General features: G+C 41.7%; 2 protein-coding genes and 1 long non-coding RNA gene across 13 annotated transcripts; 1 reads left to right on the plus strand and 2 right to left on the minus strand.

Annotated features, from left to right (window-relative positions):
- Nucleotides 1–690: 690 nt before the first annotated feature.
- Nucleotides 691–34,015, minus strand: LOC110343044. 3 transcript variants are annotated; one of them, XR_005879285.1, is made up of 3 exons: nucleotides 33,967–34,015; nucleotides 33,092–33,188; nucleotides 691–1,406 (listed from the first exon to the last, which is right to left on the minus strand). It is a non-coding gene; the product is annotated as an uncharacterized LOC110343044 (long non-coding RNA). The 3 variants fall into 3 exon arrangements; XR_005879284.1 differs by lacking the exon at nucleotides 33,967–34,015 and adding an exon at nucleotides 33,566–33,956; XR_002385234.2 differs by lacking the exons at nucleotides 33,092–33,188; nucleotides 33,967–34,015 and adding an exon at nucleotides 7,206–7,251.
- A 3,916-nt stretch (nucleotides 34,016–37,931) lies between these two features.
- On the minus strand, nucleotides 37,932–74,860 carry Odf2l (outer dense fiber of sperm tails 2 like). 9 transcript variants are annotated; one of them, XM_040751649.1, is made up of 17 exons: nucleotides 74,562–74,779; nucleotides 68,274–68,442; nucleotides 66,357–66,495; nucleotides 65,463–65,591; nucleotides 63,507–63,566; nucleotides 63,326–63,397; nucleotides 62,357–62,473; nucleotides 58,488–58,673; nucleotides 55,149–55,258; nucleotides 54,185–54,320; nucleotides 51,066–51,176; nucleotides 49,074–49,178; nucleotides 47,260–47,418; nucleotides 45,688–45,773; nucleotides 45,330–45,492; nucleotides 42,253–42,378; nucleotides 37,932–38,599 (listed from the first exon to the last, which is right to left on the minus strand). In XM_040751649.1, the coding sequence occupies exons 2-17, from the start codon at nucleotides 68,378–68,380 to the stop codon at nucleotides 38,471–38,473; spliced, it is 1,935 nt and encodes a 644-aa protein (XP_040607583.1). In that variant the 5' UTR covers nucleotides 68,381–68,442; nucleotides 74,562–74,779; the 3' UTR covers nucleotides 37,932–38,470. The 9 variants fall into 9 exon arrangements, with proteins under 9 accessions (XP_040607583.1, XP_040607582.1, XP_040607584.1 ...); XM_040751648.1 differs by having other exon boundaries at nucleotides 74,558–74,779; XM_040751650.1 differs by lacking the exon at nucleotides 74,562–74,779 and adding an exon at nucleotides 74,404–74,502.
- Nucleotides 74,861–86,534: 11,674 nt separating this feature from the next.
- LOC101844854 (calcium-activated chloride channel regulator 2) lies at nucleotides 86,535–115,326 on the plus strand. Its single transcript, XM_005081910.3, has 14 exons — nucleotides 86,535–86,824; nucleotides 87,582–87,719; nucleotides 89,472–89,622; nucleotides 91,859–91,967; nucleotides 93,159–93,318; nucleotides 95,648–95,875; nucleotides 99,966–100,196; nucleotides 100,947–101,124; nucleotides 101,810–101,916; nucleotides 104,750–104,974; nucleotides 107,044–107,314; nucleotides 109,220–109,390; nucleotides 113,089–113,319; nucleotides 114,115–115,326. Exons 1-14 carry the CDS (start codon nucleotides 86,639–86,641, stop codon nucleotides 114,555–114,557), a joined length of 2,829 nt encoding a protein of 942 aa, XP_005081967.2. The 5' UTR covers nucleotides 86,535–86,638; the 3' UTR covers nucleotides 114,558–115,326.
- Nucleotides 115,327–134,147: the final 18,821 nt, after the last annotated feature.

The following is a 134,147-nucleotide window of genomic DNA, read 5'->3' on the forward strand; positions in this document are numbered from 1 at the left end:
TCTGTGGGACCCCAGAATTTATCCTTAGTATTTGAACTGGCTTTTTGATGCCCATTCTCTTTGGAGGGATACCTTGCTCAGCCCAGATACAGGGGGGAGGGCCTTGGTCCTACCTCAAAATAAGGTACCAGAGTTCTTTGACTCCCCATGGGAAGCCTTACCCTCTCTGGGGAGGGTGTGGTGGGGAGAGGTGGAGGGAGAAAAAGGAGGGGAGGGAGTGGGAACTGGGATTGGTATGTAAAGTAAGAAACTATTGTTTAAAAAATGATTTTTAAAAAGCCTCTTTCTAAGACAGAGGACAGAGGGTTGTTCACTAGAGGGCACTTTCTCTGAACTCAAAGTTCAGTCACTGTAGAGCAAATCCAATGGGCAGGAAACTTACAGCTGGGCAAGAAAGATGCTGTAATCCCAACAGTCGGAGGCTGAGGCAGGAGGAGCTCATATTAAAGGCCAGCCTGAACTACACTGTAAGTGTGAAGATAGGTTGAGGTACACAGCATAGGCCCTGTCTCCAAACAAAAGCTCATCTGGATAACCTCTCTAGTTAGTTTTGAAAATCAGAGTCAAAGTTTCAAAGACACATCGATTAGAAACAGCCATAACAAGTCATAAGATCCAAAACGTATACATAAGTTTTTCAACGCCGCTGCTTTCTAAAATGTGTTCAAAGGTTTGCCTTGCTCTCAAATGGCCATTTGGTAATAATTTTATTGGACTAAATAAAATCCCTATTTGCCGTGTCTTCAATAGGCTGCTTTGAATGTTTTCTTCAGTCACAGCTGGTGCCAATGTGTTGATAAAATGTCATTCAAGAAAGAAAATCCAAGAACACTGCTTTACAAGTCAGGTGTACAGGTCACATGTCAACCCACGCTTGCCAACAATACATAATCAATGGAGGCTTGGACAGTTGTACCTCATGGGATGGAGCTGATAAGTATTGAGCACAGTTTTAGACTCTTCCCCATGTGCTCTCTTCCAGTGCTTCTACTGTTGACACAATGACAATATGTCAGTGATTTCTTCTGCCTGTCACCAAAGAACATTACACAATGCCACTTTTTAAAATTACCACATACAAACTACTTTTTCTTGAATTGCTCTTTAGCCTTCATGTCCAAATAAGCAGAATTTGTGAAACTGGCAAAGAAAATTCTAGAGCTAAGATAGTTGAAGTGACTTACAGGGTAGAAGAAACAGATAAACTCATGACTTTCTTCTGAAGAGTCCCAATCACCTGGGCGTCAACACTAATAAAACCAGTGCTCTTGGCCCACCCAGTGTTTGCAGACCTTTAGTTCCCACATCAGGAGGAGAGACTTAGGTTCAGATAACAGGAAGCAGTAGGGTCCTCATGATGTCTACTGAGGACAGTGGGTCGTGGGCTGTCTCTGGAGCCTTGAGCTCTGAAAGAGGAAAGGACATCGATTCCAGGGTGTTGTGTGAAGTCTTATCATCACACAGAGTTAATAACGCTGATACTGTCAAGAGCTGAACATCTGCATTTTCTTACACATGGCTAGCTTTCAAATTTTTCCAGACCATATGTGGATTCAACATGGATTTGGCGATAGCTGCTATTTGATTTCTTGGTTTACTTTTTCTTTTAAGTTGGAAAGAGAAGAAAAAAAAAGCCAAATGAAAAGGATTACTTCCAGAAAAAAACACTTTAGTATGTCTTTCTTTTCAAATGATTCTTGAGTTTTTTGACTGTGTAATTTCCTGATGTTTTTGTTTAGTTTTTCTTAAGGCAGGTATGTAACTGAATAGCTACAAAATGATCTCATAGGGTTTTCAATAAGAGACAGTACATGATGCCAGTACAGTTTATATAAAACTAAAAGAATTTGGATATCAGAGTGACATAAAAGTATACATGATATACATACTCTTTTATGCCCTAAGAAGGTAGAGGCTCTACCACTTAAAAACTGGGAGAATAAGAAAGAAACTGGAGGGCTGGAGAGATGGCTCAGCCGTTAAAGGGTAGGCTCACAACCAAAAATATAAGAAAGAAACTGGAAGGAAAATGTATTCTATTCATTGCCATAGATCTGGAAAAAGTGATGTCATTTAAAATGACACCGTCAATTATACCATTATCCCTTTCCATATATAGGGCCCAATGTGTGTAAATATATAAGTGATCAAGAATAAGCAAGGCTATAACTGTAAAAACAGCAATGAGAGCAAAATAGAAACTCTTCCTAAGAGAAGAATCACATAGGATAAGCTAAATGAAGATGGCAGGGCCTGCCTCAACCAACACTGCATCCATTTACCTTGCCTCTGCTGCCCCACGAGAGGTTCTCAATTATTAGCTGACAGAGGAAAAGAAGATTCTATCCTCCATCACAGATGTTCTACATGATATGAGCACACCCCCAAGAGTAGACAGCTGCAGGACTAGAGTCCACCAGGGACATCCCAGGAAAACAATCCTGAAGAGAGACTCTCCTAGGAAGCTAAGTTCTTAAGCAACACATCCACTTGCTTAAGAAGAAAATGGCCAGAAGTCTGATTGTATTCTAATATATGGACTGTGGCCATAGCTTAATCAGATGATCTTGGAAGGAGTATGACAGGAATTTAGTGATGAGGAAATCTGAGAAGGAGGTAGGTAGATGGATTGATCTCTGACTGAACCAAAAAATTCCACCCCAAAACATGTTTCAGAATGAGAACATCTGTTCTCTATATGAGCACTCTCTGAAAGATGACATCATCAGAGAGGGAATATGTAGGTACCTGTCTCTTTCCTTCCACGTCCACCACTGTCTTTGACCAATGACATGAGGGACATGACAGATATGGTGGCTATGCATAGGCTTTGCAACTGACTTCCACTCATACAGGCTGCACTGAGGGTGGCTACTTTTGAGTACTCAGTCTGCTTGCATCACTGGCAAATTCTGAGTCCCCAAACAGCATCACTGGCGGGAACAGTCAGTCAGCTCTTTAGTGGCAGGTTGATTATTTCTTCCTTTGTGGATGTGAATTTGTTCCTCTGACATGCGGTATTTCTGCCAAAGAATGCCTTGTGATATTCCACAGGGCATTGCTTATAACCAAAGAGCTGACTCCATAGCCAAAGAAGTGCAGCCATGCTCCTCAACTTGTGGAATTCATTGATCTTGTCATGCTCTCTACCATCTTAAAACACTGGCTCTGTAGCATGGCTTAGTGGAGTAGCCTTTGAAAACGCAATCACTGCACGAGCTGCATGGAAATAACTTGCATGATGGGGTGATTTGATCCAAAGGGCTATGTATGCTCTAAATCAGTGTCCAATACATGGTGCTGATTCTCCTATTGCCATGATTCATGAGCCACACGCCAAGAGGAAACCGGAAAGAGGTAGCACACTTTCTTGCCTCCAGGATCCATGAGCAAAATATTTAGTTCCTATTTCCATAACCTTATATTCTGGAGGACTTATGGCGATGGTTTTGGAAGAAAACTTCTGCCTGGGGAAAAGCAATGAGTAAAATGAACTGAAAGTTAAGGCAGTCTCTGAACCAACAGGCAAAGAAGGGAGACACTATCTTTGTCCACAGAGTTTACTGACCTTGACCACTAAGGACAGTCTTAACTGCTGCTTCATAGTAAAGGTAAAGATGAGAGGCTGGATACAGGAGCTCTTGGGACATCCTTCAGCACGCTATGACTAAGATAAAACCACTCCAGTCCAATCTAGGATTAGTAACATGCCATTCTCTTTAGAAGATTTGGTTCAATTCTGGTAAAGAACTGTTAACAGCAGAGGAACTTGGCCAAAACAAGGGAGATACAGAACAGGAAGTGAAAATCCCAAATGCCTGCAGCAGTCACAGTCCCACAACACAGAAGTGAGTATTTCCTGATTTTCTGTGGGTGGAATGTAAACCATTCCAACGTGGATTTTTGTGTTAAATATAAGCACATTCATAACAAAGTAAAGAGACACAAACATTAAGCACTTTTGTCTTATTCTCTTAATGTTTGATTTTATGCCACATTATTGAGATATTAGTCTCATAGCACATTATTTGAGTTAGGAGCTATCAAGGAGAAATGTAAACACCATTGAAGGACTTAACCTCCTAATCAACTCTGAAGTTTGAATGGAGCAAATAAGGTAAGAATAAAGATTTCTCTCTCTCCCTCCCTCCCTCTCCTGTTATCCCTGTCTTTCCCCTTCCTTGCTTCCCCTTCCCCTTGATCTTGCCTCCGCCTTCCCCCTCGCTCTCTCCCCTTTCTTCTGCCTCCCTGACTAATCTGGAGCTAGGACACTGGTCTTCTGCCTTTAGACTGGATCTGGTCACAACGGGACTGTATACCATCATCTCTCCTGGTTCTGAGCCTTTATTCTCAAGACGGAGCCCATACCTACAAGTCTCCTGGATCTGCGGTTTCAGACATAGATTAGAACTGTGTGATTGAATCTCTTCTGAGTTTCTGAGTCTCTAACTTGCCCACCAAAGTCCTTGGAACTTTGTAAAATCCATAATATTGTGAGCCATTCCCTAATGATCTATCCTTATGTCTACCTCTGTTAATCTCCCACCTATCGTATTAATTTTATTCAGCTAGAGAATCTGTACTAATGTAGATTTATGAGGAACTGAGGAGGTTAAAGCTATCATTTTAAAAAGTGAGATTAAATACAGTAATCTTTCTAACTATCTGCAGAATCATACACCAAAAGGAATAGGAAAAATAGGTAGCAGGGTTTATATATAAGTCAGGCTTAAAAAATAGCCCACACATTCAGAAAATATAGCATTAGATAATGAAATAAAAACCAAACACAATCATCAGCCAAAATGATATGTGTACATAAGCTTAAGTAAAATACAGACAGGTTTCATACCACATTATTAAATCTACTATACACTGTCTTCAACATATATACCCTAAAGGTATGCTGAGTAGTCAAATGGATATGGCATATTCTGAGAATAAGAGACAGACACAAAGATGGTGATAGATAGATAGATACATAGATAGATATAGATAGATAGATAAAGGAGGATGGAAGAGAGAGAAAGGGAGTGACAGAAAGAGGATATACAGCAAATATTACAATCTACTAAACAAGAAGGTATACCTGAAATTAAGGAAAGAAAGGAACTTGATAATGCCAAGAACAATGCACAATAAACATACAACAATTAGAATTATCTAAAATCCAACTTAGCAAAAGGAACACAAAAAGGAATTGATACTTACTAATAGAAGAAAACTTTGTCCACTTTTCTAGGGACATGGCCTCAAGGGGAAAATAACATTCTATTTAAATGTTTGTGAAATATTCACAGAAATATTTGACACTTCTTTAATATGTTGCAAAAGCAGAAGTTTGGATAACATTCTTTACTCATTAAAAAACTACAAGAAACTAGAATAAAAACAGGAAACAAAAGCCAATATCATTTGATAAAGTCTCACTTAAATGCCCTTTACATCTAAGAGGAAAATACAAAACTAGAATTACTAACATCTAAAAATCAATGTTCATAAAACTACTGATGACTAAAGAAATACCAAGAGCAAACTATAGCTTTCAATATTTGATTTTAAACATCGAATAACAAGAATAAATGAATTCAATGTTCTACTTAAGAAGTTAAGAACTAAGGATAGGAAACAATAAAGCTAAAATAACTCAGTAAGTGGAAGTATAAACTAAAAGATGATACTCTGAAAAGTGTCAATGACATAGATAAAATGCTAGCCAACTTCATCAAGAAATGAAGAGTGTGCTGATAAAGACTAGAAAGAACCATTGGTGAGGGAAAGAGTCTTACAAAAGTGGGCTATTTTCTTTCTAGCGACTACTAAAACTGAACGCAGCATGCTCAAAACCCCTAGGTTCATCTTTCAGTACTAACAAAATATAGTACATGTTGTATCTATGCAACATACTTTTTTGTTTTTTTGGTTTTTGGAGACAGGGTTTCTCTATATTGTTTTGGAGACTGTCCTGGAACTCGCTCTTGTAGACCAGGCAGGCCACGAACTCACAGAGATCCGCCTGCCTCTGCCTCCCAAGTGTTGGGATTAAAGGCGTGTGCCACCAGTGCCCAGTTAACATACTTATACATATATAATTTACATAGACAAAAGAGAAATTAATCAAAGAGCTACCGTCACCTCTTGCCCATCTTAGTTCAAACAAGGAAAAGCATTAGCAAAGGGATCCTACAAGACCTTTGAAAACTAATTCTTTCTAATGCTACTTACACTGTTATAAAATACAAATTCCAAAGGAAGCAGGACAATGATGCAAAATCTAACAAAGTACATAAAAAAGAAAACTGTCTGTGGCCTTATTGAGGAAGTGTGTCACTGTGGAGGCAGGCTTTGAGGCCTCTTTTCCTCATGCTTCCCTGCATGTGACACACAGGTGACTTCCTGTTGCCTGCAAGATGGAGCACTCTCAGCTCCAGCACACATCTGCCTGCACGCCACCATGCTCCCCATCATGGTGATAACGGACTGAACCTCTGAAAACTGCAAGCTGCCACCCCAACTAAATGTTGCCTTTATAAGAGTTGCTGTAGTTCTGGTGTCTCTCACAGCAATAAAAACTCTAACAGAGACAACAATGTACCAAAAAGTACTAGACAGTGGGATTTTCAATTTCATTTGGAATGGAAACAAAAAGAATTCAAGAAATCTCAGTAAAAGGAGAGCACTGAAGAGAATTTTTCTGTCAGGTAAATTCCACAATCAATAAAGCACTGACTTTGAGACAGCTGAAAAGAAAGCACAGCAAAGCATAGAGTCAGGCATAGAAAGAGATCAGCAGAGCATAGAGTCAGGCATAGAAAGAGATCACCAGAGCACAGAGTCAGGCATAGAAAGAGATCACCAGAGCACAGAGTCAGGCATAGAAAAAGATCAGCAGAGCACAGAGTCAGTCATAGGCTGAGATCAACAGAACTTTATGTATAGTGAGTGTAATGTCTCAAATCGGTGAGAGTATGAGATGTTACAATGAATCACTGGGGGAGAACCAGTAGGCCATTTAAATAAAAAATACACCTTGATCTATGTCGGTCACTACAATTCAAAATAAAATTCCAAATGGGTTAAGAACGCACTCCACAGATAACAACACTAAGAGTACTACCAATTGTAGGCTAAACGGACGCTGTAACGATACACGACACACAATTACTGACAGTAAAGCTAAGTATTTAATGTAGAAAATTACTCACAAGATACCAAACCCAGAGGAGCCAAACAGTTCTCAGCTAGTGACCGGACCGGAAGCCGAACTCCAGGAAAAGAGAGCGAGACTTCCTGTGTGCTGTCTTTTATGCCTTCCCCCCGTAACGCCCCTAGCCATGCCCAAAAGTGGGCCTGGCTAGTGACGTAGTTCCGCCTACGTACGTATACGTCTTTACGTCCAGCCGTATAGGTCTTTAGTCCTGCCTAAAGTGGGTGTGGTTAGCGGTATGGTAAACCGCCCTTTTATTACCTCATCTGTATGCGCCTCTAGTAAGTCACATGTTTAATGGCGGCATCAGACTTCCTCCTACAACCAATGAAATAAATTTGCATGTTATTTGTTAAAGCACTGTCTGTGGATAGCAGGAGCATATTGGAAGTGTCCTAAATGCTGGGCAAGGGCACAAACTGTGTGTCTAGAAAATGGAATGTTAGAGGTGGGAAAACACAAAAGAACATATTTATCAGTACAACATACCACAATTTCCAGATGCTACACTGAATGAAGGAAGGGAAGGGCATTAATGCATACAGTTTGCTATTATCTGTGATCTTAAGCCGCAGGAAAGAAAACCACTACACTTTGTTAATTTTTATATAAACACTAGTTTTTTATATCGATTATTTTTGTTTTGTTTTGTTTTGAACATATTCTGTAGTCCTGGCTAGCCTTGAACTTGCAGCAATGCTCCTGTCTGAGCTTTCTAAGTACTGGGATTACAAGCATGTGCCATGACACCTTGATTAAATACAAATTCTTATCAAGGATAAATGTAAAATAAACATCAACTGTCCCTCATTGGAGAGATGCAGATGTTAGAAATGCAAGAGAGAATCGGGGTCTATATATTTTTGTACCTTTTAATATTTAAGACAAGTAAACAAATGCCTGTTCCAAAAGCGAATAATATTTTAAGTGACAAAAATCCTAATGTAGCCAAACAAAACTAAAACTAGCATAACACAAAAAGATGAGAAAAAATAACATCCATAATAAACATCTGCCAATGAGCAGATATAAATTCACTTGTTAACACATGTCCATCATTCTTTTGATACTTAAATGTTGCTTTAAGAAGAAAAGGCATTCAGCCTTGGTCAAAGTCCTTGTACACATAATTACATATCCGCCCTGTACTTCCTTGGAGCACTTATCAATTATACGGTCCTCTCCTAATGATGCATCCCAGGTCCTTCCGCCCAGGAAGAGCAGGAGACGCGCTGGCTGTCTCTACTTCTGTAAGTACAGTGCCGTCTGTTCACAAAGCAGCACTCACCACAGTGGACGGAAGAGTCGGTATAGTTTAGCATCTAGGCATGTCTTTTTCTTTTTTTTTTTTAATTTTATTTTCCAGTTTAAATTTAGATAAGAATCAAGGTTGCTTCACAAGTCAGTTCCAGGTCCCTCTCCCATTCCCTCCCTTCCTCCCGTGCCCTCCCCTCCCCCCCCGTTATCCTCTCATTTCTCCAGGGAGGGTGAGGCCCTCCATGGGGGTGTCCATAGTGTGTCATTTCATATAGGGCAGGGCCTAGACCCTTTCCCAAGAGTTCTGGGTGAGAGTGCACCTCACATTGTTCTATTGGAGTCCAAAGTCCGTGTGTATACTTGGGATGGGTACTGATCTGCTGCCCAAGGCTCAATAGATTCCCTAGGCATGTCTTTCCTACCAAGAGGGTCAAAACAGCTCGGGCCTCTCCCTGCCACGTCGCTGCTTAGGAGGAGAGGCTGCAAACCACACGCTCTCATCTCCACGCAGGGGCCCCACACCCCTCACAGATACTTGTTTTGGCAAACTGGCTGTCAGGGAACAAGTGACAGGCTACCAGCTAGAGAGTCTGGTGAGAAATGGGTGCCATCTATTTTCTCCTGTCACTGAGAAAGCACCCTGTGTGGATGATGTTTCAGCTAGATCAATGACCATCGCACGTTGTCTTCCGGTAGAGGAGTAGTGACCATTACACTTTGTTTTACATTTTCTTCTCCTGGCTCTTACTGAGGCTTCAAGTCATGGTTTACTTTCTAGGCTTTAGCTAAAACCTCTACTTCACGTCCTTCATAAAGAAACTGTTTGCATGCCACAAGGTTTTCCTTTCTGTAGCCTGGAATGTGGATACAGTGAAGTTTAAGACTACTGTAGCAACTCCATAGACCCAGAAAGAAAAGCCATGTGTAGAAGATGCCAAATTTGCTCCACCAGCCTGGGTATTTGGATGACTTTGTGAAGTATGACCCAAATGCTTACCTTTGAACTATTATATGAGGTATAAAAAGCCTCTAAAACTTGTAAGCTCTTACACTTGGAGTTGCCTTTTTAAAATTATTTTACATACCAATCCCAGTATCCTGTTTTAAAACAACAAAGAAACAAGCAAACACAACAATATAATGGCTTGACTTAATCCTCAATGATAGAAACACATTTTAGTGGGGCTCTTAATTTAAGAAATCAGTTTATTGCAACCCACTACAGGAGGAAGATTTTTGGAAGGAGGAGAGAATGCTGTTGGATTCTGAATTGTCAGGAGCAGCACAGACAGAAGTGCACCCAGCTTGCTACAGATTTCTTCAAGTGGAAATTTCACCATTGGCAGGATCCCACAGGGATCTCTCCCTCAGAATCACTCAGCACCCAGGGTTAGATGCTGTTTGATGGCCTGTAAGAAGGCATAGAGCTGTCCATAAAGCTCTTCTCCCTGGGAAAGCCAGGATGGACTCCAGCTGTACAAGGTCAGGCCTGGATAACACCAGATGGCTCTGATTTTGATGCACTGACATTAGTTCTTTTCCTTCCTGGTATTGGTGTCTGTTGTCAGGACCCTTTTGTTTAAGATTTCAGAGGTTTCATTGATTTCAGTTACTCTTGGTAACTGTTGTGCCCAGGTTTCTAAGTCCCCAGAGACCACCAGGAAGACAGACCCACTAAACTGTACAAGCAAGGTTTTAATTGTATTGATTATTCATCCAACCATGACGGGGACCCCGTCTAGCAAGCTGACACAGCAGCCTCTAGAGGGTTCCCTGCCTACTGCTAGGTTTTAAAGACAAAAGTTATAGGATTACATCAGTAGGTACAGGTTAGTTTCTGATCGGTTAACATTTGGAACAATTAGGAGAATTTCTCAAAGCCATATTTTAGCATGAAACACCTGTGTACCAATTATTTTCATTGGTCAGTGCTGAGAGGGAACATTCCATGGTTTCTATGGCATTGTCTTGTTACTTGCAGGTCACTTGTTGTACATATATACCAATACACTTCAAAACTGTATCCTGGAGACTACAGGAAAGGTTTTGTTCTCTCCTTGAGTTTCTTTTGTGGCCAAACAGTTCCCAGGAACCAAGTATGTAGCAGGCTGGGTGTGTGTGTGTGTGTGTGTGTGTGTGTGTGTGTGTGTGTGTGTGTGTGTAGTCTGGAGTTTCTTTGTGTTCAGTTTTGGCCCTAGACTCTGAAAGGCCAGAGGATCTGGAGTTTCCTTGTGTCAGAGGCCTATATGTCTTTTCTGTAGCCTGTCATGACTGCTAAAGCAGGGGCTGAGTCTGGTCCCTTTATTTCTAAGTTAAGCCTTTGAGTTTAGTTTATCCCTTTCAGTAACATCATTGAACTCATTTCTTCTTAATGAACTCTTAGAAATGTGATCTTTCAAATAGTTTCATTACAGATTTAGCAGAATAAAATAAATATAATAAAAGTTAAATGAAATAAAACAGTGTCATTTCCAGCAACAGAAGGGTCATGCCTAATTCCAGAAGTGTCTCAAACGAAAAGTGACATGAAACATGAATTTAAGTAATAGTTTGGCAAGCAGTCAAAATGGACCAGTTTCCCATTATGAAGGTTCACAGCTATGTGGAAATTAAATGTTAAAGCCATAAGACATTAAGATTTTCTATTTCCTGCTTAAACTCACAAAAAGCACTTCAGAAGTACATACCTTCAAAAAGAAGAAAGGCTGGGCTGAACCTGTCTACCTGTTTATAATGCTGGGATATTATTTCACCTTCTTTCCAAAATTTTACTTAGTTTGAATCCAATTCTCCCAGTGCTTTTCAAAACTCCCCTCAGGGATGCTTAATGATAGGTCAAGTTCACGACATTCACAGATTTTTCACACAACCAAGTTTTCTCTTTGGTTTTGAAAATGATTCTCATGTGTTGTGAGAAATCTTCCCTTAATCTGGTACATTCTTACCTAACATAGTATGCTGCCTTTGACTTTCACAGTGGCTACTTAGCACCAAGTAACCCTTTACAGGATGAAATACGAACAGTGTTTTTAACATTTGTTAATTATATGAGCTACTTGGAGATCTTTTTCTTTATATAGCCTTGATAATCACGCGACATTACACCATTTCTGATATGTCTACAAAAAAAAGAGACTTGTAAGAAAAAGATACTTTTTTGTATTTTATTTGGAATTACAGTAAATTTATAAGTCAAGTCACCTGGCCCATGATCAAAGTGTATTTGTGCTTTTAGCTGTTCCTTAATTTTTCAGGGTGGCACACCTTTCAGTGAGCAGAACTTCCATAGCTTTTTCTAGGCGTATCCAGGGAAAGCTCACATTGTTGTTGTAAATGATAATTTAAAATACGTTCCTATCCAAATACAGCCTAAGAATGGAGTTATGTAAGGAGACCTGAGTGTTTGTGAGAAAACCAAGACTTGATACCTCTGTTTCTTCGTAAAAACGGAACTGCTCTTGGACTATGCTTTCGTTTCTCCCACCCCAAGTGTAGTGGATAGGAATTTACTTCTGGTTAGTCACAGCAACTGGCTATTGTTTGCTTATGGAAAAACATGGGATTTTTTAGCGGGCGGTAGTGTCGCACGCCTTTAATCCGAGCATTCGGGAGGCAAAGGCAGACGGATCTCTGTGAGTTCGAGGCCAGCCTCGTCTACAGAGTCAGTGCCAGGATAGGCTCCAAAAAGTTACAGAGAAACCCTGTCTTGATAAACAAGAAACAAAACATGGTCTTGCTGCATGTGGCTTACCCACCACATGCAACTTGTCCTTGTGATTGGGCACTTTATTTGTGTGACTCTTCTTAACCCCCAGAGTATAAACTGTCTGATGCTCTGAATAAAGGTGGCTGTCACAGGAGACTTGAGTCCACCTGTTTTCTAGGCTTCACTCTCTGAGGTCCTGCTGTCATTACAGAGCAGTAAACACAGTCTAGCTATTATTTCTATTGTATCAAAAAATTAACTTTGTACATGGACCTTGTGCTCTGTGGCCCTGCTGAACTTACTAGTTCTACCAAGCATTTCAAAGATTTCAGTGATAAAGATTTTGGAGAAATTACTAGGTAGGTGATCGTGCCATCTGAGAAGGTGGCTTTGGTCTGTATGCCCTTTATTTTTTGTGTGTTATTTGGAGGCTAAAATATCCAACATGGTGTTTTGAAGAAGTAGTAAAAGTCTATGCCTACATTTTTCTGATACTAAAGGGAAACCCATTTCTGTATATAGAGGCAGTTTACCTCAGTCCATCGTTATCTCCTTGGACTCTGGCCTGGCTCATCTGTCTACCACACTCACCTGAATTTCCCCTCCCAGCTCTGCCTGCTGGAAGCTCAGTAGCAAGCTGGGACAGTGGCATGCTCCTCTTGTTTATTTCTCCTCTCAGTGATCATTGTCCCTTGTTGCCTAAAGTTCGGTGTCTTCAAATATTTTCCATATTCTATTGATACACGTTTGTACACACGTGCACATTTTTATGTATTTTTAAAAATATATTACAAATGTTTTGTATTACAAATATATTACAAACACATACACACACACACACACACACACACACACACAACCCACACACACACACACCACACATACCCCATTCGATTTACCACAGGAAGAAGGAACGTAAAAAGGGCAACCATGTCCTTTCATGCCCTTTATAGGCTCTGTAGGCATTCAGTCATCCAAACAATGATTTTGTTTGTTTTGACAGTCTAACCTGTCTTTCTAGAGCATACTTTATTGCTACTTTGCTGTAGCATTGCAGTTAAATAGTTACGTCTTTTAGAATGCCCCCTACTTTATACCATTCCTTTACTACTTACTTTCCATATTTAGCACAAACTAGCTCCTGTCTGCCCTATAGTTGCAGGATTCCACTGTGTGGTACTGAATAATCTAAGGGACCATTATTACCTTCAGGCTGTATCTAGAAACTTGACACATGCTTCCATTTATTTTGCCCCTAAGCAAGGTTTTGATATTACTTTCCTTCTCTATTTTTATCCTTCCTTCCTTCCTTCCTTCCTTCCTTTCTTCCTTCCTTCCTTTTTCTTTTTCTTTTTAGACACAGTCTCACTATGCAACTTTGGCCAACCTAGGACTTCCTATGTAGCCCTGAGTAGCCTCAAACTCAAAGAGCTCTGACTACCTCTACCTCCTGAGTAGCTACAGCCAACAGCTAGGCAGGAGGTATAGGCAGGATTTCCAGGGAGAGAGAGGAGGAATCTAGGACAGGAGAAGCCAGCCAGATGGAGAGGAAACAGGAGGTTCAAGAGGAAAGAGAGGTAATGCCACATAACAAAATGTAGATTAGTACAAATGTGTTCATCTAAGTTACAAGATCTTGTTGAGAGAAGCCCAGGCTAAAGACGGAGCTTTCATAATTAATAAGAAGTCTCTGTGACATCACTTGGGAGCTGGCAGGACAGAGAAAGACTCACTACACAAGACAGAGACTTCATGAATGACATCAGTGTCCTAGGAATCACAGAATCTCTTGCTGTCACTCCCCTCTGCTGGGTGCCACGTGAAGAGAGTGACAAGTCAGCCATCTGTAACTCAGCAGGGGACCCTCCATATCACCTCACCATGTTGACACCCAGATCTTAAACCTCAAGTTTGAGAAGGCAGAACAATCCATTTCTGCTCTTTACAAGCCAACTAGTCTATGACATCTCTGCTATTAGCCTGACCTAAGAGATTATCTTGATGCAGCTAATTGATCGATGGTGTTATATATTTTTATGATGCTGGGCACCAGACCTGAAACTTGCTTGTCTACCCTGCTGCACCTTAGCCTTTTTACACTGTTTCCATTGTCATAGCTGAGATTGGACTCCATAGTTTGATGCTTTTGTCGATAATCTAGAAAACTGCTGAATTTCTCATCTCTAAGACACCTTTTTATGGATGTTGACCTATTTAGGCTTCTGTATTTTTATTAAGGTGATTTGAGTTAACGTAAACCAGTGTTTCTCAACCTATGGATCATGACCCCTTTGGGGTGGTATAGCAGATATTTACATTATTATTCATAACACTAACAAAATTACATTATAAATGAAAAACAAAATCATTTTATGGTTGGAGGTCACCACAACATGAGGAACTGTAGAACAGGGTTGCAGCATTAGGAAGATTGAGAATCTCTAACTTATTTAATCTAGATATGTTTTTCCTGATAGTTATACATTATCATTATGCTTTTATTTTTAACCTCTATGAAAATACATCTTTATAACGTCTATTATTTGTAATTATGTTCTTTATTTTTCATCTTGTCTGATTTATTAAAGATTTATCTTTATAATTGGAGTATTAGACAAAAGCTCTGCTCTTGATGTCATTTATTAATTTTTGTTTATTGCATATGTATTCTTTAATTTCTGCTTTCTATGCCCTTATTGAAATTTTCAAATTCATAAAATTTTTATTAGATTCTTAATTTATGCCTAATTTCTGGAATGTCTCTCTCCATGTGTTTTAAAACCCACATTTTAGAAGATATTTATACAAAGAACAACAACATAAGCTTCATGTGGCCTAAATTGCTGTTTATATTGGTAGGTTTTGTGCTCTGATACTTTTGATGAAGAAATAAAAATGTTTATTTCTTGCTTACATCTCCAACTTGACTCTCAAATACCCAGAATGCACCCTTCCTATCTCTGCTAAGCAAATGTGTATTAATCCTTCAACGAGTTCAAGGTCAATTTGCCAAAAATCAACTAAAGAAAGCCAGTTTTCCACAAGCCCAAACTATCAATTTTTCTTGTCCCTTTGAACTTTTTATAAAGTTTATAACAATTCACATTGGATAGGATAGTTTGGTAGCTTTTAAAAGTTTACGTAAATGTTTGGTTGACCAGTTTTCATAACAGCATTTTAAGCAATGTTTATCCTGTCTCCATCCAGCCTCATGCAGGTATAGCTGAAAGGGCAGAGATGACAGAGAGGAGCTTTCATAGGGACAGGTTGGAGAGAAGGACCAGCATGTGTTGCTGATTCCAGAGAGAAAAAGCCATTGCTGGTGAAAAGGATACATTCACAGGGCAGATAGAGCACCCTCAAATCTACTGATGTCTTCTTACAAACAGATTCTTCCCCGAAGCAAAAGGCCTCCCCCAGTTTCTTCCTCCCGTTGTTCCCCAGATCCCCTGCCCATGTATTCTCCTCTCCCCAGTCTCTCTGCTACTGTAAGAGCCCTGCTGGGTGCCGACTGCTGTCTTTCTCCTGTACCATGACTAATAAAAACACAGAGACAGATATTGGGGTTCAAGCTGAAGATCAGGAAAGCAAAGCAGCCAGCTCTTACCTCTACCTCAGACGGAATGGGTGATCCTGTCTCCATGAATCCACAGAGCACAAGGCTCTTCAGGAAACCTGACTGAAATACCTGGAGTTCCTGTCTCCTCCCACCTTATATTCCTCTCTTTGCCCAGCCATATCATTCTTGTCTCTACCTCCCTAGCGCTGGGATTAAAGGCATGGGATTCCAAGTGCTGGGATCATCTTTGTGTGAGATGTTTCTCTTTTAGACTTAATCAATTTCATGTAGCTCAGTGCAGCCTTGAACTAACAGAGATCTGTCTGCTTCTGTCTCCTGAGTCCTGGGATTAAAGGCATGTACCGCCACTGCCTGTCTCTGTAGCTATGACTAGCTTTGTATTTTGATATCCAGTTGCTTCATTAGATCATAAACAATATATCACCACACACTCCATCTCTGCTCCATCCAGAACACGGAGCAAGAGCGGGAGCAGAGACAAACCCACCGATCCACCAAGAACTATTATGACAGAGTCCACATGAAAACCAGTGCACAGAAACTAAGCAGTGATGGGGTTCTTCAATGAATGGATTCTTACTTCACACATGTGATTACTTTTCTGCAAAACCTTTTCCAAGTCACAACGGAGTTTCCAGCTTTTTCCTCTGGAATCACAGATGAGACTTTTCACCCCGCCCCTGCAAGGCTGAGTAGGGAGTGGGTGGCAGCACTCTGCATTTCAAAGGAACCTTCATTTTCACACATCTCATTCAATGACTGCCTAAATGAAATTTTCTTCATTATATAAACATACATTTAACAAAGAAATGTGATCTCATTCTGGGTTGGCACTGTGTGCTGACCAGGCTGCTGGTAATAGGGGTTAAATAAAACCCACCCCCCGATCAGAGTGTATGGTCCAGAACCAATGAGGCCAGGGCTTAGATATCTTTAGATGTCATAGACATCCACCCTGCCCCCTCACTTTGTAGTTGCCATAGAATCAATCGTGTGGGGTGCCTTACAGTCACAATGTCACCAGAAGAACCAGAATGAGAAGTCCTAAGCATAGTCTACAATTGATATTAAAAATGGCAGCAAAATGTGTGTAAGTGGAATTAGCAACATAAGCTGTCCCCCATCCTGTCCCCGTGTCTGCGCCTCTTGGTCCTCACTCTACCAACTAACGTAGCCTCCCGGCTCAGCCTCTTTGTACTTCTACAGACCAAGCATGTCTTATACAGCACTGGGATATTTTTGAACAAAGTGTTTTGGGGTTCCTTCTTCTCTCCTACCTCCACTACTCCTCTTCTCCCCTTTATGCACCCCATCTCTTCCTCTTTCAAGCACCATGTGTCCTGTGGTCCACTCCCCATCCTTCCTCATTACCTAATACGACCCTCTATCGGTCCCCTTGCTAGGATTTTAGATTTTACCCAAGCTCTTTTATCCTATCCAACTAAAAGAAGTTTCAGAGTGAGCACCACACCAAAGATAGGAAGACCTGAGAGGTATGGCTTTTCTTTCTGAATCACTTTAGATCAGAACCCCCAACAAATTTCCAACCATGTGTTCCACCATTCAAACCATAGCTACACAATTCCCAATAGTAATAAAATCTCAGGTCAGAGCTTTAACCTCTATCTCCACAGTTAAGGGGAAACGTTTTATATACACACATATGCCAGGAACTTTTCAAATTGAAATATTTTAGAGGAAATATTTTCCATTTGAGAGATGGTGAAAAGTCCAACTTGATTCTGCTTGGGGGCATTGGTTTGATATAAAACTGATCCTTCCATATAATATTCTGTAATTTCCCCAATGTTAAAATACCTTGGCCAGACATGTGGCTCTTTGAAATTAATTCCAATTTCTTAAAATTAAAAGGTGATGACTAGAAGGAACTTAATTTCATGCTGGTGTTTCCGTGGCTTGGAATGGCATTTTAATGGTTTTATACTGGCTGAATATGTGAGTTAAGTCACTAGGCATGGTAGACATATGGTACCATGTTTATCTTAGCTATGACCAGTGTAAGAAAAAGAATCAAGTAGAATTCCCATATTTTTGTTCCTCTATCCACTTTATTTTTACATGTGAATTTTCTACTAGTAATGATCACCAGCTAATGTGAACTATGGAAATACACCACATACTATTAAATATATGTGAGGAGCTAGACTATATTAAAAATAGGTGACAGATTATACTCAGTGACAGGCCTTGCATCCTGAGCTTTGGGGCAGAGGAGTGAGCAAGCCCAGCCCAACCTTAATAAGGTCAACTTGGGACACCAGACTTCTTCCAGAGTCATAACGGGAGTTATTATGGACATGAAGTTAGCTACCTTCTTCAGTGTTGTAGCTTGAATGTGGAATACCACCACCCCCATAGACTCGGGGGCTTAACGCTTGTTCCCAGCTAGCGGTGCTGCTTGGGAAGAGTGTGGACCCTCTGGGAGGTGCGGCCTTCCTGTAAGAAGTGGTCCACTGCAGGTAGACCTTAGGACTTGGTCCTCTCTCCTTCTCGAGAGTGGATGCAGTGTTACCAGCCAGCTACCCTCCTTGCTTCTGCCGCTGTGGCTTCCCTGCCTGCTACCTTGTCTGCCTCTGTGTGATGTACTGGATTCCCCTGGAACTGTAAGATAAGCAAACCAACCCTCTGCCCCCTTAAGTGGCTTTCGTTGGGTTACTTCATCCCAACAAGAAGAAAAGAAACGCAGTGCCCATCCAACTCGAATCCTGTACTGTGGAGCTGGAGAGCCAGCTGACTGCGTGGAACCATGGCGTGGAGAGGGGCGGGCTTTGCTGAAAACACCGGGAAACCTAGCATTTCATTGGCCTCCTATACCCACTTCCTCCTTCCTGGACTTTCCTCACCAGTAGGGGTGAGGGTGGGGTGGGGCGGGGGATTGTCATATTCTTGTCATGTCCACACACCCTTCTCAGCTGTTTCCCAGAGACAACCTGCTGGTAGGAAGCTGTCCGAGACCAGAGTGGAGGAGGATTTATTTCCCTTTTGGAAGTGGCTCATCACACGTGGTACAGCAAGGGAGTGTGAACTGTTCTGTGGACAGACAACAATGGTGCCAGTAGCCAGTGAGCTGGACTTAGAACCCCGTGAGACCTGCGAGAGCATTTACTCCCCACTTCAATGGTCACATAACCATGTGCTGGATGCTATTGTTATAGATGAACACACCCGACGTGGGTTTTTGTTATTGTTTTCTTTTCTCCTCTATCCCTCTCTCTCTACAGCTTGGAGCCAGTTTTCAGCTGGGCACGCCCTCTCTTGGTTCTGATTGGCCCAAAGCTAACAGGCTAACATGTAAATCACAAAGAAAGTTGTATGTCCATGGGGCAGCTGGGGAAGGCTGTTCCAGGGTAGCTTCCTACAAAGGTAGCTTCCCAGAGCCTTACCTCAACTCCTTTAATTCTTGCAACAAACACCACCGGACCCTCTCCTCCCTTTCTTCTTCACTGTGTCTCACCCACAATTCCCTGCCTCCCATTGTGGACCTGGTGCTCCCTCCTCCTCTGGCTGGAGTAACTATCACATGTCTGTTTTCTGCCCACCCAGGTGTAAATGAAATTGTTCCCTCTTTAAATAAGTAACCCACACCCGCGGCGTGTCAGTTCTTTGTCTTGTTCTGTCACAATGACTAACCCCAGGAGAAACTGACTTGCTTGTTAATGTGTTCACTGACTTGCAGAAGCAGCAGTTTGGGGAAGTGTGGAACTTCTTCTAACCTGAACAATGAACACAGGTACTGGCAGCAGCATGTCAAGCTATGTATCTTAATATGAACAAAAGCATCTACAGTGTACACAGGATACAGCCATTTCCTGAACCCTCTCCATGTTGTCCTGTGGAAGAGCTTTAACCCAAATATTGATGAATGGAATACCTTAAAAGTACACTATTTACAGCACAGTAATGAATCCATTGGTTTATTAGTTCCCTATTGGTAAGTAATAAATTGTTCCTACATCCTGAAGCTTATGACACAAACGTATTTATTATGTCACAGGGAGAGGTCAGCGTGGTGGTTCTGGTTCACAGTCTCCAGGTCTCTCCCAAGACGGAGGCATCTGAAAGGACCACAAAATCACAGAATCCATTCTTTCAGCCAGCTTTGGCAAGAGGCTCCAGTGTCTCATTGTGGGATCTCCTCATGGAGGAGGGCTTTAGGGTGTGCTCACAAAACAAGGGCAGCTGGCTTCCCCAGAGTGAATAAGGAAGAGGGAGAGAGGGGAGTCCAGGAGAGAGGGAACTGTAGGGTTTCATAACCAGATTATTTAGAAGTCACACACCCTCGATGCTGCTGCATCCTATTGGTCTACAGGCTGGCCCTATAGAGAGTGGAAGAGGGATCACACTGGTATAAAGGAGACAGGGGTCATTATGCACCATCTTGGAGACTTGTCACCACAATTTGAACTAGGACCTTGAAAGTCGCCTACTACCGTTTGATTATATTTTCCTCACTAGCACATGCAGCTACAAGCGGTTGCTTATGTTTTTGCTACACGAAATCCCAGAGTAGGCAATGCGCAGATGCTATGGTGGGGTCATGGACGCCTCTGAGGCTCCTTGCCCTAGACAGCCTCAGCACTTCCAGACACACTGGAAAGAGGTGATGGGACATCAGTGGCCTTCTTTCTATCTATTTATTCATGCAGTGTTTATTTGTAAGAAACTCTGGGGAAACTGCATATTCAACTAATCCAGCACCTGTAATAGATGAAGACAAGGAGAAACAGTCCAGCTGTATAATAGACAAAGCTAGGAAAAACAGATGTTGATAGCGCTAACTGTTGTTAAGTTTTAAAAAGCAGCACAAGAGGGACACCATGCAACAGAGCTCAAGTGGGGGGGGGTTATTAGGGAAATGGATTGTAAAAAGGAGAAAGGGGAGGGGAAGACCAGCCTCCAGGAATAGGAGCAGCAGGAGCAGCAGGAGCAGCAGGGGAGAGGGGAGAGGGAGGAGGGGAGAGGGGGATTGGGCAGGGCCCTTTTAAAAGGGAACATCGTGAGTGGGCATGGGTGGTGCTCTTAGTGACTGCAGCTGAGGATGTATCCTCTCAGAACTCCAAGGGCAGGCCAGTACAAATGCCTACATACTAACATTCCTCCATTATAATAAGACAAAGCTTTAGAAAGGGATAGCAGGTCCTACTGACCTGGGGGCTATCATTCATCTTTGGGGGTCCTGGGAAAACTGGGGTGCTGGCCACATCCTGGAGTAGCTGGCTGTTTCACTTCACCGTCCAGACTCTGTGGAACCATCAGGTGCCACCTGGACCTGGCAAAATGCTGTCCTTGGTGGATTGGAGTGGACTCCCTAGGGCTTAAAGGACCTGATCCTTTCCCATCACCACAGCCACCTGGACATGGTTGGTGGCCTTGCGCCTGCAGCTCTATGGCCAACAGCAGTGGTCCTGCAACCATAGCTGGTTAGGAATGGTCAGTGCGTCTCCAGAAAGCACCCCAGTGTGAGCAAGGAGGTATAGACGTCGACACAGCTCCCACGAGTGAGGCAGAGAGGACCAAAGGTCTGCAATTCCTACTGTTCAGTAATTCGGAGAGGGTCAATTTTTGAGACAGGCACAGGCTGCTCAATGATTTGTCAAGCACAGGGAGGGGCCAAGGGCTCTGAGCCCGAGAGAGACACAGTTACCTGGTACCAGGACTTTGAGAAAAGCCAGGAGTCGAGAAGACTGTGCTGGAAAAAGGAAGCCTCACAGCTAGGGAGATGGTCAGAGGTGGGTATCCCCACCAGAGACCCAGTTGCCAGTACTGAACGGAAGGTGAAGCCACCAGTGAACGAGAAGGCAGATTTGCTGCAGGTGGAAAGAGCGAATCTGTTGAGGGTGGAGCGGGTGGTCGGGTCCCAGCATGAAGTGGTTACCTTTCCGGGAGCTCTGCCACTGAGCAAGCGTGCCTCACAGGCAGAGCTGATGTGAAAGGGTTATTGGGGTACGGGGAAAGTAGAAGTGAAAGCGTGAGGGGGTGTACCTCCTTCCACCCATCAGGATCACTGGCAGAATGTTGCAAAGCCCCCATAAAATACCAGGATGTGGAGTGCCGACTTTTGGTAGGCTTATTCCCCATGCGTGAGGCAGAACAAGATCCAACAGTTTTTATCAATCCAGGATCAAGCAAGAAAGGCACAAGCTGCCTCGGTGATCCATCAATCAAGGGACAGGGCCCGAAGGACCCAGACTAGCACAAGCCACCCAGTGGGCCGTCACACAAAGGGCGGGGGCCAAGGGCTCCCATGAGCCCTAAGAGAGCTGTGGTTGCCTGGCACCAGGACTTCAGGAGGCCCAAAGGTGAGAAACTGTACTCGAGAGATGAGATGAGGCCTCACTTCTGGGAGCAGCCAGAGGTGGGAAGGGAGGGGGTTCACCAATCATGCCAGTGTGGGATGGAGGGATCCAGAGATCTGCAGAAGCCAGGCTGTTGTATGTTGAACAGGTCCCAGGGTCCTGGCGTGCCTTAAACTGCCCGCAGGGAGGAGGAAATGCCAGGAGAGCCTTCCTGGTCAGGGAACCAATGTTGTAATTCACAAAAAGTGGCACAAGAGAGAAAGACCGCATATGACAAGTGCAGGGGTTCTCATCAGTGAAAGGGACTGTAAAAGGAGGAAAGGGGAGGAGGGAGACAGGAGGAGCAGGAGGAGCAGGAGGAGCAGGAGAGAGGAAAGAGAGGCAGAGAGGGGCAGAGATGAAAGTCTGAGAAGAAGCAGAAGTGGGCAGGGCACTTTGAAAGGGAACACAGTGAACGGGCACAGGTGATGCTCATAGTGACTGCAGCTGAGGGTTTATCCTGCCAGGATTCCAAGAGCAACCCAGTACAGATGTCTAAATACTAACACTAACAGTGTCTACTTCTGTTCCAAATTCAGATTCTATTCCAAATTAAGGAGAGAGCCTCAAACATCATAGGTGCTAATAACTATTTTTCAAAAGAATATTTTTGTTGTGGGATATTATTTTAAGATTGTTACATTGTTTACGCTGTGGAACATTTGTTTGATGATGCACAGATGTGTTGCATTCTTCTATGCTGCTTTTGTTTAATGCTGTGAAGCTGTGTTACTTTACCTGTCTAAAACCCCTGATTGGTCTAATAAAGAGCTGAATGGCCAATAGCTAGGCAGGAGAAAGGGTAGGTGGGGGGCTGGCAGGCAGAGAGAATAAATAGGAGAAAGCTGGGAGAGAAAAATTAGGGACAAGAGAAGGAGGAGGATTCCAAGGGCCAGCCACCAAGCTACACAGCAAGCCACTGAGTAGGAAGTAAAGAAAAATACAGAAATAGGGAAAGGTAAAAGCCCAGAGGCAAATTGTAGATGGGTCAATTTAAGAAAAGCTGGCTAAAAACAAGCCAGGTTAGGGCCAGGCACTCATAAGAAAGAATAAGACTCCGCGTGACTTGAGATCTGTGTGGCGGGGCCCCCAAAGAGTTGAGAGTTGAAAGAGGAAAAAAGAAGCCAACCAACTACACATACTATTCAGCGTCACGTGCTTTGTGCACCTGTAATTAGCATTTCCCTTGTATGAACATTCCCCAGCTTTGCATGCTGTGTATTTGTATTAAAGAAGAAAATGGAATTTTTCCCAATATTGAGCTACCTCTTCAGTTTGTACTTCCTGTTGTAATCAGTATATGAAATGCTATTTCCTTTTCACTAAGATGTTTCTCCAACCATACCCACGCCTCCTAATTTCCCCCCTCTCCTGTATAGTCTTACCTTTGAATAAATACTTCTTTTTTAAAAACTGTTTTTCTTTGATGGGCACAAGGTTGAGGGCTGTTGCTTTATCTTTGAGATGGGGGTCTCATGAACCCCAGGATGGCTTCCAACTTACTGTGTAGCTGAAGATGTCTTTGAACTTCCCAAGCCCCCTGCAACCACCTCTCAGGGGCTAGTATTTCAGGTGTTCCATTTTTCCTATTATTATTTCTTTGCTCAGAATTTTCTTTGCAAAAGTAATTAAAAAATAAAATGGGATCAGACAAATTTGCTAAATATATCCACTTTTGGACAAAGAAAAGCATGCTGTAAGAAACTACCTATGTTCTGTTAAAAGGGACAGCCCCAAACATCTAAATGCAACCCTAAAATACTCTCAAATGCCAACATAGCATTTTTGTACTAAAAACAAAACAAACCAAAAAAACTTCAATTTTTATTCCAAAACTGACTTTAAAATTGAAGCTGTTAAAAATACATGCTTAATTTAGTAGCTTTTAATTAACTGAGCTTTTTTTCATGGGTGGGGTTGCTAAGTGGCAAGTTGATTCTTGCCACAGAGGAGTATCCTGCCTCTGTAAAAGGCGTGCTTTTTACTAAGAATAGATGTGTGGGATACAGGATAATTAAAAAGCACTTGGCATAATTGAAGTTCTGGTGAGGAAGTAATTAAAGCCATGGCCTTGCATACTGGGTGTACACAACCTACCTTAAGACTTCAGTATTGGAATGTACAGCCTTAAAAGGATTTTATTAAGATGAAAATGACTTACAATGCCACTGATAAACCATACTTTCCATCTTTAAATAGACTGAGATCACTAAAATTACATATTATATGTATAGAAAGCCCTGTCACACCTACCAGAAATCTAGAAAATCACCCTTTAGAAGTCAAGTTTCTGCTCTTACTCAAAAGAAACAATGGGAAAAAATTTAAGCAATCACTTGCCATGTCATCACTCATCAATCTCTCTGTGGCAGGAGTTAGTAATTTCAACTGTGGGAGTGACTGAAGTTTCTCCTTACTTCTAAGAGTATATCTTTCCCCCTCGGCAGATTATTCAAAGAACTGGACTTTCTTTTAAGATTAAGGAAACACAAATGGCAGCTAATTAGTGACTGGGACCCAGATGAGAAGCAGCTGAGGTCTACTTTTCAAACAGCATTGTTTCCATTTATTTTCAAGTGGGAAAAATGTAACTTTCATAACCCTTCATAGCAAAACGAAGTCGGAAGCTTTGTGAGAGCTAAACATCTCTGAAGGAATGAAAAGCAGTGAAGACAGTAGGAGCTTCCTGTTTTGAAACTTGAAAAATCGCTACACATGGGACACAAATAAACATGTTTCAAAACAAGCCCAACCCCAAGATGTGATTAAATTCAAACAAGAAAACTTTGGAGTGTTATTTTGACTTGTGATATATAAATATACTGAAGTGAGTCTGTATCTACCCTCTGTTCTGTAGAAATTCACCAAATGAAGCCGTCTCAATGAAAACAAAGCATGTCATGGTGGGGTGCTGGTCACCCTGCAGATGGACGTCCATCTTACTTTCCCCGGGTAGTCCTTCTGTCAGAATAAATAACCAGTACATGGGGGACGGTTCCACACAGACAGACAAATGTAGGCAATAAATAAATGTAGACAAATAATAGCAAAAATCACCATTTTAGTACTCCTTCATTAAATAACGGATTGGGTGAGAATCAACAGTGACTGCTTAAATGTATTGGGTAAAAAGGCTGAGCTAACCTTTTTAATGAACCAGTCAGCCTGACATCACCCAAAACACATCCACTTTAACATTAATGGATGTGACAGCAGACATCACAGTGCCCCTAATGGGATACACCAGGGAATGAAAGCACAGCTCCTCTCAGGACGCATCTCTGCCAAGGGAAAAAAGTAAAGCCTGAATGCAATCAGGATTTGGCCCTAACTACTAGTTTACAGGAAATGGAGATGAGGAAACATATTAAATAATGTCATGAGAATAAAATGACCAAATTCAGACTGAGGGGAATTATATACGGTAAATGGATGAGTACAGATAACAAGGGCTCGTCAACCCAGGCAGCGTGGTGGCCCTCGTGTGAACAAACCCATCTGAAAGGACATTTGGAATGGATGTTGAAGATTGGCGCAGTATTAATGACATCACTGCAGTGAAGACAGCCAATTTATAAAAGGCACAGAAATCCTATTGAAGACTGGCAAAATGAATATGTCCAAGGTAAGAACCACATCATCCATAAATATTATGAACTTTGAGGAAGTGTGAGTTAGAAGTGAGGTCTATCTCCACACAAACATAAAAGGCAAAGGCAACTTTACCAATAAATATATGTATGCAGTTGGAATGAAACCAAGAAAATATACTTATCTGTAAGTATAGCAGAATATTGTTAGGAATCATTGAAATGAGTTTTTTTCTTTCTTCTTCTTTTCCTTTTTTTTTTTTGTCAGTTGTGTTCAGTTCTACCCTATGTCTCTAGCTTCCAGTTCCTAACCATCCAAAAAGTGTCAGGCATGAGCTCCCACTCGTGGTTTGGGCCTCAAAGAGGGAGCCACCCCTGACACTGTGTGGAGAGCCAGGACCCAGAGGTTGGGCCCGAGTCCTAGGATAGAACCAAATACAACTGAATGGGGGGGGGTGTCAATGTAATGATGCCTAAAGATATTTTGTTATACTCATAGATTGGTGACTACCCCAATTGTCACCAGAGAGCCTTCTTTTAGTAACTGATGGGAACAGATGCAGACACCGGTAGCAAAGCCTTGGGCAGAGCTCAGGAAAGCCCACTGAAGAGAGAGGCATGGAAGGCTGTATGAGCCAGGAGGGTCAAGGACGTCACAAGGGAACCTACAGAAACAACTAACCTGGGCTCATAGGAGCTCAGAGTCTAGACCAATAGCCAGGAAACCTGCATAGAAACAACCTATGCACTCTTTATGTGTGTAACAGTTGTATAGCTTAGTCTGCCTGTGGGACTCATAGCAGTAGGAACAGGGGATGTCCCTAAGGCTTTGGCTGGCTTTTGGGAACCTATTCTTCATATTGGGTTACCTTGCCCAACCTTAATACAGGGAGGAGGTTAGTCCTTTAGCAACTTAATATGCCAAGCTTTGTTAATATGTCATGCTTTGTTGATACCCGTAGGAGGCCTGCCCTTTTCTCAACAGAAACTGGAGTGGATTATGGGGGATGGGGTGGAAGGAAGGTGGGAGAAGGGAATGGGAGGAGAGGAGGGAAGGGAAACTGTGGTTGGGATGTAAAATAAATGAATAAGTTTAATAAAAATGGAAAGTATAGTACTAAACATTTAATAAACCTGGCTTCACACTTTTTCCTCAAATTGCCTTAAAAATCATTAAAAATGAGGCTGGAGAGACATCACAGTGGTTAAGAACACTTGCAGCTCTTGCAGAAGAGCCAAATTCAGTTTTAAGCCTCTACAGCTGTCTACAACTCCAGCTCCAGGGGACCAAAGGCCTCAGCAGGCACCTGTGCACATGCTCTACATATATCTCTGATTAAAAATAATAAAAATGAATCTTAAAAGTATCACTAAACATTACATTTTGCTCATTTTATAATACACTTAAATCTATGATAATTTATGAATATGAGTATTGTATGCCACTTAATTATTTGTCTTGGAAAACGTAACTCTCTCTAGGATTCCCAAAGCCCTATACTGATACACGTGGTGGTTATAGAATCACCTAGAGAATCACAGGTCCTTTCACCTTGGATGAGTGCGGAGTTGCCAATTCAGTTGTGGCATTGGGACTACCAATCAAAGCGGCCTTGTAAGGTTTTGCATGGGAACTCAGCCTTTACCATGTCCTATGGCCTTGCCTTTAAATAGCATCTGCTTGACTCAGGCTTGCTCCTAGAATACCCATGCAGCCCATCAATGAGGGCTCCCTTCAACACCAGCTCTGAAGACTTGCTATGGACCTTACAACCTCGACCATTCCAATTTCTCAATTTGAGGGTTTGTATGATTGTGTTGGCAGTTATAACACAATCCTACCAAGAATCAATACAATGAAAGGAAATTGCTTTCCCTATGAATTTACCTTACAAAAGATATCACATTACACCAAACAGACTTCTTATATATGAATATATGCTGTCAGCCTTACATATCACCCTTCAGCTAAGCATCCCAGTAATGCCCAAGGTTTGTGACTGGTTCAACAGAGGAGGGGGATTGTGGATGGTGTGCAAATGTGTGTCTACAAGTGTGTATATGGGCGCACTCACTCATGCATGCACATGGGGGGTCAGAGGTCTACATTGTGTGTCATCCTCTACTGTTGTCCACCTTACTTGTGAGACAGAGACTACTAGACCAGTGACCAGCAGGGCCCAGGCATCTGACTGTTCGTAGACTCTATGTCTTGGGTTATAGTGCTGGGTTTTCTGTGAGCGCTGGTGATCTGAACTCAGGTCTTCGACTTTGCATGGTAATCATTTTACCCAATGCACAATCTCTTTAGTCCAGGATCAACATTTATTTTCGATACAGATTGTGTGGAGAGAAAATAAAGTGGTCACCATTCCTCCCTTTGGCAGGTAGGCCGCATTTGTAGCTGGAAATAAGAGCTGAGTCAGCAACACTCCCACTTAGCCTTTACTTCCCCTGTTTTTCAGCCAAGCAGGACCATTTCACAGGTGTGGACACATCACAGAACAGATAGTTTTGTTGACACCTTCTCATCAGAGCTGTGCTCTTTAGAAATGCCCTTCCTTATCATTGGTTAAAAGCATAGGATAGTAGGAGTGCTTTTCCTGATGCTGGTTAGTTAATCCATGATAATTACACTTTCAGTTTTGAGTAGGGACAAAGAGATTTGCAGCCATCCAGACTTCATACAGATCTTTAGATTCACCAACAATCCTGGTTTCCTCAAAGCCCTCCCAGTTTTGACACTGAATCCATCCCAACAGATGCCTCACTCACAAGCCATCTTGGATAGGTGGCCACTCCAAGATAACAAGAAAGTCCAAATAAAGTATACAGATCCTTTTTAAAAGGCAATTAGTGAGCCATGGAAGCCAGGATGACTAAAGGAACTCATTTTAGAGGTAAGCTAAGGATTCTCAGCTGCGTTTTCCCAGAAAGGTCACAGGCTAAGAATTTCGGCTTGGCCAGGCATGGAGCCGCAGCTGGTGCTCAGCACCCTGGCAAAAGCATTGGAGATCTCATATGGCCAGAGTGACAAAGTTGGAGGCAGGGGAGTCAAACACATGGCTGGTTTATACTTCAACATATTTGTCTGAGGCTACACAGGGTAGGAGACTAAAGAGCCAAGCAGAAAACCACAGAAAAGAGAAGCATAATTTCATGCAGACTCACACAGTGATGAGAGACTAAGACATGTCTTGGGTAGAAGGCCCTCCAGCAAGCAGGAGGCAAGGGACAGGAGCTTTGGAGCCAGTAGCTTTTTGAGAGCACAGCTGCCAATTCTAGACATGACTACAAGCTGCGAATCCAGGCATGGTCCTGGGCACAAGCCCACTTCTGGAGGGTAAGAGACCCCAGAGAAGCCGGCAGAGGCTTTGGTGGATGGAGTGGAGTACAGGAAAAACTGAAGACATGTTAAGAGAAGCTTTTTCTTTGTGAGAATCCTTCCCGCCAGCCTGGTTCTAGATCCGCATCAGTCCCAAATAAACACACAGGAGGCTATATTAGTTATGAAGCTGTTGGCCTTGTTTGTTTCTTACTGGCTAGCTCTGACTTAAGTAATTACCCCATAATTGTTAATCTAAGTATGTCTCTTACCGGAGAAGTTTCCGGGCTTCCTACCCCATGGCATCACATCTAGACTCTCCTTGTGTTTCTCTTACCCAGAGTCCTTCTGGACTCCTAGTTCCTCCTATCTAGATTCCCTATTGGCCAGACAGTGCTTTATTGACACATGCACAGGACTTCCCCAACAAAGACGAACACAGCATGGTCTTGAAACATTGGTCTTTCTTGAACGTATATGGTGTGTGCCGACATGAAGACCGTCTGGAGAAACTGGCTAACGTCTTAGGCTGGGCAGCTGTAAAGAGCAGGGCAGCATTGCATGTGCTCTCTCAAAGCTAAAGAGAGGACAGCTCCTTAGGCACTCGGGCCAAATCCCAAAGAACACATAGGCACATGTGTGGTCCTTCCTCAACCTCTCCTCCTTTGCTCCCTTGTGTCTTTCTTTCACAGACAGACTGAATTAGGTTGCTCTCTAATATTCTTAATGGCTTCATTGTAACTTAGCTACCTTTTAAATGACCTCGATACAGTTACATCCTAATTCATAGTTGGGAATTAGGTCTTCAACATATAAAATGTAACACACAACTCAGTCCCACCACTGGATTAAGATTATCAGTGCCTCTTTACACGGTCTGTTTAATGTGGTGATATCTTGTTTGTAAATATAAAGCCTGCCCAAAGGTCAGAGGGTGGAGCTTGCCACTAGCTAACCACAGAGGTCTGGAGGTCTGTGCAGACAGACAGGAAGTGAGATGGCTGGGCAGAGAAAGGAATATAGGCTGGAGGAAACAGGAACTCACTTCTTTCTGCTGGAAGCTAGTGAGGTAAAGGTAGCTTTGGCTTGCACCTTCTTCTCTCTGTCCCTATATCTGACTCCAGGCTTTTATTATTAAGATCTATTAGAACTTGAGTAACAGTTCAGCACCAACTCTCCCCACAAATGGGAGATTTCCCTGCTGAAAATATGCCCTGTTTTAAAAATTCAAGATAACATCTGAAGCTTTTATGGCTTTTTAAAAACAAAAGGAAAAGAGAAATTTAAAACATTTGACAATCTACAAGTGGAATCCAACAGAAGAGGGAACATAAATGAATGGATCAAACAGAAGAATACAAACAATTAGTAATATAGTAGATATAAACTGAACTATATTTGTTTAAATTATATTAAGTATAATGAGGCTAATTATTTTAATCAGAAGGTAATGATCATTAAACTGAAAAAGCAGGCAAAGAAATAAAAAAATCCCCAACTAACAAAAATAGCAAGTTTGAGGATAGCCTATGTTGCATGGGATCCTGTCTCAAAAAAATAAATAAATAAAAGAGTCCAAGTTTATAGTCTTCTCTGAGACTCCAGGCAACTTATAGCTATAAACCTTTATAAAATAAAAATTAAGTACACATTTTCAACATGCAATAACACAAAATAGCTGTTCTCATCTGCAAAGAGAAAAATAGGTAAATAACAATGTAAGATTGGACAGAAAACCAAAATGGAATATGAAAATATTAATTCCTATAGCTCCATAATTCCTACAAGTTGCTCTCTGATATCCACATACAAAACAAAATAATATTTAAGAGTATTTGTGTGTATGTGCATTTAAAAACAAAGAGAAAAAACACAACTGTGGACAGAAGTTTCTGTCCTGCCTGGTCTCACAACCGTTTAGTCCTAAATAAACACACAGAGACTTATATTAATTATAAACTGTTTGACCGATGGCTCAGGCTTCTTATTGACTAGCTTTCCCTTAATTATTAACTAATTTCTGTTAATCTATGTATCTCCACGTGGTCTTGGCTTACTGGTGATGCTTTCTTTGTAGTTACATGGTTATCCCTGACTCTGCTTATTACCTCTCTCTATTCCTGTTTGGATTTTCCACCTGGCTAAATCCTGCCTGTCCACTGGCCAAAACAGCTTCATTCATTAACCAGTAAGAAAAATATATATTCACAGCATATAGAAGGACATCACCCATCACACAGTCACAGAACCAAGTCCAGAGATGACTCAGACATTACATTATCAAACATGAACTTAGAAATAACTATGATTAATGTTAAGGGAACTAGTGCAAATGTATATAGCATGCTCTTTTTGTCAGGCAGGAAAAAAAGGATGTGTCTTTAAGTGTCTTCTACACTATTAAGTATTAACTTTGGTGTTTAAATATAGGTTAGCTCATTTGAAATTAAAGTCCTTATTTCTTGGGGCCTATTACTTGTCACGTGAATAATTTCAGAAAGACTGAATTACATTCTGCAAATAATACAGATTCAAAGTAATAAGGCTGCTGTACTGTTAGCCTAGAAACACAAACTTAGGAGTCCATATGGTAATTAACTATACTCTCCCATAGAAATGGAACAAATTGTAAAATAGATAAATGAGAAGTGCTATGTGGGTTACACTAAGTGGGTATCGAGGAAGTTTTGTTGGAGTGGGGCTATAGTCAGTGTTGAGTGTTTCACACACAAGAGGTGCTGCCTTTCCCAGCACAAAAAAGAAAGCCATTATTTTGTTACTATTTTTATTAAAGGCAGTTTTTTCCTCTAAGGATCATTTTCATTTGCTTATTAATTTGGGTTTAGGTTCCCTTTCTCTTAGGTTTTAAAAGCGATATTTACATTTAGTTATAGAAAGATTATTTTTTAAAAGTTGTAAAAAAAATGGTTCCCAGTATATAGTTACAACATTTCTAGCTAAACAGTTACACAATAAATTTGGTCAGTGAGAGACTACATATGTGACTGTGACCCCCTAAGTTTATTTCACATACTGATGGACATAGTTGCCTTAGTTTTGTGTAATTCTACCTAATTTAGGCAAAAAAAATCAAGCTGCTCAATGGTATATTCTTTTCACTAAGCAATATGATAGGAAACCACAGACTTAATCTCTATGTTTTTAAAAGTAATTGTCAATAGCAACTTCATCTATAATAACAATATTTCTCCCACTGTTAACCCCTACCCAAATAATGCCAAAGTATAAATCAAGCAAGAGAAATAGTTCTATTATTATTGAAAATAGATCTTAAATTTTGAAGATTTAAGCAAAATTTTAAGAGGCACAACTAGTTATAGTAAATAAACCTAAAATATTAAGTAATCTTTAGCCAGGTGGTGGTGGCGCACTCCTTTAATCCCAGGACTCGGGAGGCAGAGGCAGGTGGATCTCTGTGAGTTTGAGGCTGGGCTGGACCTCCAAAACAATACAGAGAAACCCTGTCTCGTAAAAACCAAGAAAAAAAAAGTAATCTTTTGAGAGCCAAGCACCTTCTTCAATTCAGTAATCTTCAAAGGGTATCATGTAACACACAGGATTTTGTTTTACTTACTTATTTTATGTATATGAATGTTTTGTTTGATGTGTGGGTGCTTGGTGCCCCAGAGGCCAGAAGAGGTCATCAGATTGGCTAGAACTGTAATTACAGGTGGTTGTTATCCACCTATGGGTGCTGGGAATAGAACCCCAGTCCTCTGCAAGAGCATCCAGTGATCTTAACCACTGAGCCATCTCTCCAGCTCCCTCAGGATTTTCAGTCATAAAAAAAGAAGAAGAAAGAGGAAGGAAATGAAAGGAAGGAGGCAAGGGAGGGAGGGAAAGAGGGGGCAGGAAGAGGAAGGGAGCTATATAGCAATATAAGCAATATCTTTTGAATTGAAACATTCCATAGTAGAGGAAGACCATTAAGCTTCCGGAAGTAAACAGATCACAAGTGTCAGAAAGTCACTCAAATTTGCAAGTCACAAGGCCCCTGCCTCCTCAAGATTGTGTAATCAGTAAATAGGCGGGGGAGAGAAAAGACTCACCTGTCCCACTGAAGCACCTTGGGGTTCCTGCTTCTGAGACATCGCTCCCCGGAGGAGGCTTTTGGTTAATGCAGCTGCCTTTAAGTCACCCATACTCCTGAAAAGAAATCCCAATAAAACATCAAGGTCATCTTCACTAGGATTATTTCTTTGGTCTGTTATTGTTCCCCTATCTGGCCCAAGCAGGAGGAGAAAGGAAGAGGGAGGCGCAGCAGGGGTGATGAGGTAGCATTTCTCAAGCTATGGATTCAAAACACTTTCGGGATTCCAACATTCCCCCATGACCCGTGGAATGTACATCTTATTAGAATCAAGGTCTTGTGCATTCTGACTCTCTGCCTCTTCTAAACGGAAATGCTCACCCTTTCCAAGAGATGTTCAGCTCTTGGTGATGTGCGGCCAGGACTTGATAACCCTGCATGGGGGCGATGGGGTTCACAGAAGAAGTCCTGAGCCCAGCAGGCTACCACTTACCAGTCACAGAAGCTTAAACACCACAGCCCCTGCCAGAGGTCAGAGCTTTCCTTGTGGCAGCCAGGAACCAAAGATATGGCACAGCAGGTGACAGTGGAGCTCTGGCTGGAACCCAGGGAAACAAGTGTTTTGCCTGACACTTTCCCCAGTTGTGCATCAACACCATGAGCGTGTGTTGTGGGAGAGCGACCTCTCGGGGGTTAGTGGGCTTTTTCCTTCTCTCAGGTTAGATAGCTCTTTCCTGATTGGCTGCATTTACACTTCATTTGTATACCTACCAGAGACAATCACAGCTCACTGGGCTCTACACAACAGAGTTTGTCTGCTTAGGGTTACTACTGCTTCAATGAAACACCTTGACCAAAGCGACTCATGAAGGTGAGGGGGTTATTTCAGCTTACACTTCCAGGTAACAGTCCATCACCGAGGGAAGTCAGGACAGGAACTCAAGCAGGGGAGGAACCTGGAGGCAGGAGCCGATGCAGAGGCCACAGAGGGGTGCTGCTTACTGGCTTGCTTCTTGTGGCATGCTCAGTCTGCTTTCTGATAGAACACGTGACCACCAGTCCAGGGATGGCCGCCACCCACAACCAATCACTAATTAAGGAAATGCCCTATACTGGTGGGGAATGTTCTTCTCTATATACGTTTGTCTTATTGGTTGATGAATAAAGCACCATTGACCAATAGGGAAGCAAGATAGGTGGGACTAGGAGAGTGGAGGATTCTGGGAAATGTAGGCACAGTCAGTCACCATGTAGGACACGAGAGGAGTAACAGGCCTGGAATCTTTCTCCAAACATCTGTCAACTTACAGGCAAACAAAAACATTTTGTGTTTACTATGAACAGGAAGTGTGGGGATCTTTTTTAAATTAAAAACGGATACACCACAGGGCAGCAGATAGATCTGAGGCTTTGGGTAGTGCACACCTTCCATGACTGATCATGCTTTCAGTTCTCCTCCAAAGAACGCGGACTTTACTTGTTGTGTGCCTCGACAGACATGTTGGCCCCAGAGAAGCTCCGAGGGGCCTCTCTAGTGACGTCTTTCCGGTCTTGGTAGTTGAGAAAGGATGGCTGATTGTAACCAAAAGAGTCTGTGGGCCGAATGGTTCCTGGCTGAGACTCGGCAGATGGCGGCCAGGCTCTGTGTGCCACGAGAACCGAGCTCCCCGTACCTTTCACCGCCCTGCCTGCACTGCTCACAGATGCACACAGCAGGCTGTTGGCAGGTGTGGGGAAACCACAGCCTTAAGCAGGCGAGGAAACCTGAAACTCACTTGTGGGGCCTGGGTGGCAGGAAGACCAGCAGACCAAAATACGAGAAGCCTACTTAAGTAGAACCAATGGAAGAGACAAAAAAGGCCCCGGTGAAAATGAAAATATAATGGGATTACGTAACTCAAGAGAGTATTTTAGAAACTAAGAAACACATACGTTTTAGATTAGAAATCCAACATTCCCACTGAGAAGGGGAATTGCTGTCTTCCAAAACTTTATTAGTGGTCAAAAACTCAGATGGAACCTTGCAAGATGCCTAGGGACAGACCCTGTGTTGATAAAAGGCCAAGTCGTGTAGAAATCACATCCAGAGGACCAAAATTAAGAGAGGAAAACAGGAAGAAGTGATAATAACTGAGAAGCATAAGAAAACTTGTATAATAAAATCTCAAGGCCCTGGATATTGATAACAAAGACAGTCCCCGAATGTGCTACAACAGCAGGGAGACAGTTTGCTGGGACAGTGGGAAGATGGGATACAGATACTGCCCAGAGACACTGGGCACTGACTCTGGGGTCTCAATGCTTCACAGGGAAACAAGAAGCACAAAGACCATGAAATCCCCAGAATCTGGCAAATTTCCATTCTTAGACTGTATCTAGATACTCATCATAAAGTACCAACTGCAGGGATGATGTGAGACAACTCTTTCACATTCTAGCAGAAACAGATACTTAAAGGCAATAGACAGAAGTTACTCTGATGAAGATGCATAGTTAAGGACACCAACAGAAACCACTCGTAAATAAGTGTATCCTTGTTAGAAGTCACTGATTGTATTTTAAAATGTACATGAAGAAGGGACAGCCAGAGGAGACTACATGTGGAGAGGCATGCCTTCCGAATGTCAGCTGTGTGAAGAGGGTGTTTCTTGACATCTAAGTTCTCAGTTTCCTGGAAAGTGAGAGTCACTCATGGGTCACATTTAGGATTGGACTGCAGCAAGTACTTAGTAGCTAAGAGCCATGCCCGTTCTCTGCTGTGGTTACGGGACAAAGGTTGGGTGCAGAACTTGAATTCTCCAGCAGCAGACTTGAGCTCCAATGTCAACTTTAGAACTTGAGTTTCACACTGCAGCAATGGCAGTTAATTCCTTTATGCTTCTGTTTTGTTCTTACCTAAAACTAACACAGCAGCTATCCCCTTCTATATCCATCACCCGAGTACCTAGTATATAGCAAGGCATTGTGTAGGACCCGAGACACCAACAAGAAAGGCACACATGTCTGCTTTTGGCCTGCAGAGAATGGCTGGTAGCAAGTGCTCAGGAGCCCTTGGGAGTACTTCCTTTGGCCCCAGGAGAACCAACAAAGAACTCAGATGAAAGTCAAAGTAAAAGGACAATTGTGTGAGAGAGAAAAAATCAGTTTCTGGCATTCTATATTGTGTTACTTTACGCAAAACAGAAGCTGTTGAGGTGGGAAATGACTGTGACTCCAGGAATTGGGAGGCTAAGGCAGGAGAGCCACAAGTTCTAGGCCAGCCTGGGCTCCATAGAGAAACCCTGTTGGCCTCTATGAATGACTCTACTACTAACATAATTTATTTATTATTTTACATTGCTTATAGTACTGAGGATTGAACCCAGAACTTATATATTAGGTAAGTGACCTACTGCTGAGCTGTATGTCCAAACTTTTCTTTGTTTTCATTCTTTAAGACAGGGTCTTACTAAGTTGGGCTCCAACTCACTCTGTAATCTGTACAGGTCTTGAACTTTCAATCCTCCTGGTTCAGCCTCCAAAGTAGTTAGAATATTAATAAAGCCTGAGCCACTATGCCAATCTGGGTGATCCTTGAAGAGTAAGTTTTAACAACACTTTCAGTCACTCTCCAAGAGGAGTCATAATCACTAGATCCCCGGGATCCATATCCACCCTTTCCAAGGACTCCATTGTGGACCACGGTGGGTGAGATGACAGCAGCAGGTTCTTGACCTCCCTTTGGCTGCATGCTAATAATAATAAAGACCTATCCCATTGGGACTGGGCCCCACAACTCTGCATTCTGATTGGTTGTTTTCTGTTGTGCTCTCCATCTGTTGCAAAGAGAAGTTTCCTTGATGATGGGTGCATACTACACTTATCTGTGGGTGTAAGAACAAATGTCTATAGATGGTTGCTAGGAATACTGGTTGAGTAAATTAGTAGTTGCAGATTCTCCATGACTTCACTAGCACTGAATAGTTAGGGAAGTTTCTGGATACATCTACAGAACACTCAGGCACCTCAGGCTCAGAGAACATTGTGGAAGAGGGGGCAGAAAGACTCAGAGAGACAGGGGATCAAGAATTTGCTGTGAGATTGTGTCTTTTAGTAATATCAGAAGCTAAATCCATAAAGTCTCCCCAAAGATGAGCTGAAAAAATGACACCAATAGCCATTCCAAAGTGGACCAAGAAGAGCCCATGAGGCCTCAACCCTATACAGAGAGCTGTAGGCAATCAAGGAAAGCTGGGAGGAGTAAAGGCAGTCCTCCCCAGGGAACAGCATGTCAACTGGTTGTCCTGTGCCAAATGTCAGCCCTGGAAACATACATAACAAGTAACGTTAAACACACTTAACAGCTTATATTTAGGAACACACATACAGTAACAATCTGTAGGGGAAAAGGTCAGAAATTTGAAGGAGAGTAGGGAGGTTTTAAAGGGAAGTAAAATAAGAGGTCTTATCCCAAAGCCTCCTAGTGTTAAGAATGAGTAATTGCAACCATCCCATGTGATTTAGCCATGTGAAGGACAGCGAAAACTACAAGGCTTTAGGGTATCTGTAGTAGCAATAATATCAGACAATCCCTAACAAAAAATGAGAGGTATTCTAGCTTCATAGGACAGCTTTAGGGTACTTGTAGTAGCAATATCAGACAATCCCTAACACAAAATGGCTTCATAGGACGGCCTGAATGGCTATAAAAGAAAAAAATCAAAGGCTGACATGTTTTCCTCTGTTACCATCAGCTAGACACCCAATAGCTATGATTTAATAGTTTATGTTTAAAATCTCATAGACATGATGATGGAAACTCAGCATATACTTGAAAGCAATACTAAGTACAATGAGACATTTGCAATCTTTAGAACATGTTTATCATTATTAGAATTAAATTGCTTACTATTTTATTTATATAGCATTACAATTACAATATAAAAGAAGAAAATACATAATTTAAAACCATCGCCGGACGGTGGTGGCGCACACCTTTAATCCCAGCACTTGGGAGGCAGAGGCAGGCAGATCTCTGTGAGTTCGAGGCCAGGCTGGACCGACAGCCTCCAAAACAATACAGAGAAACCCTGTCTCGAAAAACCAAAAAAAAAAAAAAAAACCATGTATTTGGTTCATAATTGGCCTATATTTATTACAAATTTACTTCAATGGTTCATAAGAATAATTCTTATTTTTGCATATATAGAGAAAAATACTTTAAAATTAATATTTTTTTAAAAAGAGAAACCAGAGTTCAATGCAAATTATCTAGTAAAAAGGAACACTAACAGCTACCATTTCTTAAAGTTTCAATCAGAAAATAAATTATGTCTCAAATACCTTCACATACAAACTCTAACACTGGTAAGCTAAAACTCATAAAGTATAACAGTCAGCAATCAATAAATTTGACAATTTATCTAAACATTGTTACATAGGAAAGCTGAAGAAACTGCAAGTAGTTCTTAATGCTCTCATTTTGGTTCTCCGACTTCTCAAGACTGTGCTGTATTTCTTTCAGACAAATATCCTGGTGCTGGGCTTTCTACATGAAGAGAGAAACAGACAGTCAATATGGCACTCATATGCAAGATGAAGACCTATAAACATATATGCGATAACCTATAAACAAGATGAAGACCTATAAACGTATATGCGATAACCTATAAACAAGATGAAGACCTATAAACATATATGCGATAACCTATAAACAAGATGAAGACCTATAAACATATATGCGATAACCTATAAACAAGATGAAGACCTATAAACATATATGCGACAACCTATAAACAAGATGAAGACCTATAAACATATGTGATAACCTATAAACAAGATGAAGACCTATAAACGTATATGCGATAACCTATAAACAAGATGAAGACCTATAAACATATATGCGATAACCTATAAACAAGATGAAGACCTATAAACATATGCGATAACCTATAAACAAGATGAAGACCTATAAACATATATGCGATAACCTATAAATAAGATGAAGACCTATAAACATATATGTGATAACCTATAAACAAGATGGAGACCTACAAACATATATGTAATAACCTATAAATAAGATGGAGACCTACATATATGCAATAACCAAATATGCTGGTTTCTCCAAAAGAATGTTTAAATATCGTCTTCCCTAAAACAATATCCTTAGAGATTAAAGTATAAATGGTTGATTATTCTACTTGGATAGTTTATGGTAATACATTTATTTAGCCCTAAATTATTACAGATTTAATGTGGTTAAGATGATTTTATTTAGAGCAGTCATTACTAGTTCCTATTATGTTCAACATGCCGACTTTTCATATTCTTTTTTTTGCCATTTCTCTGCCAAAAAATAATGTTTTATCCCATAAGACCTTCACTGCTTTAAATTTATTTTATAAATTTTATTATAAAAACCTTGCATATAAAAAATAGCAAGCACCAAAATTAACCAGATGCAAAGTACACACAATCCAATAGTCTGCTGTACCTTTAAACATCATCAGAAAGGAAGCTGTTTTAAAAACTGAAAAAAATCCTAGTTCTGATAAGGTGAACATTTTCTCCTAAACTCTTTCAAAAACTTAGTCCAGCACTTGAGGAAGAAGTTGTAAACTCACACACCTTTCGAACTTCAGTTGTGGCAGTTTTTTTTTTTTTTTTTTGCTACAAGCTCTTTTTTTAAAATTTTTTTATTATTTATTTTTAAGTTTAAATTTAGATTAGAAACAAGGTTGCTTCACAAGTCAGTTCCAGGTCCCTCTCCCTTTCCCTCCCCTCCTCCTGTGCCCTCCCCCCAACCCCCCAATATCCCCTCATTTCCCCAGGGAGGGTGAGGCCCTCCATGGTGGTGTCCATAGTCTGTCATTTCATCCAGGGCAGGGCCTAGACCCTCCCCAAGAGTACAGGGTGAGAGTGCATCTCACATTGTTGGATGGGAGTCCAAAGTCCATTTGTATACCTGGGATAAATACTGATCTACTGCCCAAGGCTCAATAGATTACCTAGGCCACCTCACTGACACCCCCACTCAGGGGGTCTTGATCAGTCCCATGCTGGATTCCCAGGCATCAGCCTGGGATTCAAGAGTTAACCCTTGTCAGGTCAGCTGTTTCTGGGGTTAAACCAGCCCAGTCTTAATCCCTTTGGTCATCAGTCCTCCCTCTCTGTTACTGGCTTTCTTGAGTTTAGCTCAGTGCTTAGCCATGGGAGTCGGCCTCTTCTTCCATCAGCCACTGAATGAAGGTTCTGTTTCCCAGACTCTCTGGCCATGGGATTGTAGGCTGGCACTCCCCAGATCCATGTCTAAAGTCCTAAAATCCATATATGGGAGAGTACATGCCATGTTTCTCTTTTTGTGACTGGGTTACCTCACTCAGGATGGTTTCTTCTAGTGCCATCCATTTGCCTGCAAATCTCAGGATTCCATTTTTTTTTCTGCTAAATAGTACTCCATTGTGTAAATGTACCACATTTTCTCTATCCACTCTTCGGTTGAGGGACATCTAGGTTGCTTCCAAGCTCTGGCTGTTACAAATAATGCTTGTGGCAGGCAGGTTTCTAGCTGGGCTGCTTACTGAAATGCTTTAGGTAAGATGGGCTCTGGCTAAAGCAGAAACAGAGAGCACCCCTTTGTGTTTCTCACAGCGGGGGTCCCTACACCCAGCACCTGAGACTGAGCAGTGCCCAGGAGAAGCAGGTAGCTTGTGGCAAAGTCACCGAGTGGCTGGAGCTGGTCTTCACTTTGGAGAAAGCAGTAGCCAAGCAATCACACACTGCAGGGCAGAATGTAAGTGCCAGTGAACTTGGGGACCTGGAGTAAAGTCCGAAGACACTTTGGCTTCAGTAGGGTTGCCATGGTTGTGGAACTCTGAGGTCATCCACCCCGCCTCCCAACCAAAGTACTTGGACCAAAACCATGAGAAGGCCCGCAGGGCAGGCAGTGTACTGTGGAGGACACCGGAGACAGTCAGCCATGGCCAGACTCTGAGAACTTACAACTGGGTCTAGCTAATGTGTGTGCCTGTGAATACTAATCACCTACTGGACTGTCTGTGCCCTAGAAGGCACGGGACACATTAACTCATTTCTATCTATTTCTAAACTTAGGCTCGGAATTCTAGATTGCTTACTAGCTCAACAATTAGGAGATTTAACATCAGATCTTAACCTATTTATTTTAGTAGCTTTGGCAAAGTCCTAGACACAGCACAGAGAAACCCCATCTCATCTCAGTTTAATTTTTTGAGGGGCTTCAATTGCACAAGGAACATGACACATATTTTATAATATCAGTTCGTTTGTTTGTTTTTAAGTTTAGAAACCCAACAAACAGCTGTATTAAATTAAAAATGATGAATGCTTTATTCTGATTAAATTTTCACTAAATGTCTGAAGGCAATAAGACTAAATAGTGTATGTCAAAATAATTTAACTTTGTGAACCCTTTAGGTTTACATCTTTTTAGGAGATGAAAAAAAGAGTTTTCACAGAGTGTCCAACTCCTGCAAAAAATAAAGTACCAACATTTTCTATGTAATTATCAAGTAGACAGTTATTAAGTAATTTAAGCACGACCAATGCCAGCTGCAAGACTATCTTATGCCAACAGACTATTTCATGAATATTCAGGGAAAATATGAGACTAATTAAACAGAGCCAATTTGGTATTCTCATTTCACGGCTGCATGGATCAAAGCATCTGGCTCTGATGCAGATTGGATAATGGTGAATATTAAAGTCATATCTTCCTAAGATATATTCATTAGCCAAGACAGATATAAAATCTAGCTCATAGCTTTAAATTGCATGTATCTTTAAGTGATGAAAATTCAAATAAATAAAATGTAAATGAAAATTGCGTAGCTTCTACTTGGTGCCTTCACTGAGCGACTGCTCCACAAAGATATTGTGCAGGGAACGGCCTGGAGAGACTTCAGTGTGACTGAAGCTGCCACAAACACGGTGGTGAGTCCTTTGGCACGATCAAGACAGCACATTTTTGCATTTTTATTATCTGTCATTTCCAACAGCAGCAGTAACACAAATGCCTTGCCTTACCTCCTTAAAGCTGTGCTTTAAGAAAATGAAATCTCATGGGACACATGTCAAATGCTCACTTTGATAATATAAGCCATGCTAACACTTAACATATCAAATGCTCACTTTGATAATACAAGCCATGCTAATACTTACACTGTTCATTTTGCCAACAAGTTGGTTTTGCTCTTCATTTTTCTTTCTAAGCTCAGTTTCCAGATCTAATATTTTAATTTGCAAAGCCCTCTCTCTAGATGACATTTTCTCTACTTCTTCAGAAACCTGTAATTTTCATTAAAAGAATAAAATAACTAAATGTGCTTTCCTTAAAATATATGTTGAAGCCCTGATATACTCATAGTACACTACTTTTTTCCCACATAGATATTAATTGGGTATTAGAGAATTCCACTAGAAAATATTCAATGCATTTTATCTTGAGTTGGGGATTTAGCTCAGTGGTAGATGATTTCCTAGCATTGCAAGGTCCTGGGTTCAACACCAGCACTGCAAAGGGGAAAATGAAGAGTTTAATTTGAAGAAGCACATACAACATATATGTGTACATGCATCACAAGCATCTGGGAAATTAACTTCAGATAGAGGGGTGTGTGTGATCTGGGTAGAGAGCTCCCCGACAGTTTTCAGGCACACTAAGCCTAATTGCTACTTTTCGTCATATTTATTTATATTCATTGTGGTATCTGGGGGAACACAGCTAGGTCCGGCTGCACACCGATTCTGTGTCCGGATAGCCAATGGAGGGGCAATGTACACACAGCACCGAGACAGACACATGAGGCTGGGGCTTCATCCTTCACTTTCAATGCAGCCTGAACGTGAGTTTTTCTGTTTCTCTTGGTTGCTTATGTTAACACAAAGTCTAGCTTAGCTATGTTCATCAGAGATTCAGGTAAAAGGAGGCCCATTTGTAAGACTGTTGGTTTGGGGTCACAAGTGTGAGAGCAGAGGTCAGGGCTAGTCCAGAACAAAGAGCTAAGCCAAGGCAGTAAGCGCTCAGAGGACATGGTTAGGACACGGTTATAAGAAACTGTGGACCCATTCACAGACCTCATCACAAACGCAATGGCAAAGGACAGCGGTGAGCTCTGAAGCCAGGAAGGGAGGAGAAGGCTCAGGGAAACACCTGTGCCCTCAATGAGGACAAGGGGGACAGATAAGGCCAGGATGGCCCTGTCAAGTGAGAAATGAGAGGCGTCACCATGTTCCCCCAGTGTAGGAGAGAAGAAAGGGCAGGCAATCTCTGGGGACTCTGGCCACTTTGGGAAGAGTCTGAGAGCATCCGGCATTTTCAAGTCTTCTGCTGAACTCAAGGTAAAGCCCTCCTTTCTTCCCAGAGGCTGGTGGGGCTGAGAAATCTGCAGAGCATTGTATAACTGGCACCGCCCTTGGTTATTTAGCTTTTATTCTATGATGTGTCCCTGAAGATGAACTTAAATTAGTTTTTCTGAGCTTAAGAAAATTCAAAATACTGGAAGATACAGAGTTTGGCCTTGACAGAACTGATGCTAAGGACTTTGAGGAATACAGTAAATAAAACAGAGTTAGGAGAAGGATTCAAAGTCTAGTTTTAGACATAGCTTTAGACATGTCATGTTTAGCAAGTCAGTGTTTAGTGGAGAAGCCAAGTAAAGTAGACTTCAGTGGGGTCAGGCATGAGAGTCCCCAGGCTAGAGATGGTCACTTTTAAGGCTCACACATCCTACAAGGGTAACCACAGGTCCCATTTTGTTGATTAGAGAGGCAGCCTGTCCTTGGTTAGGGCATCAGAGCCAGGATCCAATTCCAGTTACTGGGACTTCAAAGCTCACCCTATGGTCTTTCAACGTGAGATTTCAAGTTGGTTTTTGTTTGTTTGTTTTACACCCTGGCTAGTTTCCCCTCCCTCCCCTCTGTTCCTACCCCCCAATCCACTCCTCTGTTACTGTTTAGGAAAGGACAGTCTCCCATGAGTATCAACAAGAAATGACATATCAAGTTACACTAAGACTAAGCACCTCCCCGTGTATTAAAGCTGGGCAAGGTGACCAGTATGAGGAGTAGGGTCCCCACAGCCCGCAAAACAGTCAGAGACAGCCCCTGTTCTCACTGTTAAGAGTCCCACAAGAGGACCAAGCTACACAACCATGACACACACGCAGAGTGTCCAGGTCAGACGCATGCAGGCTCCCTGGTTGTGGGTTCAGTCACTGTGAGCCTTGATGAGCACAGGTTAGCTGATTCTGTGAGTTAGTTTTCTTGTGGTGTCCTTGACTGCTCTGTCTCCTACAATCCTTTCTTCCTGTCTCTCGCAGGATTCCCCAAACTCCACCTAATGTTTGGCTGTGGGTCTGCATCTGTTCCCATCAGTTGGTCTCTGACGACAAGTGGGCTAGGCACCAATCTGGTCACAGGAGACGGCCAGTTCAGGCCACACAGTCACTATTGCTAGGAGTCTTAGCTGGGGTGATCCTTGTAGATTCCTGGGAGATTCCCTGTGCCAGGTTCTTACCTGGCCCTGAAATGTACCTCTTTCTATTAGTCTCTTCCAGTAAGTTGTTTGATAAATTCATCTCTTCTTTGAGATCTTCCCGCCGTTCCCTTCCACTCTGATTGAAATACCCACTTTTTATGGTGTTGCTTGAGCCCACTTCTACAACCTGTAGGTAAGATGACGTCCATACTACACTGAGTGCCCAAGAGCTCAGGTGCGGCCTTTTCATCTTTGCCCGTGAAGCACTCCAAGGGGCTGGGGAGGCTGAATGCCAGCTTAACTGGAATGTAATTCATGAATGTGCTTGTTTGCATTTGTCACAGAAAAGTTGAACTTTAGAGTTCACTGGATCTCAATAAAGACCAAACCTTTAACTGTTTATTCAACTATACACACATGCATGTGTACACATGTGCGTGCACACACACATACATGTGCATGAGCACACACAGACACAAACACATGCATGAGCACACACACGTGCACGGGCACACATAGGGAAGGGTCACACTCCAGATCCTTCCCATCTCTGCCCACTGTCCTGCCACATCACCACTGGAAGGGCGGGCGTGGCCCAGGAACATCATGTCTGTGTTTTATTCTAGGGAAAATTCAGTAAGAACAAAAATGGAGCTGCTCCCTCCACCCTGTCATCAGCATAAAAACAAGGACTGTAGGTTTGGCAGTGGGGGCGACTGGCAAAGTAATTAAGAAGCTTCTAAATGAAGGCCATGTGTACCTTTTGTCTCCCTTCATCCAGAGCGGCCTCCAGCTGCCTGGACAGCACTGCGCACTCTGCAGCCTTCTCTCTCAGCTCCAGGTCGCTGCGCTTCAGATGCTCCTCTTGGTCAGCCAGCTTCTTCTCCAGCTCCTTATTCTTGGCATCCATCTGCTCCAACTTCCTTTTTAAAAAAACGTGTGTGTGTGTATATATGTGCGTGTGTGCATGTGTGTGTATATATATATATGTGTGTGTGTGCGTGTGTGTGTTTGTGTGTGTGAATATGATACATATATCACATACAAGCATACACACACATATACATTATAATGCATGGGGAAAATGCAGCATCAATTTACGTCAACTTGATACTTACTCTTTAAGGTTTTCACACTTTAACTGAATGAGATAATTCTCCTCCTCAAGAGAAAGCTTGGTTAGAAGGCTATCGTTTTCATCAACCTAAGTGGGAAAAAAACACCAAAAACACTTTTTCAGTTATTTTTTATTCATCGACATCCAAGGAAATAACATATTTTAGAACAAGAAACAAGAAGACTGAATACACAGAAAGACACCAAGCCGCATTTACAATGCTAACACACAAGTTCTTCGACTCCTCAATGAGTTTTAAAGACTGACACTGTCTATCTTAGAAAATTAACATTTTTTCTGTGTGACAGTAATTAAAATATCTTGAACAATGTTTTACTGAAAAGTGACATGTCTGTGGCTCAGCTGACACCTTTCCCAGCGTGTACAAACCCAGCACTACATAAAGCTAGGTGTGGTGGCTCATGCTGCAATCCCAGCTCAGGAAGCAGAGGAAAGACAATGAGAGATTCAAGTTCATCCTTAGGTCGAGGCCAGTCTGAACTACATGAGACCCTGCCTCAAAAAACAAATGACAACAAAACAAAACATACAAACAACAAAAAGAAAACCGTGTGTGAAAATCCTAAACATTTTTAATTAGATATTTAAGGTTTCTCATATCAATAATGTTCCACTGAAATTACTTATAATTATCTATGAAGACACAGCTGCTCAAGTCAAGACTATTCTTCCTGCTGCTTCAAAGTCTAATAGTTAAAGCACCTTTAATAATAAAAGCATTTTCTCATCAGGGCTGGAGAGATAACTCAGCAGTTAAGAGCACTGGCTGCTCTTCCAGAGGATCCAGGTTCAATTCCCAGCACCGACAGGGTGGCTCACAACCATGGCATAACTCCAGTCCTAGGGAATCTGATGCTCCCTACTGGCCACTTTAGGCACTGCATGCATATGGTGCACACACCTGCAGACAAAACACCAGTACCCTTAAAGTAAAAAAAAAAAAAAAATTCTCATAGATTAAAGTAGCACCTTTAGTAAAATATAATGATTATTTGTCTTGCAAGTACAGAAGCAGACCGGTTACCAGACACAAACGTGCCTCTTTAAGAAAAAATGAAGTAACCCTACAACATGTATGAGTGCTTACTGTTTGATGAGCACCAAGGGAGGAGGCAGGTGCATGGTGATTAAGAGGGTTCACAGTCCCTGTCCTGATGGATTAATAGGTACCAATAAAAGGATGGAATCAATCCCAATAACCCTGATGCACAATCCTAACTGCGATGCATTCTACTTTCTGTAAGGTGAGCTATGACTTCTCGTATGTGTGCTGATGTCAACAGACATGCACGCCCAGCTTTGTTCCTCCTCTCTTTACTATGTCCTCGAGTCCAAAGGCAGACTCACATAGACAACCTACATCAGCTGCTTCAGTCACCGGTGTCACCAGGAAATGCTAAAGGGTAACAGTAGAATATCTGCAGGGAAATAACTTCCAGCCACTGATACAGGCGGGAATAAGAAGTTCAACCCGACACTTTGAGGGCCCTCCACTGGCGGCTGCTGTCAGCTGCTCCTTTCACATCTTCCAGGACTCAGAACGACGGGACACCTGGCCCTGCAGCTCCCTAACGGTGTGCGCCTGCTCCGCACACTTCTCCTTGCAGCGCTGCAGACTCTCCTGACACTCGTGAAGTCTCTGTTCGGCTGACGCGAAGGAGTGGCGGGCGCGCTCTACCTGCTTCAAGTGAGACTCCACCTGGCCTCTCATCTGAGGTGTGGCAGCAGGGGAAATAAACGCAAGGTCACACATTTGGCGGGAATATTCTTTCTATCTTAAAGACTAGACATGCGTGTTATTAATACGTACTTTACAGGAGATAATCTACATGAGGCATATAGCCAAAATTAATTCACGTCCAAAATGGTTGCCAGGCAAGTAAGTCTGGTGACACCAGCCCACTTCAGGAGTCACACGGAGGAAGTGACTGAGGAAGTGGTGTGCTCTTTCCCACTGAGTCACCGTCAGCTCCCCAGTGGCCCTCACTTGACAACACCTCATAAGTCACACGTGCCCTTTCAGACTTCTTGACCCAGGTAGGTGTTCACTGAGCACTGCTTCTGACGACAAACACACCGGTTCCCACTGGCTGTATGTGGTCACTGTCCTGCCAGGTAAGTGAATCTAACTTTACCCACAACACTGTCCTTTCCCAGTGCAGCACCCCTGTAAGTTATGGACAGGGGTGTGATGATGCTGCCTAAAGAATGTCGCACTGCTCTGAGTAACGTAAACAAGAAGGATAACGTGCTTGAGTTGGGGACACCAACAGTTTCAGTGCAACATCTGGCCATCTTGAAACCAAGAGATAAAACCAGAATAAAGCCCGCATCTGAATCCCTAAAACGGCTAAGAAGCTGTGAGAAAATCAGGAGACTCAAGCAGTGGATGAATAAAAAGAACATTTTAAAAGAAACATACACACTTTTCTACTTCTACAACCAGAAAACAGTATAATGACAGTAGCCAGAAAACCACGTTCCTCCCCTTCGTGCTTTTGAACGGGTTTTTAACTAGGTTTTTACTGACTCCCTAGCAGGAGAGAGAAAATGTGCATGACCCTGTCCTGTAAGAAGTAGACAACATGAAATGGCATCTTCTTTGGTCTGCTAAAATGGGTCAGGTTCCTCACTTGGTGGCCCGGTGGCCTGTCCTGGCTGACCTTGTCTTGACAGTGATACCTCTCTCTTAGTTCCCAAACTCAAAATGTGCCAGCTACGCAGCAACAGTCGCCACAGACTCTGGGCCCGACCACTAACACCCCTGACCTGTCAGCCAGGAATTGGTGTCCTACGACTCTCACTGTTCCCGTCCCAAAACAAGGTGAGATCCAAAACGGAGTGTGGTTCCATGTAAAAACCTAAAAATATTCACAAAAACACCATCACCTGCCAACACTGGCTACTCCTGCCTCTGTCGCAACTGGATGAATAAAAGGAGAGGTTTCTCAAGATATCATTTTTCTTCCCAAAATGCATTTTCCAGAGAATATTCACTTTGCAATTTTTAGACACAAAAAAATGTAAAAAGAGAGACTAGTTTGCATTTTACTGCTCATAGATCTCAATAATAAAACAATTGGCCCTTTTTAGTTTTAATCTAGTCCTGCACCAAAAAAATGAAATATTTATGCTATTTCTCAAATATGAATAAAAACATAAAAGGGCACTCTCACAAATAAACAGCATTTCAAGAGTTGGAGAACTTTATATCTTCAAGGGGAAATACAAAACTCCCACAGGCTCTGGAGGGGCCACTCCTAGGCAGCACGGGTGAAATGACGGAGGAGAAAGTGGCTGGATGACAGCCGGTGTCAAATGGATGCACACATATAAAATATTTTATTACCTCCATTTCAAACTTACCTTCTCTAACTTTTTGTTTTTATTTTTTATTATTAGGTTATTTTCCCGTAGCAAATGTTTACATCTGCTTTTTACCACTTCAGCTGCTTCTTGCAACTTTTGTACCTAAAATAAAAACCACACACACAGACAGTAAAGTACCATGCATTATTTTAAGTAGAGCATGAAATAAGAGCTAAAGCATGCATTTACACTCGCCTCGCTCTGCGCTTATATTGTAAAGAAGTCACCATTTCTCTGCTACCCATGTTATGTCACATTCCTCCTGACAGTCTCAGGGTTCAGCTCTGACATGGCCCTCACTTTCTTCCTGTCTTATCTGATCGAGGCTCTCACCTGCTTGTTTGAGCTCTAGAGAGGTCCCTGCTGTATACATACATCATGGCTTCCACTTTAATGTTTTGTGGGATTCCTGAATGTGCAAACAGGTGGGTCTCTGATTCTTGTGCCTTTTTCTTGAGCTCTTTTCCTTCTATTTGATTGTTTTGTCCAATACTAGTGTGTTAGTTTTTGTTTTATCTTATGATATTTTAATATATTATATTTTGTTTTATTTTATTATTATCCCTGAGAAGCCTGCTAATAAGTGACAGAAAGGGCGTGGATCTGGATAGGTGGGGAGGAACTAGGAAGAGTATCGAGGGAAGAGAAAACATAATCAGAATACACTATATGAAAAAAAATCTAGTTTCAATAAAAAGTTCTCATTCCAATAATCTTTCCCATCAAATCAAAATCCATCCAAAGAACATGGGTGAACTATGCACACTGAACAGCAGCTTCAACATGGTATATTTAGAGGAAGCATTCTTGCTGAGACCTTAACCCAGGCAAGCAGGCAGGACACAGTCCTGAAGCCTCCATCAGTACCTCCCTACCCGCAGTACTTCGGCTGGGTATCTCAACTGGATTTTGCCACCCAACCCGTCTAGATGCAGCTCCTCTTGTTGCTACACCTTACTCTGCATTAGGCTATGTAATGCATGTTCTTTCCTTGGTTCCTCTCCTTTCCACACTGCTGGAGACTGAATCAAGGCCTCATACTTGCCAAACAAGGGTCTCTGACTATACCAAACCCTCAGTCCATCACTATTCTTTAATTCACACTCTTCGCATAACAGCTCTTTCTTTAATAACCAATTTGCTTCCTATCATGCAAGTATCTGTGTACATCCAGTCTTTTCCACAAAGTTTTCCTTCAATACTGCATTTCTAAAACTGAAAGTTTAACTATAACTTATCATTGGATATACATTCTATTTTAGATAAACCACCATATGTTGTTTTGTGTATCTGTGGTACGTGTGTGTGCATATTTGCGTGTTATGCACATTTGTGTGGATGTCAAAGGTTGGTATCAGGTGTCTTCTCTATCATTCTCTACCTTCTTTTCTAAGACAGGGTCTCTCACTGAAATGAGTTACTAATTTGGCTGAGATGGCTGGACAGGAGCTCCAGGAATCCATGTCTGTACCCCCCTGCCCCCCATGCTGGGTTACACACTGCTGCACTCAGCTTTGTAGTTGGGACCTGGGGATCCAAACTCAGATCCTCATGGTTGCATGGCAAGCACACTACCAGCTGAGTCATCTCACCAAGTCTCATATGTTTCTTTCTATGTATTTCACATGGAGAAATTTCAATTATACATCATTTATTATAAAAATGAGTAGTGGATTTAATGACCCTAGGTGACAGTCATTGTTTTAAAAATCAATGCTGTTAATATACTAATGAGATTCCACATTAAAATTCTCATCACACCTATGCAACCTATTTTAAATTTCCTCCTAGGAGTATCTAATATACTAGGGCTAGCACCAGGAATTGGCAAGACTACCTTTAGGAAGGCATATACGGTCTTAAGGAAAGTTTGAGACACACTGTATTATGTCACAGATATTTGGCCCATCTCTTCAGTTCCGTTGACTTGAGTCACACTGTTTGAAGTCATCTACAGATGTTAGTAAACATTAAACAGATGCAAGTCACCTGAGTTTTATATACGTCGATGAGATTTTTCTGTCGTTTTTCTACTTCTTGCAATTCTACAAGCTCATTTTCAACAGAAACAACTTCATCCTTCAAAGCGTCAAGCATACCCTAGAAAGAAACTCATGATTGATGGAATTTTTCATCCAACAGAACATTATAATCCATGTTAAATAATTACTAAAGCATACCTCATTTATCAACATCAATGAAATAATCATTTTGATGGCATATAGTTGCCATCTAAAATTAATAACCAATACTCATGAATGAATTTAATCAGTACACAGGACAGACTTTTTTTAAGTTACTGAAAAAAGAGAGTTGAAAATAAGTTGTATTCTAAATAAAAAGAATCAATAATGTTGACGTGTCAAGTTTTCCACTTTCACTTAACACTTTTCAATCTCAACCAAAAATATAAGAGCTGGAGGGAATAAAAAGTTAACTCAAAACTCATATGCCAGTTGGGCATGGTGGCACATGACCACAAGCCCCATAATTGCCAGGCAAAGGCAGAGAATGTTGCAAGGTCTAGGCCAGCAGAGGCCACTTAATAAAACCCAGTCTCAAAATTAAAAACAAATAAAAACACCTCATCTGAGAGAATAAATAGAAAAGACTAAACAATGTATAAATGATACGAAGTGCACAATATCTGTGCTTACTAGATATTGAAATACATAAAGAACTAAGTTGTCAAGATACTAAGAACACAGAAGACAGCAGAAAAGGAAAAGAAAAATGCGCAAAACATACCATATGGTCAACGCTGGGTTTTAAACCACTAGGGAAAACATGGGTTGAAAAAACTACAACTACTAGGGAAAACAGGTTAACCAACCTGTCTTGGCCCACTGCTAAAGTAGTATCAAATGAATTAAGTGTTTTTAGTTATAAAGATATGAAAGAAGATCCAGACAAAATTATGTGACTTGAGAACAGCATAAATTCTACTGAGACGTCAAGACTGGCAAGGATGCCAGGCAGTCTACCAGTTTCGCAGATGCTACTATAAGGCACAGAGTGGGTAAGAGGCAGAGGGTAAGAGGCAGTGGCAGCAAAACCACAGGCATCATGTTGCTTTCTGCGGTGCCCCTCCAATGGGGTACGACAAAGGCGCTGATGACACCTACATATGGATTGGGATGTATTAGTAGATGGCAACGTTTAAAAACTCAAACATCTCCACCAGGTCTACAGTCAACTGAGGAACTGCCTGGTTCAGACTGGCCTGCGGGGATGTCTGTGAGGGGTTGTCTTGATTACTGATTGATGAAGGAGGGCCCAGCCAGAAGGCAACGTTTAAAAACTCAAACATCTCAACCCGGCCTACAGTCAACTGAGGAACTGCCTGGCTCAAACTGGCCTGTGGGGATGTCTGTGAGGGGTTGTCTTGATTGCTAATTGATGAAGGAGGGCCCAGCTGACCAGGGCAGCAGCACTCACCAGACAGGTGGTCCTGAGCTTTATACAAAATCTATCCCCTACTGCCCAAAGAGCTGAAGAAAAACAGAGACTGAAACAAAGAATCAATCCGGGTCAGTAACTCATTAGTACATTCAGCAGTAACCCTGAACTCAAGAAAACGGAAAGGGAGAGGAGAGAGAGGATTCAAGAAACAGGACACAAAGACAACATACCTATACCAATGTGTCTGAAATGTAAACACAGCAAACATAAAGGAATATTCTGAAAATCCAACATAAATTCGATGTAATATTTCCACAGATTAAGAATCAGACTAACAACAGATTGTTTTCTATTAACAAATGTAATCGCGAAAGACACAAAAGCAAAGGCCACCCTCTCTCTGGGATGCTATATCTACCAGAAACCAGGCAAATGAAGGCAGAATAAAGGTATCTTCAGACACATAAAACCTTTTTACATGTACTTCTTCCTGCTTTCTCTTTTTTAAGGTTAAAATTTTAACGATGCACTGTAGGCTCAAGGAAGGCAGCCATGAGACTCCAGGACACCTGGAGAGCAGCCCACTGAGGCTGGCGGGGACGCAGAGGAACTCCTGCAAGTGACCAGAGTGCAGACAGGTTTCCAGGAACGCAAATATGAAGCAGAATTGCTGCAATTTTCATCTTTTATGAAAGGAAGCGCTTCCTTTTCTTTGCATTAGAAACACACTTGTTTCCTTTCCTTGAACCGATTATGATTACTGGATGTTTAAAATTATGTTCACATTAGGAAAATTTCAGTGGACTTGTTAGGCATTTATTGATGGATTTTTAGAAAAATTACAGGATTCCAGACTTTGAATTTCGTAATTGTTGAAGTTCCCTTGGCCAGGGGTTGGGGTGGGGGGTGGGGGTTGACATCCAATTCTTTTCTCCTCTTTCTAAATTTCTATTTCTGTTTCTAGAACATGAGTCTTGTAGAATTTGGGGATTATTTATCTCATGGTTCAGAAGCTTCTCTTCTGAGTTTTGTTTTGTGGAGCTGAGAATGGTACCCTCATGCTCAGTCAAGTCCCGTCCACCCACAGGCATGTCTGTGTCTAAGAACTCAGGTTCCTTTTTTCTCACAAAGTCTAAAATCTTCCTCACCCATCTCTTCCCTGGGACACATATAAACCAATCACTCCTTGGACTTGGCTCCTTTGGAAATTCTTTCTGGTTATAAAGCAGCCAAGAACATACTTTCTGGTTTTTTTCTGGTTTCAAACAGACCCAGCCTGATGGTGTATCATATGGTAACCATGACACCTACAAATAGTTTGTGCAGTAAAGCTAATGCAATTTTGGATGATTCACTGCTAAAATTAGAGAGTAAATAAACTGTTTTAAAGTTGAGACAAAGAGAGAGTTGTTTAGCCTCATAAGCCTTGCTTTGTCCTGCTAAATACAATTTAAACTTATTTTTGTATTTATAACTAAAAATCTTAAGATTTTTATATATGAACATAGACATTATCTGTGTACCTAGAAATTATCTATTTAATAATACAATATCATGAGAAACATGAAAGACAAAACAATACATGAGCATTACCCATTACCCAATCTTGCCTTTAACCCAAGATACTGCTACTGTGCACACACACACACACACACAAACACACACTCACACACTCACTCACACACACACACGGACACACACATTACCTTTAACTTCATATTCTCAGTATTTAGTGCTTCATTTTCATCTTCAAGTGAGTGAAGTTTTCTAAGGATTTCTTCACATGAATTTTTTCCATGAGTTTCCACTTTCTTCAAATCTTCCAAAAGATTAACGATTTGCCTTTATAAAATGAGAGAAAGCATGGAAATTTTCATTCAAAGAGTGGATTATAAGTGTTTTTAAAATTGCTCTGGTAGGGCATACTCGTTAAAACGGAAAAGGTACAGAGAGGCAGCAAGGGAAGAGGACTGGTACCCAGGGCTCTGCTCAAAGCAGTCAGGGTCAGAGATGCTCACCTACTGGCGACGTCATCTAGCCTATCGCCCACAGGATGCCTGTCTGCCCAACACATACACACACGTGCACGCGCGTGCATACACACACATGCACACATGCACACACACACACGCATACACATGCACACACGCATGCACACACGCGCGCGCGCACACACACACACACACAAGTTAAAAAGAAGGATCATGTGAGGCAGTGACACCTCATCTCTAGAAGAAAGTCCCATGTTAGTTCTCCAGGATCAGCACAGAAACAAAACTTAAAGCAAATATTGGGGTCTGTTATTGCTCATTTGCTGCAGTATCAGAGAACACAATGCATGTATTTTACTCATTAACTTTCTCTGTTAAGCTCTTTAGTCCCTTGAATTAAGGGGTAATAATTTTTAGGACTTTGAAACACTTAAATGAACCTGTATTTATAAGAAGTAGCAGATACGCACTCAAGCACGAATAGCAGATCTACAAGCTTCCCCTTTGGAATGGGGACAGCAGTGCGTGTTACGGAGTGGTCACTCTCACTCCCACGGGAACAGCACAAGCACCATCGACAACACCTTCACCACAGAACCCAGAAGAAGCAGAGCATGCAGAGCTGGAGAGGAATCAAGTCGCTCCTCACTGGACAACGATAGTCTAAGTTCTTGCTTACTTTTTCATTGTTTCGATCTGAACTTCCAGTTCAGTTTTCTCTATTGCGATTTTCTCATAATGACTTTTCCAGGCATTGGAAGCTGAAAGTGTTTCAGACAATTTGGCTTCCTAAAAATACAGAAAGCATTCATCTTGTAACTTAAAGTGTTTTTTACAGGTCTTAGACACAGATGCATTGTAAATATGAGAACAGTCCTCCAGTAAACATGTAATTTTTCTTGTAGAGAAGCTTGGTGTGAAGTTTCCAATATAATAAAATCTAAAGTAAGCTTTAATAAAATACCCATTTGACTATTACTTTATGTGCACACAGTAAAGTTACAACTTACTATTTTAAGATGCTGATGGGAAGAGTTTTAAGTAATATTTCACAGTTAATAAAATAATTTCTATTTTACTTATGAATGCATCTTCATTTTCCATTTTTTAACAGAAGAGCTAATAACCATATACATGTGTGAAGAGAGTTTCCCAGGACATATAGAAACTATTTGCAATTCCACAGCTCACGGCTCTCTAAATGCAAGCCCATCAGCTTGCCAACACTGTTTCTGTCAGCAGAGAGGGGCAGCAATGGCCCAGTCAGTGTGGATGTGAGATTCACAAAGGAGGACTTTTGTGTTTGCTTCAGCGCTGTCTGTAGGGTTTTGAATGGTGTCTGTAGGGTTTTGAATGGTGCCAGGAATTCTCGGTAAATGCCAACAGCTCTCTGCACTGCTCTGTGGCTTTGTCCACGTTCTATAGAGAATCAAGCTCACTTGTTATAAGAATGCCAGTTAGCCAGGAATCAGAGGACCCACAATAGTTTGAACTGCAGTTTACATACTACTTTCCTCTCATCATTCATTCATTCATTCATTCACAGAAAAGAGTCTACTGGTCATCTTATACACACAAGACATTGTCTACGTTTTGCACAGAAACGTTTGTTACACTGAAGACTAGTACCTTATTTCATATTTTGTGTGAAATAAAATTTAATATAAATTCGGAAGTAAGAGATGGCTATAACATATACTATAGTGTATATCACGTGAGACACTGAGGACTTAGACCCATGGAAGAAATGTGTACATTACACATGTAACAGCCTCGTTTCTTCTTATGGAAAGACACACAGCGAGCGCCCCTCCCTCCCACTGCAATGGGACTGCGTGTGAACTAGACTACGCAGGCAGCCTCCAATCACTGCAGACCTCACAGACCCTTCCCACTCCCCATCCCGCATGATTCCTCTGGGTTGTATTGCATGCACTTGCATGGTGCACCAAACAGGAACTCAATAAAACGTCTCACTGCTGAACTCATTTGTGCTTCAAGCTTAAGATAGCCTCGAGGAGGGAGAAGAGTAAAGCATGAGATAGCTTCAGAATGAAATAAACACCATAAAATTAATACGACTGTTAAACGTTTGCTACTGAATGGGCAGGAAGGGAAGGCCCTCCCTGGAGAGAAGGAGTTGAGAAGTTAACTGATTAGAGAGAAAAGAGCCAGTAACAATGAGCAAGGAAGAACTTAAAGCCAGAGGCAACAGCCAATCAGCAGGGCAGGAGGCAGCCAGCCCAGCCGGCACAGAGGCAACAGCCAATCAGCAGGGCAGGAGGCAGCCGGCACAGAGGCAACAGCCAATCAGCAGGGCAGGAGGCGGCAACAGCCAATCAGCAGGGCAGGAGGCAGCCGGCCCAGAGCAGCCTTCTGTTTCCTCACAAGTGCTCCTACAGTCACTTGAGGTGAGCTGCGTCCTTATGCCCTAGTTCATGAAAGATGTGGAAAGTCAGACAGGCCAACCAGTGCAGGAGCCTCTCCAAGATGCTAACTCAGTGGGAAAGCCTCAAGGGCATCGCGCCAAGATTAGTGTAAACCACTCCAGCAGCTGTAGGCATTCAGCCAGCTACGACCTTGTAGGCGCTGAGCCTAGTCTTCAATATCTAGTTATACTCAAGTGAGTGTAAGTTAAATATCAGAGCCGTAAAATGCTGACATTTGGGTTTACAAAATATTAACTTGTTTTGTTTGTGCAAGCTTTTATACGAGTCTGGTTTCATTTCCCAAAGTCACTAATAAATCTATAAGCCTTAGCATACGTTCTTAAGAGGTGGGATACTGGTGAGCCACAGAAACAATGAATATTTTATTGGTTGGCAACTGAATAAGAATAATGATTTGTCAAGAAGAACAAAGCACTAAGTCTATTTTTCAGCTCTGCGTTATACTCAAAGATATCTTTCACATGTTTTGTTTACGTCAGCATATGGCTTCAAATGCATTACAGAGGTTAAAGGAAGTGAGCTACTGAATAAAGTCATATGGTCTAATAACAGAAATCAGCATTTCCCAAACTGATCTTTCTCAGAACCATTTCCAAGAGCTGCTTTGTGGGTACAAGAAGAGTTCTGTGGTTAAGTGTGGGAAATTCTTACTTGCATGCCCTCATTACTGCCTTCCGAAAGCCTCACTGTAACTTTCCAGTGGGCAAGATGGAGGAAGCCTTACTCTTAGCTAGCCACAAAAGCTACTGGTGTGTGTGTTAGGGAGGGGCATGGCACACACTTAAATTTCCTTTAATTACGTCCCCACAAGCGCTATATAATTCAAGTGCTGCATTATATGCTACATAATCTTTCAAAATAAACGTCTAAAGCAAAAAGGATGAGCAAATTTTATACCATTAATAGTAACATGCATAAGAATAACACCATTATCTAAAGCTTCCCAATGTTAACTATGCTAACTAACTATATGATCTAACTAACCATGCTATCCAACTATACTATCCAACTATGCTATGTAACTATGCTATCTAACTATACTGTCTGATTATACTAACTATGCTGTTAAACTATGCTATCTAACTATGCTATGTAAGTAACTATGCTGTCTAACTAACTATACTATTTAACTATACTGTCTAACTGTGCTATTTAACTATTCTGTCAAACTATACTATCTAACTAACTTTACTGTCTAACTGTGCTATCTAACTAACTATGCTGCCTAACTAGTTATAATGTCTATGTTATTTATCTAACTATGCTGTGGAACTGTACTATCTAGGCTGTCTGACCATGCTATCTATCTAACTATGCTGTCTGACCATGCTAACTAACTAACAACGCTGTCTGACTAACTACACTAATTAACTATACTGTCTAACTAAGCTGGCTGACCACACTAACTAACTAACTATGCTGTCTGACTAACTACACTATCTAACTATACTGTCTAACTATGCTGTCTGACCGTGCTGTCTAACTAACTATGCTATCTGACCAGCCATGATATCCAAGTCTGACATTTAAGCACATGAAGCATCTCATACAACAATAAGCACACTCACCTGATCTCGGATCTGGGCAGTGAGGTGTTCAATATCCCCTGCAAAGTGTTTCAGCCTTTGTCTGTAAACTTTCGATGCTTTTTTCAGAGCCACAGCTTTCTGCCTACTTGCTTCTTTGATGGCTACAGCCTCCTGCTTATTCATTCTCACCTGCAAGTTCCACTTGGCTATTTGGGTTTCCAAGCTCTAAAAAATGTTAAAAGATGTCCAATTATACCAGAGCTTCAGTGCTCATATAAAACACATCCACACAGATGGTATCACGTTTGGTTAAAAAGTTAAACAGCAGTAAGAGGGGACATAGCCAAAACTTCTTGTATCAAGTAAAAAATCGAAAATATTTCAATACACATAAAACTTATGGTACCATGACTAAAGAGACTAATTGTGATTATGGCAGAAATATCAGCTTCCTTAAAGCTCCCGGGATAAGACATCACTTAGTTCACATATGAAACAGAACGAAGAACAGTGGAAAACATGATCTCCGTCCTCGGTATGAGAGCGTCTCAGATGACAGATGCACAGGGCGCGGCAGACGAGGATGACATGTGGAGACCCAGTGACCACACATACTTTAGTATCCGCTGATGCTAGAAAGCTACAGCCAGGAGAGTAAAAGCACTGCTTTGCCTAATAGTGGCAAACTTACAAAATGGTGGACTCCAAGGCCAAGCAGAGTTTAGGTAAATCACTGGCTACCAGGTCCACACGATCAGATAAAACAGTTCAAATGAGGTCTAAGGGAGGACTTCAGCCGCTGAACAGGACAGTGCTAACTGGCAGGACCAGTTCTTTGACACGCTCTTCATAAAACATGAGAGAGCCAGTCTGGTGTGACCATTGTTACATTAAGCATGTAATAAGTAATGACTAGAGATTGTTATGCTTTTGTATTTTTAAAATTACATACATGTTAAATACAAAATTACAGAATATATGCTTGATGTTCCCATTCCCAGGGCAACCATTTCAACTAAAAATAAATTTAGGACTCCCAGTAGCAGATAGGCTTTTCCACTTCATCCTGTGACCAATGTAAGCTATGCTTCCCTTCACTTCCATTAATATTATCATTAAGACACACGTCTTTGCTTTCATCTCTGCAGACCGGTTAGGAAAACTTTGAAGAAGCAACTATCTCTTCAGCTGCCTCTACAAGTTAATCTTAAATAAAGAGACAAAAAGGAAAAAGTCTCATGGAGCACTGCAGTAAATAACCGGGAAAAACTAACTCTAAGGTCAAGTCCATGTGCAAGAGAGGACCTGCCCACAAGAAACGCACCAGTCATTCCTCAGGATGGCCACGCGGTGTCACCACCACACCATGCAGTGTGCATTTGCTTACAAAGTCTTACACAGGAAGATTAAAAAGAGGCCATAAGGATAGGAGGTGGTCGGGAATGGATATGATCAAAACACAGTGTATACATCTCAAAGCCTACACTTCATTATTCCAGGGATAGACTGAAACTGGCAAATCATTTTTAATTTCAAGCCCAGTCATTTGCCAAGTGGATGGACCCAGTGAACGACAACTAGAAAACCGAGATTTATGTTGCCAGACTGAATTGTTTTTACACTTAAAAAAAATAAACTTGCTAAACCCCAAATCAAGTAACTGAATTCTAATCCTGCCACATTATTCACTACTCTAAATTCCAACGCTTATGTATTTATTGTACATAATATAATTAACGTATACAAATAAACTCAAATGCAATAAAACTGCGTGCGAGAGGAAAGCAGGAGAGCCAGACCGGGAAGCAGCTGCTCCCGCCCTTCAGGAGTGGCAGTGCCGAGGGTTCTTCACCAGCATCACATCAAGATGGGCACCACAGCAGAGCTCTGGGTTTTAGCCTGCTGTCTGTCTCCAGATTGACCAAATGCATTTAAAACCAGAAAATACTGTTAAAATAATATTTGAAAATCACTCGGTATTTCATTTAGAATTAAAAAGAAAACATCCCCAACTGCTATTTAAGGACATCGACAAAGATAAGATGAAGTAGGTGACTGACGGGCAAGAGCTCATTATTTGCCTGTGGCTGTTCACACGGCACGGCACACCGTCCTAACTCACTGTCCACACAGCACACCGTCCTAACTCACTGTCCACACGGCATGGCACACCGTCCTAACTCACTGTCCACACAGCACACCGTCCTAACTCACTGTCCACACGGCACGGCACACCGTCCTAACTCACTGTCCACACAGCACACCGTCCTAACTCACTGTCCACACGGCACGGCTGACGGGCAAGAGCTCATTATCTGCCTGTGGCTGTCCACACGGCACGGCACACCAGCCTAACTCACTGTCCACACGGCACGGCACACCGTCCTAACTCACACTGTCCACACGGCACGGCACACCGTCCTAACTCACACTGTCCACACGGCACGGCTGACGGGCAAGAGCTCATTATTTGCCTGTGGCTGTCCACACAGCACGGCACACCGTCCTAACTCACTGTCCACACAGCACGGCACACCGTCCTAACTCACTGTCCACACGGCACAGCACGGCACACCATCCTAACTCACTGTCCACACAGCACGGCACAGCACACCGGCCGCCGTCCTAACTCCCTGTCCACACAGCACGGCACATCGTCCTAACTCACTGTCCACACAGCACGGCACACCGTCCTAACTCCCTGTCCACACGGCACAGCACAGCACGGCACACCGGCCACTGTCCTATCTCAATGTCCACACAGCAGCACTGGAGGACAAGTAGATACGGGTTGCAGATGTTTGCTATGATTCCCGACAGGAAAAACAAACTGAGTTCTACCTAGACATCCTCATTCATAGTCTGTAGAAGTATCAAGGTAGGAACACTGTTTCTTTTCCTTTGACAAAAAATAAGATAGTGCATCCAATTAGGCTGGGACATATAACATTTTGAGGCTCTGACCTCAAAATGACTGGACTTGGAATACCTATTTATACCAAACATTCCTTCTAACTGTACAAATACAAAAGGAACTTCTCAATACTTTGAATGCAGAAAACAAACTCATTGCAAAATTATTATAATTGGTAGCAAGAAAAACAACTTACTGATTGCCTATTAGAAACATATGAGAATATGCGTAAAAGGCTATAGAGACATGAAAACTGACTGGAATACTATGCAACCAAATGTTAACAATAGTTTGGTGTCCTTAAGCTATTTTAACTTATGTTTCCATAATTTACAAACTGTCCACAGTAAACATGTATTAACCGTATGATGAGAAAGATTCAAAACATTTAAAATCTCTGTTGGGAGAATCTTTTTGTACATTGTGAAGATGTGTCTCTGTTTAACCTTGCCCATCTAAGGCACCTTCTGACTGGTTTAATAAAGAGCTTAACAGCCCATAGCAAGGCAGGAGAGGATAGGCAGGACTTTCAGGCAAAGATAGGGACTCTGGGAAAGATTCTGAGGTGCAAAATTCTCCAGTCAGACGAGGAGGAAGTAGGAATGATGATACTGAGGAGAGGTAATTGGCCACGTGGCAGAACACAGATTAATACACGTTTAAGATGGGAACAAGCCTAAGCTAAGGCCAAGCTTCATAATTAATAGAAGTCTCGTGTCATTATTAGAGAGCTAGTAATACAAAGAAAGACCCACTGCAAATCTCCACACATTCTTCCTAGATTGAAATATAAAAAGAAATATTTTCATACAGGGATCTGGACCTAAATACTCAGAAGACCAGACACCTGATGATTCAGATTCATATTCAGGGTTTTCCACAGAAACCCTGAAATTACATTCTTTTATTATCACTGCATTCCACAATTAGGCAAGGCCACTAAAGTTAGCTTTCCATTATCTTATTACATAACTATAGCAATGGATATTCATACCCTCACGTGCTCTTTTAACTTGTCATTCTCAGCTTCCCTTTTCTGGATTTGGAGGTGCAGACGATCATGCACTACTTTGACTGACTGGGAAAACCGGTTTGCTTTCAAAGCGCTTTCCTGTAATAGCAAAGACAAATAATAATAATGTTACTGGGTCCCTTCATCTTTGTCAGAGCCCAGAGCCTGCCTCAAGCTGACCAGATGGTGAGTCAGGGAACTCCTTTCCATATGCTGCACATCATATGAAACTGCACGTAACGCTCCCAAAGGTATCCAATGCCTGCTAATTGTCTCCTGCAAACCTCCCCATCTCTCCTCCCAAGTAAAACTCTAGGTACGTACAAAATGTTCCTCCGAACACCAAAATTATTTAATTTTTCCAATTAAACGAAAACATAAATTTGTAGTTCTTAAATGTCAATGTGTATATTTGCATGTGTTCTCAGCTGTCTACAGGTGCAGAGACACATACTTACACACACATGCACATATATGACATGTGTGCGGCTCACAGGACGACCTTGGGTGTCATCTTCAGGACCATCATCCAGCTCCTGAGACAGACGCCTCACTGCCTCACTCACCAACTAGGATAGTCTGACTGGCCAGTAAGCCCCAGGGATCCTCCCTTCTCTCCTTTCCAGGACCAGAATTACAAGGGTTCTGGGGACTAAACTCAGCTTCTGGTCTTCCAACTGAACCATCACCCAACCCATAAGTATAGAATTTGTGCTGACTTAAGCCAAGTGGCCTAAGCAACATAAATCTATACTAACTAAACAACAAACAAACAAAATCAACTTAAAAAGTTAAGATGTTCCTTTTGATGCATAAAAGTGCGTACTGACCTAAACTGTCAGAAAGCCTTTATTGTGCTCGGAGCTGAGGGTCTGAGAACGGGTGTCAGGAAGAGAAAGGAGTCGATACTAACAAGATAAGAGCGAAGGGTAAAACTCAAAATGTGCTTACCTTTTCATTCTCAAACAGACTGGAAAGTTCTCCGATATAGGCCTCTTTTTCAAGTACCCTCCTCTTAAGATTCTTCAGGAAATACAAAGGAAGAATTAGAAAATTCTGACTAAAAACCAAGCAGCGTACAAAGAAGCGAAGAAATGCCACCAAGAATGCTGCCAAGTGGGGAAACACTTACACTATTCTCACTTTCACTGTCACTGAGATCCTTCAGCAAGCTGGGTGAGTTCTCTGCTGTCTGCGAGGGAGAAATACTAAATATCAATGTTTAAAACCACACCTCTCTCTCTTTTAAACATGAATACTGTCTGCCAAATCTGAGAGTTCATTTTCTACTGATATCAACTCTCTGCAAGAAGTATAGCTTGCAAATGTTTTCTCCTATTTTGTAGATTGCCTCTATGCTGTTATCTTCATTTAGAAGCATTTTAGTTTGATGTAATATATATATAGCTTTTGCTTTGCTTCCTTTGCTTTGTGTATCTTAGGAAAAAAAAACCCTCACCCATTGCAATGTCCTAACCCTTTCTCTTCTCTCCCCTCACTGAGGACGAAACCAGGCATGGTATGTGATAGGTAAGCTTTCTGCCACTGACCTACGTCCCTTAAATTATTAACTAATTCTGGAAACTAATGGTAAGGATTCTTAACTTGGCTCTGTGGATAGTTACAGAGCCAGAAGATGGACTCTGTGGAATCTGAGATGCATACACTTCTGAAATAGTGTGTGCAATCCTTCACTGTGTGTATGTGTATGTGCTTTGGAAGAAAAGAATAAAACATAGCACAGGTAACCCTTAAAAGACCAACATGGACAGGTACTATGCATAGTACAGATTCTATTGGGTAAAATTTCTGCCTGGGTTCCCAAAACTAATTTTTTCTGATCAGTTACTTTGCTAAATTGATTTCAAAAGAATGCCCCAGAAAGTATAGGCCCTGATGGGGCTCACACTCACAAGAGCACTCCTGATGGGGATCACACTCACAGGAGCACACCTGATGGGGATCACACTCACAGGAGCACACCTGATGGGGGATCACACTCACAAGAGCACTCCTGATGGGGGATCACACTCACAGGAGCACACCTGACGGGGATCACACTCACAGGAGCACACCTGATGGGGATCACACTCACAGGAGCACACCTGACGGGGATCACACTCACAGGAGCACTCCTGATGGGGGATCACACTCACAGGAGCACACCTGATGGGGATCACACTCACAGGAGCACACCTGATGGGGATCACACTCACAGGAGCACTCCTGATGGGGCTCACACTCACAGGAGCACACCTGATGGGGCTCACACTCACAGGAGCACTCCTGACGGGGATCACACTCACAGGAGCACACCTGATGGGGATCACACTCACAGGAGCACACCTGATGGGGATCACACTCACAGGAGCACACCTGATGGGGATCACACTCACAGGAGCACACCTGATGGGGATCACACTCACAGGAGCACACCTGATGGGGATCACAGTCACAGGAGCACACCTTATGGGGGATCACACTCACAGGAGCACACCTGATGGGGATCACACTCACAGGAGCACACCTGATGGGGATCACACTCACAGGAGCACTCCTGATGGGGATCACACTCACAGGAGCACACCTGACGGGGATCACACTCACAGGAGCACTCCTGATGGGGATCACACTCACAGGAGCACACCTGACGGGGATCACACTCACAGGAGCACACCTGATGGGGATCACACTCACAAGAGCACACCTGATGGGGGATCACAGTCACAGGAGCACACTTATTGGGGGATCACAGTCATAGGAGCACACCTATTGGGGGATCACAGTCATAGGAGCACACCTAATGGGGGCTCACACTCACAGGAGCACACCTGATGGGGCTCACACTCACAGGAGCACTCCTAATGGGGATCACAGTCACAGGAGCACTCCTGATGGGGATCACAGTCACAGGAGCACACCTAATGGGGGATCACACTCACAGGAGCACACCTGATGGGGATCACACTCACAGGAGCACTCCTGATGGGGATCACACTCACAGGAGCACTCCTGATGGGGATCACACTCACACACACACACAGCATGCGAGCGCATGTCACAGGAGCACACAGCACAGGTGCCTTACTTGTTCATAGTGTGTCTGTTTAAGAAGTTGTTCTAAGGCTAATTTCACACGATTAAAAGTGTCTAATTCTTTTGATAATATTTCTTGCTGTTCAAAAATCTTCTTCAAATTGGTTGCAGAATGATTAACCTGACAAAATAATAGAAGCACATAAATCCGTGTTAAAATAGCACTAAGTAAAACATACTAGGATGATATCATCAATGAGAACTGTTTCCTAGTATCAATGAAAATCATTATTTTGCATGTAGTACTGGTGAACCCTGGCAAGTTACCCATAGCAGACACAATACACTACGGTATGTTAAAATAAAACATGTTGTACAACGCCACAGCTTTGCAGTATTTTGTCTACTAACCCACAAAGCACAATCTGTTCTTGACCCAAAGTGAAGTTTAGTTGAAATTGTGCAGTTGTCTTCTATCCCAAATGACACCACAGAAAACAGGTGAACGGCATCTCTCAGAGATTACTTTTTAAAGACATATTTATTTTTATTTGATGTGAATGAGTGTTTTGCCTGGGTGTTTGTCTGTCCACCATGAATGCCTGGTGCCCAGAGACCAGAGTGGGGATCAGATCTGATGCAGCTGGAGTTAGCGATGGGTCCTCTGGAAGAGCAGCCAGCGCTGCTAACCAGTGAGCCATCTCTCCAGCCCCCAATTTTAGTTTAAATTACCTCCACCTGCAGTTTCCGGGTTAGTGTCTTACTAGGTGCATGTCTGAGAGAATTAGTAATGACAGGAAATGAGAATGCTCTCCCAGCTGGCCCCATTTTTGGTATCATGTCCCCACTTGTGGGCATTCCCATTGAGATGTGAGTCTTTAGTCAGGCCATTCTGAATAGTAGGCTCACTCTCCATCTTATTAGCAATTCTAAGTTCAACACTCACATTTTCTAAGTTAATTCCTTCCACAGTGTTCTTAAATAATGGCAAAAGTAACTCTACTGAACAGGATGCCGACTCAGCTTCCTTAAGCATTGCCTGCAACTCCGTCTCCATCTTGCCAATGAAGATGTCCTGCATGAGGCTAGTAAGAGACAAACAAACTTTCCGTTACACCTAACACACGCTGGAGACTTCAGTGGGAGACAAGAACGGACGAGTCTGCCTCCAGACTGACACGGGTTTAATCCACAGAGGCCCTGGGGGAAGCCTTATCGCCAGGCCTACAGGCATGCAGGCCAAAGGTGGGCTGCACAGAGGAGAAAGGAGATCGATCTGGGGTACAGGGGAGAGAATAATTCATCTTCCTTGCACTCTGCTTTATGGAATCATAAATTATGTGCATTTAAAACTCATCTATAGGGCTGGAGGGGCAGCTCAGCAGTTAAGGGCATAGTGCTCTTGCAGAGGATCCAGGTTCTGTTCTCAGCACCTCACAGTGACTCACAACTGTCTGTGACTTGCTCTGTTGGCCTCCATGGGCACCAAGTAAGAATCTGGTGCATACACATACATGGAAGAAAAATTCTCCTATATATAAAACAAATATATCTTTACATTTTAATAAATAAAATCTATGCATAACTAAACTTTAAAGAAACTTTTTCAATATCTATAAACAACAGCAAGTTCTGTGAGAGCATTCTGCCTTTCATTACTCAGTACTGCTTCTTTACAGAATGTCTTATGAAAAACTCATTCAGAACTGATGGGCAGCAAAGATGGCTCAGCAGGAAAACACACTAGCTGTGAAGCCTAGAGATCTCTTCTGACCCTGGAACTCATGGTGGGGGGACAGGACAGACTCTGAAAATTGTCCTCTGACCTACACAGCACAAATCACACACACACACACACACACACACACACACACACACATCAAATTACTGGCATCTTACATATATTTATATATTTCAAACAGAAGGCCAGAGATTTTGTTCTTAAGTACTGCCAGCTTAAAGTAAAAAGCTTATGATAAAGAACAGCCCTTCATTGAAAACCATGGTCAGAAATTCAATTATATTTGATAAAAGACTATTTTCCACTTTCTGTCACCTAAATTAGAAGCTAGATTAAACTACCTGTAGTGACAATAATGACATTTTAAGATTACTACTACTATATTAATTCACACAAATAACAAGTAAATCTCCAATTCAAACAAAGCAAAATATGATAATTATTTGTTATAGAACAATATAATAAGCAATAATATTCACTTTACTGTGGTGATATCTTGCTTATACAAATAAAGCCTGTCTGGGGGTCAGAGAATGGAGCTTGCCGCTAGCTAACCATAGAGGTCTGAAGGTCTGTATAGACAGACAGGAAGTGAGGCAGCTGGGCAGAAACAGGATCTAAGCAGAGAGAAACAGGAAATCGTTCTCTTGTCTGCTGAGATGCTGAGGAGGTAAGGTGTGCTGCGGCTTACTCCTTCTCTCTGATCTCTCAGCATTTCCCTCTAGATCTGACTCTGGTTTTTTATTATCTAGACCAATTAAGGCCTTCATTTACACTTCACAAATTACTAATAGGTTGGGCTGGCTTTTCTATTGCTTTCATTAAGAATAAAAACTTAAAGCAAACACCCGTAGTCCCAGAGTAAGAAAGGCTGAGCCAAGGAGCCCAAGAGTTCAGTAACAGCCTGGGCTGCATAGTGAGGCCTTGTCTCAAAAGGTAAAGCAAACAAAGAAATAATAAAAAGACTGATAACTTCTCTACACTGCTAAATCAGCATTTTTATAGTCGGATAATGTAGGTATAACGAATGAATACAAAACATGAGAAGGATATTCTTGAGTGATGACTGCACTTGGTTTGGAGGTTAGGAAATGATACTGGCTCTGTCAATAACAAGGGTACCTGCTGAGGTCATTCTCACTGGCACTCTGTGGGACAGGTGCTCTCTCCTGTGTGAAGCATGGAAAGAGTCCCTCTGGATGACTTCCATCGCTAGGAGGTGTCTCCATCAACTCAGTAGCTCTCTTTTAATAGGATGCTTCAGCAACAACTTTCCCACAGATGCTGAAAGCTAGGGAACATATGTTATTAAACTTATCATTTCAGTAGGATTTTTTCTTTCATTAACCTGTGATATAAAGACCCCAATCATGTATAAAATGTTTCAAAGACAATATCAAAATTATAACTGCTTAGCACTTGAGAGGCAGAAGCAGGCAGATCTCTGTGAGTTTGAGACAGTTTGGTTTGCCCAACAAGTTCCAAGCCAGCTGGAGCTACATATTGAGACCCTGTCTTTAAAAAAATTATAAATACTACTCTATTCCAGTGACTCAAAACTGTATCAAAATTGCATTGCATAGTAATTTACTAATTTCATGTTTCCATACATATTTTGAAAAGGCTTGCTATTACTATATATTAATTATACATGTTATTATTCTTGTGTAGATATGGGTACAAAAATATTTTTTAAGATTATTTTTAATTATGCATCTGTAAGTAGGCATGTGCAGATAAGTCCTAGGGGTTGGGAACATAGAGATCAGAGTTCCCTAGAGCTAGAGTTACACAGGGGTTGTGAGCGACTTTGCATAGGTTTTGGAACTAAACGTGCATACTCTGTAAGGACAGTAAGCTCCCTTAATCACTGAGCTATCTCTCCAGCACCATGTTTAGATATCTTTATGGATCTATTTCTTGAAGCATTATAGTAATCCTTCAATAATCACTAGAAAACAAGTGTGCAAGCTACGGGTTTTGAACTAGTCCCATCAGGCCGGTGACAGGGAGCTGGTATTCCCACTTAGAACTGTACAAACTCACGCACCTTTAATTTGCTTTGCAACAACAGCTGCAGAGCAGGGAAGACACTATTTTAAAAATAGTCTGTTGTGATACATTCCTCTATGCCCATTCCCACCTCAATCTAGACTATTCCTTGCTTATAATAAGTATTTCTGAACTTTAGCAAGAATCTTTTCATTGAAGAATCTTTTCATTTAGCCCTGAAGATGTCATTTTAAAAAGGTGACCTTATATATGCATGAATCCCTCAAAAATTGCCCCACTTAAGAGATGAATTAACACGTCGGCAACAATGAGGCTAAGGTTTCATAGTTCCAAGTGATCATGTGTCTCTTTTGCTATTGTTGTTCATACAAGATCAAAGGTCACATTTAAGGTTTCTACATCACCTTAAAATATTTATGATTCAGTCTTATTTTTTCATATTAAAATTCATTATACTCAAGAACTTTTCAATAGCTTAGGCATTTGTTGAAATGATAGGTTGAAACTATTCACAATATTTAGCTAGCAATTCAGAAACCTCCCAGAACACCTGCAAAAACTGCATTAAATTTTGCCTGATGTTTCTATATACAATGCAGAGACAAATATTTAGTAGCTATAATTCAAAAGGAATAGCAGCCCAGAGAGCCTGCGCCACTCTCCCTGGGCCCCTGGCCACCGAGCTGTGCAACATCTGTTAGGACAGCATCACACTGCAAAGAGTACCCGGGGTATTTACAATTCAGAAGAAGCACAAACACACGGATCACATGGAATGCTAAAATAGACTATAGAGGAATGTGCTCCTGGAAGTCACAGCAAAGGCATCTGTGGTCTGTTTGGTTTGTAACTGCCACAGCCCTTCAAGGAGGAATTAGCATTTATCTTTTCCTCATTCGTGTGCTTAAATATCTCTCTCAACAGGCTGAAATCTCAAGAAACAATGTCTTATTTACAGCGGAAATGCCTGGAAAGTATGCAAGGGTTACTACTCAATGAAAATAACAGACTACTGATTTTCCCTTAACTGTCCCTTGGCCAACCTTTCTGAGGGATTAAAAGAAAAATGGTTTCTACATTTAGAAGTAAAATTGAAAACCAGCAGTAAAGGATAGGGACCTTCCATTCTTAGGAAATACTTTATAAAATGAGAATCACTTTGGCATCAGTATTTTAAGTTCTCATGTAGCTTTCTGGGCTATTGGTAAGTGAGCACAAGATAAATAATAGAGCAAAAATGCTGTACTTTATTACTTACAATTGTTAACCACATCTTAAATGTAAATAAAAATGTGTGGCTAAAAATGGGGATCTGTGGTGGATAATTTTAATTATCATGCAAACACAATCTGGAATGAGTAGGAAGGCCGTTGCAATGAGAAACAGTCTTGACTGGGCTGGTTAGTGGCCATGCTTGTCTGGGGTTTTCTTAGTTGGGTTGGTGTTGGAAGAATCATCTTGAATGTAGGTGACACTGCACCATGGGTTTGGACCTAGACTGAATAAAACAGAGAGCAAAGAGAAGCATGCATTCAGTTTTCCTCTGTTCCTGGCTGTGGATGGGACTAGTTGCTTCAGTGTCCTGCTGCCTTGACTGCAGTGGTGAGCTGTAATAGGAAAGTGTAAGCCAAATAAACCTTTCTCTAAATTGCTCTGTCAAGAAGCTCTACCCCACAAGAGGAAACGGAAGCAGGCTGGGCTCTAAGAATGACTTCGGCAATACTGTCATTACAGAATTCTCAAAACACAATGCAGCAACTGGGAGCATGCCAGATTTGCCCAAAGAAGTTATGTGAAGCCATATTCACCAAGACCAATATTATCCACATGTTCAAAGACGCTTCACTGCTTTTGTGACAATTCTGCAGTTGGCCATGCCAGCAGAGCCATGAGTTGCAATTGAAGTTCCAGGTATAGCCCACCAGAAGGGAATCCTCTGATGGACCAATCTCGTTTAGGCAAGACCACGGGACTGTAGACCCTGGCACATCTTTACTTCTGCTGTGACTTTACGTGTTTGCTGCAGCTCCCTGTCTCTGGTATCAAGCATGGTGAGAATGGACATGGGCAGATCTCCACTGCCTGTAACATAGTGTGCTTATCTCTTGGAAACATCCTGTTCTACTGGGCAATTAATCCGTGGATTGTCAAGAAGATGACACCCCTGCCAATCAGTGCAGTCTAATTTGATAATAATAATAATAGCTTATACATAGTTTTGATGAATAAAAATAAATACAAGGATATGTTTCACAACCAGGGTCTGTGAGTTTCACCTAAGGAGCTGCATGCATTACAGTTCAAGTTAAGGATTAACAATTGAGTCCCAGTAGCCCAGCTAATTTAGATTCTTTTAACCCTAATGTTGGGAGATGTGTTATTGTACCTCAGAGTGCATCACAACTGAAACAAAGCTTTGAAAACAACAAAGTTAGACTAAGGTGCTTTCATTAAATAGCTCTGAGGTGAAAAACCCAAGAAGACATCTAAAGTTTTAGAAAGTCACATAGTTGAATGTGGAATTCCTTAAGGTCAGAAAACAAGAACAAAGCAGCCCAATTATTACAGGCTGATACACTCTCCTTGCTAAGTTTGGTTGATGACCAAAGGTGATTAATTCCTTAGCCCCATTTCTGCCTTCAATCTCCTGATATATAGATATATAGATAGATAGATAGATAGATAGATAGATAGATAGATAGATAGATAGATTTAAAGTAGAGCTGACTGCTTGTTTCTCATATATAAAAATTTAAGTTTGTGATTTCGTACAAGATTATCTTTCAAGATAAGTAATAAAGTAAGTAATTGGTCATTTCTTTGTAACTACAAAATGCAACCTGACCAGTAAAAGACCTGACAAGAGCACCTTGCTTGCCCACACAGTTAACCCATAACGAGCAAGCTGCTTGGGTATGAATTACGTGGGCTCTTGGGATAACTTGTTTTTCATCTATAATACATAAAATGTTTAATCATGCGAGGAAGATGAAAAACATGTTTGTATCTGTAATCATTTTCTTGAGAAATAGAATGCAACTGTTTCAACTCTTGTACTGGCTGAAAAGTTTCTCTTCGGGTATAAAAGCTGTGAAAAAATGAGGGAGAGAGAGAGAGAGAGAGAGAGAGAGAGAGAGAGAGAGAGGGAGGGAGGGAGGGAGGGAGGGAGGGAGGGAGGGAGGGAGGGAGAGAGAGAGAGACAGACAGAGAGGGAGGGAGGGAGGGAGGGAGGGAGGGAGAGAGAGAGAGAGAGAGAGAGAGAGAGAGAGAGAGAGAGAGAGAGAGAGAGAATAAAGGAAATCATCAAGAGAGTTTGTGAGTATCTTTTTCCCTAATCCCTCTCAGAAAGTCTAACCTTGCCGACTCCATGGATTCCTATCAGAGCCCTGGGTCACTGGAGACTGCCAGCCCCCTAAATAGCAATACAATTCCATAATCAAAATTAGATGAGCAAAATGTAATACTTTTCTTTAATATAAAAATATTTGCCTGCTTAAAAAAGTAACACTTTCCTTTAATATAAAATATAACCTATCTTAATAAAACATACTCTCATTCTAGTTAAACGACGGTATTTTTGTAGAACCCAGGTAGTGACAAGTTTTCAGTTATGTGCAGGGCCACCAACTGACAAACATTGTTAGTGGTGAAACAGAGACCCATCCTATACGAGTTTAAGTAACTCCTTAGAGTCCAGTGTTTTTAAACTTTTTAACCTGCCAAGGGAGTTCATGGAGCTGCTGATGTAGCTATAACCACAGAACTGTGTTCTACTTTGACCAGCAAGCATGTTGAAGGATGGATGCTCGAGACCATGACTTTATAAAAGAAAGCTCATGGCACCTAGACTGCTCAGGAAATGTTTTTTAAAAAACCCAATCTCCCTGGAAAGAAAGCAAAAATTCCACAGGTTCATATTTGTTTTTGCTAAACACAAAGCCCTGAAAAACAAAATTTATTGACTTCAAACAACAGCATCCAGATTCTACTAAAAATAAAATACAATAAAAAATCTTCCATGAAATACTCAGCAAGGAACACAAAGTAGATGTAGGAATGATGACTTTTGTCTCTCAGGATTCTGGAAACCAGCCAAAACTTTTCCAAGGAGCAATTGCATATCACTTTAGACTCCATTATGAACACACACACACACACACACACACACACACACACACACACACATATATATATATATATATATATATATATATATATATGAAACTTAGAAACAGGTAAGTAAAATGACCAAAGTAGGAAAACTGATTTCTAAGTAAAACCTATTAAATAATGGTGGTGGGAGTAAGGGAATGGGGTGACATTTTATGATTCAGAGAAGCTACAGGACACGGACAATGAATTAACCATTAGCCACACTGGGCTTCGTTTTACTCTTCTACAAGAACAGAATAAACTTTACACACCACACTTACAGTAACACGAAGAGAAAAAAGAGTCATTGGACTTTGTCTGCCCTCACCACCTTGCAGACATAGGACCTATTGGGCTCACTCTGCTGGGGCTTTCTCGGCAGTTTTCACATTTTTCCATTTTTTTCTCCTTTTTAAGCAATTATTCCGAATTAACCAACCTATTCCTAACATTACTTACAAGCCTCCTGAGTTGATCAGAACTGATTTTACAGAACCTTTACGAATACGCTCATCGTTTTACCATAAGTACAAAAGTATGAAGAAAAGTTTAAAAGCAGACAGGCTCTCTGCTGATCCTTTAACTGCATCGAACCCTCATCCCCTCAAACACCTGACACACTGTAGGGCATAGGGTGACACAGAAATGTGGCCTTTTGGACCCCCAACAGCACCACAGTTTGGTTGTGGATCCTCGGGTGGCCCCTCCACTCGGTCCCACTTGAGTCTATGAACTTGGGTTTACTGTCGTTTATCCCTACTGTGTTACTCTCCGTCTGCAAGCACGGAATCGGAAGCCAGGAAAGTTAAGGGATGTGTCCCGAGACCCCACGGCTGCTTAGACGGCACGGATGGGACGGAAAAAACGCGGGCGGTTCTACAGGACCGTCAGGAGGTTTGATTCCTGAGGGTGCATGGAACATGACTCAGGGACGTCAGGAACCGGGCTGTCCTGGGGCGCTCAGAACCCCCAAACCCGGACCTCGCTCAGCACAGGGCCCCCCGCTCCCGGAAGTCCGAGACCGCCCCGCTGAAAGCCGCCATGACCCGCCCGCCCTGCTCGGGATGGAAGCGGTGGGCTCGCGCACCAAAGACGCCAGGTCCGGGCAGGGGCGAGCAGCAGACGTCTCACTTCCGGGCGCCCCGGCTCCCCGCGCCCCAACGCGGCCCGCGCCCAGAGCCCGCCCCCCGAACGCGCTCCCACGTCGCCGTGACGTCATCCGCCGCCGCCGCCGCCGCTACCTACGACGGCCGGAGCGTCCGCTGAGATCCTGCCCGGCGCCGGGTCGCCTCGGCAGACAGCGAGCGCAGAGGGAAGCGAGAACGGCCAGGAGGACGGACGGGGCGCGCGAGGCCAGACGCCGATGAGTCGCCGGCCCAGGCAGCGGTGGCCACAGCGTCTCCACCGAAGAACCCAAGCGTCGATAGTAACCGAACCTCGGCTTCTCTGGAAACGGACGCCCCGCCCTCCCCGTCTGCTCCGACGTAGCTAATTGGCCAGGGCTCGAGAGCGCGGGCGCCGTTCCTGCTGTGATTGGCGGGAGCGAGGGGGCGTGGCGGGCGGGGAGCTTTGTCCCTGCTCTGGTTGCTCTTGGAGCCTGTGCTTTAAGAAAAGGCTTAGCTTTTGTGTGTAGTTACCGAAAAATGTCTCAACCGCCGTCATCCTGGCGGGGTGTCACCTGACACTCGATGGAGAACTGCCCTCCCTGCTTGTGCTTTTTTTTTTTGCAGGAAGGATTTGAGAAAAAAAAATAAATCCAAGATAAGGTGACTGAAAAAAACCACATTTCCGAGATGTATGACATTATCCCGGACTGTTCCCCGGGTGTCCCTCTTAAATGACAAGGTCAGCGTGTTCTCCAGAATACCTTCCAAGTCCCCAAAGCAGCTGTGCTTTCCAAGCTGCTGAACCCGCAAATCGAGATCTTAGTGAAGAAAAAGGGAGACCAGATGGAGCATTTTTTAAATGAGATTTAATTTTCTTATCATTGTATTAGTGGTTTGGGAGCAGATCTCGTGTAGTCCGGGCTTACCTTCACACTGTTTCTACAGCCTAGGGTGACTTTGAAACCCTGACCCTTATGCCTCCGATCCAGGGCCTTCGTGCTAAGCAAATGTGCTCTGTTACTACTCAGCTGAAACAGACAGACACAACAAACAGAAAACTAGCTCTTTCAGCCCACCACAAGCCCTCACTTTCCCCCAAACATTACTCAGCACACTTGCCTATATAAGATTAGAATCCAAGGGTTTGTACTCAATGAAACTGCGAGGCTAGCATACTTTTTCGTTCAAGAGCCAATGGTAATATTTTAGATTTTTCCAGATGATGTTGTCCCTGTTACAGCATTTAATTCCACATAACACAAAAGAAGCCAGAGAGAAATGGAAAACACATAAACATATGAGTGCAACTGTGTCTCTATCAGATTTTATTAATAAAAAGTAATTAGGTTGGATTTGACCAACAGGTTATGGTGCGTTAACGGCTGGTAAAACGTAAGCTAAGCAAGTGTCTAGTAAGTGTTGAACTCATTGCCATCCATGTGAATATGGGCAGTAGCGGTTGGCTATTTCCCTCATGACAGATGAAATAAGATACTTGATGAGTGCTCATCATATTTTGGCAAAATGAAAAAGGCACTTTAAAGGACAGCTTGGTGGTGACGTAAGTTATCTCCAAAAATGGTTTTCAAGTAATTCTCTTCATTCCCTAAACACACAAAAATGGTCTGTTACCTTATTTGGAAATTTACCAGAAGAATGTGGCATTAAGAGATCTTGCAGGTTATTTGTTTCTCTTAGAAATCAGCAACTTAAAAAAAATCTAATTACCCTATAGAAAAGCAAAATATGACCAAATTCTCATTGTCTTAGTCACTTTGATAAGGTGCCAGATGTGTGAATCCCAGAGTTTCAAGGCCCTGCCTCGGGTCCACATGAGTGCACAATATATGGTACCCTAGTCAGCAACAGGACGTAAAGGAAAACAAGGTGAAATGACTTTGGTTACCAGGTAATGACACAGAGTATCTGAGACCTCTTAGCCCTGGAAAACTCACCAAGGTAACAGTGCTTTGGGTTTTCATAGAGCTCACACAGAGCAGATCTACATCACAGTTGCTGGATAGAGCAGTGTTAGCAAGTCTTCAGCCAAGTATAACAAAATAGCACAGACTGTTTAAACAACAAGAACTTGTCTTTCACATTTGTGGAACCTTAGAAGTCCAAAGTCAAGAATCAACCAAGTTGGCTGCTAATGAAGTGTCTGTTCCTTTTGTTTTTAGATGGATGGGTGCCTTCTTGCTTTATTCTCACTGGTATCAAGAGAAGTAGCAAAATCCCACCTGTCTTCTATAAGGGGCCTGATCTCATAATGAGGATTATCCTCCTATATTCTAATCAACCCTAAAGGCCCCATCTCTAAGTGCGAGCACATTGAAGGCTAGTAGGGAGGAAGCGACAAAACACCCTTTCCACAGCAGTAGGGTGGTTACTACTGTAATCCTTCACCAAAGGCAATTCTACTAGTGCTGGTCTAAGTGTGGGTAATTCATGATAGTGTCATGTTGACAATTAAAAGTAACCATCACAAAACTGTAGTGCTTAATTATTACATCATTTCACATATATTTACTTAATTTAAGATTATCCTTTTTATCTTTGTTTAATCTTTACACCTTGTATACCATTTTAAAGAATGTGACTTAACAAAGCCCCAGGATTATATATAAAACCATTGTAAAAGCACTAAATGGACTCCTGTAGAAGCTCCTCCATGTCTTGGAATTGTGTACTGTCCTCTTGCTATGTGCTCTCTGTTTAAATACTTAATAAAAACATTCACTAATTTTATTTCACTCTGACTCCTACTACAACACCTTTGTGCTTCATAGCCCTGGCTTTGCTTGGGGGACAGTCAGTTGGTAAGAGAAGGGATTGCTGCTGACAGTGTTGAGCAACACGCTGCTGCCGACACTCCCACCTAGAAGTAACGTCACCTACACAACATTGTTCAACAGAGACGGCAAATGAAATTTCTATAAATATGAAAATCTTAAAAAGACTTCTAAATAAAGGACAAAACACGTGTTCTGGTCTATGTTCACCTCCACTGCCTCAGTTGCATCCCCTGGTGACCCCCAGCTGACCTCTGTGTCCATCCTCACCCATAGGTTTCTCCTGCCCATTTTCTACGCAGCAGCCAGAGTGGTCCTGACCAGGGAGCAGCACAAAGTCAGTGCTAACACAACCCCAGCTGCATTCCCACATCATAAACTTCACTCTGAGCTGCTGGCCTCTCATGAACTGTGCCTACAAGGTTCCTCCTGCCACTGTGTCCCCTAGCCTTGAGACCTCTCTGTTATGTAATATGTTGATCGAATTCTGATGCTCCCAAGACTGACAGTAAAGTTTGCTTTGAATCATAGGGTGGAACTAGCTACTAGCTGACCAAAATTAACCATGGAGGTTTTGGAGGACTGAGGACAAATAGACTCGGGAAGTGATAGGGTGGGGTTTAGAGAGAGGCTCAGCCTTTTTCGCTTCACCACCACTTCTTTGGTCATTCAGGTTCTTACCCCAATATCTGACTCCCAAGTTTTTATTGATAAAGAATAATTAGATAAATGCTTCACCTGTCTCCTAATCTCTCACCATGGTATGCATCTCTGTGCTTACTACACTCAAGTTCCAACTGGATTCAAACCCCCCCCTACAAGACACTTGTCTCAGATAGTTACATGATTCCTTCCCTAGCCTGACAATCAATTCAGGAATGCCTTCATATTCCAACTGATACAAGACTGCATAACCCAACCTTGACCTGCCTCCTCTCCTGAGTCAGCCTCTCAAGCATCCCAAATTAGATACCACATTCTCTATGTTGTTATCTCTTCTAGTCTCCTCTCTAGGATGCAGAGATGAAAGCAAAATCATCGTAGTTGACGGTGGTCACTCATAGCTAACACTGGCTGGGTCAGGTAAGAGCATGCCTTTATTTTTAATAGTTTTAACAATGTCGTCAGCCAAATTTTATTTTTAAATGAATGAATAAGCAAATAAGAAGGATTTATGGGAATCGTCCCCTGCATGAATAAGGCACATCACTAAGAGTTATGGAGTAGAGACTATATATTAAAAATTACTAAAAAATGAAATTGGTTTAAAACACAAATGTGTCCATTAAAATGGAAAATAAATTAACTTTGAAGTATGAATTTAATAATAGGAAAGTACTTTAAATACAGAGTTTTAATGGCCCTTAGAGGAATGGCTAGGCTGTTAAGGCTAGACTCACAACCAAAATGTGAAAAACAGAGTTCTAATATTCTAAAACTTAGTTGGACCTGGTGGTGAACTTTTGTGTGTGTGTGTGTGTGTGTGTGTTAAGGTGGCATTTTGCAATTCTTTTAAGAGTATTTAAATAATAGTACCACCATAAAAATTAATCATTAATGTAATGTCTTCTTCCTGGAGTGCTGAAGAAAACAGCCCTTATTCATATACAACAAAAGTGTGTTTAAAGACGACATAGAAAAGTAATCCCATTTATAATATGTTGTAGAATATTCCTTTCACTGTGTGAAAATGTGTCACTGTGATTGGTTTAATAAAGAACTGACTGGCCATTAGCTAGGCAGGAAGAGGTTAGACAAGACTTCTGGGGACAGAGTTCTGGGAAGAAGAAAGGAGAAGTCTCCAGCCAGACTCAGAGCAAGCAAGACATGTAGGAGGGGAGGTAAAAGCCACGAGTCATGTAATCTACATGGCAACATTTAGGTTAATAAAAATGGGTTAATTTAAGTTATAAGAGCTAATGGGACAAACCTAGCTATATGTCAATTTTTTATAATTAATATTAAGTCTCTGTGTCATTTTTGTGAGCTGGCAGACCAAAGAAAAAGCTGCCTATACAATAGCCTTAAGAAAAATAAACTTCCTCAGAATAATAATAACAACCAATCATGTGACAGACTTTAAAGAAAAACTTTAACACATTGGTGAAGGAAATTGAATGAGACTCTAGACAATGGAAAGACTCCCCTCACTCATGGACTGGAAGACTTAATGATGCAAAATGACTATATTACCAAAATGCTCTATAGTTTCCATGAAACTCCAATGACATGAAATTAAATTCCACCCATACAAATTCCAATGACAATGATGTTGAAAAGTCATAGAGAAGCGCACAATACATCAGATAGCAAAGTAACCCTGAACAAAAAAGAATTCTGGAGGTATCACAGTATCTGATTTCAAGCTATTCAAAAGGACTATAACAAAAATAGCATAGTACTGGCACAAAAACAAACATATAGACTAGTTGGAGTGGAATAAATAGAAGACCCAGAAATAAAACCACACATCTACAGCCTTCTGATTCTCGACAAAAATATCAAAACCATAAGCACACGATGCTGGGAAAACTGCATATCTGCAAGGAGAAAACCCAAATTTCTCACAGCACTATTCAAAATTGTCATGTTATGGACTAGCTGTCCATAGATTGATAAATGGATAAAAAATGTTGTGTATATACACAATGGAGTTTTTACAGCCATAAGGAAGAATGAATTATGTAATTTGCAGGAAACGTGAATGGGACCAGAGTTTATCATGTTTAAGTAAAATAGGCTACACTCACACAAAAAAATCAGATGTTTTCTCCTATACATAGAATCTAGAAAAAACAAGCCACAAGAGTAGAAAGTGGAGCGTTGGGGAGGCAGGAGACAGTCAGGATGAGCAGAGGGTAGAGGGGGTGTGAGGAAACAGGAGGGACGTGATCAAGCTACAGCATCGCATCATGCTTAAGTTAATGAAAGCTGATGAGAATGTCTAAGAAGAACACAGGGTACACTGGGAAACACATCCATGCCCATCCCCTGCACTCTTCTCAGACAGAGGATACTCCCAGTATGACCTACAGACCCCAGCCGTATACATATGCATATGCATACGCACACATCTCCAATGTGTGTCTTATATATTGGTCACACTCCTCACATTCACCATAATGATCCACTGGTCTTCACTGGCAGAATTAACTAGTTAAAGATAATATTGATTGAACTGAAAAACAAAATCTATTCATTCATAAAATAACATATACTGGAAATTTAGTAGATATGCAGAATAATGTTCTCATCTTGACTTACAGAGTCATTTAAAAGGCGATAATTTTAAATATAACACATTTTGAAAAGATCTACATCTCTTTTGTTGCCTTATGGAAGTGAGGTCTATGTCTATCATTCCCTTTGCTGAGGACTTGCTCTGAAATCTCAGGCCTGTACCACCTGAACAAAGTCTAGGTTGATAATCCAGGCCTTTCAGCTGGAACCCTAATCCAGAATCCGGGTCTTTCAGTTTTTGTGGTGGCTGGGTAAAATGAAATACTAAGAACAAAAATAGAGGAAAGAAAACAAATGTGACCTGCTACTGCTTCTTGGCCTGACTAGAGGCATCGGGGGAACCTGGAAAAACCCTGGGATGCCAGAGACACACTGAGGGCAGTGTCAGAGCCCAAAGAAAACTGAATTGGAGAGTAGAGAGAAAGTTTATACTTTGTGTACTGGTTCTAAGTTCATCTATTTTTCATCTCTTTTTAAAATCCCATTATGTTTCTGCTCTCTTTTTTGTTTTTTACCTCTGAAACATATTTATAGTATTAATAACAACATCTTATATCTGAGATATGATATTATATTCTACCAGATTCAAACAAATATAGCAGTATTTAATAGAAAGTAATTTTATGCCTACTTTTCAAATGGATACTATTTAATACCATTTCCCCAATTCTCCATATTAAATTGTTACTGATAGTAATTATTAGCCACTCATTTTGGCAAAACTAATCCCTGAGTCTGTCTGTCTGTCTGTCTGTCTGTCTGTCTGTCTGTCTCTCTCTCTCTCTCTCTCTCTCTCTCTGTGTGTGTGTGTGTCTGTGTGTGTTTTAAAGTTATTTCCACAGTGAAGTTAGCAAGAAATGTTGGGAAAATAATTCTAAACAAGTGAATCTCTTCATTTTGATCCAAGCCTCAAGAGTTTAGCTGGTATGCTCAGACTTCTATAGAAAAATGAATGCGACCAACACTCCCTGATTTTTAAATGACATGACACATTCTACTGATTTTCACAGAATTATTTAGATAACCCATGACCTCAGCCCTACTCCTGCACTCAAGACAGGTCTATTAAAATGACTCTTAGAAAAGATAACTACCTATATTTGATTTTTAATTTAGTCAAAAGGGAAAGTCATAACTTCCTGAGCTTTGGAAAGTAAGGTATAAGGAAGTGCTTTGAAAACTGCAAAAGCAGGGCCAGAGAGATAGCTCAGTGGGCAAAGGCTGTTGTCACCAAGTCTAAGGATCTGAGTCCAATCCCTGGGACCAACATTGTAGAATGAGAGGAGAGATTCTCACGGGCTGTCCTCTGACCTCCACTTGCACACCATCGCACACACACACATACACACACACACACACACACACACACACATGCAAGTAAATAAATGTAAGAAATTCTTTTTAAAACTCCAGAACACCATACAAGCATATTGGTTATAATCATTTGTGAAGCTCCCAATTCTTTACTGTGGGAAATTCTTCACAAGATCCAAATTCAGTGCCTCCTTCTTCCCTGAAACATGCCCCTGTCTTGTTCAGTTTTGGAATCTTTTCATTACCACTCCTCAATAAGCAGCCCGTGAGAGCCGCTTGGTTTGCTGATAAGCTCATTTCTACCCTAGCTTCATTTAATCTCACCTCTTGTTCTCCATCGCCATGGTTTGACAAGATAAAGACTCAAGCACAAATGGTTTTCCAGGAGTTATGTGGACTCTCCACCTTACCCCTTGGGTTTGACAATGAATATAAATTAAAAGACAATCTGATCTAAAAAGGCATGGAATTTCTTATCACATGTTTCATTGGTTTGCCCATTGCTGTGTGCCAACAGTCTTCATGAAAAGAAGCACACAGGTCCTCCAAAGGCCAAGCTGGCCAGCAGACCAGACAGTGAGCAAAAATGGGTTTTGACTCTTGAGTTACTGAAATAAGAGTAACTTATTTTCTTGAAAGCAGATAAAAAGCAGAGCAGAGTCATGCATTTCATAGAACATTGAAACGAGCCCTTGGAAATTACATTTCCACTTTTTTCCCCACTTCACCAGGCATCATCAGCTCTACAAACACAAAAGGATCAATTGTTCACTCAAATCCACTTCATCAGAACAGAACACTGAGCTCAGGACTGATTTTTAATTACTTGGCCGAGTCACTTTCTCCAGCTTTTGTATTTGTTTTATCTCCTGCAGGGTCAGCCAGGTGAAGGAGAAAGTAATAAAAAGATCTCAGTACATGGTCTGGCCCCAGCAACGGATGCTGACAGCAAAGTGAGTTCCAGGGGGCGGATCTAGATTTCAGAAATAGATGTATTCCCAAGGTGCCTTCACAAAAATGAGTGAGTGGCTGGGAATCGTGTAGGGAACAGATGATAATAGTGAAATCTAGGACAGTGACAAGAGAGAGGTCTAGAACAAAGGAGATAGAAAGTAGAGACAAGAATGGATGCCAAGCCTAAACTATCAGTACAAGATAAGCAAAGTACCAGCACACCTGTTTGGGTTTAACCTGGTGAGGTTGGACAAGATTACCTATTCAATTTTGAAAAGCTTTAATTTGCAAAGCTACATGTATTCTATATAGCCAACGCCCTCCACACCTGCATCCTAATGCAGCCATCGTTAACTGTTAACAAAAACAGAGAGAGACTGGACATAATCCTCAGTTGTCCTCTTGTCCAATGAGTGACTCTCTATATGATGGCCAGAAGCACTTCATAGGAGTTTCATTTTCGTAAGTGTTGCTTTACTGCAGGGACTACTCTTTCTTAAAAAGCACAAGAGACTGGCCTAAAGAAGGAAGGAAAGTTAAATAGAAGAGCTTTGTCCTGCTCAGTGAGTCAACATCCATGGCTGCCCTTGGGAGTTGCCAGTGGGAAAACTCCACATGGCAGAGGAGCCTCAGAAGGCAAGGAGTGATGGGCGGCACTGCAGGTGAGAGTTTGGCAGTCACTGGGTGAACCACATTCCTTTCTCCAGCACACCCAGGGGAACACCAAGACCCAAGCGCTGTCTATCAGGCAGAAGCGAAAGGGAAAGCTTCCTGAACAGAAGGCACTTTTTCTAAGAGAGAGATGGGGACATGCATTTCACGCCATAATCTAGGCTCCTTCATGATCTAGCTCTTATTTCTCCCGAATGCATTTGTTCATTCAACAAATATTTATTCAGATTTCATAGAGCGAGATGCTGGGAAAGTAGTAAGCAAAAGTAGCCATGTCCCTTATCTCCTAGAGCCAGCACAGAAAGCCAACATCACTATGTGATGTAAATGGACCCAGGATGGTACATCAAAGGAGAATACAGACATCTAATGCTGTCAGAGCAGGAAAGGGGAGGTATGACTCATGGAGACACTCATGTAAGGTTTTTAGCCCATAGCTAGAATTTGAAGGAAAATCTGGTGAACGGTAAGAAAGGAGGCTCTCAGGAAAAGGCCAACAGGGAAGTGTCCCCTCCCTGTCTCTGTGTGTTACAACCAGCTCTTAGCTCTGCACCTCATTCCTGGGCTCTGTGGATGTGGTGCTACCCTCAGGGTGATTACAGATTTGCCCCCCCCATGCTCTCCATGTAACCTACCATCTACTCATCCTTCCCAACTCAACCTACATGAAGACTTTCTCTTCATCCCCTCCTGAGCCACAAGATGCTTCCAAATATGATTCAGTTACCTCTGAACTTACCCTTCCTAGGTTAGCATCTGTCCTGTTAGGCTGTCAGCTTCCTGGGGACAGGAGTCAACCTGGTTCTTTGAGATCCTAAACATTTCCTATAGTACATAGTTTATAAGCAATGAGAGGAAGAAAAACAGAGTTATATGTCACGACAGTAGTAATAACAATGATGCTAATAGTACTTATTTTTGAAAGTGAGACTCACAGAATGTGTTATGGGTCGAATATGAAATGTCTCCTACTGGATCCTGTATTAAAGTCTTGGTCCCCTGCTGGGGGTACTATCTGGGAAAATTCTGGATATGGTAGGAAGTGAGGTCTACCTGAAGGAAGCAGGTAACTAAGGTCACACTTGTGAAGCTTTCGGTGGGCCCTCAGTCCCCACCTCTCTGCCTTCTGTCAGCTGGGAAATAAAGACGTTCTTGAACGGCATGCTCTGCTGCCATGGTACTCTACCCAAGCTCACGGGGTCAAACAAATATGGACTAAACCCTGAGATACATACCCTCAAGCCAAAGTAAATATCTCTTCCTGTAAGTTGTTTGTGTCAATCATTTTATCGCAGGAACAAGGGAAGTAACTAGCACAGTAAGGGAAATGCATGCATGGTAAGTCTGAAGACTGCATGCTATCACGATGGCATGCAGGGACACAGGCAGGAGCCCAAGGGCCTGCTTCAAAGACTCCAGCTTTTGGAGAAAGAAGAGTGACAACGAGCCTACCCTGATAATGTCCATTAGAGCACGACACAGACTTCGTGTGGCCTCCACACGGAGGGCAGTGGGAGGTTTATTCTTGTCCTGACACCCTCTACTCCCTAGCAGCCCTCAGAAATGGGCCACAGTCAGACAGAATGCACGCATGACTGAAGGTCTCCAGATGTGCTCTCTGTGCAAAACTTTCCCTTGGATTTTCAAAAAGATTCGCAATAGCTGTCACTGAGTGTGGAGCCAGTCACCAGGTTCAACCTTGACGTTGACACCAAATGCTGTCATCTACATGGTTCTGTAGGTCACGGGTCAGAACACCCATGAGAGAAGGACAATTTGTAATTATAATTTGATAGCTAAGAGGAAGCACGATATCGTGATGAACAGGAGTCGAAGCCCATCACTCTTATTTTAGCGCTGTGCTGCTTCTCCAACTTGAAAGGGTTTTTAGGTTTTCTGAGCCTTAGCTTTGACACAGTATTCGCTACTTTTCTGTTTCTGTAATACATCACCACGACTAAGGCAACTTAAGGAAGAAAGGATACAAAAAGTAAAAAAAGGAAGAAAGTGTTTATCTGGCTTATGGTCCCAGAGGCACAAGGATCCATTATGATGGGAAGGTGTGGCAATGAGCAGCACTGAGAGATTTCCTCAACCATGAGCACAAAGTAGACAGAGTGAACTGGAAAAGACATGGGGTTTTAAATGGCCAAAGCCTACCTCAAGTGAAATTATTTTCTCCAGCAAGGCTGTACCTCCCAAGTGTTCCCAAGAAGTGTCACCAGCTTGGCATGGGGGACATTACTTCTTCAGCCACCACAGTCACTCATGAGCTAGGGATGGTACAACCCACCATTCAACAAAAATGTGCATCCTTTCATCCACTGGCTAAGTATCAGAATTTGAAATAAGGAATAAAAATGATGTCTGCATCAAGGGAACGATATTTAAAAGGGTTCAACTGCAAATTCCACAGCACTGTGTTGTTAGCAGAGATCACATACAAGGAGTAAAGTATTTGTGACGTCTGCTACTTCATCAGCCTGTGACGGTACAGGCAGTACAGGTTGACTGGACCAAGCCCTTATCCCCAGGGGAGGCGTGCTTAAAAAGAAAAGCATTCTTCTACCTAGCACCAGGAGAAGAGGCATTGGGGCCAGGCGAAAGGTCTTGGCCTGCACAGCATCCAAGTTTCTGGCACTTGGCCCTCCCTAGGGGAGTATCTGGTCTCCTAACCCCAGCCATCAGCTCAGAGCTTGCCCAGACTGCCTGACCCTGGGCTCTAGGGACAGGCATATGGGATGATTTCCAAATCTTCAAAACAGCAATGGAATCTCACGACCGGTACAGTGCCCCGGGTGAAGAAAGGACGTGGTGCTGATGGGGGAAGTTGCCAGGACTGGGGAAGGAAAATCACCAGGGGCCTCTGGGTGGACTTCAGCAGCCTGGCTGATTTCAGTGCTCTGCCTGCGTACAGACAGCCTATTGCTCTTGAGCTCCTTCTTGCCTCGTTTCTCCTTTCCTTCTGAGAAGACACGGAGTTAGGGAGGGGTGGAAGGTTTCTTGTCCAACTATGACTCAGGAAGAAGCTTAGCCACAGAACAGGTGAGTAGAGCCTGAGAGAAGAGCTTGCACAGACAGGTCCCAGAGAGATCCACCCCAGATTTCTCAAAGAAGCTAGCTCCTACATCATGTATTGCAAGCCCTTCCAAATTCAGGAAGAAGCCATCTGCTTCCGCATTGATCACCTGCCTCAAGGTACCCAGCAGGCTCCCTGTGTGTAAACCAGAGGCTTCACTACAACATGGCCCACAGGAGTAGCACAGGACCTGTCCTCAGGCTGAAGCTTGTGACTCTCCTATTTGCCCTGAGTTCAGAACTTCTTCTCCTAGGAGCAGGATTGAAGCTTCAAGACAATGGGTACGATGGATTACTTGTTGCGATCAATCCTCAGGTGCCTGAGAATCTGAACCTGATTACAAACATTAAGGTGAGTGGCAATTATGCAGTCGATGTCACTAGCCAGTTAGTCCAGACCTGTTACCATGTTTAGGAAGTTAACCCCTCCAGGTTTGAACTTGAGCAGTACAGGGATCAGTATTTCTTAAAGACAGAGCTGACAGTATGATTGTGCACACTCTGCCTAGATCACATAACTGTGCGTAGTTACCATCTGTTGACTTTCGGGTTTGGACGTAGTTTTCATAGGTGACTGTTCTCTGGAAAGCAGCTTAGAAATACAAAGGTTGACTGTTGTGAAAGAAAGCCAGATGTCTGATGACAAAGGAGCATGGGAATGCAAGTTAAGATCGTCCTGGGATATCTCACTTCAAGAATGAGAATTCTCAAGGGAAAGAGTCTATGCAGGCCTCCAGGGAGAAATAAATGACAGTTTTTACTTTAGCATAGTAAGGGAGGATCATTACCTGAGAGCCTTGTTAGGCATTGCTTAAAGTGAAAATAATATCTTCCAAAGGGGCAGGCCTGAACATGCCCATAGGTGTGACATAAAGATGTATCTAGTAAAAGCTTAAAACCCTTTCAGAAACTTGGGGGAATCATGAGTGCAAGCCCCGACACATAATCAGTGTGCGAACAGTCTCTTCCAAGTAGCCATTCACCGTCTTTTCAAAAAGAAACCTTCAGAGATTCATTCAAAATCTGCTTACCCGTTTTCCCCTGTTGTGTAAGTGTCCCCAGAGAAACAAGGATTTACACGAGGCAGTGTCCCTTCTGCTTGGTTATAGGAGATGATAACTGAAGCTTCCTTTTACCTGTTCAATGCCACCAAGAGAAGAGTGTTTTTCAGAAATATTCAGATTTTAATACCCACCACTTGGACAGCTCGTAATTACAGCAAAGTAAAACAAGAAGCCTATGAAAAGGTAAGGATTTGGGAGTCTCTTAAAAGAGCCTAATTCAACTTGAGGCTGAAAACTTTCAAAATATACTTTGTCATTGTTACTGGGACAGAGCTATGCTACCGCAAAGAGTATTTCTGAGAAAGTATGTGGACTTTGCCCCATAGATCTTTATAGACAATTACAAGAAAGAAAACTGGAAACATAATGAGTGTAAATTACTCAGTCAAAAACTAAATCATGTGCCATTGCTGAGTCTGCTTCTCAGGACATCTCTACCCTGGAATGTACAAGGTCCTGGCTCAGTTTTTAGTCGGATTTATCCTGCTGAGGGGGAGCAGGGACCAGCACAATCCGATTCTGGTGATCTTCTCTTGTCATTGTGTCAGGAACAGCCAAGTCCAGGACGAGAGCCATCCATGCATGTAAAATGGAACAGTGGTGTAAATGAGTATGTTCTGCATTTTAACTAAGGTCAGCATGCTGATTCAAAGGGGCAGGCGGCTCCATTTTCTTTTCTAACCACAGAAGAACTTAACCATGAAGAACACTAATAAACTGCAGATGACATGTAAATATTCACGGGTATGCACCCATCAAAACAAATGCTAAAGCACTTTGAAAATTACTATGAGCAGAGTTCGTAGCAGAGCATGGAGAAGAACTTGGAGCTTTAGTTCAGCAATGGTGTGGGCTTGGTGTCTGTAGCTATACTGCCACCGGGATAGCTGGGCATGGAAAAACGTGTCCTTTTAAAAAAATCTGTGTCACTTGGCTTAAATTTCCTCAGATTGTTTGGATTCTTAGCTCTCCCTTGAAGATTCTCTCAGAAATTGAATGGCCTAGCAATGTAGATTGCAGGCCAAAGCATGAAGATGTTGAGAGGCTTACAAGAGCTCTTGATTTCACATCAGATAGAAGCATTTGGCAGTACTCGGCACGAAGATAAGTGGGAACTGAAACTAATTGGGGGAAATCTAGTGTTTATTGAGGTCCCCTTAAGTCTATGCAGCCTCAGGTTAGTTGTTATTATCAAAAATTAATATCTAAGGTAAGGACTTCGTGCCACGCAAATAGTAATTACTGACCCACAGTTTGAATATCTATTTAACTTCATAATCTGCGCAGTATCTGCAAAGATTTCATTAATGAACTTGCCCTTCAGTCCAACTGAGAAGTCAATGGTGGTACCCTTATCCTGTGAGAGGTGTAAGTACAGCACATGTAATATGATCAAACGTCTTGGACACAAGCATGATGTCAGTAAAGCAAACATCCTGTGGATGACACTGATCTAGCTGGCTATGGAAATGAAAGATGGGGCTACGATATTTTGTGTTCGGTACGGAAGAGGCCGCCTACACACTGTCCGGCCGCCCACACTGATAGAATAACCATGGAGAGCTGACTGAAAAGAGCTGTAACTCTTTCCTATGAAGTCCTGGATGATGTGTAAATACCATCAAATGTTCTTGATTATATGGCTTTTACAGTGCCATAACATCGTAATTTTACAGTGCTGATGTCTGAGAATATTTTGTTCTGGAGAACGGGGCGGTAATAAAGAGGGTGAGAAGTTCCATGGAATCTAGCTAACCTTTCAAAGGGGATCTTTCTGAACGTGCCGAAGAATTTAGCTAGTATATAGCTATCAGAACATCTGAACTCTAATTTCAAGGCATTCCTTTTGCCTTTAATCTGTCTTGAAATTGTGTATAATCACATGCAGCAAAATTATAGCTTACCTTTACTTGAAATGTATTTGTTTTAATTTAGGCAAATGTCATAGTGACTGAGCAGAGTGGAGAACATGGGGACGATCCTTATACACTACAACACAGAGGGTGTGGAGAAGAGGGGAAATACATCCATTTCACCCCTAACTTCCTACTAAATGATGAGCTAGCAGCAGGATATGGCTCGAGAGGTAAGTGCCAATCATTAAAACGCAGCTCCTCGACAATCCAGTATTTTGTGTTTGGCACAGAAGTGACCTCATAAAACCCTCAGCTATCAGTGTCTTCCCGTTTGAGGGGGAGGCGGGCCAAGCACACATGGAAGGAGAGTGACAGAATGAGCCCGGGGGACCAAGAACCGGGTTAGGTACAGAGCAGAACTCTGGGAATTCAGAGAAGACAACTAAGCCAAGGGTTGTCAGAACAAGTCTCACAAAGGAGAGCTTAGCAACGTTTTGATTAGGGGAAAGAAGAGAGAGGAGCAGGAAGCACGTGAAAAATGCTGAGGTTGCAGAGGAACCCAAGGCTTTTGAGGGAAGCATGAGACCCACTGACGGGGCAGAGGTTGGGCAAAAAGGGAAATGCTAACCTGCACCCCAAAACCAAAATGGGAGCATTGCAGAATGTCTACATCATGAAGTCCCCACCTCGGGGGCATGTGTACAGGAGCAACAGCACCACATCATTTTCAGAAGATGGGTCTGTCTGTGTACACATCTGGGCTGACTAGAATCAGTGAAGGAGAAGCTGGATGCGGAAGGATACATGGGGTGCTACAAGTGTGCTCAGGTAGAAGGATACATGGGGTACTACAGGGTGTGCTCATGCGGAAGGATACATGGGGTGCTACAAGGTGTGCTCACGAGGAAGGATACATGGGGTGCTACAGGGTGTGCTCACGTGGAAGGATCATGGGATACTACAGGGTGTGCTCACGCGGAAGGATACATGGTACTACAGGGGTGTGCTCAGCAGGCTGGAGTTGAAGCAGCAAGGTGGAAAGGACCAGAGCCCAGAATACAAGCAACAAGAATTTCCCATGCTCAGATGCTCTGTCAATTTCATTTCAAATATTTTCTTATGAAATCCGAGTGGCCGTAAGTGCTGAGGAGTTCTGGATGGCTGGCTGCAAAATACAAGTCAAGGGGCGTGGGCAGATGACATTAAGCACAAGGAAGGTATTGGGAAACAGCTGGGGAGTGGAAAGGGAAGTCGTGGGGCTGGGCTGAGCAAGACCGTGGTGAGGAGCAATGCACTGCCCTAAGATGCCTGGCTGTGGTCAGATACTGGCGTCCCGCATTTAGGAAAAAGCTGACAGTCGCCAGCCTGCAGACTGGTGGGCCGTGTGTGAGGTCTGAGGGAGACACTAGAGAGAACAGGTCAGCGAACCCAGTGCTTACTCCAGTCTGCAATTTTATTTTTGGTTGAATTTTAAACAGGGCCTTTCAAAGATCTTTATTTTCTTATGAAATTTAGAACTAAGAAGATTTGTTATTCCTGCTTAGCAAGCAGGAGGTAAAGCAATATCCACAGGATATTTTATAAAAGTCTTAAAAATTGGATTTTGCCCCTATCTGGTAACTAACCATGAGGTTGAGGTTGTCTGGCCCTGCGCATGACTTCATCAGTGTCTCTAGATTCATGAGTTGACACACACTTTCCCTTATTACTCTCAGCTGTGGCTGTCTCCTCCCAAGATGTAAACATTGCACAATGTGCCCCAGCCAGTCAGGCAGTCTCTGGGTTACAGAACCTGAACTAATTCGGAAAAAAAAAGGAACGTGTGCTTTGGTTTGGGAAGGGCGTTGACTGAAAAGCTTCCACGGAGAACAATTGACTACTCAACTGGACTTGGAAGGACATCTAAGACAGGAGAGGACAAGATAAACCTGTGACAGATGTGGGATGTGATGTTAACAGTGAGAATTCCCGAGGACAGGGTTAGGAGGGTAAAAGAGGAAGGAGCTTCAGGCCGGCGTGGGGATGCTGTATCTTTCCGGATCCTTCCTTCTTCCCGGTCTTCTCCTTTTCAGTCACTGGCACAGATGGGGGGGATGGCCCACAGGAGAGCAAGCGTGCTTAGGCACAGACTAAACTTGGAAAAGTTATTTAACTGCAGTGATGTCCGCCTTCCCGCTAAGTCCCGAACCTGCCGGGCTGCACGCAAGAAGAGCATCAGCGAGTAGGAGAACGTGGGGACCCCTTGCTGCTTCCCACGGTGCACGATGCCTCACGGTCATGCAAACAAACATTTCCGTGCTGCCTTTCTGCGGTGGTAGAGGATGAGGTAGGAAAGGAAGTGTGAGGAAAGTGACCAAAAACACTGACTTCAACTGTATGGAACGCGACTGTAGTCACTATGTCGATTAGAAAAGCCCATTGCTGAGATTTTAGGCACTCAAAAAGCCACAACTCTCTCTTCCGCAGGCAGGGTGTTCGTCCATGAATGGGCCCATCTCCGCTGGGGTGTGTTTGACGAATATAACTATGACAAGCCATTCTACATAAATGGCCAAAACGAAATTCAAGTCACAAGGTCAGTGCTTTCTCTCATGTTTAAAGTTCACTACTGATTGAGTATACTGAATATTTCAAAAACTAGAAGGGTTTTAGAATTTTTTTTTGTTACAGTAAGTGGCCGGACACATTGACACAAGCTGTTATCATCTCAGCACTAGAGAGACAGGGTATGCTGCAAATTCAAGGTCAGCCTGCTCCACACTGTGAATTCCAGGTCAGCCAGGGCTATTTAGTGAGACCTTGTTCTCAAAAGGGGAAAACATAATGATAAATAAGAAAGTGTAGGCATCTTTGTCTTGACCTGGTTATTATGTGACAGAAAAAAATAAGAAATACAAATAAATTAGTGTAAAGTAAATATTAGCAAGGAATAAATTCTTCTGTTTTTATTCTTAATTTTTATTGAAGTTTAAAATGGGCAAATGTTTATGTGATCCAAATATGAACAAGCTGTGCTCTTCACCATCTTACTGACACAGTCCTCATCCAGCTTCCCCTGTAAACTATAAGTTACATTCTTACCACTGTCTTCTTTCTGCTTCCTCTTATCACCTTTGCGTAGCAATATTGATTCATTTCTTATTTATTTTGCCTCATCAAGAAAATTCAAATAAATGGAGTATATATTCTCCTCACCCTTTTAAAAATAATTGCATAGTGTTGCCTTGTGTGGTTATGCCATAACTTATTCAATCAGACCCCTCTTGTTGGACACAGAGATTAATAGCAACCTTTTGTAGTTGTCAGTTTCACTGCTGCTCATAGCATCATATGCATGCTATTCTGTATCTAAGCATGGAAGTCCATATATCTAAAAAGTCTTCCAAGAATTCTGGGTTAGAGAGCATCCTCCGCTAGTAGACATACATGATCAGTACCACTTGTAAGCAGAAACCGAGTCTCACTCACATAGCAGTGTGCTGAATATTTTAATGAAGATGGGCTATTTCCAAAGTTCTCTCTTACAAGTTAACTCTCTTTGTCTCACTCGGGTTTGCCAAAGTTTTGGCAATACCAAACTCCCTCGTCCAATTCAAGGCTTTAAAGTAAATTGGAGAGACTGTATTTCTAAGTTAATAAACTTCCCTAGGAGAACATTTTTTAAAAGTGTATACGTGTCTATAAGAAACTATTAGAAAAGATAATCCAGAAAAAATACATATTTCTAAAAAGTATGTAATTCCTAGCTTCTCGTTCCATTTCTTAGGTGTTCGTCTGACATCACTGGAGTGTTTGTGTGTGAGAAGGGCCTTTGTCCCCACAAAGACTGTATCATTAGCAAACTTTTCAGAGAGGGATGCACTTTCATCTACAACAGCACCCAGAATGCAACTGGATCAATAATGTTCATGCAAAGTTTATCTTCTGTAAGTATGTCCTTGGAATGACAGGCTCCTATAGGAAACCACATCTTTCTAAGACACACGGATATGCTTCACGTATGTAAACTTAGGACAATTAGGAGTCATTAAACTAGAGTCTGGGAGTCTACAGTTAATTTAGTCTTTATCCTACATATTAAAAACAAAAATAAAATCTGTCTCTCCCAAATGATAACTAATACAGATTGTTTTTAAAAGCAAACATCCACTTTCCAGGAAGTGTTCCACAAGAGGACTTTTGATACCACAAAGTGAGCTGCCCATGTGGTGACATTCCTTTCTTGTGTCATTTCAGAGGAGGAGTATGAGGTTTGCAGGAATGATGGAACAAATAACTGTATTCCTCTCACTTGAGGATCTCTTTCCTTTGTTTTGAAAAAAAAATCTAGCACTTCAAAAGACAGCCAAGCTAGCCCAGAGAAGTGAATTGACCCTCAGCTATGCACCTAAGACTTGTCAACTACCATTTCATATTAACTCACAAAAGATGAATGTGTAACTCCATTTTAAAGCCGATCTTTAAGAAGGATGTTATCTCCAGAACCTTACACTAGGAGAAAGAGGAGTCAGAAGGGAGGGACTTGGCTAGTTGACAGGTCTAATGGGACCAGCCTGTGTGGCTTCATTTGTCTATTGCACTTCTAAAGACCTGGAAGTCATTATCTGTAGATCCTCTCTCTGCTGGGCTGCTAGTGTGGTGGGCACATGCCTTTCTGGAGTGTTCGCCCTGTTCCGTGACTCACCAATCCTGCTTGCATCGGAACGACCTCCCTCTAGCCATGCTCCTTCCCCTTCCCTCCCTCCTTCCCTCCCTGGTCCCTCCTTCCCCTCTCTCCCTCCTCCCTCTCTCCCTCCTTCCCTTCCTCCCTCCTTCCCACTCTCCCTCCTTCCTCTCCCACCCTCCTCCCTCTCTCCCTCCTTCCCTTCCTCCCTCCTTCCCTCTCTCCCTCCTCCCTCTCCCACCCTCCTCCCTCTCTCCCTCCTTCCCTCCCTGGTCCCTTCTTCCCCTCTCTCCCTCCTCCCTCTCTCCCTCCTTCCCCCTCTCTCCCTCCCTCCCTCCCTCCTTCCCTCTCTCCCTCCTTCCCTCTCTCCCTCCTCCCTCTCTCCCTCCTTCCCCCTCCCTCCTTCCCTCCCTGGTCCCTCCTTCCCCTCTCTCCCTCCTCCCTTTCTCCCTCCTCCCTCTCTCCCTCCTCCTTCTCTCCCTCCTCCCTCTCTCCCTCCCTCCCTCCCTCCTTCCCTCTCTCCCTCCTCCCCTCCCATCTTTCTTTCCTTCCTTCCTTCACTTTGCTACCTTGTTTCTTCAGCCTGGTTTTAGTCAATGGTAGCAATCCTTTATAATGTGAACATGATTGTTTATGTTTCTTGCCTTTATCCATTCTGTTTTTAATTTATAACTTTCATATCTGGCCTGAACCCAGTTTTAGATATTTGATCCATGTTATTTGTGACTACATAAAATCTTTGTAGCCTCTTGAAAAAAAAACCCTTAAACATTCCAGTCACAAAAACTTAAAAATCACCTTGCTACAATCATGAAATGTAGGATAAAAAGCACTAAACAGAGAAGCACAGGTGTGCCCCTGCCCCCCTGCACTGAAAAACTAAGCAGGTGTTAGCCAGCTAAGCTTCATCCTCTATGGAATCAGAGCTGGGGCCAGGAATCTAGACATTTCTTTCATACTTTTAGCTCCTGTGACACTATTCTCAGGAGTGTCTGTTCTCTGTACGACCAGAGCTACTGGGAATAGACAGGCATTCCCTTGTATTGCATAAACTGTAACTTTAAAAAGGGATGCTGGCATAGGTTGATTATCATTAAATAGACTACATCTAGATTTCCTAATGGGAAAAGGGTTTCAGGAAGTTGATTTAAGTTGTTTTGCCCTCATCTTAGCCTCACAAAGACCAATATTTGAACTAGATCAATATATGTTTACTGACCCGTAGAAAAGATGCAGTGTCACATAATGGGATTCCAAAGAATGGGCTGGCTAGGATAACATCTCTTAAGGTGTTTCTTTAACACAGTATCATGCAAGGGAGGAGCGGTGGTTGTTCTGCTTAAGACTAAGGTATATATACACAGTCTGCTCTGTTTTCTCAGTGCAAACAAACTTCTACGAGAGATTGCTTCTGTGACCACAGGGTGCTACTATTTCAAGCAAAAGGTGTTAAGAGTTATTTGCAAGCTTACTGTTGCTTTTGAAAAAAAGAAGACATGACCTTGCTTTCAGCTCTGCCGTCCTTTTTACCTGTGGCCTATGGAGAATGAGAAGTGTCTCTGGTCTGGAAAGGGAACTTTGTTCTTTTCCAGGTGGTTGAATTCTGTAACGTGAGTACCCACAACCATGAGGCCCCAAACCTGCAGAACCGAATGTGCAGCCTCAGAAGCACCTGGGACGTCATTGCAGACTCCTCTGACATCAGTCACAGCCTCCCCATCCACGGGGTTGAGCTGCCGCCTCCTCCCACGTTCTCCCTCCTACAAGCTGGGGACAAAGTCATCTGCTTAGTGATAGATGTGTCCAGGAAGATGGCAGAGGTAATACACTGCTTCCCTCCACCAGGTTTCCAGCTCTATTTGTTCAAAGTATGATGGGTAGGGCACAAGAGGCTTTCCCCAAGATGACCTTGTTTTTTGGGGCATGGGTAGGGCAAACCCAGAAGGAGGGCCAGAGATTGAGTTAGTGAGATAAATGAAAGCCACATGGGATCCCTAACCCCACTGACTACCCCATTGTTAGGAGAAGCTTTTTCTTTGCTAGCCACTTTGGTTTATCACCTGCCAGCTGCCTGGGCTCAGCCGCGTTGTAGTCCCCAAATAACACCCAAGACGCTGTATTAATTATGAAGCTGTTGGCCTTTGCTTGTTTCTTACTGGCTAGCTCTGACTTAAGTAATTACCCCATAATTGTTAATCTAAGTATGTCTCTTACCGGAGAATAGTTCCGGGCTCCTACCCCATGGCGTTACATGTTGACTCTCTTGTGGTTCTCCTTCCCAGAATCCTCCTGGACTCCTAGTCCCACCTATCTAGATTCCTATTGGCCAACAGTGCTTTATTAACAAATGTACAGGACTTCCCCCATCATCTCCTCTTTTCTGTTTAAACAAAAAGAAAGGTCTTAACTTTAACATAGTCAAATTGTATATAACAGAACAGATATCAAATAAGAACATAGTTACAATATTTTAGCAAGATTTAAAGAAAATATCATCCATCCCATCCTTGTGAATCCAAAGTTCTATATGTAGCTTATCTTTTATCATAACTAAGGAAAACTATAATTATAACTATCTGTCTTCAACTCCATCAAAGACCACAGAAGGATAATATATAAACACTAGGATTGACAGAGACATCTTGCTACCTGGACAGTCACCCGAAGTTCCTCTGGGCATCCATCTTCAGCCCATAGGCCACAATGTGTCTGGAACACTTCTCAGCAAAGCAGGAAATTTCAAAACTGTCCATCTGTATCAGCAGTCTGTCAGTCATTTCTCTGTGTCCTGCAGAAAGTCTCGTAGACTCTTCCATGAAGCAGGAACCCTGTAAGACTGAGTTCAGCAGTAACTTTCCTGTGGGTCCTGCATGTCCAGTTTATACAGCAATAGTCAAACAGTCTAGGCAAGAGAAGTTTCTTGCCCAAATGGATAATCTTGCCATGTTGAAAGCAAACTCCATAACAAGTTTCTTCGATGCCCATCTTCCTCTCAGACGTAATTGGTGCTGCCAGGAGCAGACATTTCTCATTGTCAAGAAAAACCCTAAACCATTTTAAATGCCATTTTCTGAAGGTCTTTGAAAGGTTTGAAGACTGTTTATGTCAAATATATTTCTGTATATCTAGAAACCTAACTTACCTAACTATAAATTCTATTATAAGTAACTAACTATAGTCTGTATTCAATTATGCATTACATTTTAAAAGATCAGTATAAGCACAATACTTAAGAGGAGAAATATACACATCACAAAATTGACCTTGAATTTGTATCAATAAAATGAAAAACAATACCCATACCATAATTCCCTTTTTTAACATTAAAAAAAATATTGGCTGTGATCATTAGCCAATTATAAACAACCCCATTTAAATGAAAACAAAGATTTATAAACAAGATGGGAATTAGGACGTCGCTCATTCCAAACTGCTTCATGCTGGAAGGGGGCGCTGTTCATACCATGGGGATCATGACAAAACTCAGAAACCTGTATAAGTCCTTATTTTCGTGGTCTGTAAAGCTCCATCATCTTAGCTGTCTCAATTGTTGGAACATCTGGCCCACTGCTTCCGGGGGTCTTGGTTCATCAAACCACAGAAGCCTGGAAGGAATCCTCAGCTTTTCATTTTCTGTAGAAACATAAGCAAAATCTCCTTTTCCAAGTAACACATCCTTATACTTAAATTTTGAAGTCAAGGCATTTTTAAAAGATAGAAGGTGGATTAATTCAGCAGCATTTATAATCAAGTGTACTTTAGCAGTTGTCCCTTCCTGAGCAATCAAAAAACTGAAAAACATAATAGCGTACAGTATCCAGACTCTCTGTGTATTTTCCATCTTTACGTGGCTTATTTATTTATCTATTATTACTTTATTTCTTTTATTTATTTTTCTCTGAGACAGGGTTTCTCTTTGGAAATCCACCTGCCTCTGCCTCTGGAGCAATTCTTACCGGCGTGTGCCACCACAACGCCGGCTTTTCTATTTACCACTTTGTCGTTTCATTTTCTCTCTCAACCTCACGTATATTTTTAAACACACTGTAAACCTTTAGAGGTTTTTCTTCATTTAAATCTGACTTTACTGTAAATCTTAATGTTTTTCTGGCCACGTGTCTTATCTGTAAAACCACGGCTGTTTTAAACTGCTGTATTTTCTAAGATGGCGGGCGTAAGCGTGATTGCAACTTACTGCCTCAGTCCATGCTGACATCCAGCAAAAGCTGCCACTTCCATCTGTATGTACACACCTTTTAATCGTTAGCAGAGTCTCTTAAAACAACCTTGCTGGCTGATTTTTTTTTTCTTTTTATGCCCAGTCAGGAAGACTCCGGTAAGCGAGCCACGTGAATCTCGGCTTGTTGCTAGCAAAACAGAGCACACCTGAGAAAAATGCTGCTACCAAAATCTGTGCTTCTCTCTGTTCTTCTGTTTCTAAAATTCCTTGAAAGCTTTTGTTGTTTTGTGTGGAAGTTCAATCCCACTCCTGACAACCATTATGTTAGGAGAAGCTTTTTCTTTGTTAGCCGCTTTGGTTTATCACCCGCCAGCTGCCTGGGCTCAGCCGCGTTGTAGTCCCCAAATAACACCCAAGACGCTGTATTAATTATGAAGCTGTTGGCCTTTGCTTGTTTCTTACTGGCTAGCTCTGACTTAAGTAACTACCCCATAATTGTTAATCTAAGTATGTCTCTTACCGGAGAATAGTTCCGGGCTCTCTTGTGGTTCTCCTTCCCAGAATCCTCCTGGACTCCTAGTCCCACCTATCTAGATTCCTATTGGCCAACAGTGCTTTATTAACAAATGTACAGGACTTCCCCCATCACCCCATGTTGCTGCTAATTGTAGTTTCTCTCCCCCAAGACCCATTTCTGAAATCTACACACAATTTAAAGCTGTTGCCTGGCCACACTCTAGTCACTTTTAGAGGTTGTGATTGACAACAATGGTATAACTTCCATGATGAAACCAAAGTTACCACGTTCCTACTCAGTTCCCATGATCCGTGACAGAGGAATCAAAGCTGCACAGAAGGAACCTTTCCTATGCCCAAATAATTATGAAACGCTGAGGCAGAATTCAAGGGCCATGTCTCATCTGCCCTACTAACCATCTTCCTGTCTTGGAAAAGTAATATTTGGAAAGGGGACAATAAATTAAAATGTTGTCTAGTTTGAAGTCTCTACGAGACATTAAATTGGTGATGGGTCCTGAAAAGCATGAGAGAAAAGTCTGGATAACAGGGAGATATCAACAGACAGAGGTCACAGCCATATACAAGCAGCTGGTCATTGAGAATCAGCAGACTGCCTCTTTCTCTCCCTTCAGAGACATCAAAAAAGTAACCCCAGTGACTTAGTTGGTAGCATTATCTCTGTACTTGATTAGTGCCTTTTGTATACATATTAAAAGTAATCCTTATAGCAACTATAATAACCAATACGCATAGTGTTGGTTATGCTCACGCTATAGACAGTGTCCAGCCACAAATGGCCACCATAGCAGAGGGACGGACAATGGTGTTGCAGACTACCACACCTCTCTATTACCAGATCTCTTTGTAACGTTTCGTCTCAACTGGACTGAATTTAAAACAAGTCAATTATAAACCTATTCTCAAATGACATCATAGGCTGTTAAAGTTTGAGTTGGAGTGAAATGGTGAGGGTGATTGTAAATAATTCCTCAGCATTCTTTCTTCTCTACACCCGACACACCATTAGATGACTTGTGTGTTGATTATGTAATTACCTGAAAAAATATGTTCTAGCACTATGCCACTCTTTGCAGCTGTACAGTGTCTGTAAAGAATTAACAGACGCTCCGCTAATTGAATCATTTCGTCATCATCGGTCTACCCACCAATGTCACTTCCTCCTCTTCTTTCCTTTTCTTTTGGCGACCTAGGCAGACAGACTCCTTCGACTGCAACAAGCGGCTGAACTGTACCTAATGCAGGTTGTTGAAATTCACACTTTTGTGGGCATCGTCACTTTTGACAGCAAAGGGGCAATCAGAACCCAGCTGCGACAAATTAGCAGTGACAGTGACCGGAGGCTGCTGGTTTCCTATCTGCCGACCACTGTGTCCCCCGAGGAGGAAATGAACGCCTGTGCAGGGGTTAAAAGAGGCTTCGAGGTAGAGTTCCCTGAGGCTCAGTTGCCATCCCTATCTCCATTGCCATTTTGAATCTCAGGTTTTGAGGTTTTCTTGTTTTTGTTTGCATTTTGCTTGTTTTGCTTTTGTTTATTGAGAAGGAGTGTTCCCTTATAGTATGGTCGCAGCAGCCTCACCTGTTAGAGACTAATGAGGAATCATTCCCAAAGTCAGGACCCATTTCTTACTCCCGCTGCTTCAATAGGCTCAACACAGTAACCAATGTAACAATTGATGAAGAACTGCTTGTTGAAAGGATGAGGAGATAAATGAGTACAGTGGCCATGGCTAAGGGACTGAGTATCATCTAGAGCCTTTCCAGACTGTCCCTAGTCATTCTGAAGTGGCCCCAGCTACGGCTATTGTTATCCTTGTATGTTTCAATGCAAAAATCAGCATTTTTTGGTTTCCAGCTATAGACATCCTAGATTTCAAAGATAAGAATCACACACACACACAAACACACACACAAGACTAGATATATGTTTCAGAACAGGACAGACTGAATAGGTCTAAATCATCATGTCTACATTTGGCAGAAAACCAGACATCAGCTAGGACTGCCGCCACCCCAGCCAACAGTTGTTCAGCCTAAGCTGCCCACGGACACTGCCTGATTGAACTAGGAGATGGTAATGGGGCTCAGAGGTAGAACGCCTGCTTAGTGCGCATGAGACTTTAGGCTCCATCTCAGGCACACAGACCACGCGATGGATGGTTCTCTGTGTTCAGGTGGTTGAGAAGAGGAACGGAAGGGCCGATGGCTCTGTCGTGGTGCTGGTGAGCTGCGGAACAGACGAGCACATAGACGACTGCCTGCCCACCGTGACGAGTAGCGGATCCACCATCCACTCCATTGCCCTGGGTTCCTCTGCGGCCAGAAAACTGGAGGAATTGTCACATCTTACAGGTAAATCATCCCGAGGGGGCGTCTTTTAGAGCATGCCTTTCAAACTGAGCATTCAAAGCCCAGCTATGAAAACCAGGTTACCTCTCTTCATTGGGGAGAAGGAATTGGAAAGATTTCTTTTAAAACACACAAATCATTGCTAAAAGCAGCTAAAAATTGTTCAAATTTTAAATGTTTTCTCTAGAATTGAAGTTTTGTACATCCATTTAAAATACTGTTTTTATGATTTGTTAAACCAATCTGAGAATGCATATTTATGAAGCTAAAATCACATTGACTAATTGCCATGACTTCTAAAGTAGATACACAGGCAGCATTATAAGATACATGTCTGCTTTTTTCTAGACAAGGCAAATAATAAGTTCATCTTACATTCCATAAAAATAATTCAACAAATTGAACATTGAAAATTAAGATTCATTGGATTTTTAAATGGTGTCTCAGAATGTAAATGCAAATGCGCAGCAATGCAATTACCAGAAATTAATCTAAATTATTTAGTGAAATCACCTTCTTAAGGCCACTTGCCTCAAAGTTACATCAGATATCCTTCATGATGAGTCAACTCCTCCTACTAAGTCTAGACTAACACACTGATGTAGACACAGTATGTCAGAGAGGATTTAATCTTTATTTCTCTCTCTCTCTCATCTATCTATCTATCTTAATATCTCTTGTGTTTCAGGAGGTTTAAAGTTCTTCATTCCAGATAACTCTAATTGTGACAAAATGACTGAAGCTTTCAGTAGAATCTCTTCTGGAACAGGAGACATTTTCCAGCAGAGCTTACAGGTCAGAACCTCAGTCTTGTATGTGGAGGTGGAGGTGGACCAAATGGACTGCACCATCCACCATCCACATTACTCTTTAAATATGTAACTCTGTGTGTGAAGAAGATTCTGGTGAGTGTCTTGGTGTTCCAGAGAATGTCTGTGTGTCTCATTTTCAGAAGTTACTTTTTGTAACGACCGTTTCAGGTTTGAAGGTCCATGAAAGGACTTCATTATGACTGAAAATGCAGCTAGATGTGGGGTAGGGTGGGTAGGGTAGAGTAGGGTGGATAGGGTAAGGTAGGGTGGGTATGGTAGGGTGAGACAAGGTCCAAAACAAAAATAAGGAGCTATATTTTAATTTTTTCAGTTCCATTAATTTCTCCTAAACCACACTGTTTCAGTCTTGCTGCTTCAACATATTTACAGCTTCGGATTTTTATGAGTAATATTAATTATTTCATGAAGTTCTAGAAATTTCTAGATCTGCCGTGCATGCGTGCATGCGTGCGTGCGTGCATGTGTGTGTGTGTGTGTGTGTGTGTGTGTGTGTGTGTTTTGTTTTGCTTTGTTTTAAGACAGGATTCACATGGCTTAGACTGTATGCAGCCCAGGCTGGTCTTGAACTCCTAGTCTGCCTGGTTCTACCTTCAAACTATAGGAATCACAGATATAGCCACCAGCCTCAGTTTTATATTGCCTCTTTAACTAGCACAACTTACTTGATTTGGGGGTACAAAATCTTCCTCTAATCAAGCTACCATTAATTTTTTCTGTATAAATACTTTAAAGAGCTCAGATATGAATGAATAATGTTCCAAACAGAATTTCACCTGCAATTTCCTCACAGATGGTGAGTAAACCTGCCAAGATATGCTTGATGTAAACAATGAACTCAGTGAATTATTGTCAGGGAATAACTAACATGCAGCTTATATATGCACAGTAAAGATAGTAATGGTCCTATCACTAGAAGCCAAATAAATGCCCCAAGAGACATTGCAATCAAGTGTTCAAAGGTCAAAGATAAAGTAACAAATATCACACAAGGTTTCCCAGTTTAGCAGACAGTAGTCATTTGGGCAGAATCTCTATAGATCTGGTGAAATAGAGTACTAAAGAAAAATCTGCCCACCAAGAGTCTCCTTAATAGCAAAACTATTCTTTAAGCTATGCCACTATCCCAGGCTGGCCTTAAACTCTCAGTAATCTCCCTGCTTGAGCCTCCCAAATGTTGGCATTAGAAGCATGTACGACTGTGCTCAGCTAGCCAATTGAAATTTGACAAAAAGGGTTGAAAAATACGCAGCGAAGAAAGAACAAACTTTTCAGTAAATGTTGCTAAAATGATTGGATGTTTCCAGGCAGAAGAATGAAAATAGACCTCTATCACTCACCAATTTAAAAATCCAATTGAACAGAGATAAAATTCTTCCTGTAAACCTGACATAGAAGATAACAGTGGAAATAGTTTGGCACTTTAGGATGAACAAGGGTTTTGGGGGAGGGAGATGAGGGCAGGGGATAAGATCCTCAAAGCATGGGAAAAAAAGGCTAAAATCAACTAGTGGGGATCACATCAAACTAAAAAGATGCTTAGCAAAGGAAACAATCAGCCCAATGTGGACAGAGACCATGGAAGGAGGCAGCATTTGAAAATTGTACTTCTGACGATTGGACAATATCCAACATAGATGAGAAAGCAGAAAGCGAAAATACCCCAAAGCTGAATGTGGCGTTGCTCTCCTTTAATCCCAGAACTCCAGAGGCAGAGGGAGGAGAATCTCTGTGAGTTCAAGGCTAACCTGGTCTACAGAGCAAGTTCCGGGACAGCCAGGACTACATAATGAGTCCCTGTCTCAAAAAAAAGGAAAACAGAGAAACAAAATAACAACAACAACAACAACAAAAAGAATTGGGCAATAGATCCCAGTAGACAATTTGAAAAAGGAAACATACAAATAGACAACAGATCAAGCAGACGTTTTTAAAAAAAGAGTTGTACAAATAGCCAGTAGGCATATGAAAAGATGTTTAAAACAACTAATCATCAGAAAAATAAAGATGTCACCTTGAGACATCTCCTTGTTCTAGGAATAGTGGCTGATGTCAAAAAAGCTGACAGGTGACATGCTGGCGAGAACTTCATACTGGCTGACAAGAATGTGAGTGGAGCCACTGAGGAGAATATCATTGATCTTCCTCACAAAACAAAAATGCAACCACCATGTAATTCTTAAAACTCCTTTTTAAATTTCTTACTAGAACTTGTAAAAGCATGTGGATATAGTTATACAAATTAAAACCATTTAAACGCATTAACAAACAAATCTCCTAAGAGCTCATTATCATAACTGGCGATGTAAAACCAGTGCTTGTTTTCATGAGAAAACGAGAAGAGCTAAGTTACTTTTGAAGTGCAATGGAGAGGGCTGGGTGTATAGCTCAATGGAAGAACATCTGCCCAGCAGGCCAGGCTCTGGGTTTAATCCTCAGCATCATAAGAAACCAGTCAAACATAAATAAATAGTGCAGCCAGGCATGGTGGCATGAGACTACAATCCCTGTATTTAGAGACAGAAGAATCAGCAATTGAAGGCTAGCCTGAGCTACTCGATACTTTATCACACACAAACAAAACTAATACTTCAGTATACTTACATTAACTGTAAGAAGGTATTTTATAACTAGTTACATAATACACAATATTTTGCTTTGATCTGTATATGTATAGTGCATGTCTGCATGAAATGTATTTTACTTTTACCTACTCATTTTTTCATTAATGAAAGCAAGATAAAAGACAGAAACGGGGTGTGTTCACTGGAAGCTTTCACACGCGTTCTCTTCAACAGCTTGCAAGTGTGTGTGAGACTGTGCTACCCCAGCACCAACTGACGAACTCTGTGACTGTGGACAGAACTGTGGGCAACGACACCGTGTTCCTAGTCATGTGGCAGACCAGCGGTCCCCCTGAGATCGTATTATCGGACCCTAGTGGAAGGAAATACAACACTAGTGACTTTGTCACCAATCTGGCCTTCCGGACAGCTAGCCTTCGGGTGGCAGGAACTGCGAAGGTCAGTGTGGGAGCCTATTCACAACTGACAGTGCTCAGGCAAGTGCAGAGCTTGCAAGTGAGTCCCATGCTGAAATGTGTTGTGTAGAGATGTGCTGACACATTGAAACATTATGAAAACACCTTTGTGGATGTAAAAAATTTAAGCGGAGCAATCAGAGCATGTCCGCAGTGTTAAGTACTAGATAAAACAGTGTTAACATTCGCAACGTAAATCAGTTTCTCTATAGCATTGGCAGGCTTTTGAAACCTGTGTATTTCTTTATAGGAGATACCCATACAAATGTAGTTTCCTATATGTTTGGGAGCAGTTCTACATATACTTTATAATATATGTATAATGTCTGAGTTTTTTGAGTACCTGCTGTGTCCTGGGTCTTGAACTTAGAATAAAACACCCTGATTAGGAGTAAGCACTGGGTACCACTAGAACACACAAGGAGATAGAAGAAGGAAGGTCCCCAGCAATGAGGGCATCAGCATGGAAATACAAGAGACCTGGAGTGGGTATGGCATTCTGGCACAGGAAATAGAACCTAAGAAGGCTGGCAGACAAAGCAGGGCTGTTGGTAATTCGACCCAGATGAACCTGAGAGCTGCAGGTAGGCTGGGAGTGTAAGTGATCAGAGGAGAGGGGAGCCTTGAGGTTATGGGTAACAACAGGGGCTGTTCAGGACAGCACAGAGAGAAGGCGGCTGGACCCTGAAGGTGGAGGGAGCCCCGGAGCTGGGAGCTGGCATGGGAATCCCTCAGACCTGACCGCCTACTCCCAGCATTTTATTGTTTCAAGTCAGGGTCTTGCCGTGTTGCCCTGGCCGGTCTCAAACTCTCAGACTCAAGCCTTCCTCCCTCTTCAGCTTCCCAAATTGCTGAGTGCTGAGACTATACAGGTGCTCCAGGCCCGGATTGGCGGTGGCCTCTCTACCGGATTCTGAGCTGGTGACCTCCAATCACCGTTCAGCTGACCCTTCTGGGACCTGCCTCCCGCTCAGAACTCTGCAGCACTTTCAAGATGAAATGCCAACAGCTATGGTTGCTGCTGGGCAGTTTATGTCTGGCTTCTGCCCCAGCTTATCCCCTTCTCCAAAGTATCTCCTTTGCTCCCACTGAACTTTTCTTCAAATTCGTTGTGCTTGTCTCGCATGAGGGAGGGGCCGCCACCTCCCTGACTTGCTCTCTAGCCTGACCCCTTCATCTGGATTAGAAACACCGGTTTCTAGTGATGCCATCAGTTCAAGGGCAGACAGTAAGAGAGGTGACCTTGGTGGTTGGTTCAGGTGTCCCTGGGAGGTGGCAAAGCTCGTGAGTCCCATGGAGGAAGGCTGGCCAGAGAGGGGTGGCAACCAAACTCCCCTCCCCGGTCTCACCCTGACCCCATTGCATTTGTGCCGATTCTTTCCTGCCATGGCCAGGGGCTAAACAGGAGCAGCAGATGAGTCCTAACAAAAGAGACAGTACTGCTCAGTCAAAAAGAAACGCTCTGCTACATTTCTTACACTTTTCGTTTCTCTCAAATATTTACTTGAATTGTTTCTTCCAGGAAGCTTGTGTAAATGGCAGGATGACAGGTAGCAGAATTTTAGGACACCCAGGCCATACACACTGTTTGATTCTGACCTGTTACAGTAGGTTATGCTTTGGTGGTGTGGGCACTTTTTGTTTTTTCAAATTTCTGGGGCTTGAGAGGCATGGAACAAAAGAAGTGTGAGGTTATACTAGCCCAGGGTGTCGGTGGATACCACATGGTCTACTTCACTTATATAGCAATGGATTAAGGGATTTAGCTTTCTTTTGAATAAAGGAGTCCATATTAATAAACTCAAAGTCCTTTGATGCTGTGATGTTTGCCATGATGTTATAAAACTGGGAGGCAAAATGTGAACTCAAATAAATTCAGGATGGATTTGCCCTCTGGAGCTGCCTAACGGTGACAGTGACTGGCTAGACATCACTTAACCAACAGTAGCTGTCCTGACAACTTTTCTTGAAGTGAAAAGAAAAGAATGCAGCATCAACAAAGTGTTGATTACTGTCTTCATGCTTGACAAAATACAACACCTTGTTTTGCAGCACGGGCGCTGGACTTACACACTGAACAACACGCACCATTCTCCTCAAGCCCTGAAAGTGACAGTGGCCTCCCGTGCCTCCAGCCTGGCCATCTCCCCTGCCTCTGTGGAAGCCTTTGTGGAGAGAGACAGCACCCGTTTTCCTCAGCCGGTGATCATTTATGCGAGTGTGAGGACGGGTCTTCATCCCGTTCTCAATGCCGCTGTGGTGGCAACAGTTGAGCCAGAGGCTGGAGACCCCATTATGCTGCAACTTTTGGACAATGGAGCAGGTAACGAAGCATCATGCTGCGCCACGACGAGTTTCCATAGGTGTTGATAATCCCTGGGAGATCCCTTCAGTCCAGCTGCTTTCCTCGTCAATCGTATCAGGTTCTTGAGAGCTTGTCTGAAGGGAAACCCAGCTACTCATGACCCTTGATCAAAGACTGGTCCTCCTCCTGTTGGGAAGGGTCCTCTGCTTCCACTGAGGGAACGAGTGCATGGAGCAGTGAGAGAGGCAGGGGGTACCGACCCATTTTATAGATATAGATCCGACGTTCAGAGGCATCCAGCTTCAAGGTGTCCTGGTACAGATCCATAACTTAAACCCTGAGTCCTAGACACGGCTCTGTCTCATTTCCTTCTGTGACTGTGATTAGAAGAGGTGGCCACAGTGCTACCCTTTGCAAATTCTCGACAAAATAGACCATCTAAATGCCAACATTTATTTTTCTTGCCATCGACAAAAAAATTCTAACTTTTCATGAGTAAGATGGTTACCACTCGTTTTATATAAACAGACACCCCCTCCCCAGTTTTCTCATGCTGCGGGGCTTGTCTCTACAGCGAGGGGAAGCTGGGTTTGGAGCACTTTAATGATAACCCAACGTCAACATTTGGAGTCTGAGGTGTGATGTGAGAACTAAGATGACCTTGGAGATGTGACTACAGGCTGCTGGCCTGGGATCTCGCCTTTCTGCCTAGAGCTGTGGACCGGACTCTGGATTGTGCTGCCCCCTGAGAACCACAATGCAAGAAGGTCGGGCTCTCAGAATGTTTCCAACAGCAAGGCACAATGGCAGGAACCAAGCCTGCAGCTCGGGAACTCTTTCCGTTCTAAATGGCAGTGCGGTGTGTCCTCTGTTGAGGAAATCAGTCAGCTGCATGCGGTTTTATCAAGTACCAAAGCTGTTTAGCATTCAAGGCTCCTAAACAAAGGCTTCTCTTGAACCTACATGAAAATTTATGTGTGTGCATTTGCGTTTATCTTTTGGAGACAGATTTTATTTCAAAGGGGTGAATAAATATGGTCATGTTGCCATAAATGATCGTAAGAAGACTTTGCTTCTGAAGACATTATTATTAGCTTTTTACATGAAAATAGACCTTAGTACACTATATCCTATTGTTAGTTTGGATCATTAGAACGAAAGCTGTCAAGATGATTTCAAGTGTTACCTCTGAATTAGGTGTAATGGCCCTGGGTACATGCCGAGTAATGTGTTCACTGGTTGTTCAGCTTCAGAAACAACTTTTCAGAGATTAAGTAATCACGGGAAGAAATTATGATGTCATCTTATTTTAAACCACATGATAATATCAAAAGTAGCTACGTAACATATGCCAAGATAGAAATAATTTTGCAGTGGTGAGAGATGTCTCTGAGACCTTCACAAGCCTATGGAGAGACCATCTGCAGGAGACAAGAAGACAGCTCAGTTCAAACTTCAATAGTCTGACACAATCTGATGAAAACTTTTCTGGTGACAATTAACTCAAACCTGTGTATAAAACAAAGCACATATAAATCTCTCTGAGGAACAAAATAAGCCAAATAAAGATCAGATATGACTACATTGAAACACTTTATAAGGTACATGAAAGGTTCTATAGACTGACTAAGAAAAACAAACTTATGATAACAGTCTGGGAAAGAGTCTGGCCACACAGATAGCACCAAGGTTACCAGGCTAGAAAGCACACCTGCTCCCAGCCTCCCGGGTGGAAGACGGATCTTGTATCCCTTCCTGGAAGGAACAACCCTGTGTGCTTTCTAGCTTCCCCTGGTGCTTATCTGTGAGCACAAAGACCTCTCCGGTCTCTCCAGTAAGAGGGATAAATTGTTAATAACTCATTAAATGCCAGCAATCAACTCTGATGACACGTTAACACTGAGTTTTTGTCTATATGCACAGGTGCTGATGTTGTAAAAGATGATGGAATTTACTCCAGGTATTTTTTCTCCTTTGCTGTGAGTGGGAGATACAGCTTGACAGTGCATGTCCATCACTCTCCCGGCAGAAGTACCCGAGCCCACTCTGCTCCAGGAAGCCATGCTATGTATGTACCAGGTTATATAGCAAACGGTAAGAACCATCTGCACTGTGAACGTGTGTAATATTAGTGTGTGTATGTGTGTGTGTGTGTAATAGGCAGATGGAAATGGGAGGGGAGACAATAAAGGAAGAAGGAGGGAGAGAGAAGAGGAGAGATAAAGAGGCAGAGGAAGGACTAAGGGAGGTAGACACGTAGACTGCTTCTTCAGTCCTTAATGATTTGTGGTAGATAAAACCAAAAGTAGGTATTTTCTATGGATTGATCCTCTCATTATTTTAGTAACTTATTCTAAACTGTCTTGTGACTGCTTGGCTTCAGTAACTAACCGACAAAGGGATTCCTTACAATTTATTGGGTCCCATATTTCCTTTATAGAGACTTAGGCAAGAGCAACAAGTTGAGAGCGTGGTGCAAACAGCCCCAGAGATCAAGACAGGAAATGAGCTCTGAATAAACATGAGCTTGGCCAGTACAGACAACTAAGCAGAGGTTCTGCTGCTCTTCAAACCAAAGTTCCAAATGAATAGGAGGTGTATATTCTCTTTATGGAAAATAAACAGGAGGTATATATTATCTTAATGGAAAATAAATAGGAGGTATACATTCTTTTTATGGAAAATACTATTTTAGTTCCTGTTACAAGCATTAGTGAAAATAAAACAGAAATTTGATGTGCTGTCCTGTGTCTAAAAACAATCTCTAGGACCATTCCTAATAATTTTTATTTCTAAAAATGGAGGATTTGAGACACGCACTCTCCCCTCCCCATCTCCATTGGCTTTGACTTGTTTTCTTTGTTTTTGTTTTTATTTTGCAGCGCTGGGAATGGCCCCCAAACGCTTGTGCATTCTGTGCATGTGATCCCCCACCTCTCAGCTTCTACCCCTCTACCTTCTGGGGTGGCACTGCCTGGGCCCAAGGCCCAGTTCCCCCATTTACTGCTGTGTAACATGGAGCAACTTACTTAGCTCTGTGTCTTGCCATTGTGTTATCAATAAATGCATTGATAATTTCACCTTCTACATTGCCTTACTAGGGGAATTAAATGTTTGATACAAGATACTTACAATACTTTGCCATATTCACGCAGTGAATACCATTCATTATAGTTAAAAATCATTAGATAGCTTTGTTAATTCATGCGCTTTGATAACATTTATATGTCCATAACCTCCAAATTCATAATTTTCATAATTATTGGCTCTAGCTTAAATGCTGTTAAATATTAAAACTAGTTCTATTTTAGAAGAATCATTAACTTAATGTTTGTCTCTGACTCCTTGGCCATCTTCTCCTATCAAATTACACCAATTAGAAACTATTTTAGGGTTTATTTTTTAAATATTTGCTTTTTTATTATTGTATGTGTACATACTAAAGCAAGTGTGTGGGGCTCACAATACAACTTGTCAAAACTGGTTCTTTCCCCAGCATGGGTCTAGGAGCTGCTTCTCATCAACTTTTCTTTCACCATTCCACATTCAAATCTATCATCAATATGTGCTAACTCCCTGCAAATTATGCATTGAACTGCCCTTTCTTGCCTCCTTCTGAAGTCACCGTTGAAGGCTGCCACTGTATTCTCACATGGTAACTACTGAATGGGTCTTTCTTTTCTTTTTGTTCATTTTACATTCTACCACAATTCTCCTTCCCACCCCTCCTCCCACCCTCCTTTGCTTTCCCCTAACTTACTACCCCCAGAAGGTAAGGCCTCCCATAGGGAATCAACAAAGCCTGGCACATTAAGTTGAGGTAGGACCAAGCCCCTCCTCCCTACATTAGGGCTGAGCATGGTATCCCACCGCAGGGAATGGACTCCAACAAGCCAGCTCATGTACCAGGGACAGAGATCCTGGCCCCACTGCCAGGACCCTATAGCAAGTTACACAGCTATCTCCCATATGTAAAGGGCCTAGTTGGATCCCATGGAGGCTCCACAGCTGTCAGTCTAGAGCTCATGAGTTCCCATGAGTTTGGTTCAGCTGTGTCTGTAGATTTTCCCTTCATGATCTTGGCCTCCCTTGCTCATGTATTCCCTCCTCCCTCTCTTTAACTGGGTTCCCAGAGCTCAGCCTGTTCTTGGTTGTGGATCTCTGCATCTGGTTCCATCAGTTACTAGATGAGGGCTCTATGATGGTAGTTAGGGTACTCACCATTCTGATTACAGGGGAAGAACAGTCCTGGCACCCCCTCCATTATTGCTAGGAGTCTTAGCTGGGTCATCCTTGTGGACTCCTGGGAATTTCCTAGCACAAGGTTTCTCCCTAACCCCACAATGGCTCCCTCTATCAAGATATCTCTTTTATTATTCTTCCCCTCCATCCCTCACCCAACTTGACCTTCCCATTCCCTCATGTTCTCCTCCCCTATACCTTCCCTTCTACCATCCCCTCACCCTCGGTTACTGAGGAGATCTCATGTAACTTCCCTTCCCGGGACAATCCATGTGTCCCTCTCAGAGTCCTCCTTGTTACCCAACTTCTCTGGAGTTGTAGATTGTAGTCTGGTTATCCTTTGCTTCACATTTAGCATCCATGTGTGGTGAGTACATACCATGTTTGCCTTTCTGAGTCTGTATTACCTCACACAGGATGGATTTTTTTCTAGTTCCATCCATTTGCCTGAAAATTACAAGATGTCATTGTTTTCCCCAGCTGAGTAATACTCCATTGTATAAATATATCATATTTTATTTATCCATTCTTCAGTTGGTAGGTATCTGGGTTGCTTCCAGATTCTGGCTATTAGGAATAATGCTGCTATGAACATGGTTGAACAGGTGTCCTTGAGGTATGATTGAGCATCCTTTGGGTATATAAACAAGAGTGGTATCAGTGGGTCTCGAGGTAGACTGATTCCCAGCTTCCTGGGAAACTGCCTTACTGATTTCCAAAGTAGCTGTATAAGTTTGCACTCCCACCAGTAGTGGAGGAGTGTTCACCTTACTCCACATCCTCTGCAACATAAGCTGTCCTCAGTATTTCTTATCTTAGCCACGTAATGGCCTTTTCTAAGTGGCCTCTTGCTTAATGAGGTTTGATCCATTTTCTAGGGACCAGTTAGAAAGCAAAATTATGAATCCTGTCATCCCTGCTTCCCCACAGCACTAGGATTAAAGCCTAAGCCTGCTACACTGATCCCTGAGGTCAGTTATTACCTGCTTTTTTGCCTCATCTCAGTATCTTCTTCTGTTTTCTGTTTGCTTATAGTGCTGGAGATTGAATCCCAGGGCACCATGCAGGCATGCATTATTTATAAGCTATAGCTACAGCCACCCTCTTTTTTTAATTTAGTCTCCCTACCCTGCAGGTATCCTAAACCTAGATTTTCATGCAAGCGGTTTTCTTTGTCCAGGATGTTTCTCCCTTCACTCCTTACCTGACCAACTCAGCCTTTGGGAAACTTGGATGTTACTTTCTCAATGCCAACCTAAATGATATGAGCTTGCAGAGCACCTGCGCTTTTATTATCCCATATTAATCACAGTTTATAAATATCTATTTACTGATATGACTGCCATGGCTATAAATCTCCTGAGGGAGACTGTTTAGTCTGATTCACAGCACAGAAGTACAACCCAAAGAATAAGAATGGCGGGAATAAATGGATGAATGGACACATTATTGACTTGGTAAACTCAGTTGTTCTAAGGATGTCTCAACAATCTGTCGAGTCTGTTCAGGGGATTTGTAATTTGCTCTTTGGCTTTCTCTTTGTGCTTCAGATAATATTCAAATGAATGCTCCAAAAAAAGCAGGCCGAAGAGACATGAAGGAGCAGTGGGGCTTCAGTAGAGTAAGCTCCGGGGGATCCTTCTCGGTGCTGGGAGTTCCAGCTGGCCCCCATCCTGACATGTTTCCACCGTGCAAAATTACTGACCTGGATGCCGTAAAAGTCGAAGAGGATGTGATCCTTTCTTGGACAGCACCTGGAAAAGATTACGATCAGGGCCAGGGTAGGTTTGAGGTTTGCTGACTTTGTTACATAACTGCCATAACTACCTTTCCACAGATAGTATTTTGGTCTGTGTGTGTGTGTGATCATTTTTATTGTTTTCTGTAGCAAGCTTTCTGGCCAGACTGTCTTTGGGCCACCAGCCCCCAAATAATGACATGGAAACTTATTAATAATTACAAAAGCTTTGCCTTAGCTTAGGCTTGTTCACAACTAATTCTTATAGCTTAAACTAATCCATTCATATTAGTTTACAGTCTGTCATGTGGCTGTTATCTTTTCTCCATAATGTATGTCCAAATTCCTATGTGTCTCACTGGCAAAATCTGCATGCCTGATTCATCTCCTGAGTTCCTTTCTCTCCCCAGAAATCCCACCTAGCCTCTCTTGCCTAGCTATTGGCCATTCAGCTCTTTATTAAACCAAGCAGAATGAAAAAGTGACATAGGGTGATCAAATATTGCACAGCAGTTTTCCATATAAACTTTACAAAAAGTTTCACTACTTAAAGCAAGACCCAGATACAGCTAAAATAAAGCAACCCAAAACTTATGTAATAGCTTGTAAGGGAGAACAGCATCCTGGTTAGGTTGCATTTTGCTTTAAAAAAGTACCAAGCCCTTCAGACTCAGATTTTATCATGAAACTGTACTCTCTGTGTCTTGGTATTCAGTGCTTTTCTGGTTGGGTATTCCTTGATGGTTTGACTTTTTGTGGCGATTTTCATTACTCATTTTCAATAAACTAAAACACTTACTCAGTGACTAAACTTTCCCGTTTGTATTTTCCATTTCAGCTACAAGCTATGAAATAAGAATGAGTAAAAGTCTACAGCGTATTCGAGATGACTTTAACAATGCCATTTTAGTGAACACATCAGAACTAAATCCCCAGCAAGCTGGCACAAGGGAGATATTTACATTCTCACCCAAGATGGTCACCAATGAACTTGAACACAAACCTGATGGACAAATGGAAGAAAACCACATAGTATATGTGGCCATGAGAGCAATGGATCAAAACTCCCTGAAGTCAGCTGTGTCAAACATAGCCCTGGTGTCACTGTCTGTTTCCCCAAAGTCTGCTCCTACATTTCACAGAGATGACCTGATACTGAAAGGAGTTTTAGTAGCATCAGGTTTGATAGCAGTCATCTGCCTTGTTGTTGTTGTAGCACACTGTACTTCAAAGAGAAAAAAGGGACAATTAAAGAAAGACAATGGGACAAAATTGCTGTGAACAAATAGTACATATCTTCCTTGATATGATATGATGCCCATAGCCTTTACAATCATAAAAATGATGCCAACAAAATCAAATTAGCATCAACACTGTGTTGGAATGCATTTGGGCATTTATATAATACAGTTCAGGATTTTACATAGCAGATAGACACCCCCCACAAAAACCCACAGCTTTTATAATACTCATTTAGGGGGAAGGGTTAAAAATAATAAGGTTCCAATAATGGAAAATAAGTTTTAAAAATATTGTTCAATGTGATATCTTGAAAGGCAAGGTAAGGGAAAAATCAAGTCCGAGTCAAGAAAAGTTTGTTTTATGGAAGTTGGGGAAAATAAATGTTCCAGGCACAGAAAATAGGCAGTGTAACTGTATGAAGCAACCGTTTTACTTTGATTAATTTCTCATCTCTGCTTATCTGTGCAGAGCAGGATGTATGTTTACAACCGACAGCCAAGATGCTGCATAGACAAGGTCTCCACTGCAGGTTCTTTATGTCTTCCCCTTTGGTTAAGTACCCCATGCTCACACGCCACCACCAGTGCTTGGACAGGTCCCTTCTCACTGTGAGAAGAGGCCTTGGAATGTCGCTGTTGTCCTTGCCCCTTGATACGGACCTGCGACAAAGGTCACTGGAGTGTATGGTTTGTAAGATTTTAGTCCCTTTGAAGCGGCTTTCTAACATATTGTCTTGGAAATAATTGAATAAAACTGATTACAACTCTCATGAGGCTTAAAGGAAAGAATAAAAGGCATTATTGTTAAATAATTTTGTCATGTACACCATACGGTTTTATTCTCGTTCAAAGACGAAGTCATGGAAAGGCATTTAGAAGCAACTAGCAAAATCTGGCCTCGAGTTAAATAAGAGCCTGCAATCATTTCTTCATCAAGGGCAGAGGAAGGAGACAGAAGAGAGAGCACAGAATAAAAGCCATCAGAAGTTACTTCCTCTTTTTAATAAATGTTATTGAATAGTAACAGCATTTCATTTTTACATTCAAGAACTTAAGACTTTATTGAATAAATATAAAAATACAGATGAAGGTTTGGGTTCATAACGCGGATCAAATAAGAATGATTGTGTCACGTTTGGGGACCTGTTGTTGGGGAAACGTGGGGACATGGGGGAAAAAAGGAAGGAGAGGACATGAGTCCAGGAGTGAGAGATTCAGCGAGGTGGGAGAAAGCAGCCAGGGTTTCTCTCTGTCCGAGCTGTCTCTCCGGAATTCCTGTTGCGTCGGCCATTGCTGAATATGTTTCCAGTGTCTAGATGCCCGCAGGCCGGGTCTCAGCCCGGGTCTCAGCTCCATCCTGAGACCTTCTGCCCCGCGTTTCCACCACAACCGATAGCCCGGATTTTGCTTCTCTGTGACTTCAAATCTGGCCGGTGAAACACAGAGATGGGGCCTCGAGTAAGGGTTTCAAGTTCTAGGGTGTTTTTCTTATTTTATAGACATCAAGACAATCAAATCAGGGCAGATCAAGGCTCCGTGCGGGAGGATAGCAGAGCTGGATGAGCATGGAGTCGGCCTATCAGCTATCCCATCACTGCCTACTGGAGAAAGTGTGAGAGCTGCAGGGACACTTTACTCTTCCACGATCCATTAGCAGGAGAGAGCCACTTGTGTTTGATGTATGCTTGAATCCCGCCATTCAAGACGCTGCGGCAAAAGGATAGAGACTTGAGGTCAGACTGGACCACATAGCAAGACTCTGCATCAGAAAAGTAAAATATAAGAAAAGGAACGGAAAAAAGGAGTAAAGGGACTTGATTTATGTCTTGTTTTTCTCCCCCATTTTCTGAGAGCAGGTGTAAACAAGCACCTCCGTCTTGGGTCTAGAGATTAGCCAAGTGGCAGAGGCCAACGTGAAGGGCGCAAAAGACGTAAAGTTAGCGCATGTGTAGGGCAGGGTGGTCTCGTGTACCGGGGAGGGGAGACGATACTCAGAATTAAAAGAGGGGGCAACAAGACAGACGCGGTAGACAGAGGAACACACTGGATTAGAGACCCCGGCCGCCTCCCATAGAGCAGAGCTGCGGTGAAGTTCCTGTTGATCATTAACAAATGAGAAAGCAGAAGCAGAAAACCGGGACAGGGAGAATGAGGAAACATGAAGCATTAGTCACTGGCTGTATACAACATGAATAATCACATCATTAAAAGTCTGACCTGAGGTTATAAGGGGAGGAAAAATGTGACCTAGACACTCAGTTATCTGATCAGGCCAGAGAAGTCTGGGAAGTGAACGTAATACAGGCAGACGGCATAGTCTTTAAATGAGAGAATGGTAATTGTTACACAGCAGATAAAACTGTGTTCTAGAGATTAAAGCCTTCCCACCTTTTTGTCCAGTAAATAAAGATTAAATTAAATTTCAATGGGCAACAGACAAAAGTAGTAGATGACCGCCTCTTACAGACTATTGACAGGAACTGATATTGACAGGAACTGAGAAGGCCACTACTGAGCCCGTACTGTCTCGCTTGCAAGTTGTTACCAGAAAAATTAACCCCCATAAAAGGTTTATTTGCCTTTTTTTGTCTGCTCTTAAAATGTATTTATTCTAAGAAGTGCTGAACCTGATATATCGCTTATTTCAAATTTAAATCCAATGCACTAGTAAGTGAGATTCTTTAAGACACTAGACACCAACAAAACCAGGCAGAAACCAGAGAAAACAGTGCCACATCAACGGGGAGGTCATCAAGGTGAGACTTGATTTTATTTAGCCAGCTCTCCCCAGGAGACTCTCACTGTTTGTTTGAACATTAGACAGTGCTCAGGCGGAAAGCAACAGTTTTATGGGGTGAATAAACTAGGTTCTCAGGACACTAGTGTAGTTGGAAATTGGAAAGTGAAATCTGAGAAGGCAGGTGTCTCACAGGGAGAAATTCCTAACCGACACCTTTTCCTTGTTGGGATGAGTCTTACATTGTACAGGATGTTAATGTGAGAAAAATAGCACAAAGGCAAAAGAGCTGGGTAAAGATTTAGCCACTGCCTCATTCTGAGGAAAAGTATGTGAGAAGGTGTTGAAGACTCAACTGCACCTCTGTGAGAAAGGCGGTAAGCACATTGGACTTTCTCTGGCCACAGTAGAGATCATGCTACAGAATCAAATTATAGCTTAGAGCCAAAGGCAAATCTTGATCTGCTCTGAAAAAGCCTCCCTAGAATCAAGACAACTATTAATTAAACTAGTACTAGAACAGAGCTCAGAGAAAAACAATAATACAATTCTATACACATACACACAGAGAGGGGGAAGAGAGATAGAAATAGGGAGGGAGGGAGAGAGGGAGGGAGGGAGGGAGAGAGAGAGAGAGAGAGAGAGAGAGAGAGGAGTAAATCTGTTGGTAGAAGCAAAACAATTATCTAGATCTAGAAATAGATGACAATGAGATAATAACAACTATTATAAAGATAATATACTACAGGAAAAGGAGAATTTTGAGAAAAATTTCAAACATTTAAAAAGAAAACAATGGTGAAGCTAAAACTTCCATCAGGGGGCTACAGCTGTTAAACACAGCAAAATAGCTGAACACAAAATTAACTCACAAAAATCAGACAATGGGCTGAAAAAATCAGGGAAACAATGCCTTTCACAATAGTGTCAAATAATATAAAATATCTGGGTGTAACTCTAACTAAGCTTATGAAAGACTTGTATGATAAAAAGTTCAAGTCTTGGAAAAAGGAAATTGGCTGGGCATGGTGTCATATGCCTTTAATCCCAGCACTCCAGAAGGTGGAAGCAGGTGGATCTCTGAGTTTGAGGCCGGTCTGGCCTACATAGCAAGTTTTAGGATATCTGGAGCTACACAGAGAAACCCTGCTTCAAAAAAGGAAGGAAATAAGAAAGAAAGGAAGGGAGGGAGGGAGGGAGGAAGGAAGGAAGGAAAAGAAAAAGCAAAAAGAAATAGAAAATATCAGAGGATGGAAATATTTCCCATGTTGATGCATTGGTAGGATTAACATAGTAAAAATGGCCATCATACCAAAAGAAATGTACAGATTCAAAGGAAACCCCATCAAAATATCAACACAATTCTTCACAGATCTTATAAGAACAATTCTAAGCTTCATATAGAACTTCAGATCCCACTATTCATCATTTCAAGTCATACTCAGAGCTATAGTAATAAAAACAGGCATGTCAATCAAAGGAATCACACTGAAAACCTAGACATAAATCCACACACATGGACACCTGATTTTGATAAAGAAGCCAGAAATACACACTGGAAAAAGTTAGCATCTTCAGTAAATGATGATGGTCAAACCGAACATAGAAGAATGCAAATAGATTCATACTTATGACCCTGAAAAAACCAAGTCCAAATGGATCAAAGATTTCAACATAAAATTAGATACACTGAACCTGATAAAGAAGGAAGTGGGGAACAGCCTGGAACTCTTTGGCACAGGAAAAGACTTTCTGAGCAGAACACTGATAGCACAGGCACTAAGATCAACAATCAATAAAAGGGACCTCATGAAACTGAAAAACTTCTGTAAGGCAAAGGACACCATCATTTGGAGAAAGTGGAAGCTTACAGAATGGGCAAAGGTTTTTTTTTACCAACTCCACATACAATAGAGGACTAATATCCAAAATACATAAAGAATTCAATAAACTAGATATCAAGAAAACAGATAATCCAATTTGAAAATAGAGTACAGATCTAAACATAATTGTCAATAGAAGAAACTGAACTGGCTGAGAAACACTTAAAAATGTTCAATATCTGTAGACATCAGGAAATGCAAATCAAAACTACTTGAGATTCTGTCTCACACCTATTAGAATGGCCAAGTTTAATAACATGCTGGCAAGGACATGGAATAAGAAGAACATTCATTGTTCTTCAGAGTGCAAAAGTGTACAGCCACTATGGAAATCAGCATGCCAGTTCCCCAGAAAGATAGAAGTCAGTCTACCACAAGATCCATCTATACCAAAGGACACTTAATCCTACCATGGAAACACTTGCTCAACCATGTTCACTGCAGCTCTATTTATAATAGCCAGAATTTGGAAACAACCTAGATATCTCTCAACAGAAGAAAAATGTGGTACATTTACACCATGGAGTGTTACTCAGCTGTTTTAAAAAAAATAACATCATGAAATTTCAGGCAGATGGATGTAACTAAAAAATAATCATCCTGAGTGAGTTAACCCAAACCCAGAAAGATAAATACTTTCATGTGGATATTATCTGTTAAATAAATGATAACCATGCTATAATCCATAGACCCAGACAGGTTAGGCATAAGGAAAAGACTTGGGAGGATACCTGGATATCCTTGGGAGGGGAAAATATAGTCTATTTTCTGGGTGACTGGTGGCCAAGGAGGACAGGAATGGGAAGATCCAGTGGGGAGAAAGAGGAAAGATGAGGTTGAGGGAGGAAATGTGGAGAGAGACACCTAAATTTAAGAGGCATTTGAGGGGTGCTATGGAAACTAGTGCAATGGAAACTTCCTAAAATATATGAAGGCAATCTTAATGAAGGAGTCTGGAAGTGAGTACATCCAGATGAGAGGAGGGGACTGGAGGGAGTAGAGGGAGGGGAAACTGTAGTCAGGATCTATTGTATGAGAAAAGAATATGTTGAAATAAAAGGAAAAATATAAATAAAAATAGATAAGTAAAGGAAGCACACAAGGGTAGAAACATCTCCTGTGTCAGAGAAGAGCACAAATGATTGAAAATTTCTCAATATAAATGTGTAGCTAGGTCTGCATGCTAAGCACTTAATGTGTATTGGTGTTTCTGTAAATTAATGTGAATGTTACTGAAAGTAATGTTGACTTAAAATAAATAATTAAAAACTCAAAGGAAGGAAGGAAGAGAGAGGGGGGACAGAGGGAAGAAGGGAAGGAGGGAAGGAAGAAGGGAAGGAACGAGGAAGTGTGGGAATACTTTTTAAAAACTAAAATCTATGAAATTTTAACATGGATCCATGATTGATACTACAGAAGAAATATGAGATGATTTGAAGACAGGGTTTATATAAAGAAAAGACTCATAGTTCTGAAGGTAGAGACAGACCACAATATGGCAACGGAAGGGAACTTCAATATCTTAACTTCAGCAATATACACTCTTTAGAGAAAATAAAGTCAATAAACATCAGATTTGAAGTATGGACAACTTCTCTTCTAAGATCAACTAATGAGGAAATAGGAAATCTAAACAAGCCAATAGTGAACAGAGAAATTGTGTCAGTAATAAAAAGTGTCCCATCAAAGAAAGTGCTAAGGCTTGATGATTTCTCTATTTTGATTCTCCCCCCCAAATACGAAGAATCTATATTTATTCCCTACCTCTCCAACTTCTCCAAAATTACACTTCCAAATTCTACATAAATACATAAAGAATCTATACCAATTTTTCTCTAGCTTTCAAAAAATTAAACAACATGTATACTTACAAAAACATTGTATGAGATGGGTACTTCCATGGCATACAAAAGGAAAAAAATAAACAACAGAAAAGAAAGCAACAGTCCAATGTCTTTAATGAATATAGGCACAAAATTCCTCAATAAAATAGTAGCAAACTAAATTCATCATATAAAAAGATCATTCACTTTGACCCAGTTAAATTTACTACAAGAATACAAAGGTGATTCAATATGACCAAACCAATAAATATGATCAGTTATACTAAGAGAAGGACGAAACACGGATCATCTCAAGAATGCAAGAAAAAAAAGGTATTTGATAAAATTCTTCCTTCCATAGTAAAATCTCTCAACAAAACAAACACAGAATATAGTTTAATAAAATAAAAGCCATAAGTGACAAACATGTAGCTGCATTATACTGAAACAAGTTGTTTACTCTTCTGTCTGAAAAAGGTAATGTTGCCTACTTTTATCACTTCTATTCAGCATAGTACATCAAGTGCTAGCCAGTGCAAGGAAACAGAAGAAAAGAAGAGAAGGAGGGACAGAGGGAGGGAGGGAGATGGAGAGAAGGGAGGGAGGGAAGAAGAAAGAAAGAAAGAAAGACAGAAAGAAAGAAGGCAAGTACCCAAATTAGAATAGAGGTGGTCAACTGTTCCTGTTTGCAGATAACATGATTTTATATACATGAATTCTAAGCACATACACGTGTGCGCGCACACACACACACACACACACACACACACACACACACACTCACGTACATTAGATCTAATTCAACAAAGTATGACATAAAATACAAAGAGAGACCAATATAAAGACTGGAGATCCATCCACATACATACAGCCAAGAATACACAATGAAAAAGGGATCATCTCCTCCATGTGTGCTGCTGGGAGAAATTGATGTCTGTATACAAATAGATGAAATGAGACCCTTACTTCTCATAATATATAAACATAAGCACAAGACAAGTCTAAAATGGATTAAAGACAACACAAGAATCAGACTTCAAAACTACTAGAAAAAGCTTGACATTGGCTTGGGAAATGTTATTCTGAATGTAACTTCAAAAGCAAAATTCAACCACTGAAATTATCTTGAACGAAAAACAGGCACACAGCAAATCTAATAATCAATAGAATGAATAGGCAATGTAAATAATGATAAAAAACTATTCCCAAATGGAAGTTAGGCCTTCAAATCCATAGTTTCTACATCTATAGATTCAACCAACTGTGGTTCAAAAGTTTCTGAAGAAACAGCCTACATCTGTGCTGAACATACACTAGCTCTTTTTTTATTATCTTCTTCACAATATAAGAACCATTTACACAGTAGCTAAGCTAAATGAGGTCTAAAAGTCTAGAAAAGATTCAGATCATATAAAAACATGTGTGTGAGTTATAGTCAAATATACTTTATACAAGGAACTTTAGTCTCCACACATGGTGTCCTTAGGGAGGCCCAGAACCAATCTTCCACAGACACTGAGGTAATACTGTATGTGGTGACTTAAATTACAATGGCCCCATAGACTTATATATATATCTGTAGTTGGTGGAGCTGTTTGAGAAGGATCTAGAAATGTGTTATTGTTAGAAGAGGTGTGAGCTTTGAGGTTTCAAAAGACCATACTAGTCCCAGTGCTACTCTTGCCTTTGTGTTGGCATATAAGCTCTCAGCTCCTGCTCAAGCACCATGCCTGTCTGCCTTAATCCATGCTTCCCACCATAATGGCCATAAACTAACCATCCAAAACTGTAAGAAAACCCCCAATTAAATGCTTTCTTTTATAAATTGGGTTGTGTTGGCCATGGTATCTTGTCACAGCAATAGAACAGCGGTTAAGACACTATATATCTGATAAAAAGCATGATAGAATAAACAGGCCCCAAAATTATGTTGAAATTTAATACTTACTATATAGTATTAAGAAGTGGTAGCAGGTACAACTTTTAAGTTGATTAGATCATGTGTATTCTTCCTGCATTGAAGGTTAATGGATTATCATGAAAGTGAATCAGTTATAAAAAAAACCATTTGATGATAACCATATGATGAGCTCCATCATTTTATGATGTAGCAGTAAGATCCTTACCAGATGTCAAGAAAATCATGGTGTCATGCTTCAGAATTTTGCAGTTTCCAGAACTATGATCTAAGCAAAACTCTCTTTATAAATCACACAGTCTGTGGTTACAGTTATAGCAACACAAGGCAGACACTCAAATTTAAGAAAACAAGTAGATCTAGGCAAGCCTATAATACCATCACAGGGAAGCGAAGCCAAGACAATAGCAATAAATAGAGGCCAGCTTGGGCTATGTGGCAAACACCGGGTTGGCCAAGCCAGCCAGGAAGTGCTTATCTAAAAGAAGGAGGGAGATGGGAGGATGGAGTGATGATAGAAGGAAGAGAGAGAGAGAGAGAGAGAGAGAGAGAGAGAGAGAGAGAGAGAGAGAGAATGAGTGAGAGCACAATCTTTGACTCATTTCTCCAAACTCTATTAAATTGCTTCCACAGGTCGGTTCCAAAGGCTTAAGGACCAATAAGCCAGGCTTTGTCACAACAACAGACTCAATTGTCTATTATCAATCATCTATGTTTGTCACCTTTGTGTTGCTGTGATAAAATACTGGGAAAAGCGATTCTAAGAAGAAAACATTCACTTTAGCCTATGGTTTCAGTCCATCAGCTTTGGCTCCATCGATTTTAGGCAGATGGCATGACAAAACATCATGGCAGTCACAGTGTGGCAGAAGCCATTTACCCGAGAACAGGCAAGAAGCAGAAAGGGGAAAGAATAAGAGGCTGGGGCAGATAATACCCTCAAAGACATGGCCTAGCACTTCTAGATAGGCCCCAGCTAAACCTTCCAGAAATTCCCAAAATAGTAACATCAAATAGGGACCAAGCTTTCAAAACATTATGCTTTGTCAGGGAGACACTTCATATCTAAGCAATAAAAATATCTATTATGGAAAACAGAGATTCCTAAAAATAGTTAAAACTACTAAGCAATCTTACTCTTTGATATAGATACAAAGGAAATGAAATAAGTATGTTGAAGAGATATCAGTACTCCCATATTTATAGCATCATTTACAATAGCCAAGAGATGGACTCAACCTACCATTCATCAGAGAAGGGAGTATGATACATGTATGTAAGGGAATACTGTAGCCATGAAATAGAGAAAATCATTTGTGGCCACATAGATGAAACTGGAGGATGTTACATTAAGAGAATCAAGGTGGGAACAGGAAGACACACATACTGCACTGAGACCAGATCCACATGTGGAATCTAGAACATTGTTCTGCCATGGAAGTAAAGAGTAGAACAGTAGTTACTAGAATTTAGGGATATTGGAGGGTAAATAGAAATGAGAAGATATTAGCCACAGAATATATAATTATGAATAGATGAGAATCACACACACACACACACACTGAGAGAGACAGAGACAGAGACAGAAAGACAAAGCACTCAATTGACTTTGTGGGGTCTTGGCCTAGGAATAGAGGACATGGAGTAGCAGAGGGAAGAATGACTTCTAATGGTCTTTTTGAGGGTGACAAAATATTGTATAGCTGCTTGTGGTGGCAGCTACACAATTCTGAAAAACCAAAACTCACTGGATCGTACAGTTTAAAAGTGTTAACTGTGTGACACACGAATATCTCAGTAAAGCGATTTTTGAAAAGGAAATAAAGAATGGTGTACAATATGAATTTGGGTAGATGCCGCATTGTGTGTTAGAATCTGTGAATATAGTATACGGGGAATTAAGGGTGTTGTGAAATCAGAGAAATGGTGAGGTCTGAGCAAGTGTTGTGTATGTTGCAGGAAGCTGAAATATACAGATCAGACATAAAGACAGGGAAGACAGAAAATAAAAGTTGGGGACACAGGTCACAAAGTTTACGATGAAAGAGAAGCTCTCGGGAACCTGCACGTATAAGCAGGGAGAGCACTGCAGTTTTTCCCTAGGGACCAAAAGAAAGAAATTCCTGCTCTATAAACCCCTGTGCCCTTGGACTGGAGCGCTCTTATCTGAAGGATGGTTCCAGGCATGGGTGGAGAGGGACCCAGATGGTAGCTAATTCATTTCCCTCTTCCTGCTACAGTCTGTTAAGTCTTATCTAGAAGCCACCTCAGAGAACAACTGACTCACGAACACAGAACACAGCAGGGCAGCCAGCACAGTAGGAAATCCCATTTTATCGTCCTGCTTCTGTGAAGCAGATGCAATATAAGTGAACAGAACTCCGAGAGGAGTCACTTATAAATTGGCATGACCTCACTTCTCCTTGGGAAGAAGAGCATGAAGACGATAACGGAAGAAGACAGTGGGAATCAGAATAAGGAAAACGGGAGACGAGAACAGCAATAAAGAAGACATGATTCCCATTCTTACATTAAAGGGTTAGGGCTTCAAAATGATGGTGTCCAGTCCAGTAATTTTCATTCATGGTTTTTCAATTATAAAAAGGATGGATGTTATAAACATTGCAAATGAGTAGATAAGATGTAACAAAGTAATGTAATATTTAACAAATATTAAATAAGATTACTTTATTAATAGATATTTGGTCCATTCAATTTTGCACTAAGATAAGGAGGGCTTTATGAGACATCCTCATACATATAATTCCATAAGTCTACGTGAGCTTGTCTCTCATATGTGAAAATTGTCAACCTAGTGTGTTTGTAAGGTAGATCCCCAAAAGTGGAATTGCTATGTTAAAACTACTTAAATGCTGATTGATGACTAGTACTCTTCAAAACAATTGCATATTTTCCCATTGTTAATATATAGGTGCTTTCTTCTGAGGAATTAATTGAAATGAGCCACTGTGACACAGGGTTTTGAATTAACTCTTTGATGTTGGCATCTTTATGTTAATCCATGAGCATCCTTTCTTAATGGTGTAGGATAGGAATCCATAGCTTGTTTCAATCTGTTGGCTACTCCCCCATCTACTCTTCCAAAACCAATTACTGGATGAACAGAAGGAAATTAATGGCATAAAAAATCTTTACTGAATTAATTGAAGATGCAAGGCATTGTGCTAACCATGCTATATTTGCTTTGGTTTGGCTTCAAATCTTTCTGCACTAAAACAACAATATGGTATAAATAATACAAAAAGTCATAATGAAAGATATACTCTTGGAGATGATGATGTAATACTATTAAATTTGTATGCACCAAATAACAGAGCTGGAATACATTTAAAGCAAAACCTAACATGAAATTATAGAGAGGGGGAAATCCACAATTGTGCTGATTTTTATTTCTCAATACTTCTCCCCTAGCAACTAAAAGAGCAAACAGACAACAGAGATTTGACTAATATGGTTAACTACAATGTCTTACCTGGCATATACAGAAAAATATATCCCACCATTGTTGAATACATGTTTTTCAAAGGCATATGCAGCTTTTTACCAAAATATACCTGAGCTGATGAAAAATTCAAGTCTCAACAAATTTTAAAAGGTTTAAATCTTCAACTGTGAGCTATAGGGACAATGTAATCAGTAAAGCATTCACCATGCAAACATGAGGACCAGAGTCTGGATAACTACCTAGCACCATAGTAGATCATGCTTCTAACCACAGCACTGTGTATGTGGGAGTCTGGATTCCTACCTTGCACCATAATAGATCTTGCTTGTAACCACAACACTGTATATGTAGGCCCAGGAGAAAGCATGATCCTAGGACTTGTTGCCTAACCAGTCTACCCAAATCTGTAAGTCTTGATTCAAGAAGAGACCCTGTCTCAAAAGGTTAAGTGGCACACAGTCAAGAAAGACATGGATTGTCAACCTTTGACCTCCATATACACATGAACATACATGCATCTTACAGGTGAACATAAACACCTGACAGCACACACATTGAAAAATAAATCACCAGGCATGTTTTATAACACAATGGAATTAAATTACAAATCAGCAAAATATCAGTTAGAGAAGTTCTGGATGTCTGGAAATTAAGCAGTAAATCTCTGTTTAATTGATAGTCTAAAAGGAATTCAAAATTAAACTTCTAAAATACTTGGAAATAAGTAATCATTAAAACATGTGATTTCAAAACATAGATGGTGAAGGTACAAGAACAAAATGAAACTTACTGAACTAGAGATAATTATACAAACTCTTCCAGAGAATGGGAGAGGAATCATAACTTCTCAAGGATATGGGCGAAGCTGAAGCAAGCATGGTATTATTACTAGTTGGCAAATGCATTACGGGAAGGGAAAGCAAATGCCAGTCTCTCATCTGAACACAAATGCAAAGATCCCCAGTAACATATCAGTAAAACTTAAAGAATACTGCATTGCAAAAAAGTAGAATTTATTCTAAGATGCAAAAGCGATTTAGCACTGCTAAACCAACCAGTGTAACTCTGTATTACCAGAATAAAAAGGGAAATAGTGTTCTCATCTTAGCAGAGATTCATAAATACCTGGTGGCATTCGGGGCTTATCCATACCCGGTTTTTTTTTTTGGTTGGTTGTGACAATTCTCAGTGTATCTCAGGCTATCTTGGAAGTGATTATGCTGTACATCTGCTCTTGAATTTGTGGCAGTCTTCCTCCCTCAGCCCACCAAGTGCTGGGATGACAGGCATGAGTCATGTGTCCAAATGATTAAAAATATATTTTTGGTAGACTTGAGGGATACTTCCTTAATCAAACATAGATAGCTATAAAATATCTCTGGTAATAGTGTGCTTCATGAGAATTATGGAATATTTTCTGAATGCTCACCCTGAGATTGGGCAAGCAACAAAAAGATAACCATTTATTTCTAGCTGTATTAAACGCTACACTGGTAGTCCTTGGTAGAACATGAAAATGAAATGACAAATGATACAAGATTTTAAATGAATAAACATGTCACAAACGACAGGGTCATACACACATAGATCCACAACAAATCTATAAATTGCTAGAAACAAATGAACTTATCAAGATCATTGAATTTGGGATCAATATATGAAATGATTATATTTTTATATAGCAGCAATAAACAATTATAAAACATAACTATAAAAATACCACTGACAATACCCTCCCATTGAGGGGATTAAGATGCTATGAGAGGATCTGGGACTGCCTTCCAGTGCCTGGGGACTGCCTAGGAACTGCCACAGAGCCTACCCTCCTGGTGGGAGCCATGCACTCCAGATTCCTGATCTTCTCTTCCACCAACAGGACCAGGGAACCAGCAACGGGACCAGGGGCCCAGGTAAACCAGGCCCTGCCTTCCAGTGCCTGGGGACTGCCACAGAGCCTACCCTCCCTACTGGAGTGAACGCATCCCAGTTTCCTGGTCTTCTCCAACCATGGACTAGGACCAGGAAGAGGAGAACTACCAGAGTATTGGACTTGCTTGCACCCACCAAAAGGGAACTCTGGTCCCCTAACCACCAGACCAGTAAGAGGCTCTTTATGCACCCACTAGCAGAAGGGATGGGAAAGAGACAATCCAAAAACACACTCAGCAACAGAAAAACAAATATGACACCACCAGATTCTAGAGACTCCACACCAGCAAGACTCCAACATTCAAATGCAAATGAAGCAGAAGATGATGACCTTAAAAACAACTTCATGAAAATGATAGAGGCCCTACGAAACAATATAGGAAAATTCCTCAAAGAAATGGAAGGAAAAACAAACCAGAAAATGCAAGAAATGGAAGAAAAAACAAACCAAAAAAATTCAACAAATAGACAAAAAAACAAAGCAAAAATTGCAAGAAATAATTCAAACAGTTCAAGCATTGAAAACTGAAATAGAGACAATAAAAAAACACAATCTGAAGGAAGGCTGGAAATAGAAAAGCTGGGCAAACAGTCAGGTACTACAGATACAAGCATAACCAAGAGAATACAAGAGATGGAAGAGAGAATCTCAGGTGTTGAAGATACACTAGGAGAAATTGACATATCGACCAAAGAAAATCTTAAGTCTAACAAATCCCTAACACAAAACATCCAGGAAATATGGGACACCATGAAAAGACCTACCTTAAGAATAATAGGTATAGAAGAAGGTGAAGAAACCCAACTCAAAGGAACAAAAAACATATTCAACAAAATCATAGAAGAAAACTTCCCCAACCTAAAGAAAGACATGTCAATGAAGGTACAAGAAGCTTACAGAACACCAAATAGAGTGGACCACAAAAAAGTGCCCTTGCCACATAATAATCAAGACCCCAAATATACAGAATAAAGAAAGAATATTAAGAGCAGCTAAGGAAAAAGGACAAGTAACATATAAAGACAAACCTATCAGAATTACACCTGACTTCTCCATGGAAACTCTGAAAGCCAGAAGGTCCTGGATAGATATTCTATCAACACTAAGAGACCACGGATGCCAGCCCAGACTACTATACCCAGCAAATCTTTCAATCGCTTTAGATGGAGAAAACAAGATATTCCATGACAAAACCAGATTTAACTCCATGCATCTTATCAGACCACCATTCGTTAAAATCAGAATTCAACAACAACACAAATTGCAGAAACTCTACAAACTCATGGAAATTGAATAATGTACAATTGCACTATCCCTGGGTCTAAGAAGAAATAAAAAAAGAAATTAAAGACTTCCTAGAATTCAATGATAATGAAGACACAACATATCCAAACCTATGGGACCCTTTGAAAGCAGTGCTACAAGGGAAGTTCATAGCACTAAGTGCCCACGTGAAGAAACTGGAGAATACTTATGCTAGAGAATTAACAGCACAGCTAAAAGCTCTAGAATACAAAGAAGCAAACTCACCGAGGAGGAGTAGACACAGGAAATAATCAAACTGAGGGATGAAATCAATAAAGTAGAAACTAGGAAAACAATACAAAGAATCAATGCAACGAAGAGTTGGTTCTTTGAGAAAATCAACAAGATAGACAAACCTTTGATGAAATTAACAAAATGAGAAGCTAAAAGGGGGACATAACAACGTACTCTGAGGAAATTCAGAGAATCATCAGTTCATACTTTGAAAACATGTACTCCACAAAATTCAAAAATTTAAAGCAAATGTACAATTTTGTGGATAGTCATCACTTGTCAAAATTGAATCAAGAACAGACAAGCAATTTAAAAAGATCTATAGCCCCTATGGAAATAGAGCAGTCATCAAAAGTCTCCCAACCAAAAAAAGTTCAGATCCAGATGGCCTCAGTGCAGAATTCTACCAGAAATTCAAAGAACAGCTTATACCAATTCTTCTCAAAGTATTCCATGCAATAGAAGAAGGGTTTTTGCCAAACTCTTTCTATGAGGCTTCAATAACCTTGACCCCCAAGCCACACAAAGACACAACTAAGAAAGAGAACTTCAGACCAATATCTCTCATGAACATTGATGCAAAAAATGCTCAATAAAATACTGGCAAATCTGATCCAAGAACACATCCAAACAATCATTTGCCACAATCAAGTAGGTTTCTACCCAGGGATGCAGGGATGGATCAACATGTGAAAATCCATCAATGTAATCCACTATATAAACAAAAATCACATGATTATCTCACTAGATGCAGAAAAAAACATTTGACAAAATCCAACAGCCCTTCATGATAAAGGTCTTGGAGAGATCTGGGATAACAGGAACATACCTAAACATAATGAAAGCTATATACAGCAAACCAACAGCCAACATCAAACTAAATAGACAGAAACTCAACACAATTCCGCTAAAATCAGGAACAAGACAAGGATGTCCACTCTCTCCATACCTATTCAATATTGTACTTGAAGTTCTAGCTAGAGCAATATGACAACAAAAGGAGATGAAGGGGATACAAATCGGAAAGGAAGAGGTCAAACTTTCACTATTTGCAGATGATATGATAGTTTACATAAGTGATCCAAAAAACTCTACCAGGGAACTCCTACAGCTGATAAACACTTTCAGCAAAGTGGCAGGATACAAGATCAACTCAAGAAAATCAGTAGCCCTACTATATACAGACAATAAAAGGGCTGAGAAAGAAACCAGAGAAACATCACCCTTTATGATTGCCATAAACAACATTAAAGACCTTGGGGTAACTCTAACTAAACAAGTGAAATACCTGAATCACAAGAACTTTGATTCTTTAAAGAAAGAAATTAAAGAAGACATCAGAAAATGGAAAGATATCCCATGGATAGCTAGGATCAATGTACTAAAAATGGCATTCCTGACAAAAGCAATCTACAGATTCAATGCAATCCCCATTAAAATACCAGCACAGACCTTGAAAGAACAATAATCAATTTTGTATGGAAAAACAAAAGAGCCAGGATAGCCAAAACAACCTTATTCACAAAGCAACACCTGGAGGCATCGCCATCCCTGATTTCAAGCTTTATTACACAGCTGAAGTCCTGAAAACAGCTTGGTACTGGCGCAAAAATAGACAGATAGGCCAATGGAATCGAATTGAACAACCTGATATTAATCCATACATGTATGAACATCTGATCTTTGACAAAGAAGCTAAAAATACACAATGGAAAAAAGAAAGCATCTTCAACAAATGGTACTAGCATAACTGGAGGCTGGCATGTAGAAGAATGCGGGTAGATCCATGTCTATTGCAATGCACAAAACTTAAGTCCAAAGGATCAAAGACCTCAACCTAAATCCAGCCACACTGAAACTCTGAGAAGAGAAAGTGGGTGGTACCCTTGAACAAATTGGTACAGGAGACTGCTTCCTGAACATAACACCAGTAGCACAGACAGTGAGGTCAACAATTAATACATGGGACTTCCTGAAACTGAGATGCTTTTGTAAGGCAAAGGACACAGTCGGCAAGACAAAAAGACACCCCACAGAATGGGAAAAGATATTCACTAACCCCACATCTGACAGAGGAGTGATCTCCAAAATTTATAAAGAACTCAAGAAGGAAAGTCTTCAAAACAGCAAAGGAACCAGTTAAAAAGTGGGCTACAGAACTACATAGAGAATTCTCAATAGAGGAGTCTAAAATGACTGAGAGGCACTTGAGAAAGTGCTCAACATCCTTAGCCATCCGGGAAATGCAAATCAAAACAACTCTGAGATACCATCTTACTCCTGTCAGAATGGCTAAAATCAAAAACACCAATGAGAGTTTTGCTGAAGAGGGTGTGGAGAAAGGGGAACACTCATCCACTGCTGGTGGGAGTGCCAACTCATACAGCCACTTTGTAAATCAGTATGGAGATTCCTCAGAAAAATGGGAATAAGCCTACCACAAGACCCAGCAATTCCATTCTTGGGCATATATCCAAAAGATGTATATTCATACAACAAGGACATCTGTTCCACTATGTTCATAGCAGCATTTTTTGTAATAGACAGAACTTGGAAGAAACCTAGATGCCCCTCAACTAAAGAGTGGATAGAGAAAATATGGTACATTTATACAATGGAGTACTATTCAGCAGAAAAAAATGGAATCCTGAAATTTGCAGGCAAATGGATAGCACTAGAAGAAACCATCCTGAGTGAGGTAACCCAGTCACAAAAAGACAAACATGGTATGTACTCTCTCATATATGATTTTTGACATAGATCTGGGGAGTGCCAACCTACAATCCCACGGCCAGAGCATCTGGGGAACAGAATCTTCATTCAATGGCTGATGGGAGCAGAGGCAGACTCCCACAGCTGAACACTGAGCTGGACTCAAGGAATCCAGTCAGAGAGGTAGGACTGATGACTAAAGGGATTAAGACTGGGCTGGTTTAACCCCCAGAAACAACTTACCTGACAAGGGTTAGCTCTTGAATCTCAGACTGATGCCTGGGAATCCAGCATGGGACTGATCAAGACCCTCTGAATGTGGGTGTCAGTGAGGAGGCCTAGGTAATCTATTGGGCCTTGGGTAGTAGATCAGTATTTATCCCTGGCATACAAATGGACTTTGGGTGCCCATCCAACAAAGAGAGATGCACTCTCAGCTTGGACACTTGGGGGAGGGTGTAGGCTCTGCCCTGGATGAAATGACAGACTATGGACACCCCCCATGGAGGGCCTCACCCTCCTTGGGGAAATGAGAAGGTATTGGGGGGGGTTAGTGGGAGGGCATGGGAGGAGGGGAGGCAAAGAGAGAGGACCTGGGATTGACATGTGAAGCAACCTTGTTTCTAATTTAAATTTTAAAATAAAAATTAAAATAAAATAAAAAGATGCTATGAGAGGCTGTGGCATTCACACAGCCACCACTGCAATGGAGTTCAGCAGTGGTGAAGAGAGGTTATGTTTAACTCCTACTCCACTGAGGACCAGTTGAGATTTGAAACCAAGGAACAGGTTCGAGAACAGTGAATGAACATTGACTAAAAGGAAGCGTAGAGAATAAGGAGTGTCTGAAAGCTGGCCAGGGAGATAAAATTCTGAGGTTAACCACTCGCCAAGCGTGGGATTTTCCTTAAACTATCTTATCAGAATTCAAGTTCAAACCAGATTCTACAAGGAAGAAACCCCTCATCAAAAAGACTGGAGATTCTGAGTAGAGTATTGGTCAAAGAGTTTGACATTAGATATGTGTTACCCTAAGGCCCAGCAATTAAGATTTTAAAATGCACGCAATGAAATCAAAACTTCTGTCTATGACATTTTAGTCACATTAGCCCCAACTGAAAACAATACAAAAGTCCCGCAAGAGCAGATGGAACACAAACTGGGACTTTTACAAAGGAATATGACAGTGGGAGAGCATATCACCGCCACTTAAAACAACATGGCTGAATTTCACTGTAGTGTCACAGTAGCTAAATGAAATTTCATAACCTAAATTCACACTCATGAGAAGTTCAAAACCAGGCAATGTTAACCAACGTGACCACAGAGGGCAGACAGTAATGTCATCTTGCTGCTTTGCCTCAGAAAGGAGGCAGTAAGTGTTCCATGTTGGGAAAAAGGAGTCCCCAAGAAAGCGAACTCCTTGCTCTTGAGATCTGTGTTGCTTGACTCAAGGAGCTGGCTTGGAAAGTCAGATCTCAGGTGCCGTGTTGTGGTAGTTTATCTGAACCAAGACTTCTACGTGCAGCCATGCTGTGGTGCTTTATCTGAGTCAAGACCACCACATTCAACAGGCCACAGGTGGGCATCAAAGAGACCAGCCGCAGACTACAGTGGTGGCC

This window comes from Mesocricetus auratus, unplaced genomic scaffold, assembly GCF_017639785.1.
Source record: "Mesocricetus auratus isolate SY011 unplaced genomic scaffold, BCM_Maur_2.0 Super-Scaffold_100009, whole genome shotgun sequence".
NCBI lineage: Eukaryota > Metazoa > Chordata > Mammalia > Rodentia > Cricetidae > Mesocricetus > Mesocricetus auratus.

What these genes read in the sequence shown, in the direction of transcription:
- Odf2l (XM_040751649.1), bottom strand. Translation starts at nt 68,380, where the DNA reads ATGGAGACACCTCCTAGCGATGGAAGTCATCCAGAGGGACTCTTTCCA. An exon ending in TCGACGTATATAAAACTCAG is followed by an intron (nt 49,179 to 51,065) that starts GTGACTTGCATC and finishes TTTTTATTTTAG; the next exon opens with GTACAAAAGTTGCAAGAAGC. An exon ending in TTAGGGAGCTGCAGGGCCAG is followed by an intron (nt 45,774 to 47,259) that starts GTGTCCCGTCGT and finishes TTTCCCACTTAG; the next exon opens with GTTGATGAAAACGATAGCCT.
- LOC101844854 (XM_005081910.3), top strand. Translation starts at nt 86,639, where the DNA reads ATGGCCCACAGGAGTAGCACAGGACCTGTCCTCAGGCTGAAGCTTGTG. An exon ending in TTTTCCAGCAGAGCTTACAG is followed by an intron (nt 101,917 to 104,749) that starts GTCAGAACCTCA and finishes TCTCTTCAACAG; the next exon opens with CTTGCAAGTGTGTGTGAGAC. An exon ending in AGATTACGATCAGGGCCAGG is followed by an intron (nt 113,320 to 114,114) that starts GTAGGTTTGAGG and finishes TTTCCATTTCAG; the next exon opens with CTACAAGCTATGAAATAAGA.